General features: G+C 36.2%; 11 protein-coding genes and 1 long non-coding RNA gene across 21 annotated transcripts in view; 4 read left to right on the top strand and 8 right to left on the bottom strand.

Moving 5' to 3' along the window:
* Window positions 1-1,725, bottom strand: part of LOC135640625 (squamosa promoter-binding-like protein 14) — a 4,462-nt gene extending 2,737 nt beyond the window's left edge. Inside the window, exon 1 of the mRNA XM_065155287.1 lies at window positions 1,001-1,725. Within this exon, the coding sequence (XP_065011359.1) occupies window positions 1,001-1,386 (386 nt within the window). The 5' untranslated portion in view covers window positions 1,387-1,725. The remainder of the gene's footprint in view (window positions 1-1,000) is intronic.
* A 7,191-nt stretch (window positions 1,726-8,916) lies between these two features.
* On the top strand, window positions 8,917-14,438 carry LOC135640620 (COBRA-like protein 1). Its single transcript, XM_065155277.1, has 6 exons — window positions 8,917-9,149; window positions 10,304-10,383; window positions 10,631-11,087; window positions 13,041-13,200; window positions 13,280-13,557; window positions 13,854-14,438. Exons 1-6 carry the CDS (start codon window positions 9,038-9,040, stop codon window positions 14,138-14,140), a joined length of 1,374 nt encoding a protein of 457 aa, XP_065011349.1. The 5' UTR covers window positions 8,917-9,037; the 3' UTR covers window positions 14,141-14,438.
* A 7,795-nt stretch (window positions 14,439-22,233) lies between these two features.
* LOC103980532 (protein DROOPING LEAF-like) lies at window positions 22,234-25,762 on the top strand. Its single transcript, XM_009396968.3, has 7 exons — window positions 22,234-22,430; window positions 23,421-23,552; window positions 23,813-23,909; window positions 24,007-24,055; window positions 25,255-25,330; window positions 25,413-25,490; window positions 25,572-25,762. Exons 1-7 carry the CDS (start codon window positions 22,362-22,364, stop codon window positions 25,632-25,634), a joined length of 564 nt encoding a protein of 187 aa, XP_009395243.2. The 5' UTR covers window positions 22,234-22,361; the 3' UTR covers window positions 25,635-25,762.
* A 5,386-nt stretch (window positions 25,763-31,148) lies between these two features.
* Window positions 31,149-34,486, bottom strand: LOC135640618 (glutaredoxin-like). The gene is made up of 4 exons (XM_065155268.1): window positions 34,296-34,486; window positions 33,262-33,350; window positions 31,787-31,885; window positions 31,149-31,410 (listed from the first exon to the last, which is right to left on the bottom strand). The coding sequence occupies exons 1-4, from the start codon at window positions 34,349-34,351 to the stop codon at window positions 31,322-31,324; spliced, it is 333 nt and encodes a 110-aa protein (XP_065011340.1). The 5' UTR covers window positions 34,352-34,486; the 3' UTR covers window positions 31,149-31,321.
* An 869-nt stretch (window positions 34,487-35,355) lies between these two features.
* On the bottom strand, window positions 35,356-41,813 carry LOC135640596 (uncharacterized protein At1g01500-like). 4 transcript variants are annotated; one of them, XM_065155234.1, is made up of 3 exons: window positions 41,674-41,813; window positions 39,725-40,481; window positions 35,356-35,782 (listed from the first exon to the last, which is right to left on the bottom strand). In XM_065155234.1, the coding sequence occupies exons 2-3, from the start codon at window positions 40,418-40,420 to the stop codon at window positions 35,546-35,548; spliced, it is 933 nt and encodes a 310-aa protein (XP_065011306.1). In that variant the 5' UTR covers window positions 40,421-40,481; window positions 41,674-41,813; the 3' UTR covers window positions 35,356-35,545. The 4 variants fall into 4 exon arrangements, with proteins under 4 accessions (XP_065011306.1, XP_065011300.1, XP_065011286.1 ...); XM_065155228.1 differs by having other exon boundaries at window positions 41,664-41,803; XM_065155214.1 differs by lacking the exon at window positions 41,674-41,813 and adding an exon at window positions 41,373-41,580.
* A 58-nt stretch (window positions 41,814-41,871) lies between these two features.
* LOC135583637 (protein NONRESPONDING TO OXYLIPINS 2, mitochondrial-like) lies at window positions 41,872-47,057 on the bottom strand. Of its 3 annotated transcripts, none has more exons than XM_065155248.1 (3): window positions 46,897-47,056; window positions 46,677-46,798; window positions 41,872-42,007 (listed from the first exon to the last, which is right to left on the bottom strand). In XM_065155248.1, exons 1-3 carry the CDS (start codon window positions 47,010-47,012, stop codon window positions 41,979-41,981), a joined length of 267 nt encoding a protein of 88 aa, XP_065011320.1. In that variant the 5' UTR covers window positions 47,013-47,056; the 3' UTR covers window positions 41,872-41,978. The 3 variants fall into 3 exon arrangements, with proteins under 3 accessions (XP_065011320.1, XP_018680311.2, XP_065011327.1); XM_018824766.2 differs by lacking the exon at window positions 41,872-42,007 and adding an exon at window positions 42,768-43,072 and having other exon boundaries at window positions 46,897-47,057; XM_065155255.1 differs by lacking the exon at window positions 41,872-42,007 and adding an exon at window positions 42,768-43,126 and having other exon boundaries at window positions 46,897-47,053.
* A 1,267-nt stretch (window positions 47,058-48,324) lies between these two features.
* LOC135640584 (plant-specific TFIIB-related protein PTF2-like) lies at window positions 48,325-53,761 on the top strand. Of its 4 annotated transcripts, none has more exons than XM_065155201.1 (2): window positions 48,325-49,923; window positions 52,690-53,761. In XM_065155201.1, exons 1-2 carry the CDS (start codon window positions 48,426-48,428, stop codon window positions 52,695-52,697), a joined length of 1,506 nt encoding a protein of 501 aa, XP_065011273.1. In that variant the 5' UTR covers window positions 48,325-48,425; the 3' UTR covers window positions 52,698-53,761. The 4 variants fall into 4 exon arrangements, 2 of the variants coding, with proteins under 2 accessions (XP_065011273.1, XP_065011263.1); XM_065155191.1 differs by having other exon boundaries at window positions 52,687-53,761; XR_010497380.1 differs by having other exon boundaries at window positions 48,326-50,037.
* LOC135640591 (malate dehydrogenase, glyoxysomal-like) lies at window positions 51,616-57,507 on the bottom strand. Its single transcript, XM_065155208.1, has 9 exons — window positions 57,278-57,507; window positions 56,407-56,622; window positions 55,464-55,778; window positions 55,231-55,320; window positions 55,060-55,143; window positions 52,739-52,774; window positions 52,549-52,638; window positions 52,367-52,461; window positions 51,616-51,830 (listed from the first exon to the last, which is right to left on the bottom strand). The coding sequence occupies exons 1-9, from the start codon at window positions 57,347-57,349 to the stop codon at window positions 51,758-51,760; spliced, it is 1,071 nt and encodes a 356-aa protein (XP_065011280.1). The 5' UTR covers window positions 57,350-57,507; the 3' UTR covers window positions 51,616-51,757.
* Window positions 57,508-58,258: 751 nt separating this feature from the next.
* On the bottom strand, window positions 58,259-118,549 carry LOC103980358 (serine/threonine-protein kinase TOR). The gene is made up of 57 exons (XM_065155177.1): window positions 118,294-118,549; window positions 117,384-117,722; window positions 117,236-117,310; window positions 116,582-116,754; window positions 113,526-113,624; window positions 112,068-112,227; window positions 111,784-111,927; window positions 111,542-111,711; window positions 111,254-111,455; window positions 110,971-111,168; window positions 107,794-107,946; window positions 102,927-103,048; window positions 102,747-102,846; window positions 102,512-102,607; window positions 101,446-101,576; window positions 97,312-97,414; window positions 97,051-97,233; window positions 96,889-96,981; window positions 96,758-96,793; window positions 93,601-93,702; window positions 93,412-93,513; window positions 92,131-92,293; window positions 91,913-92,037; window positions 91,732-91,784; window positions 84,271-84,394; window positions 84,007-84,192; window positions 81,407-81,559; window positions 81,188-81,340; window positions 81,019-81,090; window positions 80,793-80,927; window positions 80,322-80,383; window positions 80,032-80,129; window positions 79,380-79,489; window positions 79,126-79,299; window positions 78,992-79,057; window positions 77,292-77,360; window positions 77,090-77,200; window positions 75,507-75,647; window positions 75,290-75,418; window positions 75,029-75,194; window positions 74,690-74,904; window positions 70,524-70,730; window positions 68,596-68,715; window positions 68,331-68,516; window positions 67,417-67,497; window positions 67,249-67,323; window positions 67,096-67,162; window positions 64,540-64,700; window positions 62,078-62,251; window positions 61,880-62,008; window positions 61,634-61,717; window positions 61,475-61,536; window positions 61,311-61,383; window positions 61,040-61,174; window positions 58,923-59,087; window positions 58,552-58,829; window positions 58,259-58,448 (listed from the first exon to the last, which is right to left on the bottom strand). Exons 1-57 carry the CDS (start codon window positions 118,402-118,404, stop codon window positions 58,430-58,432), a joined length of 7,413 nt encoding a protein of 2,470 aa, XP_065011249.1. The 5' UTR covers window positions 118,405-118,549; the 3' UTR covers window positions 58,259-58,429.
* Window positions 118,550-120,290: 1,741 nt separating this feature from the next.
* LOC135640573 (uncharacterized) lies at window positions 120,291-122,230 on the top strand. 2 transcript variants are annotated; one of them, XR_010497378.1, is made up of 3 exons: window positions 120,291-120,354; window positions 120,434-120,900; window positions 121,647-122,230. It is a non-coding gene; the product is annotated as an uncharacterized LOC135640573 (long non-coding RNA). The 2 variants fall into 2 exon arrangements; XR_010497377.1 differs by lacking the exon at window positions 120,291-120,354 and having other exon boundaries at window positions 120,364-120,900.
* A 7,103-nt stretch (window positions 122,231-129,333) lies between these two features.
* Window positions 129,334-129,889, bottom strand: LOC103980359 (homeobox-leucine zipper protein HOX19). Its single transcript, XM_009396743.3, has 3 exons — window positions 129,848-129,889; window positions 129,690-129,769; window positions 129,334-129,604 (listed from the first exon to the last, which is right to left on the bottom strand). The coding sequence occupies exons 1-3, from the start codon at window positions 129,887-129,889 to the stop codon at window positions 129,334-129,336; spliced, it is 393 nt and encodes a 130-aa protein (XP_009395018.2).
* Window positions 129,848-140,084, bottom strand: LOC103980533 (1-aminocyclopropane-1-carboxylate synthase 8-like). Its single transcript, XM_065155156.1, has 5 exons — window positions 139,932-140,084; window positions 139,709-139,840; window positions 139,456-139,616; window positions 138,522-139,374; window positions 129,848-130,071 (listed from the first exon to the last, which is right to left on the bottom strand). Exons 1-5 carry the CDS (start codon window positions 140,082-140,084, stop codon window positions 129,985-129,987), a joined length of 1,386 nt encoding a protein of 461 aa, XP_065011228.1. The 3' UTR covers window positions 129,848-129,984.
* Between the last annotated feature and the right edge of the window lie 4,095 nt (window positions 140,085-144,179).

Here is a 144,179-nt window from a genome sequence, read left to right as displayed (position 1 = left end):
GCAAAACGAGACAAACCTAGGAACATAAGCAGAACAAATAATGCAAGCCCAGGCCAAAGAATAAAATCTGAAGTTTCATGGAGCCCTACACATGTCGAATGAAACAGTAATAGGGAAACTTTTTCTACGTAGCTGCAAAGACACAATCAATATGAAGCCTAACAAGAAGCAAAGGTGCAGTCATGATTACAGTAGCTATTGATTTCCTCCTATGTTGCTACCAAAATTCCACTGAACTGATGGACAAACCTAGTGCTTCGTATCAATCTAAGTGGCAAGCATTGCTCTACTAGCCTACTACACGAGCTAGCTTAATGCATTAATTTCTTGACATCAAAGAACCCTAGCTGAAACATTCATCAGTTCCATTGGTAACAAACCATCAAGAATCGGGTTTCATAATGTTTAATTTTGATTAACTTCCAAAGCTACCAGTGGCTGAACTCACTCATAACCTCACGTCTGATTTTTTCTTGTCAATTTTTATATTATATCAATCGAATCAGAAACTTACCTACCCCCAAACAGAGCAAAAAGTATAAAGGAATATCAAACCGTGCTATAAAAATAAGGAAAAGTAGTAAATCACTGGTAAAACCTGAAAAGATTAGGAAGAAGAACCCAAAAATTCCAAGAAAACGCAGTTAAATTGCCATCCCCACAATGCATGCAACATCAACCTGCCTAAGACAATTCTTAGATTCCGAAAACCCAAAAAGCAATTGCCAAAAGGATCAGGAAAAAACAATTACTGTTTGAACAGCAAACCAGGCGTACCAAAATAAGCAGAAGGTGCCATCAGGTCAAAGTTAAACCTATAACAAATCACCTACATATCAACTAGTTAAAGAACTGAACATGTTTTCTACTAACAACACACGACAGTCTTTTACAGAAAAAGAAACCAAAGTCAATTTCTGCAAACCTAAACATCACATTTGAAATCAGATGCCAACAGGAGTTGTAAAGAACAATAAAAAGCCACTAAAATCAAATCAACCTGCTACATTGCTGACAGAACCGCTGCTCCAAGCCTGCAACCATCACTTTTGGTGCCTTTGAGTGCATCCCACAGACTTTGTGTCGACAGTAATAAGCTTTCGCCCCGGTGAGATCCACATGGCAGCCCTCCACCTGGCACCTCGGAGGCTGCTGCTTCCCTCCATGCACCACTCTCTTCCCCTTCTTCGCATGCTGAGGCGGTGCCGCCACCGCCGCCACCGGAGCAGGAGACGGGGCTACGGGGGCATTGGACGAGCTCCCACCATAACCACCACCACCACCGTCCTCAAAGTAAATCTTTTTCCCGAACGCGAGCCCGTGGAGGGAATCGCTGGAGCCAGAGGAGGACCCGGATACCCCGAGAGAGTTGGCACCCATCTCCATTGTTGCAACCTTTCCCTACTACAGTCCGTCCATGGACTCTGAAACCGAAGGTGGACCAAAGGAGGAGTTGGGGATTCCCTGGAGAGTTCTTTAAGAGTCCTGACGGGGTTCAGAGAAGGGCCTTTGGGTCTTTCTGCTGCATCATAAAGCTGCCACCATCCATACTGAGCTACTGTACCATGGTACCGTGATAAATCTGGCAAAAATATGCCAGAGCTCGAGATGACAAGTGAGAGACGGTGATGGTATCCAGCCACCATCCATCCTGAGCTCTTCGATCAATTCATCATCAAAGAGCAAAGCATCCAAGCTTTTGCTCTCTTGAGAGATGACCTTTTGAGTGCCTTGAGGTTTGAGTAGATGGGATGTGGGCATTGAAGAAAAGTAGAGATTTTTAAGTAGAGACGTGTGCCTTTTCGCGTTGAAAAGACCGCTTTCTTGTGCTCGTTGTGTGCATGCTGGTGAAATCGCAAGCATCGATTGAGCCTTCTTGGATTTGCAAGTGATGTGCGTATTATTTACTGGCTGCAAATCTAGCAAGCTATTGAATGGATTTGCTAGCGAGCTAAAGTCTCAAATTACCCTTCGCCAATGAATAAATTACAGTACAAGGACCGAGGTGACAAAGGCTTTAAACGATCCATATGCAAGTCCATTGATTACAGGAAACAACGCAAAAAAGCGTCTATTTTTAATTTTTATCCGATAGTTTTTAGTTGGTCTTCTATATCTAATCTTTAAATGAACTATGAATATTATTAAAATATTATTTTTTTCTCTCATTTTCTTTCTTATTTTTCTTTGATGACGTATGAAAGAATTTCGATATATCATCATTATGGTGACATCATTATATTATATGGACATATCTCATCATCATATAATTGACATATTATGATCGATACCTTATCATTATGTGATCGATACATTATTATCCGGTGATTGATATCTCATCATCATTTGGATGACGTGACAATTGGTTCTATCCAAGAGAGTTATACAGAAAGTTGATATAATCAATTATTACCTCTTATTTTTTGAATTCGACACTATATAATCATATATATGATAGGAGAAAGCGTGTAATCATTCCATGCATTTAACATTGACTTCGAATACAAAACATCAAAGGGATCTTGATATAAAAAAGATCGTTAAGTATGTTTTCCAAAGACTTAAATTTTTTAATACTTAAACTCATATACTTGATCGAATCTTAAGCATCAAACGGATCTTGATGAATGTACCCTTAATGCATTTTTAGAAAATCCATTCTTGAACCCACAAAGACTCGAAGTTTATGATAAACTTAGATTTGAACTAAAGATAGATCCGAATTCCTTTGCATCGGACAATCAAATTGTACTTTAATATAATGGTGCTAGGACGTCCCAACAAAAGAATGTTATAAACTTCCTAACCTTAATAGCTATTATTGGGCTTGAGCAACAATACAGAGGGCTTCAGTTACTTCGTACCACCGTTTGGTATGATAAAGTGATAGTTTGTATAACTCAGTAGCAACAACACGATGCAACCATTAGAAGAGATAATTTCTAACACCAACATAATCAAACTGTTCGAAAAGACAGTTTATCACACCAACCCGATCGAACGTCCCAAAGATTTAGTTTACTAGTTAAAAAACTCATAATTGTGATAAAAAAAAAAAAGTCATAGTAGCTTGTTTTGTCTCTTTGTTATGAGTTTACTTGTTAAAAAAAACCATAGTAGTGAAAAAAAATTAGGCGCATAAATAACTTTCGATCATTTTATCAAAAAAATAGATTTATAATATATATATATATATATATATTATAAAAATAAAATTATATTTATTTATTAGATATTTGGGCCATATGAAATTTTTATAAGATTACATACATATATAAATCTATTTTATTCATTTATTTAAATAAAAATATGTATTCACTTTTAAATAAATATTAAAATTTTTAAAAGGATAAATAAATATTTAATGAACTTTTGAAATGTAATTTCACAAAGCAACACTTATGTCAATGCATATTTAAATTATAAATTTTATTTATTATTTACTAAACTTCAACTGTACATTAAAAATATAAAGATATGGCCAACCGCAGCCTTAAGTCTCATACAAGAGATGAGCAAGGATTTGGATTGATCTATTAGTCCTAAACAACTAGTTCAAGTGCATAATTCCAAATTAATAATAATAGACTCGTGTAGTTCTTATAATTTGGTTCAAAATTTCTCATTATTTTTTCCTTATCGGCATATATGATGACACCAACTGTGAGTGAAGCGACAGCTGCTGCCCAGTCTCACTTGAACGGATCATACTGCTGTGTTTCCCTTATGGATAATGACCCTTGGCAGTGTTAATGGTACCAAAGTCAGAATAATTATATCGAGATTCCAAATTATTGTCTACTCGGATGGAGGTGTCAGCTTACTGCTACATGAGATACGTTGACTCCTCCAAAACACTCAGAGCTATGCATGTATAGGCTTAAACTGCTACGTACAGAGAGTTAACTACATACCAAAAGTCGAGCATGGACAGTGTGAGATGTTGTCCTCCTCTTGTTTCTTTCTTCTCTGCACTGCCTGAAGGTGATATTGTCCCATCTATGGGTCCGTAAGCTGCCACTGCTTTGTGCAAATGTGTAAGCCAAGTTGGACATGTCATTCAGTGTGACTATTAATGGTGGCAGCAGCAGCGACTTTGATGCATCCATGGATGGACGCATGGCTGTGCATTAGGTAACCTGTCCACTTCGAACCAAGCAGGTAAACAATTTGTACCACGGAACTGACCCCACAAAGTCTTAGGAACAATAAACATTGCACCATACCCCCTACCTAAAATGTCACATGTTCTCTTCTTATCGTCGATGATCTCGGATGTAATTGAATCTGAATCATCATTCCAACTTAGACAACTAGAATTTACGATAATAGATTGATGCTAAAAGGAGGACTTGAACCTCCAAAATATCTTAGAGATACTTAGTAGGACCATTAAGATCGAATCCCAAGTAGCCCAACGGTCTGAATGGACCGAATGGATAGTCGATCATGAGTCTGCATATGCAGGTCAGATCCAAAGACACATGGTCATCATGAGTCATACATGACCTAACATCCTATCTTTCGAACCCCCACACCTTACACCCTACTTGAAATACTGTACATTCCCCTCTTGTTGTCGATGATTTTAGATGTAATTGCTCCCTAATTACCTACAAAAGGGGTCGATGCTTGAGGAGACTTTTAGAGCACCCAAAGTGCTCTACCTCTTTCTCTCACCAAAACCAAATGTATTTATAGGAATGAATTTGATGTCTCTAAAAAACTAATTAAATATAAGTGTATTTATAGGACTTCTTACTCGAATCCCTCGATAAACGCTAGTTTGTTTGAGTTTAAGTAGTACCAAATTAAATACCTAATTTCTTTTTGGTATCATAATGAGTTTTTAAAAGATTTTAATATAAAATATATTTTAGTACATGAAAACATCTTCTTTATATTTGGAGGCATGACTACACGTATATTTTTTAATATATATTACAGCTTCAACTTTCAACTAATAGTTAACTTTTATCATAGTTGACAAAGATTAACTACTGGCATGCATATGTAAGCTTGTAGGTTTGAAAAGATATATATACTAAATTTGAATTTACAGAGATAAATACCAAGATCATCAGCTTACAAGGGATATTTATGTTTATATTATTTTACCTTTTTTATTTTTTATAATGGAAATGTTTTATTTGAGTTATAATATTTTTATCCGAGCATTTCAATAGTTTGATATGAATCAAGTGCTACCATTAGTTTCACATCTTCATCAAAAACTGTGAATCTCTTTTTCACTTATGGAAGATTATAATAACAATAATTAGTCTTTACTTATGATCATTTCTAATTAATAAGATATATTATAGATATGATTAATTCATGATTATCAACCAAAGAAAGTCTAATTAAGATAAGATTCTCTATGAAATGATAGGAACTCTTATATGTATTTATCTTAGATGGTGCCCCTATAAACTTAGGAGATGCTCTTGATAGGAGGAACAATATTATGATTTTTCTGATCCAAAAATGAAGCTCTTATAGAACAAATAAAGTTATATCCGGACTACAACAAACGGTAAACATCTTAAATTTGATATATTATTATTTGATTTTAGTCATGACATTAAAATTTTTTTGTGTAACATATAACATATTATAATTTTATACTTACATTACAATCACATTAAACCATACTTTTAAGAAACTGATAAAATTTTCTAATATCTTTTGGCAGCTGATTTGGGAGTTATATTGTAGTGCTTCAGTTTTAGTGCTGACTCCTTACAACGAGATTATGAGATAATCAGATTGTTTCAATAGCTTAATGTGAATCATAGCAACTATTAGTCAGATTGCATTGTCATCAGCAACCGTTAATATCCATTTTTCTGATGGTTAGCATTAGAATTTATCGTTAATTCCATATAATAAATTAATCCAACCTATCTTATTTCTCGAAAACCAGATGCTGCTCGAGATTGTTTGCACTGATTACTCCTCTAAGACTTCCTCCCTCGATAACGAACGAACTCCTTAATCAAAAGAGCTTACGAAAATTCTTAAGTTAATAAAAAACTCGAAAAGGAAAAAAATCTAGTTTTTAGAGTATAGAGATCTGAAGAGGATGTAAACTTGCGCATTCTTTCTGGATATTATATTGACTGTTCACGCTTACATCCTCACCTACTATCTTGATATGCTTAATTAGATTCAATTAAACATATCATTTATCTAAGAAATATTATAATATTAATTTACCTATAAAATTCCATGAAGCCACGCCCATTAATGATATGATTATATCAATGTCTGACATTGTCAGTTCTGGTCAACGTCTCAGTGGAGCAAACAAATCAGTTTCGACTTCATTTCAAGCAGAATCGGGTTTTATTTCTCTGGTCAATCTCACAGGTCGGCAAACAAAATTACCAGCACCAACTCATTCACACCAGGTTAATCTGACAGAGCTGCCAAACTCGATGTCTGCAATGTGTTCTGCACCCAGCGTTAATTACTGCTGTGTTGCTGATGAGACATGGATTTATTTTGTGTCCCAGGAACTTTGCCATCCAAATGGTGTGTGGAGCCATGACAGGGTGAGGAAGTCATTGGCATTGGAAGGGATGCTCGGCACAATGTATCTGCACCTCTAAAACAAGATGGCAAAAGGACTGATGACAGCCAAATCCTTTTAAAGAACGCGGTGTAGTATGGTTGGGATGCAAGCTAATGAGTCAGTGGAATAGTTCCATATCAGAGTTGTACCAAGTAATATGAGCTCTGTACCATCATTCGATATACTTAAGACAAAGTCGGTATCCATCAGTCCATTACATGATGGTAGAAGGTTTGTACTAGATAATTTATTATATATATATATTTTGTTAGTATGTCTTAATGTTATCGTTACTATAAGGGTAATTTACCAAAATAATTCTGGGTTTTACCATGGGTATCCTTATTTTAAAAATATCAAAAATATCTCGAAACTTAGGTTGATCCCTTTTATTGAATCGAATGGTTTGATTCAAATCTGATTGATCGTTCGGTGTAGTAGAGATATTGGTTCAGGTCTAATCCATTCGAGTCAGATTCTAAAGTGGATCGGGTTGGGTCGAGTTTGAGGTAAATGACAAGAGGGGCTACACGAAGGTTACACCGAACGAGTATAATCTTAGTATAGGCAATGACAACCTCTCCTCTTTCGATACCAAACGACGACAACAAACTCCTTTACTTCTCTCCGATAACAAATGGTGGCTACATCATCTCTTCTCCGGTGATGACGAACTTCTCTACTCCTCTCCGATAACGAACGACGATGGCATCCTCCCCTCGCTAGCATTGGCTTATTTATAACGGCTTTGTCAACAATATCGCTGAATAATGACAATCTCATCTCCTCCGGAACGATAATGTCTTTGACATCACATCACTGTGCACTAAGTTGGTCCTCTATATTTTTGTTAGGATTATTTGAGTCAACTATACTCCTATAGTTTGCAAATTTTTGCATCAGATTGTTAATTGCTTCATTTATTTTACTATTCTCATCCATCTTCTCTGAATCTTCAAGTTGCTAATAGTAACATACATACCGAGCAAATTCTTCAATTCAATGACCTTGATGCATAGATATAGCACGATGCAATAATTTGCTATTCAAATAAAAGATGCTCCATAAGATGAAATTTGAACAGTGTTAAAACAAGTATCTTGCATTATACGAAGCAACAAAGTAAGCTTAACTAGATTTTACAAAATGAATTATCTAATATAAATCTTAGCAAATTCCTACAAGGCATTGTTGTTTTATATGTTAGAGAAAACTCTTGTCAATCTTTTAATGCAAATTCCTACTTTGTTGCATTGGTTGAATGAGGGTAGCAGGGTAATTTGAGAAAAAAAGAAAAAGAAAGTAATGTTAATACGAATAAGTCTGATTAGTTCATATGAAACGAATCAGTTTAACCTAAATAAACCAAAGTAAATCATGATCAATGGATATCGACTATCTTTTTTTAATTTTATAGAGGGTATTTTGATCGTAGTGTGAAAAAATAATAATCATCGACTACCAATGGATATCGGCTATCTTTTTAAATTACCCTTCTTATAATTCTAAAATTAATAGAGATAAGGTAAAATATCATCCTTCTTTTAAATTCTGTAGTCATAATAATATCTTTTATGTAAAATATTAATGGAATGAATTTCCATGAAAAAATATTTATGTTTTTCTGCATATCATTCATTATACGGGTAGTTCTTGATGTACCTAATCAAGAACTTGCCTAATTATGCAGATAAAAAAGCATGTGTCGGCAAACCATTTCTCTATCCAGCAACCTGCAATGATTGAAGGAAAAGTAGCCGATAGCTTGCAACAACAGTTTTAAATAAGTGAATTCTCAAAATAATATTTTTTATACGTCTGTTTCCTTAGTCATTCTTGGAATATTTTATTCTGAAATGGATTTGCTGGTCGGTGGATTTCCCAAATCAATAGACCCAACTTGGTGGGTGTGGAAATGGGACTCCTCGTCGATGAAATGCATGAGGTTTATTTGTTGATGGGTACAGGAGACCAACCAATGATAGAGATGGATTGAATAGCTAATCTACAAAGTTAATTGAGACTGCATGGAGTAAATCTTGTTTATTACTCCATATTATACTTGCCATTCGAAGCAAATGCTATAAATTGGATTGTTTCATCAACTCGACCCTGTCGTTCGATAACACCCAACTAAAAATTATTATTCTTGTGAGCTTTAGAAATGTAAAAACATGTTAAAACTGGAAACTGAGAGATCCATCCATTGAAGGCACTATTTTTCCTTGGATCACATGACTTGGAGTGTTGGATTTTGTGTCTGTGTGTGTTTGTGCTGACACCTCACAGGACAGCTCTTTCCTAGCAACCTACTTAAACACTCATTATTACTACATCGTGAGGTTCTCTCTCTCTCTCTCACATACTAAAAGAAAGGGGTTGGTGTTTACTTTCTCTGCTCTCCTGTCTCATTGCTGCAGGAGTGCAGATCTGAGAGCCTCCCCACGACTAGCAGCGGTGATGGATCTGAGCTCCTCCAGATCGATCTTCGGCGGATCTGTAGGAAAGCTCGCACCTTTGGCCATTTCCCTCCTGTTCTTCCTGGTCTTGTCCGCTCTGATCCCATCCACAGGTCAATTCCTAGTTCATTTTCTCCTTACCAAGTGCTCGATTCTTCTCAACATTTGATCTTTTCGTCTCAAAATCCAAGTTTTCCACTCAAAATGCTTGAGGTTGATGCTCATTGTCACGGGTTTCGTCGGATATGGTGGTGAAATGGTAAAGGGGAAGCTTGTTGTCCTTAGATATTGCTTCATTCTTCTCAATATTGGGACATTTGGTCTCGAATTAGCTTTTTCTACTCGATCTGGCTGAGTTCGGTCCTTTTCGTGATGGGTTTCCCCGGAGCTTAAGCTCTTCTTTAGTAATTGCTACCGGATTTCTTTTTTGTTTTCTCCAAAAAAAAAGATATAGTTACCGATCTAGCTCTAGTGTGTTCAGTATTTAAGGATTATAATACCTGCAGAAATAGGACATCTCTGTCTCATTAGATAGCTGAGATGCAATTGTTTAGGGTGGAGCCTCGAATTTTGGTAATTGGTTTTCTATTTTTGCGGCACTACGTTTTCTTTTCATTAAGAACATGATTTGCAACTGTTTTTTCTTATTTTTAAGTCACTACTGGAGAAGAGTAGTTGCTGATCTAGCTCTCTTTAGTTCAGTACTTGAGGATTTTAGTACCTGCAGAAATAGATGTCTGCCTAATTAAATCTCTAGTTGTTGCAAGGTTGATTTTTCTTTGTTTTAGCCAAAATGAATGACCATGTTTTTTTGAATTGCTGAATACAAACACCAATGCTGATTGTATCCAATTTTCTTAGTGATGTTCACAAGATGTACATCTTGCAGGTGATCAAACTGGTTAAATTTTTTTATCTCACCAGTGACGAAAAACGTAAGAATAATGCCGTTAAATTAACATGTTATTACAGAGGGAAAAAAATTAGTGGTAAAATTTAGGGTGTTTGGTGCACATATTGTTGAAGAATTAGTTAATGTTATCTAGGAGGAATGGCCTGAATGGGTGATTGTAAAATAATTTTCAATACAAAAAGCCTTTTTCTTAGATATTCAAACTCTATTCCATTTCTTGATGTTCAAGAATGTTCATATCTATATCCACTATTTGTTTGGTTCAGTGTTATATTCAGTAGATCCAAAACATTTCTTATAATGTTTCTTTTGTAATTCATGTTTCAACCTTTTTTTTATTTTTTTGCTTAACAGAGGCTTATGATTCACTGGATCCAAATGGAAATATAACAATCAAATGGGATATTATGCAATGGACACCAGATGGTTATGTTGTAAGTACAAAAGATGGTCATTGGCCTATTTTCCTGAAATTATATGATGCTCACATGGCCAATTCTTTTGCATTCAGCTTGGCCATGCATAATTTCACATAGTTCATGATTGAAAAGGCAATTGAAATTAATGTTAAGTGCAAACCATATTTCTTTGTTGAGATCATCTTGGCAAAAAGTGTTCTCAATTTACGTAGCAACTGAATTGCGTCTACAATCAAAATATTGATATATGAATTATTATCAGGCTGTTGTTACGATGTTCAATTTCCAGCAATATCGTCACATCCAAGCACCTGGGTGGACTCTTGGGTGGACCTGGGCAAAGAAGGAAGTCATCTGGTCTATGGTAGGAGCCCAGACCACGGAGCAAGGTGATTGCTCAAGGTTTAAGGGGAACACTCCACACTGCTGTAAGAAGGATCCGACAGTTGTGGATCTACTTCCTGGAACTCCATACAACCAGCAAATAGCCAATTGTTGCAAAGGAGGAGTGATTAATTCATGGGTTCAGGATCCAGCTAATGCTGCAAGTTCATTCCAGGTCAGTGTTGGTGCAGCAGGAACCACCAACAAGACCGTGCGTGTGCCGAAAAACTTCACCTTGAAGGCTCCAGGACCTGGGTATACGTGTGGAATAGCAAAAATTGTAAAGCCCACTAAATTTGTTACACAAGATGGAAGGAGAACAACCCAAGCTCTGAGTAAGTTATCAAAGATAACCTGCAAAAATCTAGTATTTTGAAACTTTGAATAGGATAGGATTTCAGGTTTTAGATACAACTGTTATATCGCACATGAACATGTCATAATATCCCAACCATTTGGGTTGGTTAAATATGTCTTTTCCCATCATTGAGCTTTGTGTAATATGATATCCAGATAGATAGAATAGAAGCATTCAATTTTATTTTATTATTTTTATTAAAGTCTTCTTAAGTCTCCTCTACCTCGCACTATTTATTATCTCAATCCACAACATTATTTAACTACAACATCTATAGATCTTGAAATATGTTCATATAATTTTAGATGTTTTTTTATTCCGATCCTCTATTGAAGCAATACCTAATTGTTTCCAAATAAAAATATTTGTTTAATTCTTTCTTTTCTGTAATTCCATATGTTCATCTCAAGATTTCATCTCAGCTAAACTAATTTTTTATATGCATGCCATTTATTATTCGTTCAATATTCTGATCCATAAATCATAATCAACCTTACAAATATTTTATAAAATATATTTTTTAATCTTACAGTGACATGATGATAAGACAACCATCACAATGCTCGTATCTACTTTTTAACTATCTAGCTTTTACTCTATGAATAATGTGTCAGTTATTCTCTCATTTGTATTGAATAATAGATCCGAGGTGCTTCAAATTTTTACTTATAGAAACTTCTTATCCATCTATCTATAGCACACCCTTTTTCTTTTTCTAATACATTCAAAACTATATATGTTCAATCTTAGTCCTACTTAACTAAATCTTTTAGTTTCAAATCGGTCTTCATAACTTTCATCAATCGGCACAATATCATCAGCAAGTAATATATTTTGTGGGGATATTCCTATATATGAGTAGTAAATGGGTCCATTAGCAATATAAGAAGATAAGATTTTAGGACTAATCCTTGATGTAGTCCTATAGTATAGGAAATATGATACATACAATCCCTATAGCCCTAGCAATTGTAAATACTATATCATACATGTCTTTTATTACATTGATATAATTCTTAGATGCTCTTTTCTTTTTAAAATCCATCATAATAAATCTATAGGTACTATATAATTAACCTTTTTCTATGTCAATGTAAACCATATATAGACCTTTTTCCTTCTCTCTATATTTTATATTAATTATCTCAATAAATAAAAAACATTTGTGGTTGATCACTTGATCTTTTGGGCATAAAGTCAAAAAACATTCTCAAGATATTCATTTTGTTTCTTATTATTATTTTTAATTACACTTTCTCAAATTTTCAGTGTGACTCATTAGTTAAATCCTCTATCATTAGAGTAATTTTGAATGCCTGTCTGGTTCTTATAAATTGTCTTTAAAGTTCCTCCCTGGTTCATTGGACATACTTGATACTCAAAATTTTGTTAATAATCTAGTTAACCAAACTACCCTCCGATATCCTATAATATTCAAATCTGAACTAGGGCTGCCATCATGTCCTACACTTTTACCTAATTTTATCCTATTTAAATCTTTATTTTTCTTATTTGTTCTGATTTTACCAACAAATCCATGATGTCTAAGCTTCTTGCTATATTCTATCTCTTAAGGCTAAGTCATCAATAGAATGCTTATTAAATGATGTATAAATCTTCATTTATCCTTAATTTTAATATTGTTGACAAGCAACTTTTGATGTTTCCGTTTTACATTTAACATTTGCACTTTGGCAGTCTAATAAACATCCTTTTCTCCACCTGTCTTATGGTAAAAACTATCACATGCCTTATATTTTGTAGTAAACTCACAAACTTTTTGGTTTCTTTTTTAATTAATAAATATCTTTTAAGAATTTCCTCATTTTTATAGTAAATTCACAAACTTTTTAGTAAACTAAATATTTTGTTGCATGCTCTCTTTGTAGTGATTGCTTGCTTTAAAATATTTTTTGAAATTTAATTGCAGTGACGTGGAATGTTACATGTACATATTCCCAATTTCTTGCCCAGAAGACACCTACTTGCTGTGTATCACTTTCATCTTTCTATAATGACACAATTGTTAACTGTCCGACATGCACTTGTGGGTGCCAGAACAATGCAACTCAGCCGGGAAGCTGTGTGGAGTGAGTTAAAATGTGAAACTCTTTCTATTGCTGACAATTTTAGTTCATCTCTTACTGATGTCTTGGTTTACTATGGCAGAGGAGATTCACCTTATTTAGCTTCTGCGGTCAATGGTCCTGGCAAAAACAGCTTCACTCCGCTGGTCCAGTGTACATCACATATGTGCCCCGTAAGAGTGCATTGGCACGTTAAACTTAACTACAAGGAATACTGGCGCGTGAAGATTGCAATAACAAATTTCAACTACCGGATGAATTATACGCAGTGGAACCTTGTCATCCAGCATCCAAATCTTGACAATCTCACTCAACTCTTTAGCTTCAATTACAAGTCGCTGACACCATATGGGGGAATAAGTAAGTTTCTTCGATTCAATTTTACTTTTCTAAGGCCACTCTGTGGATTTTCCTCTTATTTGTATCATGGAACTGTTAGTGGATGAATATTATCCCTATAGTCATGATGACTCTAACTCTGTTATCTAATTTTGCAAGAACACCTTATGATTTAAGTTTGCCTCTATTGATCTACCTTATATATGTGCATATTTCTTTCTTATTGACTCAAAAAGAATTACAAACCTGGAGTACATGTTGCTTACTATTTTCTTCCTCTTCCGTGATCATAATCTTAAATGCATTTCATGTCACAGATGACACTGCAATGCTATGGGGTGTCAAGTACTACAATGACTTGCTCATGGAAGCTGGACCTTATGGAAATGTACAGTCGGAACTTCTATTCAAGAAGGATCCATCAACTTTTACTTTCGAAAAGGGATGGGCCTTTCCACGGCGCATCTACTTCAACGGCGACAACTGTGTCATGCCTCCGCCAGACTCATATCCGTGGTTACCAAATGCCGCCTCGCAGTTAATGAGCACCTCGACGATGACCCTTCTTACTGCTTTGTCTTGGTTGCTAATCTACTGTGTCTAGGAAGTTCTTCAGGTTTGCTTGGAATTTTTATTTATATGTAAACACATTTCAGCTTCTGGATTTTGGACAAAGCGAAGGATCAGTCTCTCTTACACCAAAGGAATCTTAAATGTTGTAAATTGGTATTTTGAACATTTCTTTACCAATGTTGTGCTTAAATTCTTGTAATGTTGTTGTCATTTATGTCACAACCTTATTTGTAAAAGGATAGACAGACACCCATGGTAATTTATATTTGTCAAAATCCTTAAAAAGATAGATTGATTGGTGTGGTAAAAATGGAACCTCATTTCTTGTATGGCTTGAATTGTATCTCATGATGCATGAAGGTCTCATCCTTACAGAATGGAGTATATATTAGAAGGATCTTATGCAAGTTATCTAAACAAGCAATTCATATGTTCTTATTTGCAAGTATCGTCTATGGTATCTACGATCTAAACATCTTTTTACAGTTTGACTACAGTTGACTTGGTGAATGTACACCTAAATATTCTAATATCGCGGCATCATCATCATCATCATTTTTATCTCATATTTAGAATGACAATAGGCTACCAAGTTGGATCGATTACCCATATAGATAAATTGTGCTTATTTTAAATTTGATTAAAAAAATTAGAATCCCAATTTAAATGAATTAAGCTAATTGAGAGTCGCAACACATGGAGCCCATTTGGACCATGAAAAACCATCCATATTTGGTAAACCAAATCTTGGATAGATTCACATCTATTTCCGTTGATTGGATATGCCATGTTAGATCTTAGGTATTAATTGCACGTGCCACGTCAGCATAACATACATATAAAGGGAATATTTTCTAATTAAGCCACTTCATGCTTTGTGACCGACGATGACTATAATAAGATGTATGCTTTTACTTCAAACCAACTATCAAATTCGAACATTCTAACTCCTTAATAGTTTTTTTTTTCTCTCATAATAAACAGAAAATTACTTGACCATCAAATGAAAACTACCTTATTGGACAACACAAGGAGGCAGTTTTTTGAACACTGGTTGAAGTTTGGTTCTCTCTCCCCTGAGCGATGTTTAGAAAACACTCGAGCAATTGGGCGACATCGAATCAATTTTGCCATATGGATTGACGATCAAAATTGTGGATAGTATTATTTTGTGGTCTTGAAATTCATGAAAGAATATTTTTATCTTCTTCTCTTTTGAGAATACTTTAAATCACTATTTACGCATCGATAATTATTTGATAATTATTTTTATAATCGGTTTGATAAACTCAAGTTAACTACTAGTAATCATGGTTATCAGTTTCAATTATTTGATCGTCAAGATCTTAATATTCTTCGAAGGAGGTATTAAAATCAATTTGATTTTTAATGTTATTATACCTATGACCAATTGGATATTAACTACAAATGTCTAATATATATATATATATATATATATATATATATATGATTTTTCCTCTATCTTTCTTTAGGAAAGCATTCTTCTTCCTCCATATACTGATGCCTTTGCTAATTTTATCATGCTCACTAAGCAGAGATATATTGTGATCTGAAGAAGAAGAAGAAGAAGAAGAAGAAGAAGAAGAAGAAGAAGAAAAAAGGTGTGGGAAGATGTTCACTAATTTGCTACAGATGAAGAGTATTTGTTGCATTCCTTTTGATCATAGAATTTGTGGTAATGCATAGTGGAGTGTAAGCAACTATTTCCAAACCAAATAAGAATCATAGATCATAAAATTTACCTTGCATGGAAGTTGAACTCAGATCTGGATGAAAGAAGAACAAGCCTAGGATAAAATCCAACATTGCAGATTCTCTCAGCTCCATCCTCAGATCTCTGTTGAGCAAAACCAGCTATCCCCAGAAGTGATTTGAGATTCAAGTGCCTGACCTTTCAGAGGAGGAAGAATGATGGTATGGAGATTTGTGGAGGAAGAGAAAGGTCTCCCATCATTTTCAATCATTCTCTTCCTTGTATGTTCCTTCCATTTTAATTTCTCTCCTTTAAAGCAATGTGTTTGGTGAAGGTGAGGTAAGCGTGCATACTTGGGGGATTTGAGGAGTATCCATCATAAAGGAAATAAACATAAGAATTAGGATGAATTGTTTTGTTCATTTACCCCTTCATTCTTTGGAAGCCCCATTAATCTTCAAAAGCTAAGAAAACAAACAAATAAAAGATAATTTCCCACCTCACTATGATGGGATAATTTACTCATTAATTTATTGAAAACTCATGTTTAACTCAGTCTTCTATTGAGTCTAAACTATTAATTCAAAATACTTATAATGATAATAAAACCCATCTATCCCTCATTTTCAATATAGTGTTTGACTTGTAAATTCGTCCATGAGTGATTTTTTTCTACTAAGCCTCTCAATATGTTCAACACCAGATTGACTCTAGTATTATTTATCGCAATCTAACTTGATGAGATAATTGATCTAATAACTAGTTGAGTCTAAAAAATTGACCCAAAATACCAAGCATCGGCTAATGATGTAGTAGATTTATCCTCCACTTGTGATTTATACATAGGACCAAACCAGGGTATTACATAATTGATCAGAAGTGATTTATCTGATAAATTGCTTTATAGAATTGTTCTTGGATGACCTTTTCTGATAACAATGAAAGACAGTGAAATAAATTTCCTCCACATGAAGACAATAAAATGTTCTGTTCATGTTTTGTAAGGTTAAGAGGAGTTGGCAGCAAGTACACAGTCACCATCTGAAGAATACTTCCCAACCTTTCTCCAAGAACAGCAATCATGAAAATTAAAGTAGGTTGATGGTAAGCATCAGCTACGTTTGTTCTAAAGTGAATAGAGCTTGAGACTGAGGCCTTGCCAGTACATCCAGAGTAAATCCAAAGGTTTTGTTGATGTTACAGTGTCGAGCAATTGACTTCAAACTTGAAACCTCAAGTAGATTGATATGATAGTAAAATTGGAACAATATGCCTTGATCATTGGCTTGATTTGCTATGTATCTATCTGCATTGATTCCTGCATTAAAAGAAAAAAAGGATAGCTGAGATAACTATGGAACACTAAAAGCTTAAATAGTAATACGATAAAAGAGACTATTTCTATAATCCTGCCCAGATAAGATCTGGATTCATTACATGGGGACAATGATTTCTCCTGCATGCCCTGATCAGGGGTGTGAACTTGAAATTATTTTCGTATGAGACCTATAGAAACAATTGAACCTGTTCCTGATCATTTGCTCTACTTGTTGGAAAATTTAAATTGATGTCTAATCATTAAAACAAAGATCTGATATCTTGATTATTAGGCTTTATTAACATGTAAATCTTCAATAACTTGGCCTTATATCTTAAGAACAACAACTTCTGATCTTGAAACAAAAACTCCACATAATCTAACGAATCACACAAAATCTGGTGTTCGTTCTTCTATTTGATTGCTTCTAAATTGGTTCTTTGACATGAAACATGCTCTTAGAGTTTTCAATATGATCTTTGGTAAATGCTATCTACTCTATTTACACTAATTCTTGATCTGCCATAACTTTCATACCAATAGTGATAGTAGAAGTAACATTAGAAAAATTGGAATACATGATGGTTTTTTATTTTGATCGTTGGTTTCAGTAGGATTTTTATTTTCTAGAATTTATGATCGTCCATGTTGGAAAAGAGTTGTTTTTATCATTACTTTCTTTTGGTATAAAAAGAAATTTAGCCCATCATATAACCCATCTAGTTGTTCATTCAAATATTATTCTCACTTTTGTTGGTGTTTACTTGTTATCTTATCCGAATGTTGGTGTTTACTTGCTTCACATCCGATACGATGATCAAATTAAGTTCGTCTATGTGCGTTACGTGCATGAACCAAATCAAGTCAATTTAATAGTAGCGAAGTAGAAGGTATTGAGCAGTGAACGGTACCGTGTTGGGTTCGCAGCAGGTTGAGTTTTGCCTACTGATATATTGTGTCAAACGCCAGCAGTGAATGATTTCTGATCTCTGGACTGAGACACAATGAAGAAAAAGTGATGATTTGCATCAGTCTCATCTCAGTTATAACCCCACCCCTCCTTCGAATACTAGCAGATGCTGCTACGAAGTATGGGAGTTCTTTCCCATGCATCCATTCTACTTAGTGGAAACAGTACATCAGACTCAATGTACTGCATGAGTTAGTCGTTCTTCCTACCACAAGTTGCATCTCTCTATCTCTGCATGCCTCTCAAACATGCATCACCGATGACACTCTAAAATGTCCATATCTCCTCTACTGGGATCAGACGCTTTATTATTATGAGAGGGAAGGCAGCGTAAGGACATAACCTTGGTTGGTCTCAAGAACACAGCCTTCTTCAACCCTAGCTAGCTTCTGCTTGAGATCTTTGTCGTCCACCATTGCCTTCGGATTGATTCATCCTATTCATAATTTTCTAGAGTGGCCCCATCCATATTCTATTTAATTATGTTACAGCTATGTAATTGATCTTATAGTCGTATAGATGTTCACATGTTCCATTAATAATGATCAATTAGGTTATATATATATGTATATATATCTTCAAATTTTCTTTTATGGAAGTTCATAAAAGATGATCCAAGAAAAATATAATTATAAAAATGAAGCTTATGAAACCCCTTATAATAAGTTATGCATTCAAATTTTCCTCTCTATCTTCATAATGACATTATAGGTGCTTGGTGTCAATTTTGCTTCATAATTTTTTGGCACAGTTATATTGAAATTGATTTTGTGACATTGTCAAGATAAAATTCCTTGCATATATATGACACAAGATTAGGAAAGATAAGATAAAATGTGAGAGCCTTTCATAACTCACAGAGAAGGCATAGAGGAGAAAGATATATATAATACAAGAGACACTACAAATTTCACCTAACTTTACTGCAACTTCAATCTTATAAGGACACTATCAACAGAATAACTTGATAAAAATACTGAACAGTCAATCCTATCTAATGTTCAATTTGATATTCCAACTCAAAAGGCCAATTATAGGATATAATCTTGTGAAGAGTGTAGCTCCACATCTACAAATCTATCTCATTGGGTCCATCGATCTATATTTTCTTCAAAGGAGAGGAGGCATTTACATAGAGGCTTTAGTTGCACTTAACTCAAGATCATAAAATACCTAATATATATGCAAATATTCTAACATTGATGTGGCTAACAAATTATCAATTTGGATATCCAACATAAGATTAGTTGTCAATATTTTCCTTGGGCCAACATAGTACCTCATCATGTTGGAATCCATATAGAGACAACAAAGACAAATCAATCTGAGAGATCATGATGTTGTGAGATATGTCACTATTTGGGCCCCTAAATTATTGCTCGTGGTCGAGTGAGAGAGAAGATCCATGTAAACTTTCTTATACCTAGTTGAATATTCATCAAATAAATTATGTTCTCCTCTTCATCTATAAGGAATTACGGTTATATTGTTCGAAGTATTTCACCTACATAATTTCTATATATATTTTTTTCCTTTGTTGGTGTTAAAATTTTCTTCTTTTTGATGTGTCTTCATCTCAAAGCTACACTTACATAAATTTTCAGATGTGTCTTCATGTAAACTTTCTTCTTTTCGATCTGTCTCAATGAAAATTTTCACCTTGAAATTTTCATTCAAGGTGAAGCACCAAATTAGACTCTTAACTAGAAATTTTCCTTTTGCTCAAACCATTTGGAGGATCTGCACCCATTGATTGGCTCGAGAGATTTGATACTTGAGAACGAGTTGTGACCATCAATGAATTATCAGCCAAACATTTTGTAGCATGCATTTCTTGCCATTGGAGTTTAAAGTTCGAGCAAACATTTTATTAACATGTTGGTTGAAGGAAGTTTGATGGGGCAACCAATGGCGATTGACTTGTCAATGTCTCTCATATTTAAATTAATGGATATGTCACCCAAAAATTATCATATTTGAGTATATGCAAAAGAATTAATTCTAGTCTTTCTTGTTCAATTTCAAAATTCTTTAGTTTCCTGAATAAGATAAATAGTTAATGTTTCTATATGTAGACTTTTTTTTCCCTTATCTTTATAAGTGATTGAAAAAGAAAGGAAGACATTATTGGGTGGTAATCAAATGGCCATCGAATTATTTTTGGTCTTCCTTTCTTTTTTCAAAGGGTTTTGGCAAATTATATTATATAGATTGTTTGTACATGTGAAAGATCAAAAACGAAAAAAACAAATAATATAGGAACTAAGAAGTTTATTCACATATTTAAGTCACCACTAGCTAGTTTTTCACTGACATTTTCTTTTTGTTAGTCAATTGGATCCAATGGAGGGAGACTAAACAAAAACAATGAATGCTTTATCTAATGGCACATTAGTTGTGAGCAAAACTGTGATTTATCCAGTTGATACATGTAATACATTCATTGTAATACATGTAACTCTTTGTGCAAGTGAAACAAGAAAAAGGAAAGAAGCTCATCGATGAATGCACTTCCCATCGTAGAAGATATATCAATCAATAAGAAGCCCTCCTAACCTAAGTGCTTAAGACTTGCTATTTAGGTGGACGAGTGTTGTGTCATCTCTTACCTACATAATTCAAGTACATCAAGATTTTGAGAGACCACATCGCCTCTGGTAGTTATCATATCAACATGAATCATGGAACAAGACATCCAAGTTCAACCTCAAGGATCCATCCTCCAAAACAAAAAAGAAAATAGATGAATAGTAATTTAGGCTAAACTCATGGATTGTTATTATTATTATTAGTATTATTGCTTAGAAAATGGAAACAGGTTTATCTTCTGGCACAGAATAGGAGTACTCGTGAGAGTGTGGACTGCTGACACCCCCCAACCAAACAAGAGAGAATAATTTGAAGCTGTGAAAAAGGTGAGCAACAAACATGCCATGAGTGCACATTTGCTTACCTACCTCAGTAGTCCGGTCAAGAAGGTGTGTCTGTGGGTGTATTATATTTGTGTGGGTTAGGACATGGGATCTCAAGCTGTCCAATCCACCAGAGACTTCCCCAAAATGGTAGAGAAAGTGAGGCCTGGTTTGGACCTACTGACGGTGGCTAAACCCACCAAAGGTGACAAGCTGCTCCTCTCCCTCTCCCTCTCCTCCTTGAGCTCTTCCGTCGCCGCAGAGCCTACAGGTGCTGAGAGCCAAAAGGCTATGATGGATGGAGACAAAGGCGTGGTTATACGAAGTGGGCAAGTGTGAGGGCGCGTCGGGGGTTGCCCTTCTTTTGCTCCTATGGGAAACCCAGGATTCGTCACATCACTTTGCGCACTCGGTGGCCCCTTGAGACAGCGACAACTGATCCCCTCCTCCTTTTCCCACCCTTTTCATCTCTCCTCCTCCTCCTCCTCCACCTCCTACTTCTCTCAACTCAATCTTCTCGCGCCGCATGAACATCTCATGGAAAGTAGTTTTAGTTCATCTTAACCTGTGATGGGGATTAGATATGGCTTGGATTACAAGATGGGGATGCAGCTACAAGTTTCCCAGATTTGATGGAATCATGGAAGGCCATATGCAGCAGAAAATATCTCAGAATTGAAACCCTGAGTTGTGCCTTTTATTATCTATAGGAAATGAAGCTTCCTTTGCTAGATCTTTGTCGACCTGTAATGGGGATTGATACGGACTGGTGAAAGATATCTGCAAATCTTTCTTGTTAGATATGTGTTGGATTATCCCAATGTCTTCATATGCTAACACACATTCGGATTACATGTGTTAATCCCCAATTGTAGTTATGTAGATGAGGCTTTCCACCTTGGAGTTACAAAACCTAGCAGATGCAGTAGCTGTCACTCAACAAGGAGATCAGTAGCCCCTCTTTTTGTGACATTGACCAAGATATAATAATCTGAGAAGGAGAGAAAGAATGAAGTCAAATATCTTATGTAATCTGTAGATCCAAGTTCAAGATATCACGAGAAACTGGAAGCAGACAATTAACTTTCTGCGCAATAGCTGGGGTTGGCGGTGTCGTACGTGCCATGAGTGGGGTTTTCCCCCGGGCATTATTGCCAGAATAGAAACCCTAAAGCCATGGTGCATGCCACACTTACCGTGCCCAACTCTTGGACACACAAAGAAAGAGAGTGAGAGAGAGAGAGAGAGGAGTCCACCACTTCCCCTCCCTGATCTCTTCTCCTCATCATCCTCCTCCTCCTTGGCTTGTCTCTTCTTCTTCTTCTTCCTGTAGTACTCATGGATTTGGTCTCTCCCACTGAGCACTTGTGCTACGTCCGCTGCACCTACTGCAACACAGTTCTTGCGGTAATTCCTCGGAGTAGAAGCCTAAGAAATAACAGAACATGATGCTTTGGATGTGCAGGAAAGATGGACATCAGAAAGAAGCATCTTCCTCACACCAACAAGAGTTTGCTTTCTGTGCCAGATTTCTACTTCACATCATGTTTTCTTTGATTCTACTGTCAACTAGCGTCCAAGGGCTAGGACTCCTCAAAGCAGACTTGATCTTATATTCTCTCTTAACCTTTTGTTCACTTTCAGTACTCATCTGTTAACCATGGGTGACATTTGAGAAGCTACTGTTCTTGTTGATATACTGCTCATGTTGCTCATGTTGCTGTATGATCTACAGAGAAATCCTGATGGTCTTCTATGTTCTTTCTGTCGTCTAGGAATATGAACACACATGAGACTTGCACACCTCTTCTATCTTGCTATTTGAGGTAAAACAAGTGGAAATTTTACAGAGAAAAAGTAGCAATTTAAGGAGGAGACCCAATATTGTACATGCATGAGGAAGCTCAAGATGAATGCTCAATTTTCTTAATCCTCTTGCTCATGAGAGTCTTCTCAGTAGTTTAGTGTCGGAGTTGCAAGAAAATATAAGGAAGCTTGTTAATTAGAAATTAAGAATTGTTCGACCTTTACAACTTTGCCATTCCTCTCTATTGTTATGTTGATTCTTCTGTCTCCTCATCATAGCATTATAAGATCATGCATACGATGATCAACTTTGATATGGGTTCCTTTGGCTTCCTTTTAACCAAATTTATCAGATCTTCAGCTTGAATGTGCTCCGCTCCTTAATTAATGAACTAAGATGATCTTATTTCTAATTCTAGAGTTTATGTCAATAATTCTTTTACTTTTCTATTGAGGATCTTCTTGCACACAAGCAGATCTCACTGTCAGAAAAGAAAATGGATACTATGGCAAATTAAGGCACCACAAGGTGCAAAGAAGTAAGTTACCACTTGCTCTTGAATGGTGACAGACTCTTTCCCTTGGCTGCAGGTTGGAGTTCCATGCAAGAGGCTGATGGACACAGTCACTGTGAAATGTGGTCACTGTAACCATCTCTCCTTCCTCAGCCCCAGACCCTTGGTGCAGTCCCCGAGCCCCACCGACTATGAGATGGGTCTTCAGGTACACTTCTCCTGGTCTATCAAATTTATATTACTTATTAGTAATGCCTTGTCTAGTTTTTGGATCTCTATTTCATGTTTGTTGTAAGCTTTACTTTTAATCAGGAACTACTTTTTCTTCGGCAGCAGTAGTGATAAGCTACATGATGTAGCTTATAGGCCTAATAGTCGCTTTGGATGTTGTTTCCTTTCTGCTTTAGAAGAAGAGAAATGGATGAGGGAAGTTCATTACATATGACAATGATCTTTATGTTGAATTAGGGTCCTTGCACTGAATGCCTGAGGGGCCAACCTTTGCCACCACCACCATCAAGTTCAAGTGAACAAATGATCCAAAAACCAACATACGTCGTCAAACGTAGGTTTTTGGTTACTATTCTTGCCCAAATTTGTGTTCTTTGCTGGACTTTCTTTCATTTTCTGAGGATAATTTTTTGTTGATTTGTTGATGGCAGCTCCCGAGAAGAAACACAGGATGCCTTCGGCCTATAATCGCTTCATGAAGTAAGAATGATATATGTTTATTTTTCGTAACATCTCGTTGAATTTGATCTGAGTTTACCATAACCAGCAAAAACCTTACTCTGGTAGACAACTAAGACATGAAATAGCAGATTGTAACAAACATTCTCGATCCATCTTCGAATTCTACATCAGCTTCCCTACAAATAATGCAGCAAAATCCTACTTTTAAGCTTTCAGGAAAAGCATAAAGACCTGTCTATAGGTATAACCCTTCAAACAAGTATAGCACAGCTTTTCCGTAGATATTTTTCTGAAGTTAAGCTATAGCACTGTAAAAGAACAATTCTGATACTTGCCTCATCTTTCTGTGAAATTTCAATTAAAGAGGAAGAAAACTATTCATCAAAGAGACATGAGTTGAGGACCTCCTCCTCTAATAACATATTAAAGCTTTAATCTCTTCCAATCCATCTAAGAAGTTATGCTGATAGATGATAGGTATAATTGTTTGCGTTTGAGCACTACATCTCTGATAGCCTTTCTCTTTCGAGGTACCTGCGAGATCCATGCAACTTTACTTGATTCACATGAGAACTCTGAGTTGTAGTTAAGCTGAATCAGAAAATTCTAATGCTTATTTATGCTGGATATAACATGTGAGATTTGTTGTCCTGGTTTTGTTTGTAGATCTTAAATAAGCATGTGCTATCCTATGATGCTGATGCAGTAATATTAACCTTTACATCTTTTAAATGAGCCATACTAATAATTTCTTTCGACAAATCTCAAATCAGAAAACACCTGAGAGCATAGATTATACGACAGTTTTGGAAGGAGAACATAAGGACAATAGAAATAAATATAGAGGAAATAAAGACATCAAGAGGTATTAAAAAAAGCCTTCTCGATCGAAAGGGAACAGTTTTAATATCATCGACTTTGCTAATATCTAAAATTTATATGAATATACTGAACAAGCAGAAAAATTTTCAGATTGAACACTCCCACTTGATATCTGATGCAGTTTGTGTGGTTAGATAGCTTATCATTCAACTGAAAATTAGGCTTCTCTAAAAGATGTTCTACTAACCAAGCCAATAAACACATTCTGGCTCTCCAATTAATCTCGATTTGATCGAGATCAAATTATGCAACTTCATCTTGAACGTGTGTACATTATTGCTGGAGACTGAATCCACAAAAATTACATGCATGACTCAAAATTCGTATCATTACAGGGAGGAAATACAACGAATCAAAGCAGCTAAACCGGATATTCCTCACCGAGAAGCTTTTAGCATGGCTGCTAAGAATGTGAGTTTTCACCGAACTGATCTATTTCTTTAGATATCAATGATATCGCTATCTTACATTTTCACTGTTACATGAACTGAAGTGGGCTAAATGTGATCCTCGTTGCTCAACTATCGCTTCGATCTCTGGTAACAGTAAACTGCCTTCCGTTCCTCAAGTGGTAACTCCTATCACAAACTAACCATTCATTCTCTAATCACCATAAGAGAATTGTTTATGTCCTCTTGTCTTAATGGAACAGGAAAGCAGTTGCCCCACCATAGAAAGCTCCAAGGTTTACAAGAAAATGGAACAAAAGGATTAGGTCCCAGTAAAAGTCTGCAGCTCTCTCTCTTTCTCTCTCTTCATTGTGATGTACTGATGTTGGTAGTTTTTGTTGGATGTTGCCCTCTCTCTATAACTAAGAAACATCTATAATGATGTAGTACTTCCTAGTTATGATTATTGACTCTTATGCATGCATTGCAGTTGGAGATGAACTGATAGAATTTGGCTAACATACTGACTGACCTACTATTTGGTGCCTGGCCAGTGAAAGAGGTTTGAAGTAAGAGGACTGCCCTCCAATTTTAATGAGATTATAACAGGTTTATTGAGGTGGACATGCTTTGACCTAAGGAGGATATATCAGGATGTGTGTCAAATGTAGTAGTGCACTTGCTGATGTGATCTATATATGCGGTTTACATGAGCTCAAAATTATGTGCTAACCAAGACAGAGATTTGACAGTGCTTGCTGTGACAAATTGATGAAACTGCACAAAGGATTTGCCGGACGGTATGTATTTATGGATTTTGTACAGAATTTGCATTTCAAATTAATCAAGATGAAGTTATATGCATAAACTGAAGTACACTGCTTCAGTTAGTTTCATCTAAAGAAGCTCTTTGAATTCTCATTTTGTTCTATAGAATGTTATCCTGAGATCACATTGTTCCTACAAGAGAAAGTTGTACGCCTATGTTCTCTCTCAAATATTTTCTAATGTCTAATTGAGTATAACTTCTGAATTTTCCTTTTGTAGCCAACCACCCACATATTTTTTATGGAGTAAGAAATGCATTAAAAAAAAAAAGAAAACATTTTACATGTAAATTCTTTTGGATTTCTTTTGAAATTTAGGTGTGGGTTAAAGTTTACCCATCTTGTTTTACGACATGTAAATAGGAAAAAAAAAACTAGAATGAAACTGTTCATAATTTACCTGCTTTTTTACTGTAGCCAATACAAATATCTTGGCTCATAAAATGTATTTAGATAAGTTGAGACTGTTAATATCATTTGCGAATGTTGTTAAAGATTTGAGCCCGCGGAATTTACGATTTACTATCAAAGTCTTTACTATACTAGCTAACATCCTCAGAGGATAAGGTTTCAAATCCTCATTCTTTGATAGTTTGTATATTTATTCTAATACTTTTTAGAAGATATAAGTAATCTAAATAGAGGGAGGGTTGATGAAATAAAAATATCTGTTTATGTGATTGTGTGTGAAGTAATGAGACATGAGGTTTAAGAGAAAGGTTCAAAGTAAAAGGCAGAAAGTATAGTCTATGATATGATACAGATAATGTGGAACCATCAACTTTGCTAATGCATGACAATGACAAAATATCCTTTTAATTTTTTGAATACATCAAAAAATTATAACTTTCCACTTGCTCATTAACCTCATACAAATTATAGGAATTTAACACTAGTTTGAGAGGATTGACATCATTCATTCATTTTTAGCTGATTGTTATTTAAAAATTCTTATTGATTGTAGCTTAGTACACATGAAATCAGATGGAATTCACAATCCAAAACCACTGAATGCCAAATATACTCAAATAAGGAAGTGGCTGACATTCAATATATTGTTGTGTTGGATGAACTTTCTAAGATTGGGAATCACACTGTAACGCAAGTTGAGAAAAATGTGCTAATGCATGCATACATAAGTAAAAAATCAAAAAATAAATATGTAAATCACGATATGTTGAAGTTGTAGCAAATGTTTTTGCATCACAATCTTCCACAACAAAAAAATAGAAAAATAAGGATTGTGCTTCCCTTTGATCTTAATGTTATTTGTATCGAATTCTTGAATTTGATAATTTAAGAACGTGACTATATTTTTTTCACATTATATATATATATATATATATATATATATATATATATATAATGGATATATTAACAAGTAGAGCTTAAAATAAGTTGGTGTTGGTCAGTTGAGTGTATAAATTTCTAAATAAATATATAGGGATATCAATTATATCTGTATGTATGGATATTTGTGGGGACCATCTCTAATGGGACGGAGATGAAAAAAACTAAACGAGGATAGGGGTGGATTGAGAGCATTTGCATAAATACAGGATGGGGATGGGTAGAGCACCCCCCATCTTATATTTAGACTCGACCCATTAATCCATGGGTTGAGATGTTAGGCCGAAACACTATACTAGTAAGACTTTTATTATTCAAATTAAGCTGGGTCAATCTTCATTGAATAGTTTATAATTAGATTAAGAATCATTTGGTTCAAATGAATCAAATGAAATATTTCCTTGTTCAACAGGAATAATTTCTCCCCTTAGTCTCACGTTTTGTATGCACCCAACCCTTAATGGCAAATGATGCTACAACAATTATTTGATTTATCTTCATTAGTCCTCCTCCTCTCTCTATTAACAAATAACGATTCCTCTAGTGATAAGTAGTTACAAATGGTGAACAATGAACGACAGTAATAATTCTTCATCATTATTCTCTTCTTCTTCTCTCCCTATTGCACACACCCTCCTCCCTCTTCTCAGTTTTCTCATTCATTGCAATACTCCCGTCTCTCATCGTAGCCCCTTGCCTCATCAGTGCAATTGTTCTCGCCCACCTCATGGGTCTACCTCATCGACTATTATAGCCATTATCACTTTCCTTGATCCTCCTCTGTCTCCCCCTACCTCTCTCATATGCTATGGTAATTTTGATTCTATTTATATTAAATTTTTTTTATTATATATAAATTTTAATATTATTAATTTGGTTTGATAGTAGTTTTATTTTTTTTTAAATAAATAAATTAGTTAGGAGAATATGAAAAACTCTTCGGATTCCCTGCTCATCTCACCCCCCACCCCTTGCTGACATCCCTACGAAGATATTAGAAAGACCTTCTAGTTTAAAGTAGAATCGATAAGTAATACACATGAATCAATATATATCATAATTTATAATAATAATAAAATTTAAAATGTCATATCTAACTGGACACTTATATTGATCTTTGAGTTATTTAAGGTAACATTGCAATTCTAACTCAACACAGGATATTTAATTTTTTTAAAAAAAATCTAATAAAGGTTTTCTTAGGAATTTCATTATCCCTCCTTGTATTACTAATTTTAATCAACTCAACTTATCCGATAATACTTTATTATTTTATTAATATGATCGTATCATTTTAGATGATTTTATTTCAATTTAGTATTCATGCACCAAGTCATTCATGTTCTAGATTTTTTTTTATCCCATTATATATGTTCTGAAGAATTTCTTAATTGAATAATTTTGCTTATCTTTAAATTATGTTATCTTATAGTGATTGCTTTTTAAGCTTCCTCATGTGTCAACTCTTTTTCTTTGAGTTTGAACTAAACTAAATAACACACTTGGATCAATAAGCAACTTTCATATACAACAATGACGAGAAGCTATAAAGTCACATCTATCTACTTGGGGGCAATTACATGGATAGTTTTCAACTAGTTACTTAAGAATGTAAGTCTAAATCAATGGAGAATATTTAAATATTTATTATTTCTAATTAAATTTTCTTAGGAATTTATCTACCTCTCCTCCCATCAAGAGTTTTAGTCAATTTAGCTTGTTTAATCATAATAATCGTTAATTTGTATAATTTTAGATGATTTTATTTCATTTTGGCTACACCAAGTCGTCCATGTTGTATAATATGTTCCAATGATTTTTTTATTAAACAATTTTGCTTATCTTTAAATTATGTTTTTTTGGTAATTGCTTTTTAAACCATGCATTAACTCTTTCTCGAAGCTTCACCTTTTATCTTTGAACTCTCTAAAATCTTGCTAGTTTTAAAGTTTTTAAGATATTATTATTGTTCTCATCTAAATTCTAAATATTCTTTTTCTTCATTCTACTCATGAAAAAGTTGTATTATTATTTTAAAATTTTCACCATTCAGTTCTAGTATAACTATTTAATTTTTTTCCCCTCTTATATTTCCCAAAACACATACTTAATACCAATAAATTATATAACTAATTAAGCTTTTCTCCAATTATAACTTTCTGTCTTTACATATACTTTAATCTATATTTCTAGTCAAAAAAAAAATTAAAGTATCAACTAACTTACTTGGTAAAAGCTTTCATAATATATATATATGGTAAGGCTTTGAGCTCAAATCTTATCTTCATTACTTATCCATTATATAAAAAAAAAATTATAGTTATGTTCACATAAGTAATCAATATATCTTTTTTTAAAAAAATGAGTTTAACAATTATAAGATTATAAAATATATTAAAATCTAAAATTATATTTTCCTCGCACGTACCCTTTATTCATTAAAAAAAAAATATAAGTAGTTTAGAATTCATGGGTTTGTTTATCTAGTCAGATGCATAAGCAATCATAAAATCCTTATCGACAATAATACCTCCATCATTTTCATGTCACCTTATATTTCCAATGTCCCAAAAATGTCCCTTCAAAAAGTTGTCTTTTTTTGTTTAATGGGTTTTTTTATCCGTAAAAATATTAAAAGGCTAGTTCAAAGGTATTATATAGTGTTTTTGAATTAAATATTGATGTCATAGTATTCTTAAAACAAAAACACTATATAGTGTTTTTGTCCAACTGTTGATAGTGTAACTATTTACAGTGCTTTATAAGTTTTTATCAAAAAAAAAAAACACTATAAGACTAGTTCAAAAATACTATATTGTGTTTTTTATAGTGTTTTTAAAACAAAAAAAAACTATACAGTATTTTTTAACTAGTCTTATAGTATTTTTATGAATAAAAATCCAAAAAGTACTATAAACACTTGGACTGATCCATAGAATGACTCATAAAATGGATGGGAAAACACATGATAACTTTTGGGATGTATTTTTAGGATTTTTAAAAATAAGAAATGATTATTTGGGAATTATGAAAAGTGGTATCATCCAAAAAAAATACACAAAAAAAAAGAATATTTTTCCCAACAATCGCCTTTCGGTTTTCTTTAAACCAATTATGCTAATCCTTCCCCTAATTATTATGCAAACTGACATGAAACATTTGACATTGTAACTTCCAACTTTTTAAGATTGTGGTTGCGCTGATATCATATTTATCAGAAAATATGGCATTCTACCTACGTTTAGCATGCTCTCTTCATATGACAATAATAATAATTTCGTGTACTGAAGAACCCAACCACCTCAAATATGCTCCGATAAGTGTGGCACCTTATGGTTCTCGGTGATAATGCCAAGTGCTCGGTGGCTCACTTCCTGCTAGGAAGCATTCACATCTATAGCATATTAATCCACCCAACCCGTCGGAGATGTCTATTGTTCAGTGCACATAAAACACAAGAAGGAAACAGAAGCAGGGTAGAAATATTTCCACCACCATTATGCGTTTGGAATTTGCAGCACGAAATCTGAACTGGTGCCACATTCATACGTCCAAACGAGGAACCTTCATGATCTAATTCGAAATCCACGATTCAATAATTTATCTACCCGTTTTCTCCATCACCAACATAATATAAACCAACCAACAGTTCAAGAACAGAGGTAGAAAGAAACAGACCCGAATTCACATCTTCGGTTTATAGATTTATAACAATAGCAGCCAAACTGATGTGAAGAAAACGTTTTGACATAGCAGTGACAAAGAAACAAAGTCCTGAACAGAAGTTCCCTCATCTTTTATTCTGGAAAGGCTGAGATCAGACATCTTACTAGTATTTAAACAACGCGATATGCTGCACGAGCAACGGCACCAGCATCAACTAGCAGAGGGACCAGCTCGCCTTTACCGTGACTCGCCATGGTATCTGTTGAAATCATTCATCAGTCAGAAAGCTGGAAGACATGTAATGGCTAGTTAATTAGTGACATAAACATGAAAATCCTTCTTTGCATCTATATGTACTCATCATGTTTATATTATCAGAAATGTATCAGATTTGTACGTCTGCCATTCTACTACACAACTTCCATGAAAACTTTTCGGGATAGATGAGATCTTAAATTGTTTATCCTAAAGCCAAAAACAAATGACGATGACTATCATCTTATAGCAATGATGTATCACAACATCTATCAAAAGCAAAATCAGAGGTTATCATTACAAGTTTGAGACTAAAGGGGAACAAAAGATATATGTCTACGCCAAATTTGTGTAGGAACATGAAAGGCCAAGGGACGTACTATCACAGCCACCAATATGTTTCCCACCAACAAAAACATTTGGAACAGTTCTCTGCCCAGTCCATTCTGCCAATGCTTCTTGTATTTGAGGCCCATCACCTACATGCAGAAGATTTAGTCAGAATCTTACTCAGAAATACGTAGTGTCGTTTGCAGAAAGCATGGAATTCCAAAGCTATTGCATAATATGCAATTCAAGAAAAGGAAGTGTTCACAATATCCTATTTCCATTACAAGTTCTACATCTCAATTTATAACCCACCAAATACTATGGTATGTACGGCAAACATCATTGAGACAAAGAATGGCACAAAATTGAGCACAATCACAAGTTGAAAGCTAAAGAAAAATTGCTCTAGGCCCAAAAGATCATAGCTATAAATTAAATATTTACTAGACCAACATACAAGCATACATGAATATTATTTTTGCTCTCTTTCATGAATTTCAATCACATACACAGTCACTAAGACAAATTTTTTGGCTAGATATAGCATCATTAATCTGTATTATGAAGAGTATTAATAAACTGGTTAACAAGTCCTCAAAACAATTCAGCAATAATAGGCATGTATAATCATAAATTATATTTACTATAGATGACACAAGTCAAAAATTTTGAGGAGATATGGTTGTTAAACTATACAGTTTGCCGTTATTATAGAGTATTATTACTGTGATCCACTTAATCTATCAACTTGATGTGATGAGCACTCTGTTGCCTCTAACATAAGGTCTCCAAGAGGCACAGAACACTATCCAGAGGGAAAACATGAACCATATCAACATTCCTTCGAGTGTACATACAGCCATCAAATGGGAAACAAAGGCCAAGATTAACACACTAGACCAAAATCCCATATCAACATTTCTTCAAGCGTACAACCATCAAGCTGGAAATGAAGACCAACGTTAACACGCTAGACCAAAATCCTGTATCGACATTTCTTCAAGCGTACATATTACATACAGCCATCGAACTGGAGACAAAGACCAACATTATCATGCTAGACCAAAATCCCACCCACAAACAAAAAGGCAATACTCACTCGCAACATCCAGATCAATTGCATCTTTAATAAGTATTTTGAAGAGTACTGATGAACTGGTCAGCGAGTCCTCAAACAAGATGCACAATTCATCACTAATGGACTTAAAAATCACCAATTTACACTTTCTAAGGATGGCAAAGTAAAAAAATCTGAGAAAATACTGCCATTTAGCTATGTAGTTTACTGCTTCTGTAGAGTACTAAGACTGTGATCCATTCAATCTATTTACTTGATGTAAATTTCATTCTATAACATCCAACATAAAATCATAAAGAAGAACAGAACACTCATATCCAGGAGGAGAACATGATGAACCATATCAACATTTCCTCGAGCTTTCATACAGCCATGAAAGGAAGACCAACATTAGAAATCTATGGTCAAATCCCAGCAAAGAAAATAGCGCAGGGAGGGAATACTCACTCTCAACATCCAACTCAATTGCTTTGTACTTGGCCCCCAATTGTGTTAGCAACTGCTTAACCCTTGTGCAGTATGGGCAGTATGACTTGCTGCAACCACCAAAAGCTAAACTCAGGTACAACACAGACAATCCATAAGGGGATAAAAAAAGAGAAGGCAAAAGCACATGGCAACACATATAAGTGAAAATAAGATCATCATCCAAAGTTAAGGTTAGCAATCGTCATATTAAACAGACAATAGTAGGACAACAAAGCTACTCTGATCGCTTAGTATCTGAACCATCATATCAACATTTTGACACTTGCGAACAATTTAAAAAAACACAGGAAAGAATCGATTTTGGTCTCCTTCCCCGATCGAAATGTCAACAAACAAAAAGAAATTGAGGGATTTATGGGAAAATACAAAAAGACTTTGCCCCGATCAAAAAGTCAAAAAAAAAAAAAAAAGAGGGATTTATCCGGAAAATACAAAAAGATTTTGGTCTCCTTCCCCGATCAAAAAGTCAACAAACAGAAAGAAATTAAGGGATGCCACGGGAAAATACAAAACGAAATTGAGGGGTTATAATCTCGGGAGAAAATAAAAAAGCTAACTTTGACTTGTCAAGATTATGAGCCATTTAAACGATGAATCATAATCAATTTGTACGCTGGCAAGATCTCAACCCTTTGACCGACCAGAAGAAGACAACAAACCAAAAAAAGAATTTTTTTTTTCAGGGGGTTACAAATTTACGAAAAATATTTATGGGTAAAAAAAATATAGGCGAGAATCAAACCCATATTAAAATTTTGCCCTTCCCCATCAAAAGAGAACCCAAAACACACAGAAAAATGAGGGGTTATAAACAATCAAATAGATATTTTTGACCCATTAAAAGAGGGAAAAGAACGAATAAACATCAGCAAAAAAAAATCAAAAACCATCTCTATAGTGTCAAGATCTTGGAAAAAGGTAAACATACAAATCAGAACATGACGAGAATCGAAGAGAGGGACAGGAGAGAGAGTTCGGAAGGATGATCCGACCTGAAGACGACGACGGGGTTGGATGAAACGATTTGCTTAGCCTCGACGAGAGCCATGATCGCCTCCACCGCGCCACTTCCAGCTGCTGCTGCTACTCACTCCTCCGCTCTCTATAGTCGTCGACGGCCCCGAGAGAATAAACAGGAAACGATCGCCGCTTTGACCAACCTCGTATTCAAAGACGTGTAGACGTCCGGACAGCGACGCTCGGTTTACACCCACCCACTCATAATATAGAAATCGTCAAACCAATATGTTAAAGTCAGTACATAATTCAAGGGAAAATAAATAATCCGAGGTGACGATTTAGGGAGCAAAAAAGTCAATTAATTGAAGAGAGATAATATTGCAGACTCCTTTTTTACAGTACCGAATCCTTTTAATAATCTAACCATTAAGTCTCTAGACATTCAGATTAGTTAGCAAAATATTACATAAAATAATAGATCTAAAACTTTAATTTACGTATAAGTACATTTAATATAATAAAAAATTATTTTAATTATTTAAAAAAAATAAGAATAATATATGTATATATATATATATATAGGCATACTTCTGATAGATATTTATTATATTTAATGCCCACTTATTATTTTGTAAAGCATATATATTGAATTTTTTAGGGTTACCATCATCCTTAGTCTCTCTCTCTCTCTCTCTCTCTCTCTCTCTTTCTTCCTCTATTTTTCACTTCATTATTCGAGGAAAAAATACATGTGCTTTTGGAGAAAAGATTTGATTCCAACAATGCTTGAGAAGCCTAATTTGACTTGTTCTTTTGGGGGGAGGAATTGCCACAAGTATTTGTTTCCACACAGAAGTTGGTCAAATCACTCTTTTGAAGAGTCAATTACCTTTAACGTATCTCATAGGTTTGGCAATGATTCTCCTCACTTGTGCTTCAGAAGAAGATCAAGTTTCAATCTACTGCCTTTCTCAATTCTCACAAACATTAGTGGTGAATGACTTGCACAAACGCTACAATGTAACCTTTCTTTAAAGCAGTGAAGAGGTGCTTGTTTTAGGGATACTACTAATAAATGTGATGCCATGAAAATCTCAAATGCTTGCAAACCTCATATTTTTAAGAGCAATCAAAACCTGTTGTGGAAAACATTTACAGCAGAAAAAAGTACCATGGAGCATAAACAAGTTAGCTGTTTTATCGACAAGGGACAGAAAGCAAAGAAACATGGCCGCTGCAATGCTGATGGCTACTGATCCTACAACACTATTTTGGCCTAGCATCAGCCGAGTCGCCTCTTGAAGTTTCGGGTGGCGGCTTGGTAGGTGCGAACTAACAAGCCAACACCTATTCCGATACCAAGGCAGACACCGAGGCCGATCCCCACACCAACTCTCACTCCAGCATTGAACCACAAAAGTTCGCCATCTTCTCCTTCCAAATATTCAGCTTTTGTGTACATTTCGTCATAATCCATGTCCAGATCGGTTTCTTGTTTGTAGCCTCGGTATTCTGATAACTGCACAGTGACAACAACAGTAGTCAGAACAGGTTCTGCATGAGGCTATAAAAAGATTATAGCAGGTAATATAGCTAAAAATTAGGGCAAATAGATGGGAAGGAGCATTTCAGCCACCAATAAAAAGAGGTATAAGGATGTGTACGAACCAAATTCTTTTGGCGAATGTAATCTAAATGAGCTTTTCCAAATTCATTAAAAGAAGAGAAACTAAGAAAATATCTGGCAAGCATTACTGATGGCTTAGACAAAAACTAAGACTAAGCAAGATTGATATGTTAAAGAACAAGCCTTTTTAGCAAGAACCAGATTCTGCCATGAGTTTGAACCTACTTCTTGAATTTCACACTTTCTAATCAATCTTGTCACAGTGATGACACTTTGCACGTAACGAGAAGTAAGGTCGATTTTGCACTATACTAGGCACCAAAAGTCATATCCAAAAGTCATCGAGGATAATTGCATCACTTAAAGAGTCCCAAAGCTGACAGCCTCATGCATATGGAATGGTCTCAAGTAAAATGCTGTTATGACCTCTATGTAAATTTCTACACCTCCAATTCTTTAATCTTTCATCTAACCTCAAATTATTATGTCTATATTGTGTGTGTTTACCTGTGCCCAATATGTCGGTGTGTTTAAACAACAGATTATCTCCATTGTTATTTGTGGGTTGTTGATTTTGATGCTACAGATCAGACAACAGTGTAACAAGTACTGAATATATACTCCTCAACAGCAAAAAATGGAAATAGAAGAGAACACCTGTGGCAATATAACAGGTTAATAATAACAGGAAGACGAAGTCTAGCTTTCCTAGACATAGAGCTCTGCGAGACTAGGAAATAATAAAAGGTTGTCTTTGTTAAGTAGCCAGTGAGTCATAGCATCTATAAGAATATGAGAGAGATGTCTCCCTTTTTGAAGGTATCGTTGAGGGAATTGCTAAGTTATAAGAGAGAACTTTGGAAGATCTAGATAATCTTTCATAGAATCTAATGAGATATACAAATTCTTTGAATAAGTTTTCTCTAGCAAGATTTCTATAGTGAGAACCATACGATGCCTAAATAGCAACCGTCTTATGCCAAGAACATTATAACTGATGAGAGAAGATTAGTATTTTTCCCAAACTCTTGCCCCCTTTACCCTCTTCTTTCTTTTTATCTCTTAATAATTGTGTACAATGCCTTTTAAAGGTAATATTTCTATATTTTGTTACCATTAACAATTCTATAATGATTTCTATATAGCATACCGAACTGTTTGTCGAGAGATTAATCCTATATACCAAAATCCTAAACATCATCTTAAAGTTTTAATTCTATCATAGGTACAAGCAAAAGGCAATAGATATATGCAGGTAATCTTAAAACCTCTATATTTTGCAGCTACATTACAATCATGCCAATTACAGCATTGTGTGTATTTCTTTCTAGCATTCTTTTAATTTCTTGGTTCCCAAACCATACTTTAGAACTTAGCATTGGGTCCAAATTCATCTAGAATGACAATTACTCCCTTAGATTGGTCGTTTTATTAATTTGGTATTTAATGATTCAATCTTAAACCTGCAAGAAATTGTTCAACCTCAAATTTTGACAGGCTTTCATTTTTTTGGTACACTTTAGCTTTGCTCTAAGTACTTTAGCCCACAAGAGACAGAATTTTGGAAACATCATGCTCAACAAAAGTAATATTAACTAAAAATATCCCTTGAGACAGAACTCAGATTTTCTAGTCCAGAGGTAACAATTAATCACTGACAATACAAATATCCTAACTTGAATAAGTGCTATGATGGCATATCTAGTAATCAAAGTGATTGACTAGCCTAACAAAAGTGAAATAAGAGTTGACCCATGGCCCAAAATGCTTATGATGAGTAATCCCTAATTATACAAAACATTTTTATGAATATATCACAATATAATACTACAAATATCTGCAAACATGGGCCCTAGCAAAGTCAAAATTTGCCACAATAGAGCTTGTTCTTGTTTTGACTCCCTATACCTGCAAAATTTTGCAAAAATTCCGCTTCTAAAATATTTGCAGCAATTTAATTAAAAGTATAAGCTTACAAGATTTTAAACTAATCGTTTAGAGTTGCATGTCAGCTCTAATACTGCAAAATAAATCTACATGTTTTATGATAACACTTGACCATCTACCAACTTGGATCTCAGGGATCAATGCTAGTATATTGTTACTTGACAGCAAAGAGCTAAGATCTCATCATAGGAGGTGCCAAAAACACCCATAGAAAAATTATAATTGATAGAAAAACCAAATTTCAACTTAACAACAAAATTTTAAAAAGTTCATGTTTACTTCACATTCGATCATATAAGAGAAAGAAATCAAAAACACTTTCTAACCTATGTCAATCATATTAATCAATTATAGGACATAGAGACTAATATCAACCAAAAGAATACCTTTTCCAATAATAATCTAATATTAAACATCACCTTAAATGTTTCTCCAAAGGATATTGTTTTGTGTCTCAACATGCCCTCCCAATAATTTTCTATCTGATGTGACCCTTTCAAAATCCTATTATATGGCCCATAGTAATATGCTCATATATCATGCTTGTGCAAGAGCTTATAAGAGGAGAAAGATTTTGCAAAGGGGTCTCATGTGGGCTGCTGTCATAAAATATGACAAGCGATATGTGTTTAGAGAAGAGATGCACACATGGTTTACAAGAACGATGAATGATAAAGATCTATATGCATAAAGAGAAGAAACACATATATTTTACAAACTTCAAAGTAAGGTTTGCTGTACCGTACCATACCGGCGTTTCGACCCGGGCTCGGTATGGTACGGTACCGGTGTACCAGGCGGTACATCAGGGCATACCGAGCGGTATGCCCTGATGTACCGAATATTTTTTATTTTTATACTATAGCAATGCTACAGTATAGTACTGTGTCACTGTAGCAGTGCTATAGTATGGAAAAATATTAAATTGTTCGGTACACCAGGGTGTACCGCTCGGTACACCGGTACTGTACCGTACCGAGCCCGGGTTGAAACGTTGGTACGGTACGGTACGGTGAACCTTGCTTTAAAGTATTCTTAAGTGTTTTATATCCAATCTTTTGGCTGGTGAGATGATAAGGAAAATCAGATGGATGCAGCCATTATGTTCTTACTCCTTGCATGTCAAAACGATTTCATTTAAATTATTTTGAAGAGCATGCAAATTTGATGAACTATAAATGCAAAATTTGACCTGCCATTGGACCAGAGATTACTGAGCATCTTAGCTATTCTGTCAAATTTCTCTCACATGCATGAGTTTGATGACCAATATCCTAAATCTAGAATTTAACCTTTTAGAATTTTCCATCAACTGTTATAAGGTTCTGTATTTTGAAGTGTTAAATATATAATGATTAAATATGTGCAACCAAAAAATATGGGGAAATATAAATAGTAAAATAAGTAATTCAGAAATTTTATAGTTAAGCCAGATCACTGGTGATTCAGGTTATATTTGAACATAAGAAATTGTCTAATATATGTTAAATAAAACAAAAGCATTTCAACATAAGAGGTCAGGAACTGGGATCCTCTATGTTCCCATGATTTTTCATAACCTTCATGAAGGATTGGTATGAAGAAAAAATTCAACAGTCAAAACATGCAGGTAAGAAAGTCAAGTGAATTCCTTGTGAGAACAGTAAACATCTGCAATTTATAACTTAACAAAGACAATTATGTGCCAGTGAATCCAGAATGGAGATCAAAGTGGTACTAAATGTGCCTTGGGCTATATAAATCCTTCATGTCTTCTGAATAATAATCAGAAACAACTGACAACTCTAAAATGAGAGCAAATTATCCACTCACAGTAACGTTAAGAAAATATGATGTACTCTATCATTTGTAAAGACGTAGAGAAATGCAAACAATAAAGACAGGTACCTCAAAACCATCCTCAGATGCCATTTCTTTCTTCAGTTCCATTGTATCATCCTCTGGAATGGAATCCAGCATAACCTTCATCTGATGCTTCTTAAGAAAACCAAGCTGAAGAGTCTTGGTCAAGACAATGGGAGCACCAGAGAAAAGACCAGCAACGTATACCTCGATCATAGGCAAATTAATCTCCACACTCATAATCTGTTTGTTCTTTAGAAAGCTCATGCCAGTCAAAATTACAGATTGACAATTCATGCTCCACTTTTTGTTGTGTTTCTTTGTGTCCCCACTAAAACCATTAGAATTACACAGTTCCAGGATACCAGCAAGCACTAGACAATCTCTATCATAGACCTCAAATCTGATACTTCCAGTCATCCTAATGCTATCTGTGCTAACAAATGTAGCTTCTTCCGCTCTCTTATCAACCCTATCCCTTCGAAGTGAAGAAGAAACATAATCAGAGTAAATGCTACTTCTTCTACCATTCACTTCGAGGATGGTGTCGGGAGTAAGCGGAATGTGATGAACTGTAAGATGCTCAGGAGTTGATTCATCAATCTGGCAATTGCTCACCCTTACATAAAATACCCTCAGATCAAACCAAGGTGGTGACTTTGGAACATAGAGGGGGTGCAGGATAATCTTCCGACCAGGACTGGATGGCTGATCCATAGTGGCAGGATCACAACTCTCCATCCTTGGATTGCATCCTCCAAGAAATGCCTTCTCAAATTAGTCTCGTAATTGGGCCATGGATCTATTAGAAACAGAGTTTAACATATCAGCCCAAGCAAAACTAAAGCTAATCATCTGCATCCGGCAATTCAGGAAAACTGATTAACAATTCACAGAAACAAAAATGAATCATAGGACAAAAAAAAAAAAAAGTATTCTCTCGAGCTAATCCATAATTCACTACTTGCACTAGCAGTTAAGTTACAGAAAAACCAGAAACATCTGAAAGATATATCATTCTTTGCTGAAATCAGTTGCAAAGGCTAGTCTATCCTAATCAAACAAAATACATGATTCTACTGGCCTGGCTTCGAAAGAATGTTACAGTAAGCACAATTAGACAAGCTCAAACCTGAGACCATCGTGAGAAGAGACAATCTCAGAAGCACTGACAAGACATATAGTAACAACAGGATTTTTCCTTGAAACGTTTCTATGAAATATGTAAGAAACCCACCTGGGAAAACAGTAGTTATCAATGAAAACACACTATGAATGACATGACCAGAAACGGTGGAGGGAGCTATCTTTTCTTCTTCTTCTGGTCCAAGATCAAAACATTTTTGAGGCCAAGTAAACACAAAGTTGTCTTTTAGGAATAAAGAAAAGAAGCAACACACTAATAAGCACCAAAAGGCAAAATACACCGAGTTACTGTTGCGGGGGAACACAAATCTCCACTAAACACACAAAACTTTAAAGAGATTTGATCATTCTCTCATACTCGGTTCGAACAAACCCAGATTTGAGGAGACTCAGATGGAAAGAAACATCCAAACGACTATGTTCTGATACATATTTTGTTCAGTTTAGAAGATCACGCCCATACGGTACTCCAAGTTAAATGGCAAAAAAGGAGAACCTTCTTGAATCAAAGAAAGGACCTAAGGAAACAGATACAAAACCAACGCACCAAAAGAAGCCGCTCCATAGCTAATTCTTCCACCTTCGTTCTCCTTTTCCCATCAAAATCTGATTTTTAATGACCGAGAAAATATAGAACACGTCCACACCGCAGAAATAGAAGGCTTACACGAGACAAACAAAAAAAATAAAAGCAATAAAACTGAAGTCTTTCTTCCCACGATCAACACGTCGCACAAAAGACCAAAGCCCCACCACGATGGCTCCTCTCTCCCTCAGCCGTATAGGCCACACGAATAACAATAGAATATTCCACAGAAAGCAGGGAACATTTCGTTACCACAGCTCACCGGGAGGGCGGGCGATCCGAATCGGGGTGTCTATGCCTTCGCCGATACCTCTCAATCAATTCCGACGCCCCGGAATCATGGACTAAAAGGCTAGAGACATCGATGGCGTATTAGGATTGCGCAGCTTGTGATCTTGAATCGAGGACAGCCCACATCGGAAATTTGAGCACCTCTCGTCTCTCCCCGTCTCTCTCTTATCCTTCGGAGGATTCGAAAGCGATGAGGCAGCTGAGATGGACGTGACCTCTGGAACCCGGTGGTGATGCATCTCCGCGTGCCATCACAACTTTCTAAGTTGGGTATCTTTAAGAGTCGTGCTTAGTTGTTGGGTTGGCTGCATGAAGGCCCCAAAAAAAGGCAATTGGAAATTATCAGTCTTCACTAATTCCATTAATTTTTTACATGATGCAATATTTAAGTCGAATATAATTTACATAATTGGAAGTGACTTTTTTAAAAGGAGTATTTTTCAGTTTTTACTAATGCCACTACTTATTTAAATAATGTAATAGTAAGGTCGAATGATAGTTGTAAGTGCCTCTTTACTGCGTGTCACTAATTAATTTATTATTTTCCTAATTTCGAATGAAAAATCACGAGAATTATGCGATTCACGAACACTCAAAAAGGTGATTTTGATCAAAATTTTGATTTAATTCCCTTTGTTTTATTTAGATATCGTTCTATTAAAAGAGCTTACTCCTCTATATTCCATATATACCGTATTACATTACATACTCTGTCATTGTTCACATTATAGTTTCTTTCCTTTTGCAAACTTAAGTGACAAAGACTGGATTTGATCACAGAACTTGCTGTTACCATATTATTAGTGATCTTCTATGCTTGAAAAGTCTATAAACAACATTATCAAATACTAATATGACTTAAATCTAAATATCATGGATTAAGATTTTTCTTAGTTAAGCTAGTCAACATTTTTAATATTTTAATTCAGAGTAAAGGCTCACCCTAGCCCATCACATCACACTTAAGAAAAACAAGCATCCTCACCAGTTTTGTTGACCCTCCAACCTTATCCAACAAGCATACAATATAATTGGTGCACAATGAGAAGAGGATACACAACATGGTCAAGATGAAAGTGACATTGTTCTAATCTCTTTAACCTAAAAACAGTTCTTTGTTGTACATTGCATGGCTTCGTGAGATCAACTCTTCCATGTTTCATAAAGACTTTTCTGTACGATAGTATCTTAATCCTACTTAATCTGAACATACAAGATATTTATTGTAATGATCTAATAGAAATCTCAAGAAAGCAATATAACGTAACTAACTCCAGGCGGAAAAGATTTGGTAAAACACGTCGGACATTATAGCTACATGGCGAGTTCCATAAATTAGCCAGAGAAAACACCACCAAGGGCAGCACACCCTGGTAAAAGAATAGTTCCAGCCTTCAGTTTGTGTCACCGAGGGACCCCAAATTCTATTAAGACAAAGCAAGAATGAATCGGATGATTAATAAGCGGCAGAAAGATTCACAACTTGAGAATTGTTTTTATATCGAACTCAAGTGGATAAACCAATCAATACAGTGGCAGAACCACTGCCTGAGGAGAAGTATCAAGCAAACAATAAATTAAATGAAAACCTTGCAAAAATGGGGTTACCACAAACAAAGTCAAATTATATGTATTACAAGTCAGTTTAGACTTGCATGCCGAAAAGGAATTAGGACCAAGAAACTCTTAGCCCTTCAGCACCTTATCCAGAACTGCAGTTTCGAGCTTAATTTGGCAGATTTAGCTGTTTTAATAGTAGGATACTCAGAAGGAATTTTCTAAACATTGGGAGACAACATAACCTCCCACAAACAACTTCAGCCTCATATGTTGATTATCTCCATGGCTTAATTGCTTTAATTTTTGAAGTACAAACAAGCTTAATCTAATATTGCATCCTATTGGAAGTGGTCACGTTCTACATCATAAGGAAGTCATGTTACCAACAAGATTGCCATCATTGGCGTCTGAGATATATGATCACCATCTTAAAATTAAAAAACTTGTAAGCTAAATCCACTAGAAACTCTAATCGAAGGGCTAAACTAACCAGATGGTGCCCCATACCTCCAGTTGCACATTAGCACAGTGTTCTCCATGCATGCACTACTGTGATGGTTGAAATAATATATCCTGTTGTGACCTCAGCTGTTAAGGATAATAGATCATGATGCGAAATGTCAATAAGACGAGGTGGTTTGTAAGGAGAGCAACAACTTAAAAATTTTAATATCCCAACTTGAGAGTGAAGTTTCTAGATGAAACGAAGACACTATATAGGAAGTGGGATGAAGCAAACTCGTAATGAAAACAGAGTCAGGAACCCAATGAGAAATTGTCAACAAATCTAGGGCTTAAAAAAGACAAGGACAAAGTGAAGAAAGTGTGCAAGAATGCACAGAGGAATCAAAAGGTAAATTGATCAAAGAAGGGTGCCTATAGTGACCGGCCTCCAGCTGACTCCTTCATTATCCTACAAACTCTAATAAGTTCCATATGATGGTTAAATAATGTAAATTTGAGTATTTCCATAATTTTCCTAAGTTTGCTGGTGGATATCTAGATGCACAACTGATCAGTAACAAGTCATAAATGTGAAAATTAAAAGATGTCAACAAGTAGCCTAGAACTGTTTGATCATGCAGCATATATATGTTTAATCTGGGCTCCTAATCCATTCAGAGTGCAATAGTTCTGTAACAAATTGGAAAGGCACATACACCACAAAAACACTTAATATATGCTGATTACCTAGTGGGATACAAGTAACATTTCAAGGAAAAAAAGATGTGAGAGAACTCTATATTGCTATACAGGTGCAGCATATACAGATGATTGTCATTGCAGTCTTTTAAACCATGATTGCATGAAGAATGAGGACATAGTATCTCCTAGCATCTGACAACAAGTTTAAAACATACCAGATCAGTCTGACACTTACGTTGACATCTTTTCCAGATCAGAATGATACCAGTATACCAAACAGTTTACTGACGTATACCATCCAATATCACTGAAGACAATAATAAATATATATACCGACTGATAGCAACCTATATGGTCTGATACTAACACTTGGTCAGACTGGTAAATACCCCAACTCGTATATATCAATCCGACCAGTATTAGAAACCTCGTCTAATGGTCTAAATGGTAGAAGATGACCACCAAGTACAAATTCTGACCAGAAGAAGTCCTATTCGCTTTTACATATGGTAACTGACCAGCGTACAACAAAATCAAACCCCACCATGATAACCAACAAAATCAAATTTTGCTTTGTATAACAACATGAGATGACATTATCTGTATGCACCATCGCCAAGAAGTAATATTGCACAAAATTCCACCATCAGCATTCAAATTTATGATTATTCATCTTTCATTTGATCAATATAGGACTTATAATTTTCTTCCAATAATATAATTTTGTGTTCAAACACCACCACCATTCAAATAAAATGACAATTTATTAACATTTTTTCCTAAGCCCAATGGTTTTAGCCATCTACATCACAATCTTGCCAAGTCTAGAAAATTACCTGCATGATCATTAACTTTAAAAGATTTACCAGGATGATTTTTATAAGCAAATCTTGGTCCCTAGGCATACGTGCATAGTGAATTAGCCCAACGAGTTCTATATGTTTGGCCTTCCATAATTGGATTAAGATATCCTCAAGCAAAGCCCTCGATAACTGAATAAATCGTTCTGATTAAATAAACTAGATTTATTATAAATTGAAAATGATCTCAATCACCAGTTATAAACTGAAAGGAGTACAATTTACCAACCAATACTTTCCAGATTACAACTTTAACATGCATTAGTGGAAGTATTTTATTACTACAAGATTGGAGGTGGATGGTAGAATATATGCAAGTATGATTCTTATTTCCTTTGCTACTCTAATACAATGCAAATACAAATAAAAACCAACTGTCAGCATGTCTAAACATAATTATCCATTTATATAAAATTAGAACTGTAAATGTAGAATTAATCTGCTTCAATGTCTTATACTTCGAATTCAGAAAAAATAAAAAATAAAACCAAAGGTAGAAACCAATTCTAAAAGGACTAATTAAGAATGTTAATATTTCACCCAAAGTCCATTGGCAAAAAATGTGCAAAAAAGTGGATAGACTAAACATCAGTTTCAACATTCCTTTTAATACTTGAATTGAAGAATCATCAGAACAACTAAAATTTATAAATCCTTCCTTTTTCCACTACCAAATAGATGATATATGGTCCTCATGGTGGCCATCTAAATTGAAGAATCATCAGAACAACTCTCTCCCATGCACGGACTTTTTCATGAGAACTCAGATCTTATCAATCAATATTATCGCAAGAAACCAAAAGCAAAAAACAGTAGCAAGAGAGCCAAAACTTATAAAACAACCTGGTTTCAGTTGATTGATACAGTCCAAATTTCTAAGCTAAAAACTTATACCCAACTTCAAAATCATAGAGAAGCTTTATAGGATTATATTAGGACACGCCATACGTTTCAGCCCTCTATTTCCAACATCTTTTACAGCACTGACTTGCAGTCTCAATTCATCAACATACCAAATTATGATATCACTTTTCATTTACTTGAAGAAAGAGAACGCCATTGTCCGACTTTTGAATATGATTCAACTTCTGCATTTGCACTTTTTACATCCATTGTCACATGTGCTCACATAAACCAATCATCACAATGGCCAAAAAACATATTCCAATCTTGCAATAAAAATTAACCAAAAATATAGTTTGAAATACCAGCTAGATCTACAGAGAACTTGTATTAACTCAATGCTCCACTTCGATAACAGCTACTAGTAATGAGAACTAAACATAACCTAAATTTTCCATTAACAGCGCTTTAAGGATTTTTTGTTTCCGGATGGAAGTAATAGGGGAAAAGCACCGTGTTTGTCAGACAAGATTAGATTCTGGAACTCCGGGTGGAAACCAATTACCTTGAGAGAGGCAGCTCCAACAAGATGAATCAACAGCTATATAAGATTTGAGACGAGCAGAGGCGACGGCGCTGTGGAGCGGCATCAACGAGTCGATGGGTACCGACGCCAACGCGGCCAACCTGCACAACGCAATAGAGAAAATCTAAGAGCCCCAAATCCAGAGTGCACCGGAGGGGAAGGACATTAAATGCCAGGTGCACGGAAGGCGTTGCTTCACCCGCAAACGAGAGGGGAGGCTCTCCGCGACAGGGAGTGCTTCGGAAGAAGGGCTTTGGAGCGGACCACCGCCGATCTCGCCACGGCCACTACGACGGACCTGCAAAGCGACGCCATCTCCGTGCTGTGGAAAGCGAACAAGTGGGGAACAGGAGGACGGGCCCTCCTTAAACCCTAAAACGAGCGGTTCGGTGACTGGGGAGACCAGAGGGGCGTATTGCAATTTAGTCCTCACTTTATTATATTTTTATATATAGTGCTGTCGCGGTGACCAAAGGGGTATGTTGCAATTTCGGCCTCAAACTTATTCTATGTTTACACAGACAGTTGGTTTGGAGGTCAAAGGGATGTGTTGCATTTTAGTCCTTATCTTTATTTTGAATTAACGTATTGGTCGTACCGAGTCGGTGGAACGGACTCTTTAATTCTTACCGAATTGGTACCTTATGGACTTTACGGACTCAAAAGCCTCCATCTTCCAAAGTGTACCTTCCTTTGAAAAGAATCAAAACACTCTTATAATAATAATAATAATAATTCCTTGGAGATCTGATTTTGATTAAAGTATAGTTTTAGTTGAATGTTAGACTGGACTAATCATAGTGTTCTGGAATGAAATCACAATATTTTTGTTTACTGGATCGAAAACACTAAGTATTTTAAAGTACAATAATGTCTCATCATTATTTTTATTGTCATTCTACCACAATAGATAAATATATATATATATATATATATATATATATATATATATATATATATATATATTGTGATAGGGTAATCTCTTGCCTTTTCATTATCAATGTTTTATAAGAAATAAACACAAATATCTGAAGAGTTTGTGAAATGCATAAACCTAAATTTAATGCTAACTAGAAAAAAATTGCAATATTTTATTTTCAAATATGTCTTAATTTAGTAATAACAATTCTACAAGTCCATTAAAAAAACATTGGAATGGATAGAATGCATCTTTTTTATTATCATTCTTTCGTAATAAAAAAAAATAAAAAAAATAAGATTATACAAAAATATATAGGCCTAAGTGAAAAATATAAATTTATCATCTTTTATTTTGAAATATACCAAAGTAATCTTAATTTTCATCCAAAATTACATAAAATTTAAAATAAATCATTCTATAGAATTCCAAAATGATACTCAAAGGTAGGTGAGAATTTGAACTTGTTAAAATAAGGCTATGGATTTTTGAATATATTGTTTTTGGTTTAATAATAAAAAACACTATAATCGGATTTAGTAATGAATTCAATTTGAATCCACAAAGTATCAGTAAATATATTTTTATTATTTTTGAAACATTAAACTCTCTTTGGCTATTTTAAAAATGCAATCCGGTAAAAATCCAAAATTGAAGCTTTTCTTCGAAAATAGTTCGCGACAGCTCTTTTCGAATTGGGAACGAAGCCCTAAATAACCCTAATTTGATGAAGTAGAAGAACTGTGACGATTAATCGGCGAGGCAGCCCTTCTATATATTCTCTCTCTCTCTCGTCAGGCGTAGCGTCCATGGCGATCTGTTCGGGCTGCGGAGGCAGCAGAGTGATCGTGGACCCGGACTCGGGCGACCGCGTATGCGGCTCCTGCGGCCGCGTCCTCTCCACCGAGAACTACAGCCATGAGGCCTTCACCTCGGAGGGCCAGCCCACCAGCTTCCTCCACTCCACCGGCGGCGACTTTGGCTACCGCGAGCGCAAGCTGCACCACGCCCGAGCCCTCATCACCGATCTCACCGCCCGCCTCGGCCTCTCGGCCGCCCGCGCCGCCGAGGCCGGGGCCCTGGCGTCCGATGTCACCGACGGCGCCCTCGGCGACGGTCAGTGGTTCCCCGTACTCGTTGCCGCCTGCTCGTACCTCGTTGCTCGCCGCCATCGCCTCCCCCTTTCCCTGTCGGAGGCCGCCGCCGCCGTAGGGCATGATGCCTGCGATCTCGGCCGCATGGCCGTCCGCGTCGCCCGCCACCTCGGCCTCCCGCCGCTCCCTGAGTTTGACGCCGCTGGCGTTCTCGATCGCGTGGTCCGCACCTGCCCTTGCTTCTCGGCGGTGGATCCCGAGAAGTCGAAGGAGTTGATTGGCCAGGGTCGGTTTCTCCTCCACTGCGCCACCAAATGGTTCCTCACCACCGGGCGCCAGCCGCTGCCGATGGTAGCCGCCGTCCTCGCCTTCGTTGCCGAAGTGAATGGGGTCGGAGTCTCGGTGGAGGAGATCGCGAAGGAGATCTACGCTGGGGTAACTACGAGCAAGCTCCGGCTCAAGGAGCTCATGGAGACGCTCGTTAGGGTTGCAAGATCCTTGCTTCCATGGGGTAAGGACGTCACAGTCAAGAACCTAGTGCAAAACGCCCCTTTGCTGATTCGCTTGATGGAAAGGAAGTCAAAATCCGCCCTTTCTGAGGGTCTAGGGTTCGGCTTTGGTGGTCTTTCCGGACCTTATCAAGATGGCGAGGCGGAAGATTCCAAGTATTTCGAGATCGATGGTGAAGAAGATGGCAACGCCAACTGCAACATTCTGGAGGACGTCAATCTCTCAGGGGAGTGCATTTCAAGTGCTTACAAGAATGTCTTGCAAAGAATCTCCCATCTAAAGGAAATTGGAGAGTTTGATAAGGTCCAAGTGAAGAAGGCAAGGAAAGACCAGTTGGATTTTGTTGCATTGCAGGATTCATGGGAAGGAAGATGGGATTCAGAAAAAAAATTAACACTTGAGCAAATGTTGGAGCGAGATGTAGGTTATGATGCTCTGCCACCATCTTTTGTTACTGGTGTGCAGGCCAGGAGATTCAGGAAAGCCAAGATCGAAGCAGCTAAGCGTCGGATTCATAAGATTATGAAGCCATCATCCTCTGTAGATGCAGTTGGCAAGGTGGAGGATTGTCTCCCGGGGGAGGAGGTGGTGGGTAGGAAAAGGAGGTCAAGGAAGAAGCTCCAAGTGGATAGTCTTGATTGGGAGGACTGCATAATTGAACTTTTGCTTCTTCATCAAGTGAATGAGGACGACATAGAGCAAGGTCAGTATAACAGATTGCTCGACCTGCATGTCTTCTGTTCATAGAGCACTGAAAGATGAGGACCAAATGGTTTTTGCCGGTAGGATTGAATATTGAGGTTCCCCTGCCAATTTAGTAAGTATTGGATGTTTTTGGTATGATTCTTTCTTCAAATGAAATTTAGATTTGAAAATTTTATTTTGATGATTCAGATTAAGTTTTTCTTTCCTCTAGAAGTTGTTGAGAGGTTGTACTGGGGAATTTTATTCTGATAGTGAATTTAAGAAGATACATTCAAAAGCAAATCTTTTGGATTTGCATTCATGAACTTAGACTTGCATCTCTAAATGACTTGTAAATTGACTTCTTAAGTACATAAGGTTTTGTTAATAGAAGAATAAAAAAAAAGAGTTGCACATCTTGACTTCATTATTTGTGGAAATTTAGATGGAACTCTGTTGCTTTTTATTCTTATCTCCAAACTCGAATTAAGCAAAACACATGAATAATCATTTCACTAGACTGAACTAAAATTTAAAGTTTATTTATACAAAGATGAAGTTGAGAGAGTTGGAATTGTATTTTCGAGATGTTTTGTCGTTAAAACTCTATATAATTTAAATGGAGAAATCAGGAAAAATATACAAGTTAAAGAGTCACTTCACAGACAGTAAAAAGATAAAGACAAATCTAATTTTGTCTCTGCCATAGATGCTAGCATTTGAGCAGATAATTTATGGAGGTTGCATTGGGGCACATCTCAAATCTTATAACTAGAATCTGGTGCAAACTATCCTGGTTTTTTCTTTTTTTTTTCCATTCCTTTCTTCCTGCTAGATTTATTCTTCATGTGGTTAATGGAAAGTTTAAGATGGTATGGCCTATGTATTATTATGGGAAAAAGAAGGGAGACCAAACTAATAAGCCAAAGGCTCAAGCTGTTTGGCTGTCTATTCTATTTGACTATTTCGAGTTTCCTTAATATGGGCTAAAGTTGGGGACTTGTGACCACATTATATGCAGATCATTCATAATTTACTCTTAGTTGTGAGCTCTTTGGTTGTTTCTATAACTCATTTCGTATTGCTTGGAATTTTAAGTGCATAAACTTTCTACCAAGAGTGTAGATTTTAAAGACTACTAGCAATCTTTTTGCTTAAGGTATTGACCAAGTACAAAATGATCAAATCCACTTTTTATCAGTTTCATGTATTGATCAGATAAGGCTGATGTAAATCTTTGCTGTAGAACGATAAAATTGTTCTATTCTGGTACTTTCTATCAGTTACATGTGTTGATCAGATAAGGCTGATATAGATCTTTGCTGTAGAACGATAAAATTGTTCGATTCTGGTTTGCAATTCAACCTGTTAATTGTCACAAGTGTTTGCGTCGATTCAATTCGATAGACTAAATAATACATTATTCTGTGAAGCCTAAATTACTGGTTCAAAATGATTAAAACTCTATTGATTATTTTGAGTATCACATGTATTGATTATTTGATTATCACCTGTTATTGTCTTGATTTGATTTGATTAAATAAATGTTATATTCACTTTGGTGAGTCTTCTTGGCTCAAAGTATTCAAGCTCAGGTTAATAATACAAAATCTATGTGGCTTGTATAAATTTTTTCATATCTTTTACTGGGACTAAAAAGGGATTTAGTCAAGAACCTGTCAAAATTTAAATCTTCTTTTGATCAAGCATGGATCATAAAGGAAATAATATTACAAGCCTGAGATAGAAAATTTTTGTTGCATATACAAGTATATAACTTATATACATGTAGCAGCATGAGTGCAGTCACCCAACAATGGTGCATGAGCAGCTACACTGTCACTGTACATCTATCACTTCCTAATGAAAGAAACTCCCTTCTCAATGCTCCCTGCCAACTCCTCCTTTGCCTTGTCCAAGCCAGCCCTACATGCATTGCAGATGAACACATCAAAATAATTCTTCTTTACAGTGGTGTTTTATTTTGATTCATCCACAATAAATACAGATGCAAAATAATAATAATAATAATAATAATAATAATAATAATAATCTGTAAGATAAATTTAAATTCTAGAAAACGAATGTAGATCTGAACCAAATTGCACCAATTGGTAGGCTTGGTGATTTTGGTATCCTTATCACTCTATGGGTTTCATGTATCACCAAATAATAACCAGAAGAGCCATCATAATCTATACATTTGTTTTGTCAATCCCCAAAGATCTGTACTCCATTTAGTCTCTCCTATTTTTGACATCACTTATATTTACTAGGTGTGGATTCTTTAAAAAGGGATACTTGCATAATGTCCAGAATGACAGATAAAGCTATAAATCAGGAGCACTAAAGTGTTGTTTAATCTGCAACGAGCTTCTTGTCATGTTTTTTAAACTCTCAAATTATCAGTGAGTTAGTAACTGTTAGCAGCTAGTAATTACCATCACAACAAGACCACAAACCTTTCGTATTCACTCAGTGGCCCTAGAGGGAAGATTTCTTCAGCTCCACCTCGACCTAATCGCACTTTTGATGCAAAAAAAGGGAGTTCTGTCACCTGCAACAATTTATTTTTTTTTTTCACTTATCAAGAAAATGCTTGGAACAATACAAATGAAAAGTAGATATTAGATGATTGTAGTACCTGTGATGCCACAAATGCACATTCCACAATGCCAGCATCACCTCTCAGTCCCCTCAGACATGCATCTGCAAATTTAGCTGCGGCAAATGCCTGCAAATTTTTTTTTTTTTATTGATGTTACTGTGTTGTTATGCCCAGCAGCAAGTTGAACATGCAAGGCGAATGGAACATGCAAACCAAGAAGACGGACCATGGAGAGTGTTGCAGAGCCAGCTCCAGCTTTGGCCTGCGACAGAGGATTAAGCAATAATCATTCAGGTTACACCATTCTGATAATGCAAAGGTACATTCTTGGCTTGAACATCAAATAATATCTCATTCAAAGTATAGAATTTGTAGATTATTTCAAAATACAAAGCTATAACATCATCTACAATTAGGGGTGTTCAAATCGAAATAGAAAATCAAATCAATTTTAATTTAAAAATATCAATCCAATTGTCCTTAACCAATTCAAATCGATCAATCAAATCAGTTCAAATGCTTAATTTTATAAATTACATAGGTTTAATTTTACAAATGTTATCTGTTGTCTAATTGAACCAAGATTCTAGTTTTATACATATTTAAATTATTTAAAATTATATATTGATTAACTGAATCAGATTAATCTGTTTTGAATTAGTTTGGTTCGGTAGATCTGAATTGATTTTAGTTCAAATTATCTTATTTTAACTGAATCAAGCAAAAAAAAAAGAAAAAGAATAGGATAAGTACAGACCTTGCAGTATATTGGAATAATAATTTGCCTCTACCCATAAAACACATAACCAAGCAATTTAATGGTACTTATTCGATGCATATAAGAGAATAAGATATTTTAAACCACATAACCCATTGAGAACTGGAATTCATGACAGACTGCATCTGAACAAAGCAGCTTTAAATTTTTATGTCAAACAAATATTTGCTGATCTGCTACATAAGCCCCACCTTTGTCTTTACTGCCTACTTTATAAAATAACTTAGAAATTTAATTACACAGGTTCTTTTACAGCTTTTTCTATTGCATTTTTATCAGAAAAATAATATTCTTCATTTGGTTGCTTTGTCATATATGCCAATCTCCAACGAGCAAATAACATTAAAGGATTTGTGCCAAAACTAAATTAAACAAAACATTAGCTGCTGCTGCTTTGCTTGCTCTTGAGCAAGATCATATAAGCATCTAACTAATAATGAATAACATGGAAAGAATAAAGGGGAAAAAAGCAAAAAAGTTAGTGTGATTGTTAGGATTTTTTTTTTTTTTTGGATTTTTCTCGGATGGTAGCCTCCTTTTCATAATTCTCAAACAGCCATCTCCTATTTTCAAAATCTCAAGAACACTCCCCAAAAGCTGTCATGTATTTTTTCGTCTAAATCTAAAAAGTTTTTCCGTTAACCGTTCACGGTGTTTTTGTTTTAAAAACACTATATAGTGCTTTTGTTTCAAAAATACTGTGACATTAATACTTAGTTGAAAAATACTATACAGTGTTTTTGAACTAATCTTACAGTGTTTTTGTAAATAAAAACACTATACAATGCTTTTAAATATACAGTGTTTTCAAAATACTGTTTTATGGATTAAAAACTAATCCACAAAACACTATAAACAGTTACTTATGAACGGGCATCGATTTACTATCAAGATGTAGAGTAAATTAGAAAAATGTAATATGGAGAACTGGGTCACAATTTATCTGTCCATCCATGATAGAACTCTTGAAAAGCGGAGTTTGCCATAGGATGAATTTTCTAAATGGATATGTTAGAATTATCAATGAAGAAAGATGCAACTTAACTAACACTATTTCTTTAGGAGACTTCATAGGCAAGTCTTACAGACATTACATTTGCAGAACCTACGAACAAAAAGAACCCAAATCTTAATGGAAGCAATTGCACAAAGTAGGGAAAAAGCATCCCAAATGCATGACACTAGCAACAGATGTCATTACTTCAAATACATCAACAAGATATGAGAAAAGAAAAAGGAGGAAACATGCATGATCTTAGAGAGATTAATGGCCAGATGATGATGAGAGGCTGAGAAATATTGCTTATATTGTTCAAAGAATGGAGACATGGATGTGAGTCCATATCAAATCGCAGGGTTAAGAGCCAAAATAGAGGAAAAAGAAGGAAAATTACAAAGGAAGCAGAAAGTGTCCCAAGAGAGATGAGATTAGCAGCCATTGCAAACTAATCATCAAACTACAAACCTACGAGACAAGGAAAAAAAATTGTCGGAAATCCATAAAAATTCTATTACATCGGCTGTCTTACACCAAAGTCTTGCCCAAAACGCTTCGACTAGTTATCGGCAATTTTTTCCCTCATGCTTGCATGTTAACATCAACTAAGGATCAGATAAAATATACATATGTCACTTAGATTGCAAAGTGATAATGCAGCTCAATCCAAAAATAGATATTTTTATAAACAACTAACCAACAGAGTCACCAGCGAAGAGATAATTAAGTTCCGAAAACCCATCCAAAAGAATACTCGAGTAAATTCTTTTACCTCGACAACTTCAGTTCCACCATTTTGAATGCGGTTAGTAAGGTAATCAATTTCTTCCGAGGTGAAGGAGCATGGAGGTTTAACCTACATAACATCAAATTTTGAGTACAATGTGTTTGAAAAGATCAAATGCAACAAAGAAATAAGATTTAACTGGAGAGGATTCCTGACCTGTGACAAGAGAGGTAATATGGTAACCCCTGAGTGACCACCAACCACAGGTACATTAACCTCCCTTGGATCAATGCCCAGTACTTCAGCCTGTAAATGCATCATAGAAGAAGAATAAAAGCTCTATAATTTATCCAAGGATAAGAACCAAGAACATGCAGAATTATATAGGCACTTATTGTTGATGACCGACATGTAATCAAGGGAGAAGAACAAATTACACAGGGTCATACCACAAATGTATTAGCTCTCACTACATCAAGAGTTGTCACTCCCAAAAGGCGCTTGGGATCATAGATCCCAGCTTTCTTGAAAACCTCTGCTGCAATAGGAACAGTGGAGTTCACTGGGTTGCTGATCAAGTTCACAATTGCATGAGGACAGCATTTAGCAACCCCTTCACATAGGGTCCGAACTATTCCAGCGTTGATTTTGAATAGATCATCCCTTGTCATTCCTGGCTTTCTTGGCACACCAGCTGGAATTATGACAAGATCCATTCCAACAAGTGCATTTTCCAATTGAGGTGCACCCAAAAAGCCGCGAACCTGCATAAGCACACTCGGGGCTCGAGAATTATAACTGCTCTTACGAGGATATCAATCTGATCTGTCCAAGTGAGATATTAAGCCGCAAAATTTTGGGTTTATACACATCTGAAACCAGAAATTTTCGTTTTCCAGTAAATAGAGCAATCATAAAATATACAAATTATTTGCTTCCTTTGGCACTAAAATCGTTAATAACCATAATTCTCCTAGAAACAGAGTTTCTGTAAGAGATCAGGCAAAAAGATTAATGCAGTCGAACATTAACTAGAAATTGAGATAGTTTTCCGGTGGGAATTCGGCCCGATAAACAAAAATCTCCAGGACGGACCTTCTCATGCTATCATCATGTAAGGTAAAAAGATTAATGTAGTTGAACATTAACTAGAAATTGAGATTGTTTTCCAGTGAGAATTCGGCTCGATAAACAAAAATCTCCAAGACCTTCTCGTGCTATCATGCCAACCTAAAACGATTAATGTAGTCGAACATTAACTAGAAATCGAGATAGTTATTATAGTTTTCCAATGCGAATCCTATCTCAATAAAAAAAGGAAATCCAAGACCTTCTCATGCTATCATCATGTACCGAGAGATACTTGCAAAGGAAGAGGAGGAGAAAGTTTACCACAGCACCAGTATCCATGTGACTAACATCAGCTGTAACACCAGGTGAATTGACAACATCATAGAGGTGCAGAACAGACACCAGGGGATTCATCTTCATCAGCAATGCCAGGGGCTGTCCTATTCCTCCTGCAGCACCCAGTATTGCTACTTTGAATCCGGGTGCTCCTCCTTTCGCCCGGCAATCCGCCCGTCTCAGTGACGTACTTCCCTGCATCTTTTAGCGTGGAAAACACACAACATTAAGGTAAAGTTTATATCACCTTCGATTAAACTCCAACTTCACATATACATTTTTCCCACCCCCCACCCCCCAATATTTACTCTTTCCATTCAGGTATGGCATATCATCCATAATCGAACGAGTACACTGTGCCTCAACTGCTAAAATGTCCTCCTCGGTGACACTTTTACCTATGCAAATTGCTACTGTGTTCTCTCACTAAGTTGTAGACAGAAGCAATCAAGAGATCAAAACCCTTCGCTATTAGAAAAAGAACAAGAGACGAAGAAGAAGGGAAGGTACACTATTGAACCACCAAATCAACAAATCGTAGAACTCGCAATCCAACATCCAAATGAAATAGTAGAAGAAATTGAGGAGAATCAAAATTCAATTTTTACGACAATTAAGCAGGCACTGCTTGCTATTTCCACCAAGACGCTGACTTTTTATCGTATTCGCGCATCAAGATAGGAAGATATAACCTACAAACCCAAGCAAAGACGAAAGGGAATAGAAAAGACAAATCTTTCGGACAATTCCTCCGAATAGCGCATGATAATACCATCAAGATCTCATCTTTTCAGCACAAATCCGCAGGAAGGTGAAAAAACCAAGAGTAACAACACTGGAGAAAGGAGGGAAGAACCGGAGGGCTGGGCGGATGGAGGTGGGCAGAGATCGATGCGATGCGTCGACTGGCCTCGCCGTTCCGCTGCATCCTTTTTCCTACTGTGGGATCACCAAAGAGAGGAGGCCGTGCGCGGGGCCGCAGGTGGTGAGAGGGCTTCGAGTTTTATCCCTCGAGCGAGTTGGATAAGGACGGAAGGGTGCGTTTGTGGAGTCCAAGCGCCATAAATCCTCATCCTGATGCTGTGGATGATGTCGTCGTGCGCACATCCGAACAGCTTTCCACTGTTCCTCCTCTTATTATTTATCCCTCGTTGCATGCAGATCAGGTGTTCGATCGAAGTTGCACCAAGAAATGGACGTTTGAGGCTCAAAAAGACTCGATCTCATCGCAGCCATCGATCCATAGATTCTGCACATCCCAGCCATCCACGTTGAAGATCCGGAGGAAGAATTTACTAGAACTCTAAATCGAGATTCCAAAGCTTTTATATTTAAAATTATCCCGAAGAGTTTAAGATCTTTAATTCATATAAAAAAAATTTAGATTCAAAGATTATTTTTAAATATTTTATTATTTATTTAAAAAAATATAAATTTTATTAACCTAATCACGAGTATCGTTGAATCTGATAACAATATAAGATTCTTAAAAAATAACGAATCATGAAAAGTGAAAAATCTCACAATTTAATTCACTAAATAATTTTATAAAAATAAATAATAAAATAATATTAATGAAGCCTATGATAATACAGATAGATATCGCTACTGATAAACTTATAGAATAATCACAATCAATATTTAGAGCAAATTATTATTCCCTCTTATTCTGTTTTATTTTCTACATATCTTTTAATATTTATCAGGTTGTTGAAATCTTATTTTCAGAAATATTGTACGGAGAAAACCAGAGCTATAAATTTCAAACTTTGCCAAGCAAGAGAGACAAAAAGTAGAACATACGTCATCATCTTTGCTCGAGCAATAAGAGGTTCGATGCTGATAACCCTATTCTTCATTGATAATAAATAAAAATACTGGAACTATGTTATTATTCTCCTTTATGCACAAATATCAAAGGATAAGACAATAATACCCCAGAAGGGCAAACAAAGGAGCCAGATATGTACAAGCTATGTGCAATATCTACATATCTCGGGAAACAGCTTCACCAAAATGGACACCACCTACAAGAAACAAATAATCAGAATGAGAAACGATTGGTTAAACTAATTCTTAAATGAAAATTCAGTAGAATTATGTGGTCAGTTCTAAAAAAGAAATCCATACCCCACATAGTTCTGACACAGATTCTCATGCGATGTTGCTTGTTTAATAAGCTTGTCAACCTGATACTTCACAGACAGCCCGTGGTCGACTTCACGGGCATCTCCAGAGATCAAGTTACTAGTTTCTGGTGCATGTTGAATGGAGCTGCCAGCCCCAGAAACTGATGACCCAGAAGTGAAGTCCCGACCGGTGAGCTTATTGCTCATTCGAGCCATTACAACCACCGCACGCTCGTTTAGGACCTCATTAGCATCACCAAGTTGATTGACAGCCTGCAGGTAATATTATAGATACGACATGATAAGTACTCAACCTAAAGAAAAGCAAGGCATTCCAGATCATCATTATGGGACCCTATAAACAACCTGCAGCAGTTCCCTCTCACGAGCACCGCGAGGTTGAGGAAGCTCTTTGTTAAGTGCAGATTCTTCACTATTCACAACTGGATGGACGTAGGTTGTTGCATAATTTGACATTTGAGGAACTTCATTAAAGTTGAACAGCCTCCAGTTTATTAGAGGGTCATGGACAAAAGCCTGAACCAAGCAAAGATCCACTATTGAAAAAGAGAAAAAAAAACAACTCCAGTACTCAATGCCCTTTTAAATCATAAAGTAAAATTAGCACTAAACCTTCAACATGATCCGAAGAACAGGATACTTATATTCGTTCTGTGAGTTCTACAGGTAAAGAGCTTACATAAAAACAAGCACATAGTATAAGACTTAGTTGAAACTTAGTTCACATAGTAGGGTTATTCTGAAGATCTGAAATATACTTCATGCAGACTTCAAACACTATGCATATGTACAAGACTGAGCCTATTCAATAGATCTATTTGCTTTCTTGCCACAAAACACGTCAGCATAAACCCAAGATACAAACAATTCAAGGCACAAATGGAAGTGCAACAGGCCATGGCAAGCCGAGATTTTAGGATGAGATGGTCATAGTCCTATCATACTCTGAATCAACTCTAGAAATAAATCTTGCTAAGCATAAGCATTCAAGAAAATTGCAGCTAAAATTAAAAAGGAACAATGATCTTGCTCGATGTTGCTTCAGAAAAATTATGCTAGATCCATGTACTAGTTTGAAGAGGGTTTTTATTTGCAGCCTGAGAAAAAGGAACCACAGAGCAACTGCTGCGCAGATTAAACTCTACAAAAAGTTAAACTTGCTTATCTAAACTTGAAAAACACATGACATCAACCAAAGAAAACAATCTAAATATAGTCTACTCAATTGACTATGTAAGTTGTAGGCAAAAGACATTACGAAGTTTTTTACACAAAAGACAATGAACCATCCATGTCTCCAATTTAAATCCAGTAATATCAATAAATGTTGATAAGTGCATCATTAACATGATAAGGCCGTGTGACACTAATTCCATATACATTATTAATTGGCTTGCGCCAGAAGTCTGGCAGCAAAGGGGAAAGCATATGACAAAAAGAGACCTCTATGTAGTGCCCCATCAATACTTTTCCAATCCAGATGATGCTAGCAGTGGATCCACAATATTAGAGATGGATTTATAAACATGAAGGTTATAAGTGCCTCTAATGATAGCAACAATTAGTTTGTCACCTATGATGGCTTCCTTTAGTTCTTATATATAGGAGTAATCCAAAAAGGAATAAAAAGGAACCGCTTGTTTAAAGCTGCAAAACCTGAAAGCATCAGATAAATAAAGTCTATTACGTTAATCAAAATTCTACCATCTAATTTGCTATCATATTTACAAGCATCCCAAAGCAAAAGACTTGGCTAATTTGCATCAGAGCTTTGAATTATTTTCAGTGATAACAATGATTTCCACAACGAGTTCTTATATACGGGAGTAACCCAAAAAGGAACCGCTTGTTCAAAGCTGCAAAACCTGAAAGCATCAGATTAATAAAGTCTATTACGTTAATCAAAAGTCTACATCTAATTTGCTATTATATTTACAAGCATCTCAAAGCAAAAGGCTTGGCTAATTTTCATCAGGGCTTTGAATTATTTTCAGTGATAACAACGATTTCCATGAAATCAGGATCCTCCAAAAAGCTTCAGCACTTCCTCTATTCAAAGTTCTTAAGTTTACACCACACCTTGTAACTACGAGTGCTTTGCCTTGCAGATCACGATCCTACTTAACCCTCGTAATGAAATGAGAAAATATATTTATTGGCTTGGATAAAAGTACACAAACACATGGATTTGACACAATAGGACCTGCTGGTTCCAACATTCAAGAAAAAGTTAACTAGAGGCTTTTGATTTGTTGTTTGCCAATACTGTTGACATACTCCTAAGACGCTATAGAAAAAGAAGACCATATCCTATATTGCCAACCAGTTTTAGTCCAGAGATGAATTTCTAGTGCTAGAGCTGTGAAGAACAAAATCCAAATGAAGATTATCAAGATGATTTTACTACAAAATTCAAATAATTGTAAATTTCTACATTTTCAGAACAGCCTCTTAGGACTGGCTTTTACCTCCATCATGGCCATGACACTATCTTTATTTGTTCGAAGAACTTGCATCACATTTTCACAAGTCGATCTGAAGTTGCCTTCGATCCCACTAACTCCCATAGCCTTCACGAGCATCCGAGTCAAGCGAAATGGAACCTTTGTCATATGATTTTTATTTCATAAGTTACTAAAACATGAATCCATGGAGCAGCTTATGCATGAAAATAACAACCCATAATGTTAAAATGAAACAATAAAAAGCTATCTCTTTCGTGAAAAACAAGTTACTTACTTTCTCGGGAAACTTCTCACGATTCATTGAAGCCTCAAAGCAGTCGCCAAAATCAATATGTAATATTTTTCCACTGAAAAAATAAATCAACAATTTACACCTCAAAAGAAGGGGGCTGATGATTTTTTTTTTTGTTTTAATAGTGGATTCCATATGCTATTTACCTGTAACGATGAAGCATAAGATTACTCGGATGGCGATCCCCTAACCCAAGAAGGTAGCCAACCTGGAAATTATTAGGTACCTCAAAAGAAATCCTGAATATAAATGACAAACTACAGTAACACACCTAGAAATTGTTAAGATCTAGCAAAAATGCATACCATACTCATCACAGCCAAACTTCTTGTATAGTTTGTTCTGCGATCTAACCAAACTTCAGACGTTCGGCTCTTCAGCCACAAAACCTACAAGAATATCACCAGTTCAGATATAAAATTTTCTTGCAAAACATAGTCAAATTGATACGAAGAAGCAGGGTTTTCAAGATTCTTTGGTATAGTTACAGAAATCATAAATCTGCATTGCAAAGGATATTGCTGTTACCACAACAAAAAGAAAAAGGGTACCTTTGCCAAGTCATTTCCCTCCGTGTTCTGCAAAGCATGCTCAAATACTTCCACCTTAGCAATAAGAGGCAAGTGGTCATAGTCTGGTGCAAAAGCCAGCATAAGTCTATGCTCTTGATTTAAAGGTATCTGAAACACACAAAAAGGATGAAGGTCAATGATCATACACGAAACTTACCAAGTATCTAATAAGTTTACCTTTCTTGCATCTCGGTATTCCCTAATCAGATGATGAAGGGTATCACAATTTGGAACCCATCCTATTAAGCCACTGTTGGGAGACAACGGTATAACTGCATATCGTTGAATGGAAAGATCTTTTTCTGCAGTTTTTCTTGAGTTCTCTAGAAGAGTATTCACCAAACCAAAAAGCTGGAAAGAACAAAGAGAACCTTATAAAACGCCAATGCAATGATGAGACATATATATCATATTGATAGTATAGCACTTGTAAGTATAAAAATAAGTCTGATAATTCAGGTTTGGTACCAGCATTATTTGTCAATATACTGCCAAAATCATAAAAGTATTGGACTGCAGATGGAAACGCAGATTTGAAGCAGAATAACATCCTTATTTGTTGACAATGAATATATGTTCATTTTTAAATGAACCTAAATCAGACTCATTTTCATAAACGGGACTTATGAATGCTTACTATGTATGCCTTTCCATGTCATCATTGCAGTTACAATAGACATATGAGGCAATGGTCAAGCTAAAATTTCATACAAGCAATTGCAAAATGTGAGAACTCATAGAGCTGAAAAGTATAACTGAGATTCATTTATGCATTGAAAAAATGTAGCTTAGAACTACTGATTGTTCATGAAATATAAATTTTATAAAAGAGGCTCTATATGGAGAATTAATTAAACCATACTATATAGGAAATGAGAAAATATTTGGAAGGCTCAAACAGATACTGTAAAACTCGAAATAAGGGATAAACTAGGTCCAGTGATGTCCATTTAATTGTTTGTATTTTTAATGAAGAGTATATATATTTTCAACCTACTTCACTTCTGAGTGTTAACATTGAAAACTTTTCGGATACAGATGCACATGGGTTGAGCTCTATCCTCAAAATGGTATATAAAACCATGGTTTGCAATTTCAGCCATAGTAAAAGGTGCTGGCCAGTATTCACTGGTACAGGCATGAACCAGGACATGGTCCACCCTTTCTTGGGCAGTTCAAGATTTTCTTAATTTTTTTTATTTAGGGTTAACCCTAACCACCACCACCACCCTGTAGTGATTACTGGCTACTAGTATTCACTGGTACAGGCATGAACAGGACATGTCCACCCTTTTTCAGGCAGTTCAAGATTGTTTTTATTTTTATTTAGGGTTAACCCTAACTACCACCACCACCACCCCCTCCGTGCCTCAGCTGCTTCACCACCGCCGGCTCGCTGTTCCCACCTCCCACCAGCCTCTTGGTAATGCAAACCACCAGCCCACACCCAGTAATTCTCTCCCTTGACCCATATGGGTCTAGCCAGCAACCAACACCCAAAATTAAAAATCAGACCTAAAAACTTGCATCATCATACATAACTAGTGGCATGGGTGAGCATGCAAAGAAATTGACAAGCATAAATACTCTGTCAACCTAAAGCTGCTTTGGCACATCTCTATTCGGTCATGTCAGTGTGTGTGTCATCCTTGCTCCTTTCTCACTTCCCCATTCCTCATCTTTCTTCATCCCTATCCACATCTACTCAAGCCACATCTACTTTGTCTCCCTCACTTTAAGTAGTTGGGCTGATTAGGCTCGAGACAAGAGAATAGACGGCCATCCTTTTGGTGATGCCAGCATGATAAACTGGTTACAAATATAGAAAGTTCACTTGGTTTATTAAACTAACCAATTTCCAAGTAGGACAATGTCTCAAAGGGGATGATGGTGAAAGGGCACATATTCAGTGAACATTGAATTAGAAAAAAATGAACTATTGCCGAAAGATCATAATTTGTCCTAACTAAAAAGAAATTTTACAATAAATATATTTAAAATGTTTTAAAGACCAATTGTACCTAACAAACAAAGATCAGGCAAGTATAAAAATGGACAAGTATACAAATATGAAGCCTGATGAAGGTCCCCAAGAATTATCAAGGCTTGTCAAAAGAAAAATTTCCCAAAGAAACGGAAAGAATATAAAGTCAAGTAGGTAGCTCAGTTTCACAAACACTGCACAGTGTTGTGGGCACGAGAGAATTTCAGAAGCTAAGATCTGAGGCTCTGGGTTCAGATAATATATAGATTTTAAAATTGATTTCTCAAATTCCCTAAATCCAACTGCATTTTCGACTTGTCATAAAGCCAGGGTATGAAACCTGGCAATTAATTTGACTTCAATTCTATTGCTCTAAAAAGATATAGCATGAAAAGACTGGTAACAAAACACTTGAATGTTCGCTTGAACTATGAGTCACTTGGGTCGTTAGACCACAGACCAGCATCCTTCTAGAGATCACTAGAAATAAATGGCTAATCTAACAAGTACTTTTACCAATGAAATGCCTCAGAGACCAACATGCAAAGAAGTGCCGGTAATGACAGGGATGCCTACCCATGTAAGCTCAGTGTACAATCACAATAAGCTCGTTATCATGATAGACAGGAATTTTGTGAATTGAGATATGATTTACCTGCATCACCCGTTCATCCTGCCGCAAGTCCTCATGTCCTTTCAGCAGAAAGGCATAGTCCTCGCCGTCACTACCATGAATGGTCAACTTTCTTGGTCTTTGTTTTGATGTAATAACAATAAGTTGTGGTGCAAAAGTTGCAATTGTCACCAGTGGTGCATCTGAAACAATCGAAAGATAGGTTAATATCAGAGTTCAAATACAAGAAAAAGAAATTACAACAAAATGCAATGGATCCAACTGATACACATAATGATATAATATTAGCCGAAATGACTGCAGCCTGTTACAATAGTGAATAACCAGAAGATGAAATGAAGGCATATATCCACTGAATTAAGCTGGTGACAAGCATGAACATTGAACTATGCAAAGATACATGCACTTCTTAAAGAATAGCAAATACCATGATGGCATCTTCACCGTGGGTAGTATAAATATATGAGGTCCTAACATGATCCAAATGACTGGTTTCAGGATCTGATTTGGTCAATGCCAACAACAGAATTCCAAAGAATTGGTAGTCTTTGATCCTTAGCACCATATTGGCTGGAAAGCAGGTACAACCCATGTACACTGTCAACTCTTGGGTGGATCTGGATTAGAGATAGTACAAGGCCTAATCTAAATCAGTATGGATCAGCCGAGCGTACTAAATTCTAATAGAAAAATCTCTTATCTTTCATCTTTTTGCCATAAAATTTCCTTCACTTCCTGTTTTTTAATTATATTTATTTTTCACAAGCATTAATAGATAATGTATTATTAAGATGAGAATGTTGAAATGGATATGAAAAATTACTAGGAAACATAGGAAAATAAATATTCTTATTCGTGAACAACTAGGTAAGGCTTCGATAGAGGATAAGATGAGATAAAATTGTTTAAGATAGCCTGAACATATGTTTAGGAGACCAATGGATGCGATCGTTAGAAGAGGTGAAGTGAAATGTTAATAGTAAAAAACCTTAAAAGAAAGTATAAATAAATATTTAAATGTATTTTAAACTTAACTAAACATATGATTTTTTTACAGATCCCAATAGTTTTGCACCATGTAGTCGACCCTAAATAGTTGGGTTGTTGCTAACCATTAATAGACCAAACCAATTGAGCAATTTAAATCTGGTCCTCTCTCTCTCTCTCTCTAGACATAGTTATCCTCGTCCTCGGCCTTAAAGAATCATCCTATTCCTAAAGCTATTATTCTAATTAACAGTCTACTACCTCCTTCATCCTTTCAGGCTTTCACTCCAATTCTCCTGTCATCATGCTCATGCATACATAAGTATGGTATCAAAGTCGAGCTCACATCAGTTTGCTACCAGAGAGCATACATCGCCATGCCAAACAAGCTACACCATTGGATTGGTGTTAACTTGTTTAGGCTGGAGAACAACAGCGATGGAAATTCTAAAGATAATAACAATGATGATATGTAAGGTCAAGGTAAGAAAAAGGTGCACAAATGGGATGGATTGAAAATGCCCATAGAAAAACTAAATCTAGTTTGCAAGCGTCATATACAACATAAGAAATCACAGCCACAATGTCTAATGCATCTTTGGCAGACTAGCTAAAGTATGATACCATGACCTAAAGTAGAAAGAACACTATATCACTGCAAAAAGGCAACAAATTGTCATCTCAATAAACAAAAATTCTCTTAAACAGCAGATAATATTACAATATTATCTGTTGACATAGATCAAGAAACAAGACTACAAAAGGTTATGATACCATTGGAGAAATATAAAAATCACAAATTGTTAATTCCTGCCACATTCAAGATTACTAATTAATTTTAAAAACAGGTCCTGGAGGATGACAATGTTCCAAAAATTGGAAGTTAAACATGATCCCCAAACTGAATAAAATCCAAGCTGAAGCAAGTACTACATAACATAAACTGGCATCATGAAAAGGTTAATGCTATTAAATTAATTAACTGTAAATACATCAATCCAGTGCTTTTCTTTCACCATGCAAGAATGGGAACTAGTTAAATATTAAAGAATCTTCAAAAGGATACACATGTCAATAAAAAATATTTTCCATAAATACTAGAAATAGCAAATGCAGAAGGTGAAACCTTGTACACTAAATTAACATGGAAAAAGAAACAAAAAGAAAAAAAAGAAAACTGTCATTGTTGTGCAGAAAAAACAGTTGCACAATAGGCATATTGGATAACAGCACTACATATTCAACAAAAAGACACCAAGGAGATTTCAGAAGCTAGTAATGCCCATTCAATGATGATCTAATTATTTATAATTCTTATCTATAAATAATTACTAATTTATTTGATTGTTCAAGCTTTTACATTTTCTCTGTCAGTTAATTTAGTGTCTCTGTAACAGCCTCAACTTGCCCCAACCACGTAACCCCATAATCTAGCCATTAAAGGTGGGACATGAGAATATTAAATAGATAACAAGAACAGCCAGGTGAACATGGACAAAGAAACCATAAATAAACTCAAGAATTGTCCATATTGATATTTTCCAGACAATTAGAATATTAGACATGCTTAAGTAACAAAGTAATCATTACCTGCACGATAAGTACCAGGCACTGCAAGCTCCAAATCATGACACTTGAGTAATTCAGGTGAAACAGACTGATTATAGGGAAGTAAACAAGTCAGAAGCATCAGAAGAAAGAGTTACAAATAAATTCACTAGAAATTAATTAAGCAACTCTTGCCTGTAAATCTAGAGTAGTGAGACTAGGAAGCTGTTTATCAATTCTTCTAAAAACATGATAATACAAATCCCATGCCTGAAAATGCAAAAAATCAATATGATCACATATAAGAAGGTTCACATAGACAAAGAACAACTAACAATGTCAGTCATGGGTAATGAAAGGCACCTGAGTAAGCTCAGCGTCCTTTCCAGTATTTTTATATTTTAGGCAACAATCACGAGCTTCCTGTAATTCACGACCATATGCCTAAAGAAGATCCATTTGAACAAGTAAGCAGCATGCAAGTATAATCAAAAGAAAGACCTATTATATCTCAGAAATTCCATATTTCTAGCTCCTAACTTTAGTGAAGTAAAAAGATGGCACTACGTATTCCTATCACATGTTTTTCTTGCAAGTTTGAGACAAAAATCTATCTAGTGATGTGTTTAACAAAATGGAAGAAGCTCCTTGAGAGTAATATGCCAAGGTAAAATGATAAGTATTCTTCATCCTCCCTCTTGAAAAATGTATATCCATTGACAATTGATAAGACAGTGAACACTAACAGTGAATATGTGATTCAATGGTTATAAAATGTAGGGAAAGTTCATAGGTGGACAATACATACAGGAAGCAACAGTAAATCCATTTATTCTTACCAAAAGGCTGGCAGCTGTCAGCTCAACACATTGCAAAACCGAACACTTACTATCTTTTTGCAATGGATCTTTATACTAATAATATAAGAATTCTTACATATAGTCTGTATGTCAGAATTTGGTAGGCAAATGGAAAAAAATATCACATACATTACTTTTCCATTGTACTTGAAGAAAAGAAAATTTGATCTTTTGTCACTTTCAGAATCTTGTTTTTTAAAATATAAGGTGCTTCTGAATCCGTGAACCATATTGACTTGGTGCAGCATTTGTTTAGAAACTGAATATTTCAGATTAACTAAAGATTCCATATCAAGGACCTTATAACCATATTACATAGGAATGCTAGCAGAGGAAAGCAAGGTAAATGTCATGTCATAAATTTTATTCTCTTAGGTAGATTGAAAAGTTTCGAAATAGCAAATTTAATTAAAATACCTGAATGAAAGCAGTTTCTATTATGGTCTCTGCCCCTTCTTCAAGCTTTGCATGAAGTGGTTCTAACACAGCAAGCATCCCCTCAATATTGTGCTCACCAAAGTACAAACGACTAGCTTCTTCCAAGGCCTCATGCCACATCTCATGCCACAATATAGCAACCCTAATCAACTCCTTTGAGACAAGCTGAGCCTGAAATTATTTTATAGTCACATTAGAAGGATTCTCAAGGGAACTACCTAGAAAGTTCACTGACATATATGACATTTGCCTGATCGACAAGCACACCATTATGCTGGCGAATTTTATCAACAACATCCAGAGCTGCCCGTCTGCGCAAAGTGCTGATGGACTTGCATGCTACTAGAAGAGGGTACATAAGAGCCTAGAGTTCCAAAGAAATGCACAACAAGAAGCAATTAGAAACCTCTTGGAAAATGTTAATTATCATCATAACTCCTAAAGCTAGAAGATTTTGAGTGCATGTAGAAAGCAATTTCTGCGAAGATATTGAAGCACAATGCTCCTCGATCCTACTCTCTCATTTATGGCTCTTGAAATCTCTTTCTTGGTATGAAAATTCAATAACTTGAAACAGACAACTTGAAGAATAACTTTGATCTCAACCAGAAAAATAATTAGTCATAAGGCATAACAAGATGCAAACCTTGATTTGTTCTACAAAATGCATTCTTGTTATACTCAGAGGATTGGGATTTACAAGCAGCGAATGGCAGTCCACACAGCATATGTCCTCAAATGTGACAGCATGGACATTTTTTACACTGGAATATCTAACTCTTTAAGTTATATAGGTTTTCTCATATCTATGATTCTCCCAACTTTACTAATTATTCTTTAATCAAGTATTTTAGTCTGAAGCAGTAGTCAGTTAAGAACCTGGGAACATACACAAAAAAATGTGAATTATGCATGAAAATGACATTCACTATGTTCTTCAAGTCTTTTCTTCTTAATACCTTCCATGATTTTTAATTTTTACCTTTTCAGATTATCAATTGAATACCTATCAATTATTCAAATTCAACTGGTTGATTAAAATTCAAACTCAGTTGAACATAAACAAATTAAGGTCAGTGATTATCTTGCTTACACAACTTTAAGAAGACATTTTGTAATTTCTCTGTCATCATTTGTAATCACATACAGAGGAATCTTTTGTCTTGCTCATGAAGCAGTCAAATAAAACAAGGCATTATATAGATCACATATGGTTCAATGAAGAATGTATAAGGGAATGTGTTCCTAACATACCATATGGTAATGGATCCTAGTGCATTTATGAGGCTTACATGATCCATGTTTGGTGTTTCTTGATTACCCTTTTGTGATGTCAAACCCTCTATGGCTATGAAACGCATATATTCCTGAACACATTACCCTTCCCATTTTTCTAATGAATCATAGTCAATTATTAATAACACATCATCATTATCATCATATGTATATTTTTGGCAAAGTGGTGAAGGTCGATCTTGATCCCAGAACCTTATCTGTCAAAGTCTTTACCTGCTAGGTTAACTAGCTACGATACATGTCTATCATGATAATTCTACTGCAGCTTTCCTACAAGTTAGTATATCCTAGAAGTCCAGACTGACATTAATTCACTCGAAGAGCCCTCGCTCAACAAATAGTTCATCAAACCACCTTCAAATCACAAAGGAAGATAAACAACTCAAAGGAGAAGGTTTTCTAGAAGTTTGGAATGCATGAGAAGCATGGATGAGCTTGGACAGCCATGTTAACAACTCTATGTTTCCTAGTCTGATTGGGACTCAAGAAAGAACTGTTCATAGTCTATAATCTTAGGTGAAGTGAAAATAGTGTTCTATTAGGTTGCGAGAATCTATAAATAGGTGAATTATGTAGCCCTTACTGCATAAAATGTAAGTATTATTTTCAATAAAAATCTCCTCTTCTACCTATATACTTCTCTTCACTCCTCTCTTTTATTTTTCTTTACTTTTCTGAATCTCTTTTCCTTCCATTTTTTTCAAATTTCACTATTCTCTATCTTGGAGGTTATCTTCTTCCAACGTAAGCAGGTCCTCAATAAGAAATGAATATACTATCAGTTTTTCATTGTACCATAACTTGCTGGGTATGTCTATTAAATACATAACTTTGTAGTCAGTCATTAAAGATACCAGCATATCGCCCAACAAATACCTGTGGATGCCCTTTCCCAATTCGCACCAATAATGATTGTATCAGTTCCCTCACAATTCTATTATTTGAATGTATTCTGGCGATTATTTGTGGTAGTACTGCCAACCACATTTCAATCTTAACATGTAAAAACCCCTTCTGGAGCGCCATTTGAACCTCAGAAGTAGCTCCATGGTTGAACCACAATGTGAGAAGGCGGAGGATATCCTGAAAATATAAAAGTAACCAAAATAAGATGTCATAGATAAAATGTATCATGCCATAGAAGAAACCCCAGAGATTTCAGCTAACAAAGATTAACTTTGGAAGATAATAAAATTGTTTAATAAAGCCAATATGTATTGCGAACACAAAGATGTCCAGTATTCTAAAGTGTCATTCTTTTCTAAAATGGAGATCGAGGTAACCATAACAACTAACTAGATAAATGTCTAATGTCTTTTCTGTTGATTAGGCATGTTGTTCTACATACTGGTTACCAATGATGGAAGCAAAAGCTGCCTGGAAAAGGGTTATGTATAAAACGTGCTGAATTTGCCATGCAAATAAAATGCATCACCCTATCAGTTCCTTTCTTTCTTGCCTTTTTGCATGTGTATGCATGGAAGAAACAATGGAAAGCCTCATCCATCATGATCTCATAAAGAGAACGAAATAAGGGTACAAAATCCCCAATGGGAGAAGACAACTTAGTTGAAAGTTATAAAGTCCTCTTAGAATTGTCTATTTCTGGTCAGAAGCCCCTCGGCAAGCTCATGACTCCACAACCTCACATGATTAAAAAATAAAAATCCAATCTCGTTTTTCTTCACAGAGCTTATACACAATGTAAAAGCAACAAGAAATGCACTACCATACATGATCCTTAGTCATTCATGGGAGTACTATTTTTCATATTCCATCGATTTCTACAATAGAATGCTTGGAGAGGTTACTCCAAGCAGAATCATTCGTTAATAGAAAGGTCACAAAACCATGGCACTTGTGGAATTTATGCCATGATATTTTGTATGTAACTAACCCTTTTAAAGTCTCAAATTGGAAAAATGTACAAGAAAGTAGAAACATGAACACTAGAGCTGATCAGCTAGCTAATTTTGGTTGAGTTTATTACTCCTTTTGGAGGTAATTTACCTCCTGTGAGTCTATATGGACTGCTTATGGATTAATATAGTTTCTCTTCTTCGAAAAAAAAGATAAGAAAACAAAAAGATCCCAAAAGTTCAATTAACTATATTAGAATATCCTTATCGAACTTATCACACAACAGAGGGCACCAATCCAATGGGGGATTAACACACGAAGTAGGATATACTGACCGGTACAAGACTGATATGCATCATACTGATCGGTAACAGACCTGTACCAGGTGGTAACCTTACTTGGAGTTGAGGGCCTGAGGCTACCCAACTAGCTAGCTGTTGTGGCCATTGGAGGGCTCTTGGGAGCCTATAAAAAGGCCCCGATACCCTCCCAAATCTGCCCTCTAATCTCACTTCTCAGCCACACTCTCTCTCACTCTCATTTTATCTCGTCTCTCTCAAAATTACTTATTTCTGTATGAACTACCTTCCAAACGAATTGAAGATCACTAGGCGAGGTTAATCCATTTGAATCTAGTTTAGATCTTCACAGATCTAGGCTTTATCATCATGGATCTAGCTTAGATCAAACAAAATGTAGGCTTCATCCATTCGTACATAGCATTAATCTTTGCAGATCTAGTTGTAATTTTCAAAATATAATAAATTTATGGACGTATCAGTTCTAGAAGTACCAATACAGGTGTGAGCAGGTATGTGTCTTAATTTTACATCACATTTATTGTTTTGTAGTCCAAATTTAGTTTAAAGTTGTCTAACTTAATTGTATATAATCAGAGAAATGGAGGGGGAAAAGCCCTAAAATAGGGTTTCTTTGTTGTTTTCCAGCCTTTTTAAAGGGATGTATCGAAATCTGGAACAAATTGGTGTACTGACATTCAATACAATTCTATGTGCCACTATGTACCACTGTGCAGTGACTGCAGTGTTGATAAATCAGACATCAAACCTTGTGAGAAACATAGGTGGGTTTTTTATGCTAAAACGAAAAAGGATATTGGATATGCAACAGCTGGAAAATGCAATAATTGCATCCACCAAAATGCAAGGGTAGTTATGAACTTATGACAGAGGATTCTACTAGGACAAGCACCAGTTGGAATATGCAATGATTGCATCCACCATAATGTAAAGGCAGCTCTGATAGAGGATAATGTCAGGAAATATTTTATATGATGCATGTTGCTGCATTGACATTAGATTGCAGGGTTGCAGATTATGTCGAGAACAATGTCGATAATGATTTAAAAATTTGAACAAAAAAAATTCTCCTAGAATAAGCAATTCATGTGACAAACATAAAAGGCATAACCTTTTTGAATAGATTGTTTAAAATGAACATATACTCTAGGATTCAAAATTAAAGAAAAAAATCAATTTTGCTTCTTCTTTTACAATAAATGCTTCAGGATATAATTCCCAGTTATGCTAAAGATTCCATTTGACTATTTATGATCAATGTTTAATTTATTATATATGTTTGTAGAAATTTAAATTACTACATACACAGAAACCAGAAGACCTGGTGCAAACATGAGGCACAGTAAATTAAATAAGTTACATTTTCTTTGAAGTTTAAATATGGTATTAGCAGTGATTGCAAAAGGCGCTCGGGCGCTCGCTTAGGCGCTCGGGCGAGGCAAGGCGAGGCCCGAGCGCCTCGCTAATGTCCCAGGCGGCGCGCTTCAAACAGGCGCCACCTGGGCGCTCGCGCGAGCCCAGGCGCCGCGAGCGCCAGGCGCTGGGCGCTTCGGGCGAGCGCCTGGGTAAACCAAGGCGACCGAACCAGAATTTTAGGTCTGGTTCGGTTGTTAGTTGGTTCGATCGAACCAACTAAACCGATATAACCCCAACCCCAACCCCAACCCTAACCCAACACTAACCTGCTGCCGCTGCCGCTCTCGATCCCGATCCCGATCGCAATCTCGTCGCTCGCTGCCACTGCTCCCGCTGCCGCTGCTCGCCGCTGTCGCTGCTCGCGCTTCCCGCGAGCCCTCCCGCGAGCCCTCTCGCTGCTCGCGTCTCCTGCGAGCCCTCCCTCAAGCCATCCCGCTGCTCACGCCTCCCGCGAGCCCTCCCGCTGCTCGCGCCTTCCGCTCCCTTTCCCTTTCTCGCTGCCGCCGCTCGCCGCTGCTTCCTCGTTTCTCCGTCAGCAGGTTTATACTGTTAATGTGATTATATTTATTAATTATATTATATATTTTTATATAAAATTTTAAATAATTATATTTATTAATTATATTTTATATTTTTTATATTTTAGCGCCTCGCTTCGCTCGGGCGAGCGCCTGGAGGCACCTAGCGCTTTTTAAATCACTGGGTATTAGCACTTATTGGATTAAAAAGCATAACGGTACTTATATCAGATGGCAAATAGCACGAACTATAAGCCAAGGCCACTACCATAAATTCACAACCTATACTATTAAAGTCAATTAATCTACTTAAACAAAGAACATCATCACCTGTATAATTGTAGAAGTTGCATCTAAAACATAAAAGAAGAATATCAAAAGTCATGATAATAAACATTGCAAACACAATGGAAAAGTTTAAAACACATATGAGTATCCAAAATCCATAATGTCACCAAAAGATACATGACTGAAGCCCATCCGTCAGAGATAGTTATTGGCCTATTTTTCATTTGTCTAGGGTGAAAAGAAATGTATAAAGAGAGTTATCTTTTTGAATCATTGTCTCAAGTCTTAAATCAAGGAGTCAAGTGATATGACAGGGTGTCATAACCTATGGGCTTATAGTAGCCGCTGGGTAATATGCTCATAGTGGACTTGGTGGAGGCCCTAGACACATGAATGCCAAAAACCTATAATGGATAAAGTAACTAGTTTCAACCATCCTAGACATCTAAAAATTGCCACAACAGACATTCCCAAGGATTATAAGAGCCTGTATATCCTTGGTAGTTTGTGATTAAAGAAAACAGTTTAAAAAAGAATCCAACTAGAGCTCCAAAATCACAAAACAGTGAATTAAAAAAATTGGTCATTTCATGACTCACAAAGAAAAATAATTAATATTCTATGAAGCAGAAATGTTTACCTGTAAACTGTCATCAACTCCCTTAGCAGTTGATGCACAAGCTATGGAGTAAAAATATCCAGTGACTGCAGCAACAACATACTTTGCAGCAACATCAGGCCGACCTCTTAATGTATAATGAGACATCACAGCAGTATTGAATAAAGCCCATGTGTGCCATGCTTTTGCCGAATCGTTTGCACAATGAGTGGCATTTTTCAATGATACAAGGATTTCTGCAATTTCAAAAAGAAAAAAGTCAAATTCACGGAGCAAGAGAAACAAAAACAATCTGGAAATTCAACTATAGAAGCCACAAAAGAAAAAATAGGAAATACAATATTATCAAGTGCTGATCACCTTGTATTGAGTCATCATCTAATCCAGGTGAAAGTGCCCTCTTCCATGTCCCAAGTCTCAGATACGCACGAGCAAGAAGGGGTACACCAGAATTTGGCATGTTCCCTGAACTAACTGGTGCCCCTGAGTGACCATTTGTAGCGAGAGCAAGCTGTCCAGTTAATTCCTAAGCAAAGCAAACACAGAGAAGGTGTAACTAGATTAATAGCTCAAGCTCATGTGAACAAAGAACAATATTGTGACTTAAAAATATGATTCTACCTGTAAATGGGAAAATGCTTCCTTCCGTTTAAAATCATCACCAAGAGACCACTGATATTTTAGGTAGGCTAATATAACTTGGGGATGCCCATGGTATAACCAATTTTCAGGAGATGACTCAGGATCATACTGCATTAACCAGAGGTGATGAGCTATTATACTTCTTAGAACCTACTACAACCAGTAAGAGTGCTTTTCAAGAAATTGAAACACTAACCTGTAAGAGTTTGATTAAAGTAGATCTGGCCTGACTAATGCGACCACTTTTCCGGCAAAGCGAGGCAAATTTAAGCCAAGTTTCTATATCTTCACTAGGGGGAAGGACAAGTTCCCTTACTGCTAAAAGTGCTTGCCAGACCTAATTTTTTAAGGTGGAATCAATTACAAAGAACAAATATCCAATACACAACAGTAAAATGATTCATGGAAAGGAACAAAATATGCAATACACAGCAGTGAAATGATTGTGGAAGAAACACCATTTTGAGATTATAAGCTATGCAAGGACACTTCAAAATGATTGACATGTCTGTATGTTGGATAGTTTCCAACATGTATTACTTGTTCAGGATATATAGACTGTTGTACCATTAATATTTATTTGTTTTAGATGTACTATATCTATGTAGAACTACTAAATCAAGAGCATAAGGCTTCAAAACGTGGCAAATATTGGCTATATGAGGTAATAGTTTATTATATTATATATATCTGTGTTCAAACTTCAAAGTACTTCTGGATACTTGATACTTGTATGAGTGGCATTTCTGCTTCTTATAAGTTTCATGAAAGACGACAAAAGAATGTTCACATTATATAAAGAATAGAGTTATAGTAACATATGAAAATCAATTGATATATCCATGTCATCTTGCATCTTTTAAAAGACCTGCAATATAATGCAAGATCATTTTCATTTATTTCTCATATGAATAAAATTTATTAGCATAAGGGGCATTTTGCATGTCAATGATTACATTAATGATTTTATTAGCATAAGCTATCATATAACAACATCAATTATTAGCATAAGGGGTATTTTATTAGTTACCAGGATTACTAAAAAAAGAAAAAAGGAAAGTCAACAAAAAAAAGATGACAAATATTCAGCTTTAATGAAAATCTAAGTAAAAATAAGAAGCAAATCTTGGATTCAATTGAAGATAAATGAAAATTATATATGAAATGAATGATATGTCCTTATCTATGGGTCTAACTTTCTTTATTGGCTTCTTCCTTATTTTCTAATTTTTCTTTTTTCCTAATGTAATTTGGGTATATAAGAGGAAAGGCATCATAACTGGGCCATCAATTGATTAGATGCAAACAATTCTTTTTCCCATATTTTGCGCGAGTGGTATGAGGCCACAATCTTTCTTTTTTCTGATGGTAAAATCCATCGTCCATGTAGGAGAAATGTAGAATGTGAGACTCTCATCCCTTTGAAACAATACTTGAGCCAAAAAAGTCTAGTATTTATCTTTTTTCTTCTATTCTCTTCTATCTTTCATCATTGTCTTTCACAATTATCTATTACTTCCTCACACTTTCCCTATCAAAATTCTCAACTAAAAAAGAAATTATTTCTCTGCAAAGAAAATAAAAACATAACATGCAAATAAAATAAAATACCACCATAACAAAATAAAAACTCATGAAAACAAAAGCAAAAAAAAACATTGTTGGTAATTGATTAGTAATTGAGCTTCTGGCTTACTGTTTACAAGCAATGTATAGAGAAACAACTAAAACAATAAACTCAGACACAAAGCATATTGCAGAAAAAGACAATATAGCCACCTCAACATTCCGCTTTGTTCCTTGGATGCGTTCATTCCACATATTACGAATCAGTTCCCTTCTACCATCAGCAACAGCATTCCCAACTGGAAGGGTACAGTAGTCAATAACCTGTTAGGAGAACAAAAGCAGTGTTCCACTCACTTCACTCATTAATTAGTAATTTATCCAAGAATATTGAAGCGGACAGATCAGAGATCACCTCTTCCAGTTCTGACAGCTGTTGGACACGGACCATGTTGCTATAAGCACGTTCGTAACTCTCAAGAACCTGAATTGCAGAGAATAAAGTTACATGGACCTTCGAGTGTAGAATACTAAGCATACATACGATAGCAATGGTGTAATTCTGAGGAAGATGGAGGATGAAATTTCAATTATAGAAGTAATCATAAGCACTTTTAGCCAATCATGAGCAAAGCTTCAAGTCTCAAAATACATTAAAAAATCCAACCACCTCACTTATGTATTTTAGTACCACTAAAAATTGACATTATATCATCAAATACATATCTAGGATTCCTTTACAGTGAGCAAGCATGACTCACTGCTTACTATTATTAGCTACAATAGTAATAATACAACCCTTTTATCAAAAAAAAAATTGAAGTGTTAATTTCAATCATATTTATAGCTAAAAAGAAAATAAAACTTCAGATATAACAGCTTATGATATACCATCTCCAGATAACCAGTATTATTACAGCATAACTGCATATCGGCACCAGTTAGTGGCCTGATTAAAGACCATCTATAATATATAGTGATCAGTCTGGATCCGACGACACTAAAGAATTCACCCGATAAAATGCAGAAAAATCTTACATCCACAGATCATAAAGCATATTAGGTTAGATCAAGTTTATACACGACTATTTGCATTCTTAAAGTTAGATTTAAAAGCATTTTCCTACTTTTGGAGTATTTCATCCATATTTTAGGCATATTTAAGGAAGTTATGAAGGATCTGTATTTATTTGTCAGATTAAGCTAGCTAGATTTTGCATAGATCCAAAAGGGTGTTCAATGCAAGTAGTCATTCCCCAGGGGCCCAGGTCCAAGCTAAGATTTTTGCAGACAACATTTAATAAAATCTTCTTAAACAGATATTTCTTCCCCTTTTTAGTGTCTATATATGCCTTAAGTAATATCTATTACAAAATAAGAGTTGAATTCCAAATAATCTATTTATATAGAAATTTTTTTATTAAATCCGATATGATTTTTATCAAATAGATATTATTCTTTTTTTGGGTTTTGTTAATTCTCAAGTAATCTATTTATAAACAATGATTAATTCTCAATCTTGTAGTATAAAATATTAAAAAATACTTAATATAAACATCGAGTTTTCCTTTAGGCTGTGTAGCCTTAGCTACCCTGTTTCCTCCAATAATTGTTCCATTCTGCTTCTAAACATCTTCCTTGTCATGGTCTTTGCCCCGTTTGTCATATCTTGGGCTTTCGTCAATCCATTAATTGGACTCTGAGCTTCTCAAGATGAGAAAGGCAAGAGCATTTCATGGATGGTTAACCTTTTGAATGACACCAAGAGTAGATCAACAGAAGAACAACTATTTTATTTTTTCCATATAAAAACCTCAAATATAGATAGACATGTTAATAGTTTAGTACAGCATGTAACAAATGAAATAAGCCCTGTGAATCATATCACCGATGGAATTTTCCAATCCAGGAAAGACTGAGGCAGTGAAATCTGCTAGATTCTAAAATTAAAGACTTAAAGAGTGTTTACTTGCTTTTATAAACTCAACAAGATTGTGAACTATCTCGACTGTTGTCAGCAAACGTATTAGATATAACAGAAAATAAAGCAAAGTTACTAGATTATTCAGAATCAAGGTCACAAGAGATTTAAAAGCCTGAAGTAAACATGCTCACCAGTGCTGCCAGCTCTGTTGCTAAACACTTCCTTGCTTTCTCAACAAACATGCGAGCTTCATCATACTAAAAACAAGAGAACTTTTAGATGTCATGAGTTAATAAAGACCACATGGAAAGTGGATAAACCATACCTTTTCACGACGAACCAAAAGAACTGCTTTAAAGAAAGCACCATTGCTGCTTCCATCACCACTAGCAGTGGTATTACCTAACATTCGAAGTCTGCTTTCATCCCCATCATCCAACTTTGACACATATTCAGACATGTGATCCCATTCTCCCATATTCCAGGCGGCACTAGCAGCCTAAAACAACGTAGATTAGATATAGAGAATAAATAATAAACCAGGAAATACAGCTACAGAAGCTTTTCTATCAGGGCAACCATTGGAGCCATTTCTAGCCTTGCTGCTGGTTCAGCAGCTGTCCATTGCTCTCGGCATAGGGCACTGAGCTCTTCCCAACGAGCTAACGCTGCAAGACACCGCATTCGTCCTTGCACAAAGAGTTATTTAGTCAGCAGCATAGAAACTCTCTTTTCATAGCACAACAGTTGCATAAAGCTAAAATATCTGGAAACTCACAAAACTGTAACTACCAATTATCTATTTGAAAACATCTTATTAATACAACTGAATCAAGAATGACCAACAGTTGGCCTAGCACAAAGAGTTGTGAAGTCAGCAGAATATCCTCACAACTCTTTATTTCATGGCACAGGCAATTGCATGAAGCCAAATATCCAAAAACTTATGAAGCCTTGTGTGTTTCTACAAATTATCTATTTGAAACATGTCTCATTAATGCAACTTCATCAAGAATGAGAGAAGGAACTGCCATTCAGGTTCACTAAAAAAAGATCTTTCTACCATTTCACCAAATTGAACTTTTTTATGATCATGCTTCTTATTCCCCATCAACGAAGCAGTGAATATAGTATAAACTCAAATGGCAACACAGTATTATTGATAATATTAACTGTGCAGCTTATTAACTATAATATTTAAAGCTTATAACTTTTATTGTAAAATACTTACCTAAGGTAGCATCTAAGTTCTGAATTGGACTAGATGCCTGAGATGATTTTAAAGTGTATGCTTTGAGAGCATCATCCCACCGCTGTAACTTCTCATACCTTCAACAAAACCAATTCAGACATTATGTCAATAAAGGAACAGTGTACAGCAGAGAGACAAAAAAATAATAATCCTTCAACTAAGAAGATAAGTTCTATAACTTCAATATAATTGAAATTTTTCAAGAAGATAAGGTAAACTAAGAATTTACAAGAGGCTCAATTAAAACACCAATTTTTGGCAGACCATACCAGGATTCCTTGAGTTGTACATCGAGATATTGCTGTGAGTAAGTCAATATACCAACTGCAGCCTGGTGAAATAGATTTAGGTAAATAACATTAGTTGACACTAATCAGAAGGCCACATAGGAGAATATTGGCTGGACCAACACATACCAACTGATACTTAGTGGTCTACTAAAATACCACTGTACCAATGTCAAAACGTATAGCTTGACACTAGTACTGAAGCATACAGCTCAATCCCAGTACATGTGCAGTTCATTTTTATTGTTTATCAATTTATTGAATAATCTTGAGCAGTACAGTTCAGGATATTTCCCAATATACAGTTAATGTACTGGTCCAATAGGATAATGAAATCACTAATGGAACAAAATCAGTAAATCAGTATCAGAACAGTATATAAACCTTGTAGCAGATGACAATTATGCTTATACAAAATATGAAGGATACAGAACATGAACACAAAAGACAGACCTCATGCTGGTGTAACTGATTATTGATGTGAATAAGAGATTCCACGACTGTTACAGGATTTGCACCCATTTTTTTCGAACATGCAGCTTCAAACTCCATTTCTTTATAATGAAGGGCCTTTGCAAATGCTCGACACTGAAGGCAGAATGTATTTGATTAAAAATGAAGGATATGTAACAATGAGCAGAAACAAATGTATACTTATAATCTCAATGAGGGTAGCAACCTTTTCAGCAAGGGCACCAAGCAGCCTGGTATCAATTGGAAGAGGTTTCTCATCATGCTCCATGAACTCTGCCTGATTAGATTGCCAGTCAAAGTGTAAGTATGAATGGAAGGATATTAGATAAAATAGTAAACAATATCCCAAACACAAAAATAAAACATCAACAAACCAAGTTTAGTAGGGTAGCCAGAATTTCAGGAGGAATATTTTGAGATGAGAAGGCTGTCTTGAGATTCCTGACTAATTGTTCCTGAGAAGATTCATTCATTTGAGCCCAACAACTTGCAAAACCAGCAGCGAAGAGTTCCCGTCCAACAGAAGGCTGCATATTTTCACAGTAAGAACAATAATTATGAACTGAAACTACCCATCTGAATCATTTATTTACCTGCAATTGTGCTAGTCTTGCACAAGTGCGCAGTGCTGGCATTGGAGATTCTCTTAGAAGTTCAATGCTAAAATGCCTCATCCACTCAGCCCAATCTTCTGTAGTGCTCCTCTGCGAAGCCTCTCCAGCAGTTCTTAATCGAACATCATTAACCTAAAAAAACCATAAACAAAGAGTATCAAAAAGAAAAACTCACAGAAGTCTCAAAAGGAACATTATTGTTTAATTAGTCGTCTGCAACATAAAAGTTGACAAGAAAGCCTAGAATTATTTGTCATTCTTCTTGGCATGACTACAAGATAAGTCTACGAGAGTGAAACTGCAGCAGTAAAACATCAGTTTGTTATATAAAACAAAAATGCACATTCCAATATCTTTATATATAAAAAAAAGAGAAGGATGAACCCAATGTCAAAAAAAATGGCAAACATAGATAAGCAAATAGTCATCAATAGGAAAGGTATCAAGTTTTATTAGAGTTTGATGCCAGTGTTGGACTACTAACAATTGCATAAAAGACAAAAAAAGGGTCAACTCAAACATACCAGAAAAAATTTACCAATCCAACCTGGTTCTGAAATGGGAATAGAGCTTCACCAGGACAAGTTCAAAACCAGGGATTTTTAAGTTTTTTTAATCTGAATAGCTGAAAACAGCTATCCACCTATCCCTCTCTTTCCTTCTCTCGGCTGCAAGGGTATCTCTTCTCCTCTCTCAACATCTTTTGCTGCTGCTGCTAATGAGAATAGTTTACTCTCTTGCCCGGCTCCGCTTCCATTGCTGCCTCATCCACGTCCATCCTCACTGCCGCCACCTCCTCAAGTTGTCACCACCGCCACCGTTTCCATCACCTACATAACCATAGACATCTCCTCCATTCCTCCCCTCCTCTCTCTTTCCCCTTGGTTTTGTATTGATAGGTAGGGAGGTGTATCATGTGTTGGCACGCCCCATGTACTGGGACCTGTGCCAATCTAACCATCAATCTATATGGGTCTCGGACCATAATTTATAAAACCTTGGCATAAAATCAAGGATTCAAATCTTGGTTGCACCAGTTGATACAGACCAGTATCTGGTGGTCTGACAGCCAACCAATACATGGACCAAATTATTTCACTCATCCAATTGAAAACCAAGTTTATCGCTTAACAAGCTTACAGTTTCAGACCAACCAAGTGGTAAACCGACAGGTAACAAACTATACCAGGCAGTAAGCCTACCACCCAGAACTAGTACTAGAGTCCCTTTTATATATTTTTCGTTCGTATATCCTGCCTCCTATAATCAGCACCAAAACAAACACTCTCTTCTTCCTTTCTTGGCGACCTCCTCCTCCACCCAACCGATGAGCTACAAGGACAGGGCAAACTGATCACATCATGCCACCACCATCATCAAGTGTATATCTCTTCAACCCCTCTCTTTGCCTTTAACAATTCAGCCATACCAGTGGGTACAACCTGTACCAACACATGGTACAGTGATGTATATCTAATATGCACTAATCTGGTTAAGAACCAATATCGGTGTTAGAAGAAGATTTAATCCATGCATATAATACTAGAGTGAACGAGAATTTATTTAGAATTTGTGCAAGAATCTGCAACCCAAACATGTACTTGTCTACCATTTTATGCACATAACATAATATATGTTAAATTCATGCAATCCCAGGGGCTATCTAAATTTTCAACATATACCACAAACCATGGTTCGTCTTACCAGTCCATACCAATATACCGACTAGATGTTGGTACGGTATGTACCGAGCTGTACCAAACCATACCGACATAAGGTACATAGAGGTGTACCGATGTACCGCTCGTATCAATCCCTTGTTGGACCGATACATACTGCCTATACCAAGCGGTATACTACGGCAAACCTTGCTACAAACAACATAACAACTTCTTCATAAAATTAAGATATATTTTATTTAAGACATAAAACTTAAGCAACTCAATAATTTACAAATAAGATGAAAGAATGAGTTACCAACAAAGACCCATAAATTTTAAAAAGAGAAGAAAAGCTTGCAATATGTAAAGTGAAAACATCTCTTCACCAGGTACTACAGGCTACTTTCCTTTGTTTTCCAAAAGACGAATAAAGACATGTAATAACTGAAATACATTTTTTAGGTAATTATCCAACAGCTGTATGGGAAATTTGACTTGGACGATGCTACATGATTGAAGGCATGTAACTGAAATCCTTTTAGGTCAAAGATGAGCTACGAAGTCATGCCCCAAGAAAGCATAAAAACAAGTTATAAGGCAAAACTTGCTATCAATTAACCAGCCTTCAAGTAATTTGCCTAAATTTGTGTTGTTAAGAATGAAGCTTTCCTGGCTATCCTAAGTCAGAAGATTGACAGGTGGTTGAAATTCTGAAAAGCACTCGCTTAAATGTCCATGGAATCTTGGCTCCATAACCAGCTTACCCCAAATTCAGAAGAGTTTAGTGACTGACCATTGAGAGTAAGCTAGTTGCCTATATAAGCTACAACATATACATGTTCAAATTTCAACTAGAAAAAAACCTGAAATGATGATTCCAAACATAATTTTAACTCAGCTTGAAAAGGTGAAGAGTACTTGATGGTTTCTTGGTTGCCTATGCAGTTCATTCCCTTCTTCATAAGGATCACTCTCAATATCGTTGAGGGGATCACTGATGACCTCAGCTGGCACATTTTGAGACAATTTTTGTACAGATAAACTATCTAAAATAGGAGGCTCACGTCTCTTTAAACGCCTTTTGATCTCATCGAAGTCCCTATGCTGTAAAAACAAGAGACAATGATTAAAATAGTCTAACTCAAAATCTTTATTAAAATAATGCAAGGAACAAACAGAGACCCTCAAATGATGCTTTGAAAGCAGTTTGTCTATCATTCGAATATATTTAGTGAAGTCCTCTCCAAGAGCATATGCAAGGCAACAGAGAGCATCGGCAGCATCCCTTCGTAACTCATCATTGTTCCTGATAAAACATTCATTATAAGGAAACAAATAGATGTTCCTCTATGCAGTAACAAGTGAGCAAACATTAAATTGTGCACATGCATATAAACAAAATAAGCTACATAGTTAGATATAAGGTTCATAGTTGGTAAAGGACAGATGAATATGACTCAGTTTTCAACCAAACCTCAATGAAGACTTTCATTTTGAAATAAGTGACAAAAAAAGAACCAAAATGGTATGCCATAAATTCATAATAACATAGTGAAATTGTCTATCTAGAACAAAAACTTAGACTAGAATCACCACCAAAAAGGAAAAAAGATCTTAATAATAACTTATTTTAAAACGAGAAAGACAAGAACAAGCTAGTTTCAATGAAGATGTTACTAGTTACAGGTGCCCTGCAAGCCAATCACATGGGTGATGACACGTGTAATACGTTACATAATCTCTTTTAATTATTATTATTATTATGACATTTTCTCACTTTATATTGGATGATGAATATATTGTGATTTTCTTGGATCTGTGCAATGGGAATTGAATCATGATAAGATCATGACAACGAAATCAATTCGCTTTTAAACACAGACCCTAAATATTCTCGGTCATAGGTTACTCGAGAGGGACATCGAGATAACCGAATAGACCGATGTGCTATATACCCGTTCATATGATGGAGGCAGCTGATCTCATAGCTACTTGTGTGGGGACACTACGGATATAGTGCAAGTACTCATTAAAGAATGAGTTCATTGAATGATCCGCTTACAGAATGTTAAATGGTTAATGATACCTCATCGTCATATAGCGATTTTATAGTCCTAGTTGTGTATTTGATCCTTAGACTAGAGACACCAATGATGCCTTATTTGAGTACTTCATTCTTTGATACCGAACTTATAGGTCTAGAAGTTTCGGATCTAGTACAGAGTACAAATGGTCATTGGGAATGACAGAACCTTACGAAAGCAATTGGGTTTCAATAGAGGATCATCCACTCTCGGTATCATGAGAATAATATCCCGTGTGTTCTCACTCAAGCAAATCATTAGCCAGGGTCAATCGGATCATGATGAATCCAATAAGCGTGAGATTCGGATTGAGAGAGTTCCTCATGAAAATCTGATTAGAGTGAGACTCGGATGGATTCTGCATGGGTCTGACAACACCATGCCCAATATACGATCTCTGTGATATTAAATGGATGAGCGATTATAGATACATGATAACTGAGGGCAGATAGGTCCAATAGATTAGATCCTCCTGTACCGTTTGGGGATTATGGCGTAGTAACTCAATACGTCTATAGACGATGAGTTGAGTGAATTATTATAGGGATAATAATTTACTACGTCAGAAGAAGTTCTAACATATGCAACTCACAGCCAGCTCGATATTGGACTTAGAGGGTCACACACATATAGTGAACAACATAACGAATAGAGAATTGGATATGGAATATTCGATAAGCCTCTATTTTAATGGATCCATGGGAGAAACCTAATAGAGCTTAGAGTGGTTATTGGATGGAGATCCAATATCCATTAAGCTAGTGATTATTGGATGAAGATCCAATACCCACAAAGAAGGATCCATTAGGGTTAGTTAAAATAGGCTCTCTATAAATAGGTATTGAGACTAAAAGGGTCATATACTGGACCCCTATTGCCACCACCCTCCTCATCTCCTCCCTCCTTCCACCAACCAACTGCCCCCTCTCTAGTGCGAGAGGACAGCAAGAGGGACCAATCCCTCCTTGTGTGCTGCTATGTGGTGGTGCGTTACCACGAGGAAAGAACATGCTGCGCGAGGAGGTGCGTCGTTGTTGCGTCCATCGTGTGGATCACTGCTAGAGAGGAGTTTGCGAGAGCTCCTTTATCCATGGACTAGGATCTACGATCTTAGGGGATATACGAGTTCCCTAGGTGAGAACGTCTCATATCCTTTATGCAGTTTTCGATTTCACGAGTTTTACACTCTCGGTCTTCGAACGATGATTCGATAAGATTGTTTTGAGAAACTAATTTTTATTTTTCTTTCCGCTATGCATGTGATTTCCAACAGATGTTACTCATCCTTGAACTACACGAAAAAATTAGTTTATAAGAAGACGAGGTAATCCAATTCCAAGCTCACTGAGATCTTCTCAAGTCCATTCTACATGTCCCTAACATATAATACCTTTGTATGTGTTCGTTCACCAATCTAATTTTTGCCATAAATGGTATAGAACATGGTTTAAAAAACCTCCCAGATCAGTGCATAGAAGAGAGTAAAATACCTATCCAATGAAGAATTAAGACGTGGACCAATCAATTTCAAGAAATTTGAGTCCAAATTAGGGTTACCGCCTTGTAAACCTATAAATTAAGTGGTAAGCCCATCACAGTTTGTTTTTTTTCAATCTTACGGTTGTTGGATTTTTAACGATCTAATCTCTTTCTCTTTCTTATCTATCTCTCTCACTCAAATATTCTCACTTTCACCTAAATTTAGAAGAAGTCCTTACTTCAGATCCTGTTGCCCGCCGTCTCCATCCAGCTAGTACTTCTCTTCTTCATCCACCTCATTTTTTCCCTTCGCTCCGGCTCACCGTCTCTAGCTATCCTCCTTTTCCTCATCTCCTCTTCTTCTCATCAACTTTTTTTGTGTCAACACTGACATGCTGCATCTCCATATGGGACCAGTACCAAAAATTTTAAACAATGTAGAAGATTAAATCATATTTTATTCATTACTGACTAAAAATGTAGCAAAATCAAGGCTAATCAATGTTTAAAGATTGGCCCATAAACAATTCGACGAGAACCAATCTATCTAACCCAATCTAATCAGCTACCAACCAATACTGACAGAGTGCAGTGCATACCACTCGAAGATCGATATTAATATCAGATTCTAATCCTTGCTCAAGAACCTGGAGAAGAGTATCAGACTAATGATTTGTGTCTCGATTAGAATGCTCCCTACCAAGTTGGTTTATTGGCCCAACATGAAATAAAACAAGAACCTTTTGCCTATATCTACTTCCACAGTATGCATATCTTTCTAGACACTACCTCACTGAATGGTTGGTTACACCAGGTACCTATATACATCGAGCAATCTCGGTATGCTACCACTTGGTTTCACAGGTTTGCTGCTCGGTATTTGATGCCCAACCAATTTTTCCCCTCTTTATCACCTAATTATATCATTCTTTTTCTTCTCCATTGGCAAGCATCTTTCAACCATTCTACACTATTCTTAATATTTCTTATCCAAATTACTCCCATTTTGCATCAATTTCTCAAATAATTGGATTGGAAAGCCTTTCTAACTTGCTACTACATGGATTTTTTGAAAATAAACTTAGTTTTTCTCCCAATCAAGGTAAGTCTGCATCCTAACACCATAGTCAGTACCTTTTCTGACTCAATTGCAGATTTTAGCTATTAAAACAAAATTTCTAATTTCGAACTTCTATTACTGTCCAATTAAAATCTACAAGAATTTTGTGTAAAATTTTCAACATAAGCTAGATCCAGATAGATTAAACCTAAATAAGTGCAAATATATAATAATTTTTTAATGATATTGGCACTTATTTGTATGAAGCAACAAAGTATCAATCCAACATGCTAGGATGCTGATCATTTGAAGCAACACCATCATTGGCAATAAATCCACAGAGAATACTTTGGTTGCCAGAAGCAGTATTTGGCAGATTGATTGCTCGACAAGAACAAATGTACAAAGGTCTCTCAAGAAATCAGAGAAACTTTTGAGACAATTGAATGGCTCAAATGTCTTAAGATTCTAGTGATAAGCACAGAAGGAGGATGTAGACAGGTGAGAATCTAAGCTGCTCGTTTATGATAAGTTCAAGGGTCAGGGGACAATTTTGTGGACCTCAAGCTTGACATTGATATTGATACATCATTGGACCACTTTGCATTCACAAGGAGTACATGAGACAGATACAACAATTTGGTCCATCGAATTTTGAACATGGAAGTGAAAATGTGATACCTATGGTGTCATCCATTTCAGTTTAGCAGGTTTATGTTATGAGGATGCTCAATGATGGTGATGTTCATGAGCTAGGTATGTTACTAGTATGTGATAGACCAAAGCAGTATTCATGAGCTAAGGAGTGATCTCATAAGGCGACCAGCCCTTCTCAACCCTAAGGTACTACGGTTTACTGAGCTCTTGCGCTAAGTCAGAGCTTGACATTGTTGTTCTTGATCAGATGACATTCCTCCATTGGAACATCAAACAGATGATATTGTTGTTCTTGATCAGATAACATTCCTCCTTTGGGATGTCAAACAGGCTAGGACTGATGACTTCTATACCAAAGAGGACAGATTGCTTGAGCTGAGAGCATAGAGAGTTCTTGAGCAGTATCAACATACCCACCTCAGTGCCAAACAGACCAGCACTGATGACTCATACGCTAAAGAAAAAAAACATGAAATAATTCCAATTGCATCCCTCCACATGCAACTCTAGAAACATTACCAATTAATGGTGTCCATCATTCAAAAGCATGGCCCTGGTGTAAACCTAAAAATATCTTAATGTAAATTCAACAAACGGACTGAGACTTTCAAGGAGCAACAAGTTCCATATGATGTGAGCCTCATGCGAGTATTGGTCCCACACCACCAGGATAAAGGTCATAAAATTCATAGTGTGTTGTAACATAAAGATCATCTTCCACAAGCCTGTTAATATGTTATACAGGATTCAGGATGCACAGTGCCATACTAAGGTATGGTGGAAATATGGTGGATGAGATTTGCAAATATTACATAGTCTAGGTGATGACTAAAAAATGACACTATATAAACAGAAATTGCTACATTACTAAAATACATGTGTTTGTCTTTTTTAACACCATGTGTGACCCATGGACTTAATGATCAAAGACATTGGCGACATCCCACTGGTAAGGAGAACCATGGCAAAGATTTAAGAGATTCACAAGGGAAAGGTGCTTACGACCTAGTGTCCCTCAATTTCCCACTAAGAAAATCTCCTTGAACTGCATCCAAAAAAGAAAGACCAGATTCAAGGCTATGTCAACATCGAGTGACTAGGGAAAGTCCCATTTTGCCAACTCAACTGGTGGGAAGACAAAGAAACACATTTTGTCAACAATGACCAGCATTTCAAGCAGGAGGATGAGACTTCCTTCCCATCTAAAATACCAGATCTTCATAAAATCCACAATAATGACATTGTGGGGGATAGTTATATGTCTACCAATAATGGTGGCGAGGGCCAAAAGTCTTGCATACTCAATATGTAAAAACAAAAAGGTGGAATGCAGATGGATGAACAATATTTTACCATGCCATTCTACTAGATGATTATGATGACTAATCATCACCAAATTAGTTTATTGCTAACACTCATAGATGAGAGAGTTTGATCTGATACCGAGTCTGACAAATTCCTCATGGTTGTAACATTTCTACCAATAAAAATTTCATGTATCACAAAAAATTGTTAATAATTTATCTCGTTTTTTTTAATCCAAGGCATCATATGACACAATAATAATATAGTAATGAAGTTCTGTTCTTCAACTGTTATTATGATCATGCAACTCCACCCTAGTACCATATCATCAGTCGCAGGAATGATACATGCCCCATTAATACCAGCATAACAACCACCACCATAATTACACTCGTTGATGCCTCTTGCTAATTTGAAACAACAGTAGCACCCTGTATATCAGAGTCAAATGATATAGGAACAATATTATGCATAAGTTCTTCAAAGTACAATACTGATCTCCAACCAACTTACACAGCAGACCAAGACCCACCTCCGGCATATGAAATTTCTGTGTTCACAAGTTTTTAAATCATATATTTTAATTATATAATGTAGTAACTCCATACATTTTCATAAGCTTTTTCCACGTGTTGTTGACATATGGTTTATGAAACTTATTTTGACACATTATTGAGGTAAAAAACTAGAAAAGTCGCAATAGAGGTTTATTGGGCCTAGAACCGGGACTAAATGATTCAACCAGTATTTGCAGTTGGGGCGGCTTGGTATGGTATGACCAGTATTTACCAGTTCAACTGGCTGTCGAGGCTTGGATGAGGGCAATTTTGGCTGGTTCAAGTCAGGTACAGGTGTCTCTAGCGAAATTAAGGGCATACCCATAGTGGTTCGATTTGGGTCAAATCACCCAATCCGACTCTTGTGGACTGGTAGGGGGTGTTTACAGGCACCCTACTTGCTCTCCTCTTTCACTTTCACTCGTTCTCTTTCTCTAACTCATTCTGAACCTGATTCTCTTGATTTCTTGGGTAAAAGGCTTAATTCTTCTCTAATTGCCTTGAAAAACAATTAGTGAAGGTCAATTGACATTCAAAGAGGGGTCAAATCTCAAGATCCGATCATGATTGTCTTCAAATCGACGTAATCTGAAACCTAATCTTTAATTTAATTTCATGTAATTAGAGCTAACTAGAATCTTTTCCTTCCACCTAGACCCAATTAACAGGTAATTAAGGACAATTAGGGCATTATTTTAATGAAATTCTCAATGGAATAAGATTTTATTCTTCCATTTCGATGTAACTAAAGTTTAATTACAGCAAATTAGGGTTTTTTTCTCCAATACAGATCGACTTAAGGGCAAATTAGGTGCAATTTAGGATTAACTGCAGCATGTTTATTCTTGGTTTATTATGAAATTTTACGTGGATTAAGGGTTCATTATTCCATTTACATGTAATTAAATGTTAATCAGACTTAATTTAGGGCTAATTACAAAAAGGAAGAAATTAGGCTAAAATATGGTTTTTCAGATTTTCAAGAATAATTTATTGTTTTTCCAGAAATATGATATGTACCGGTTTATCAACACCTGCTACACCGGCTTGGATGGGCACTTTAACGATGGCATTGGTATCTAAGACGGCGGACCTTACATTCAACCTACAACTGGTGACAACATGGACTTTCTTCAACACGAGGGAGTTGGAATTGTAACCAAAATCATTGTCCTCTCCCAATGACATGGGCACAAAATTTCGGTATGATGGCAAGAGCCACCGTATTGCTCAAAGATGCTCGATAAGTCATTATTGTAGTTAAAAATGAATTTTGTGATTTATTCATTTTAAATAGATAGTTCCTTCTATTGTTTTAAAAGCTTTAACTTGAACACACTATAGGAAAAGACCAACATATGTTCAACACCTCTAAGTAATGAAAATTTTCATATTTGATAATAACATCAAAAGTACATAAGATATTGTGAATCCAACAAAAGTTCATTGCGTCAAGTACACTGTTAAAATCCAACAAAAACTAGTGTGAATCATATCTTACCCATCCAGAACTAAAATCAAGTGATGCACCAGAGATGAAACATGACCGCTGACCTGAATCAAGGAAATGTAAAAAGGATGAGTACCTTGATATCACTTAAAAACCATAACAGAAGTGCTTTTCCAAATCCTTCTAGACATTTTAGAACATATCAAGTTTGCCCATTGTAAGACCAACTAACCTGCACCCGAGGAATGAGCTTGGTCACAGTGTTTATGGCACGACGTCTTACATCAACAGAAGCCTCAACTTTAAACAAGCGAATAAGGGAAGGAAGAAGTAAGTGCATGCGTTCATCCAAAGTTCCTGAAAATATCAACAGAAACATATGAACTAGGCCTGAGTACTACTAGAGTAGAAAATAGAAACAAACAAGAAAAGTCGGTTCATTGCACAAACCACCAAATACTTCAACAGTATGCAAAATATCAGTGACATAGCTGAAGTCATTGCAGCGTTCAGCATCGTTCAGGACTTGTATACAACACGGAAGAATTATCGACAGATATGTTCTGAATTCATCATTTAATGCCAAGCAAAGCTGCTCCACAAGATGTAAAACCTGGAGGAGGAAAAGGTAACTCAAGAATTTGCTATATTTATATAAAATTGTAGAAAACAAAAAACTTCTTAGTGATCATTATATTTATAATGTACATGTTGTGGTACAAACACAAACGAAATGTTCTCGAGATCAAATACTCGATGAATTGATACAGTTTTGCCATTGGTCCACCTCATTGAATCTATGGAGGCTTTGCTGAGGCAAGGTGCAAAAGTCATTCCCCAGTGCCCTTCATGCCTAGACATGCCTTTGAATGAAATAAACACAAGAACTTTACATATGGCCTCTACAGTTTGTTGGATAGAGAGAGAGATGTAAGGACAGTCCGCTTTTAAATGGAAGTATAAAAATGGTGTAGTAAATTGGTCGAATTGCCCATTGTTTGCTTTGGGCCAAACATAAGTATGACCAAAATCTCACGTAGGACCAGGCAAACATCTGCTTGGTACTCTAAGCCATGAATCCTGTCAAAAGTATTGCAGTTGTCACTATTCAAATGAAAACTATGAACACTCACAAACAGAAGTGTAATAGCAGTATTGATGTGGAAACTAGATCTTACAGAAAACCAGCAATAACATTTTTAAATAACTGATGGCCCCAAGAGTAACCACTAGTGAAGTGCCCTGATGTGTGTTCAACAAAAATGGTACGAAAATGTGGAGTTCAATGAAAATGGTAAATGTGGAGCAACCTTAGCAGTTATGTGTTAATAGTATTCTGCTGGGTAAGACAAACGTTGGTTATTCCAGACAAATTTAAAAATTGGTACCACTACTTATTACACCAAAATGTGGTGCATTTTAGTACACCAATAAGAAAAATACTTTCTCTCTTTATATGTTGGTATGAAGAATACACCAGCATACCAATACAGTATCTGACAAATATACGACCATTAAAGTATGGTATATATATGTATACACCGCAATACTTGACAGCATGATTCCAAGTAGAACAAAAAGAACTTTTAACAGTCAAACAACAGCATTCTATAGCAAACCACTATTCAAGGTCGCAGATACAGTTGAACATTTAAAAAGTATGCAAATGATGCTTAAAATCAAAGAAAATAAAATTAATCAAAAAATAGGTTGCAAAGATGTTATTCTTACTGGTGAACCTTGCACAGGTCGGTTGGATCCAGGTAAAGCAAAGGAAGAAGCCCATAGTTCGGAAATGAGGGAGAACAACTCTGGTAAGTACTTGCGTATGTGCTGCATTGATTTTGGCAACCGCATCAGCTCTGGAAAATCAGAAATAACATGTGTAGGATAAAAATCATAACCAGATTATTTCCACACCTGGCGTACAATAGATACCAATGTTCCAAGCTTCCAAGTAATAAATTCTTTCAATCCACAATCTTCACATGTGCGAATGGCATGGAAAAGATCAGGAAGAACCTACAGATACAAGATTAACTAATCAAGAAACTAGTAAAGAAACTTAAAGCACAGTAAAAATAATTTGGTGGAACATTAGTGTGGGAAAATCTCACGTTAACTTTTTGGTACTAGAAATTTTAATTGATATCCAGGAATTTTCAGAGCAACAAGCTTTTATTGACCAAACAATAAATTTCCAAGTTCACAGTAAAACTAACAAAAGTAGTTTGAATAACACCAAATATGGAAAAAAAACATCACACTGATTTTTATGACTTCTCATGGATCCTTCAGAGAAGCATAAAAAACCACAAAAAAAAACCTAGGATCAGGGTTTAGGGTCAATATTGCCTTAGTATCATAATACCAGAAAAATGTTGCAATCATTGGAGAAAACAATGAGGTCAGCAAGAGTCAAACAATTTGCAAATTTTCAATATTGTCTTACATCTGCTACTGGATCTAATCTCTATTTCAAGAAGCCCATATAATCCAGTTTCAAGAAAAGCTATGTTGGATTAGGTAGACATTAGAACTGAATATGGATACATTTCCAACTAACCAATACACCAAGGAGACAATTTGAACAACACATAGGAGAAGAATGACTAAATACTATGACGGTTTTGTTGTTATGTTGTGAGAATTTAAATGCCAAAATGTATGCCCATAAGAAGCTGCAGACTCATAGTTAGAATCAGATGATGGTCCTTTCCTTGCTAACCATAGAGGTATAACAAAGAAGATAAGAAGATCTACCTATATAGTCAAGGTTTTAAAGATAGGCTGCAGTGAATATGGTCCAGCTTTTACAAGTCCAACAATTGACCACTATGTGAACCGGCAAATTTCACCCATTCTGACCCCACCAAGAGTAAGTTGACCAGTATCCAGCCGTAATTGGCATAGTACCACTACCAGTCCGATCTGTAAGGGCATCAATTGATATCAATACCAGACCGAGATTTTAGTCCATGAATATTGTTAAATCTTTGGATACTGGTATGGTATAATAGAAGAACCTAATAAGCATCAGATCGCAGACACAAACATATGCTCAACACAATTTACAGGCATAAGAATTCTACAAGAGGCAAGAGACCGTGTGACACAAATGCAAAGTCTATAGCAATGTCTGCACATATGGTGCCTCGACCACCAACCACGAGGTCTAAGACTCCGAGGTTCGTAGAGATAGTGGCAACATCAACAAGAGTGCCTCAACCGATGATGATGCTGATGGTGGCCAATCGATTATTCCGTCTACTCATTCTTAAGATGGGGCATGGATGGGGGAGCAACATTTTACGATATAGAATAAGTGTTCCTACTATTGTTTATGTTATTTTTTGTTTAATTAGCAGTTGAGCCATTTTATAGTTTTACCAAGGTCTTCCATTTCGAATAATACTGGCCATATCGGACGGTACGTATCGGTCCGCCAGCAGACCGGTACACATATATATATAAAAAGGCGATGTCGGCCCGCATGGGGAGAAGAGAGGTGATGTTGCAGATTTTTTTTTTTTAACTCTCTCTCACACACACACACACAATGTCGGCCCGCATGGGGAGAAGTGAGGTGATGTTGCAGATTTTCAAGAAACAAAGGACAAGCCTCAACATCTCGCAAAAGAGAACAACTTACAACCAATTCAGCAAACACTCAGTGTGCAAAGAGAGAAAAGAGAGGAAGGAAAAATAAAGACTTTAGAAGGCAAAAGAGCAATCACAAGGACGCAAACAGTCGCTCAACCGGGTGTCGGGGATGTAAGACAAGTCCACGTAGGCTTTATGAAGTGTATCCAAATAACGCCCAACACTACCCTAAAGCCCCATCCAACCCTGTGCCACCTAGGTGGTTCTAGGGTGCTAAGATGGCTGACGTTTCATATCGCACCGTAGCTAGTTTTAAACAAGTCATGGCATGTGCAAACAAGTCATGGTAGTTTTAAATAGTGATCGCTAGTATAGCGAGCGATCACTGTGCAGTTTCGCAAACTGCTTCTGCTTATAGTAACTAAGCAAAAACCAAAAAAGCAAGGTAAAACACACTACCAAAAACAACTGTACAAGCAAACATAAATGACAAATAGTCCGTTGACGAAGGTGTTGCAGGCACGTGATAACCATCCATGACAAAACAGGAACTTTTTTTTTCAATTACTTCAAGAGAAGGTAAATCTAGTCAAGATTGCATCGCATCAGATTATTTCTCTCTACTTCCTTTTACTATATATGCTTTCATTTTCTGCGGTGCCATTAACATGCGGAAGGCATTGCCAAGCCTTGGAAAGGCATGAGACGCACTTTCCATTATAGTGACCAATCACCAAGTGAGGATGCTGCCAAAACATAGTTCCTCGCCCAAAAGAATAGTTTATGTCACAATATAAACATGAAGGAAACATGGATGGTCTAGCATGAGTATATAAAGAATCCCATAATGTTTTACATGTTATAAAGGCCGCCCCCCCTCGAATTCATTTTCCTTACCTCCAAACTGAGGTACTTTGGTCTTCCAAGCCTGCCTTTTTGACACTTCATTATGAAATAATTTCAATATATCCTGTCTAATGTTGCTAAGTGTACCATTTTTTTTTCTGAGTCCAAAACTGTGTCAGACTTGTATTACCAAATAGAAGATTCAAAGTTTTACATTCTTCATAATTTTACTACAGTATCAATCCCAAGTTCTGATCAAAATCCTGTGACAATGCTTGATGAATCTTAGTAGCCAAGAAGGATCTACCAATGTACAATTATTACTTATTGGTTAATGTTGAACAGACATCAACTCAAGGATCTAGATTGACGTGCTAATGAAAGAAAATCCGTCTACAATAAATTATTCGTCCTTGAATAGGACAGAAAAGGGCCCAACCCCATTTCCTAAAGTAACAAGATTCCATATATTGAGACTCCTCAAATCAGAACACAATTGTTTAATTCGCTACAATTAAGATGAAAGGTAATGCATATCATGCAATAAAAGAAACTAAACTTGAAGTGACAGTTTACAAAAAGGAATGACTCACACATAAAGGGTATAAAGGCAAATCGATTATCTTACCTTTGGTAAGTACGGAACACAGCCAAGGCCCATCGACTAGTTTCAGAAGTTAAAGAAACAAGATAAGATTATGATGTACATTGAAACAAAAACTGAAGAAAATAGAAAGATATGGAGTTCAGAAATCATACCTTGAAAATGAACAGAATAGAACCCACCACCTTTTGGTGATAACTTGAGAGAGAGGGATCTCGAAGGATTCTCATAAGAGAGCTAATAGCAATCTACATAGGAGAATCAACTTTAACTAGTAAAAGGGAATAGACAAGACAAACGCACAATATAAACTTTACCTGCGAATAATAATCCTCTGGTGTGACAAAAGTTGGCCAAATTTCTGTAGGTAACTCTTCCATAGAGACGATATGTTGACCAGCCTCGCTTGCTGCACGATTAACTTCACCATGGGATCCAGGTAAACGGTGCTGATTACACTTATGTATATGAGGATCTAAAGCACCCATAATTCCTAAAACCTGAGAAGAAAAAGAAGCATAATTGTCAACTTAGAAACAGAAACTACATTAACATTAACATGAATACGGAGCACACACCTTCAGTACTTCTCGTCTAGTTGACCATGCCAATTCGCCATTTAATAATTTCAAGAGTAAACCAAGCAACTGGGGATACTCATTGTATGGAGAAATAACATATCTAGAATGCAGGACAATGGTTATTTATTTCAGAAATATCCAAAATAAGACTAGCAAATCCAAGCCAAGCATACAAAGGAAAAAGGCTCAAAAAATTGATATGCAGTAGATGACCAAACAGTAATTTTTATCATTATACTGCAAAGAACTTGCTAAAACACAACTCCATCCACATTAATATTAAAAAAAGGAGCAGTTCCATCAACTAACAACTGATGATAGACCTAGATTCGACCTGGAAGGACAAGTTCAAAAGAAGAAAAGCAAAAAAAAGACAAAAGATGAACATAGTGGGAAAAAAGGGCACCAACATGGTTCAACTACTAGAGCTTGGGAAACAATATATAAATATGGATTTCTGACAAGACCAACCTACCCACTAATAGAAGATAGAATCATCTTATCTACAAGTGAATCAGATGAGACTACAAACTTTTACTTTCCTTTACGTTCGAGACTTTTTGGATGTGGTAAATAATGTTTTTAAATCTAAATTCAACAGATCACATTTGTAATATTTTTTATGTGTTACACTGTCATGTTATTCATATGTAAACAAAATGATCATACTAATATACATATTGCACTACTGAGGAGATCAAACTAGACTAATGGATATACAATGCGTCAACTGACCCTCCATAAGAATTTCATTTACCTTCATACAGCATAGCATTAATCAAGAAAATTATTCCATAGAGAGATACTGCAATAATAAGAATGAGCACTGCACGAAGTTCATTATAGATAGAGGAAAGACTACAAGATGATGAGCCAAGAAAAATATCCTAAAAGAAGCAAGATAGTACTAAATGTAAAAAACAAAGATAGATGGGGAAGAGAACAGAGAATACAACATGTATAATCAAAATACAAAATCAATAACTCCATAAAACCTTACAAAAGAAGGCTATGAAATAATCCAAGTGCGAATTATCATTGACTTGAAACTTTTGCTATGTTATGTAAACCAAACTTGGAACTTCTCAAGAAGTTAGAAGATCATAATAACAGTAGTATAAACGTCTAGTCATTACCAAACTGTAAAAGAAATAAGAAACATAAGTTGGACCAAAGAGAATAAACTTCTGGGGGGGCACAGGCGGGCAAAGGGTAAGTGGCGAAGGTAGGATTCGAACCCACAAGTGAACGATTAATAAACTTGTTTTACCTCTATCAACAATACACTGAACAATTTAACTAAAAATTTGTACAACAGCACCTAACTGAAGTCGAAGTGTATCTCTTTCAGACAAAAATATAGAACTTTACTTGCAAAAGAATGACCATAATAAGTGGATATGGTAAACAAAATTAACACTGGAAAACAAGAATTTAGTATAAACTACAGCTGCTAACAGAGTAAAAAATCATCAGGATTTAGTGAAATAAACATGATCATATTCAACTTTTATAATTGACCATAAAAGCTAAGAAATCTAAATCAGAAGGAATAGAATAAGCAAGAATATTATGCTAACATAGATTAATAAAAATTGATGATGTAAATATCTCAGACATTCATAGTCAAAATTTGAAAAGTCAAGTTATTATCTTTTGCAAGCAAACTAGTCCTTAACTATCATAACTAAGCATTCCTAGGTAAATGTCATAACCTGCTCTTTTACAAGTACTTATATGAATAATGGCCTCTATTACATAATGAATTTGTAATAGGATCCTCCCCCCCAATTTGGAGAAGGCGTCCTCTGCATTGAGCAAGCCCTTAAGGCATCCTAAGTTTTCACTTGGCTAGATATGCAATGTATGATTCATGTCAAAATGGAACCAATTCCTCAAATATTCTGATTCCCCTCTATAATCACACATATTCTTAACTGTTCAAAATGATTTTTCAGATGATGCAAAATTAGATTCATGTCAAACACCTGAATGGATCCATTTCCTCTGATATTTTGATTCCCCTCTGTAACCTCATGTATCCTCAACTGTTCAACAATGGTCTCTCAAATTCTCTTAAGAAGACCTCATTACGGACCAATTCAATGACCACCCTCAGAGACCCAGTTAGTTCACTTATTCCACCCAAAGAGTATGATTCCTTATTGTGGAGTTGGAGCTCATCCACCTCCTGCTCCATCAAGTCTTTGGTGGATGACTGCCCATACTCAAAATACATATGGAACAGCATTTGGTTTCCAATCCTAAGTGCAATAAGTGGTCAGCTATCAGAAACAGGGTATATTCAAGACACTATTTCTTCTCTCAAAAGGTTGGATCCAAGATGGATCCTGCCCATCACAGTGCACTTCATCTAGGGTATTGATCTATACTCTTCTATTCCTACACTGCCTTGGAGATATGGAAGTTCTTAAGTTCAACTCTCAACCCCATTAGGACCTTTCCTGTCTCAATCTCATCTTTATGAAACATGTGGAATGCTTCTTTTCCTCACCAAATAGAGAACATTTCAGGGCATGATTGCACCTTTTTTTATTTCTTGAATAAACATTTTGAAAGAAACAGCCTCCTTTTCTTTCTTGGTCTTGCCTGAGAATCCAATAGCATATTCATTTATACACTTGCCAGAATGAAACATTTTGGGAAATGCCTCCAATCTCCTCCATGCCAGATTTTGATACACCATGTCCTTTCTCTTACAATATCTTATGTAGTAGAAGCAACTCATTTAGCAATCTTACTTGCTTTTCATGTAACTTCTTTTTTATTTTCTTGCTCCCTAGTTTCTCTACTTCTGTAAATTTTTTTAAATGAAATAAGTCTACAGCATTGATGCAATTACAGTAAATGGTTACCTAAAAAAATCTGCCACTAAAGTGAGCATGGACCATCTGGACATAAGAACCTATAAAAGATACTACCAGCTCAACATGATGAATTCTGAAACAGATATATGATCAGTCAATACAGCCTTATGTACCGATATAACATGAATTTTCCAAGTTCCACCAGTATCAACCCAACCATACTTGTCATTTACACAAGATGAGGAAAACCATATGCTAACAACTATTTGTTTTCTAAAAGGTCTTCTGACAAGGATTTTATAACCCTCAGTATTCTGTACAATGCAAAGATGAGTTCACATCCTTTTCTTTTTTTATTTTTTCATTCATCATTTTTATCGCATCAAGAGTTTGCAGATTATTCCTTATGTACATTTTCCCTTATCAGCTCTTGCTGAATTCTATATCTAAACATCAACTTAATAACAGAATTTGGCCCATTTCCCAGCCAATCCTTCCTTTAATTTCATTTTGCTCTTCAAACACCTCTTTATTCTTCACTCATTATTCTTCATCCTCTTCGCTTTTCCATACACCTCTTTCATTCTTCTTACCTCTTCTTCAGCTCTCTAGTTTCATTATCTCCTATTTGATTTCCTTAATTCCTTCTATTTCCTAATAGTCTCTTTTTTTTTCCCATTTGTACAATGAGCTAGTAATATCCATTAGTCAACTACTGCATCAGCTATAAAACCCATTGGGATATTATAGTGAATTTGTAATCAATACAATAGATACCTGGCAACTGAAATACTCAGGGCCCTGGAACGCTGCCCCATATATCACTTTGTTCGTAGTGAATAGATGGTAGGATTAGTTGACATCAGGCCAGAAAGCTCTAAAAATATGACATTTTTGCATTTCTAATCATTTTGTTGCTTTGAACTATTAATCAATAAAGTTTCAACTTTCAAGTAGGGTTGTCATAAAATTGATTGATAATATTTCTACCTCTATGTCAGTTGGATTGAATAATATATCATACTGGATACTCATCTTGGTGATGTGCAAAAAGGCAGTCCACAAATCTATGTACAAAAGTAAAATGGATAGGAATGCAGAATTCAAAACCTATAAACAGGCACAAAAAGGAAATTACACAACCAAAGAAAAAAACAAAAAATATGCTTCCGAAATTCATTTGGTCAGAGGGTATATAAAAAAATAACAAAACATGAGGAAGAACATAAAAGAATCAAAGCAACATGACCGAAGATAATGATCAAAACCCTTAAACTGAAAAACAGCACTGCAAGCAACATACCCTGTGCTTTGTACAACTTGACCCAGAGTTGCAACAGCTACTTCCCGTTTATTGGCAGAAGCTCCATCCAAGAGGGCTTCAACAATAAGAGGCATTAACTCAGGAAGATATTGCCTCATTGTGAAGCCGCCCTATTACAGAATCAGCAAAATACAAGATAAGTGGATATTTAGAATTATAATGCACATAGGACCAAATTTGCACCATGCAGAAGACTATGGTACACTAAGCAAAAGAAGATTTCAAGAGCAAGATAAATATAAAATAGGGAAGATAGACAGAAGATACAAATGATGTACACAAATTGGTTAAGCACATCATTAATAATAAACAGGGGGCTCTGTTCAAAAGAAACTGACAATTGAAAAAATAAATTATGAAAAAACAGAGATAGGGTTCAGAATCAAGCGCATACAGTAAAACATGTTACAAGGCAACATAAGTTTTTAACCTTTGGACAGACTTAATAATCTTTGCTGTATCACAGAGCAAAAGTCTGTCAAATTTTATTTGCTTCACAATGTTAAACATTTCAATAAGTTAATAGGATTTCTTAACAACCTTAAATTAATAAATGAATCTTTTTTTATTGTTCAACATCTTTTTTCCAGAGAGTTGTTGCCCTTTATCTTCACAGAAAAGTTATCGAGGATAAAAGTATAATAAAAGAATAATACCAATACACTAGAAGTGTGATACTGACAAGTAGCAGACCATATGGACTGTCGGACCAGTGATAGTACTCTGACCTTTTATCATCAGGAAACATTCTCCGTAGCTAAGCAGTGTGATGTAGTATCATCTTCCATCACTGATAAGCAATTACAATGGTAAAATCCTATATGTTTGTCTACTTAATAAATAGAAACAAAGATCCTGACTAGTTAAAGAAAAAGGCAAGCAGTACCTACTACTTATACTTGATGTCATATCTTTTACAGTTACGAATATAGATCACAAATGTTATAACCATACAAGCAATCTAGAAGATTGAAACTGCTTCACAAGATGGAAAACGACCAGGAGACAAGGCATAACATGATCCAAAAAGGAAAGTATGACTAACCACTTTGGCAAGCTCTCCAACAGTTGCAAGCACACCAATAACAACACCACTACTAGCATTACTTCCTGTGCCTTCACTAAGCCTTGCTACCAGTGTCTGAAAAATAAAGCAGAAAATTAAAACTGACTAGTTAAGCAACGACCTCATTCTTTCATTAAGGAGGCTGTTCTTGAGATTATATTTAGAGCAATGTGCACAACTCCTCATCAACCCAAGGAAAAAGACTAACACCAACCTTATGAATTGGAGCAATATATGGAAGTATCAACCGTTCACAGCTTCGAATCAAACAACCCAATAGTCTGGCACTATCTTCTTTGTTCTTGCTATCCATGCTACAAGAAATAGAAACTAACATAGAATGGATATTGGCCAAATCTACCTGGTAGTAGCAATTTCCAACAATTTGTCCTACCTTTGATCAAGATATGTCAATAATTGTATGAGACGGCGGCGAAGTGCTGGTAGAACATAGGCAGGATTCTTTTCAGATAATCTACCAGCCAATGAAATTGCCAACTCACGGACATCAAAGTCCTAAAAGTTCAAAAGCAACAAACAAATCAGCCACTAAGCATAAAGAACTTGACTGCAATAGGAACAAACACAGACAACTTCAAAAGAAGTGAGGTCATTACATGGAAGATTATATATAAATTAAAAGCTTACTGTTCTTTCAAAAGTAACAATATCAAAGTACTGAACTCTATGAAAGGATCTTTGACACTAAAACAGTCTAAAAAATTGAAAAGGGAAATAAGAAACAGAAAACTTTATTCATGATGATATTCTGATGAGTAATCAGGAATTAGCAGACAAAATGAAATGTGCATTTTAGTTTAATGATGAAAAAGTCACGTCGCGGCAAGGTTCATAAAACCAGTCGCACCAGTATATACCGATCAGTATTTACAGATCCAATCTGGTTCCATCACACTGACCAGGCAAATTAACCTGGTCTGATTGAGAAAGGAGATATTTTACTTTTTTATTATCTTTTAGTCTAGAGAGCAGAAAAGAGATGTTGACAGGTATCAGCAGCTGACAGTAGGTCATTGATTATCAACAAATGGTAAAAAAAATAGAAATACAAAATTATGGGAATTTCACCGAGAGACGTTTACATTGAGAGAATGATTTTGCCACTGCAAGCTCCACCTCCCTTACTCCACAACAACCTTTGTGTTGCCACTCATTCTCACCCGCTTCCTCATTCTCCTTCCCCTCTTCTCTCCCTCTCTGGTCCATGTTGACAGGTATACCCCATGTCATTATTCAACCAGCTACGTGTCTCAGATCAAAACTTGAAACTTTGTTTCTAGAGCAACATAACTATTATATATCCACCAATCAATCTTGCATCGGCTCCAAGAATTCTATTGCTAAAAATTGCATTGTTAAAGATGGGAGGCTATTAAAAGACAATGCAAACTGTAACAAATATTTGATTGCAAATTCTGCCCTGTTGGTTTATTCCATGAAACATAATTTCATATGCAATGCATTGAAACTTTCAATGGAATATCACTTCCAAACAAGTTGAAGAGTACATTTTGATCAACAGTAATTGGCTTATAATATACACATATATGATTGCTAAAAGCCTAAAAGCATATCCTAATTGGTTAAAACCATCAAGAATATCCAGTTCGATATATTTTGGACCTACTGAAAAATGGTTTTTCAAAAAATTAATGAATTTTATTTTAATTCTTTGGCTGCATTTGTTTCCAATTGTTTGAAATGAGTACAAACCACAAATTGTCGTCAAACGTAGATACCTATGTTATTAATTTTATGTTTTGTCTATACAATCTTATCTTTAGTCATAAGATGATTCCTTATTGTTAATCTTCTACGCTTTTCTCATCTCCCCACAACAACAAGGAGAAGATTATGAATTTTATACAAATTTTGACACTACATGTTGAGGTAGATCAAAACTTCGAAGGCCAATTATACAAACAGTGAGTATAAAGTATCAACCATACCCAAGATGTATATATAATATTTTGGTCTAGTTTGCTTTAATATATATAATGAAATGATCTGATTTTGTTTGAATGTCCAAACTGCATGTTGCTAGTTTGGACTGTAATTTCCATAATCTAGATCAAACTGGACCATGGACAACCATAAAATCATTTTTCCCTCATTGCATAATAAATGCTCACTAAAATGTAAAAGCAAGATAGGTGAGTGTCTTCAAAATAGATCATAACTCATAAGCAATAAGAAAGGATATGAAGGCCCTTCAGGATCTCACAAAGCTAATATAGCACAATCAGATAATGATTCTTGCCGCTAACCCAGATAGTTCATTAAAAACAGTTTATAGTGCTTGCCATTGAACAAGGACAAGTATGATGCCTTCGTCCAGTTTGGCTATGCTAGTTCTAAAACCAAGAAAAATACATCTAAACTTCTTCACAATTCAGCCTCCTTGTACATGCTAAAGTAATTGCATTTCATTCTTACCCAGCTATCAGCATTATCCTGCCAATACAAAATTTCTGAACTCCAAACCAAATCAATATGTTTCAGTTAATTTGATTAATTTCTTTGAATTCAGACCTTCATTCCTTTGGTTTAAAAAAATAAGAATTAAGGTTTTTGGTTTGCAGTTCAATCTAGAAACCGATAAAGTCTGAATCCAATTAAGAGACCAATTTTCATTAAAATAATAATTATTTCTAGCACTTCACCTAACTTAGTTTACAATTTCTCCTATGAAACAATTTAAAGTTAAAATCAATTTTATTTCTAATTTTATTTTATTTGCCCATTATATTTTATATAAACCATTGTAAATTTTAACTGTAAAATCCGTTTGGTTCTGTTTCTAACATTCCTTATTAATTGAGTTGACATTTTAGGTAGTCAACTGTGTTTTTGGAGCAATGAAGCACCACTATAGAAGAAGATTGAAGTGGAATTACCAATACCACTATAAAGTAACACCAAGGTGCTTGGCCATCAGGTTCATCAACGGGACAGATTAGTAGCCCAAGCCCAACAATCCGGCCTACAAATAGGCAGGCTTGAAAGAAAATTACTTGGTCGGGCTGCGATTGGACAAAAAACTGCAAGCAAAATGAACACTCAGGGCATGCCCAAGTAGGTGCTTCAGAAGCCCAGATCAGTTCAACCTACCCGTGTAGATGCTTCAAAAGATCAGACTAGCTTGACCTAATATAATATACATCCATTATGTATATTATATGTAATATATATAAATAACTTGGCACAATAGATCTTGGAGTTGAATCCTACTTGGCACAATATTTTCCTTCTCAATTAGTCATTTTAGAGCTGAGTAGGCTTGAGCTTTGAATGACATACATCTGGGTTGGGCAAAAGATTGGGCCTGAAAGACCAGGCTGCGTTAGGTCTAAACAAGATCAACAAGTTTAGACCAAGAAACGTTTTCCTGTCTTCCTCTAACTCTCTTTGGGCTACTAAAAGTAGTTGCTTCACATCTATAGGCCTCCTTAGCACATAAACATACCATCCTAAACATTTTTTCTCTATTTTTATTCTCTATCAAGGCTACACTTAACTTTTCACGAATGAGAACATTCCTTTTTATATATTTCCTATTAATTCTAGACAACCATCCCCTCTCCACTTCAACTCCCCAATTTTTACTCCAAGAAATACTACTCTATAAATAATATTTTCATCAATCTCTCCTTCGTATTGAATAACTGATCCAAGATATAAAAAACTTTTACTTATTAGGACTTCTTGTCTATCCAACTTATCTATATCGTCTACCCTAGGAATACTAAGTTACATCTCATATATTCAGTTTTAATCCTACTTAATTTAAACATTTAGTTTCCAAAATATATCTCCATTACCTGAGTACAAAATTAAGTTAATTTAAAGTCTCATAAACTAAAACAATATCATCAACAAATAAAAAATACACGCATGACTAGTAAATTAGCATATTACCAATGTGAATAATGTAAGGACTCAAATGTAAATCTTGATGTAGGCATATGACTAAAGTTTTTTTATACTAATAGGAAACTCAGTAAACAAACTCTCTTCAGCTAAATACTAGTATATATACTAAGAAACATATCTTCTATAACATCAATATAATTAAGGGATTATCTCTCTTCAGCTACTATGATAGACTATGATACCTATCTACTCCATAAATATCAAATCTAGGCTACCCGCAGATCTACTTCCCTGGCTGAATGAGCCCGAATCAGAACCAAATTGATCATATCGATGCAATTTTATTTTCAAAGTTTAAACTGCACCCATAAAAGACACAAAATTCAAGAAAAAAATATGAATACCGGATCCCAGCTACTACAATCACTAACCAAGGGTGCAAACATTCCTGTTACCATCAGGCACCAGGATGCAATAACAAATATGGCCTAATCTGGCAAAGACCATAGAGATAACATATCTCCACTCCAAAACAAAAGGTTATAAGAAAGTAATTACTGCTGTTTTCGATATTAATACCAAACACAATAGGAATATGCATTTGATCCCTCAAATCTTCGTATTTACATAATCCCTAAATTTTAAAAGCAAACTACAGCATGTATGGTCTTTAATCAAACCAGTACCTATTGGTATAGTGTGTAGCGACCAGTATTTAAATTTCATGATCAAAACAATAATAGGGATGAAAATATATATATGCATTTAAGCAAGCACTAAGAGAAGAAAATGCTAATTTCATAATTTTATACTCTCTGCCTCACCTATGTATCTATTACTTTTCACTCTCCACCCATCCATCTTACAAAAATTAAAAAAACATCCATTCACACTTCCAAAATCAAGAAGCGACATTCTAACAAGCCCATCAAAACACATTCTAGGCACCCTATGGTATAATGACATGATTAAAGAATACAAATAGATTAATAAATTAAAAGCAAACAAACTTACATCCAAATGTAATCACCCAAAAGTAACAGTTATAGTGTTGGAATTAGAAAGGGGATGTGAGTGTACGAAAGGTTAGGAGGACTAAAAGAGGATATAGGATTTCTTCTGAACTTTCAGGAGGATGATCCAAAGAAAGAAGGGGTAAAATCAACCAAAAAACAAGAACTTAATCACTAAAGACTCAACCACAATGAAAGCAATATTCATGAAATAAAACTTATGTTTTAAATAAACTTAAGAGCTAAAATAAACCAAGGTTTCAGAATTAAGGAATTAATGCAAGTACAAAAATGAAGAGATAAATATAAAAAAGCCAAAGAAATAGGAACACAAGCTCCTAGATAAAAAGGTACCTCATCATTCAGAGCAATAAAAATTGAACTCAAGCTATCTGCCTGGGCCAAGAATACATCAAAAGAACCATCCTCGTGAAGTGACAAAAAGACTGACTTCCGCACACTGACATCAGCATCAGAGACTGCTGCAGTAAGAAGTTCTTCCATTATCTGCAGGCACATAATAGAACCTTAAAATGGGAGCAATACAACCTTTCAACCAATGGGAAGAAAATAAGTTCCATAAACAGAAAAATCTCAACTCTAATAGATGCGGTGATGCTCACAATAGTTAAATATAAAAAAGCAAACTCTGGCTAAAGGTTGTCAAACAATCGAACCTCCAAAAACAAGTGAATAAGCAACAGCAAAGAAACAGTTATCCAAGTCAAATAAAGCATAACTGAGGGGTGCGTAAGGGCAAAAGTTACAAGATAATGAGATATAAGCATCAACATGGATATATGCTAAAATATGCAACCAAGTGAAATTATGTTCTGGAGCATTAAATCACGGAGAGGTTTCAAAACTCTCTCCGGCACTAAAAAATAGCTTTGCAGATGATAAATATTGAAGCCATCTAAAACAGTTTCAATTTTTGAACTGTGATTTACTCTTTGCTATAGTCTATAAGTTCTGATTTACGCATAGCAACCAATAATTTAAATAGGCACTCGGGCGAGGCAAGGCAAGGCTCGAGCGCCTTGTGTGTGCACTAGGCGACGCGCTTCAATGAGGCACCGCCTAGGCACTCACCCGAACGCAGGTGCTGGGCGCTTCGGGCGAGCACCCGATTCAATTAGGCGAAATGAACCGAACCAATTTAAGACTGGTTCGGTTCGTAGTTTCTTACCTCAAAAGCCACACTTCACGCCCGCGCGACCCTGAGGAACCCTAGCGCTGCTTCTACCTCCGCCACCGATGCTTTCTGCCACTGCCTTCGCCGCAGACGCAGCGGACCGAGCCTTCCTATGTTGTCGACGGATGAGTCCGACAGCCACCGTAGCTTCCTTCCGCTGTCGCTTCCTTCCATTGTCGAGAGAGAGGACCGCAGGTTCCTCCACCACCAACGAACGCCCTCTGGAGCTTCTGTCGCTACCGTTGCTGTTGTCCACAGCTTCTGTCGTTGTCGCTGCTACTATCCGCAGCTTCCGCCGTTGCCGCTACTGTTGTTCGCAGCTTTCGCCGCTGTCACTGCTACTGTCTGTAGCTTCCCTCGCTGTCGTTACTGTCATTCGCAGCGCCGCCGCAACTTTCTTAAACTAATCCTCTGCCACTACTGCTATCTCCCTATGTTACTATTAACATTTTTTTCTCCCCCCTCTAACTTTCAGTAATATACTGTTAACAATATATTTTTAATTTAATATCATATTTTTAATCATACTATATGTTTTTATATTTTAATATTTCAAAGATTTTTTTTCTCCCCTCTAAGTTAAGTAATATATTGTTAACATTATATTTTTAATTTAATATCATATTTTTATTAAAATAATTATATTTTTAATTATATTATATATTTTTTATGTTTTAATATTTCATAGCGTCTCACTTCACTCGGGCAAGCACCTAGCACCTCGGGCATTTTGAGATATTGACGTCTTTTGGCACCTATCGCTTTTTAAATCACTAATAGCAACAATTAAAAGCATATTTACGACTTTATAGTGTCATCATAAACAAGCTTTGTACATGCCAGACATGCTATGGTATTAGTCCATGATGTTGACATAGCATGACTTCTTCGTTGGGGCAACAATCAATACAATGACACACCATCGAACATGCATAGGAATTGTACCAATCAGACATCCCGTGTCATACCATCTTGACCGTTGCATCCCAAGCTGAAACATCACCAAACATCTCACTCTGATGAATTCAAAATCGTTCATCATAAATAACAAGGTACGCTTGGCCACTGCTAAGAAACTTTGGATTTCATCTCTCAACCTAGTTTCAAACCATTGACTAATCGAGTGCCAGCTCCCAAAGACATGATTTCAAGAAAAAAAGAAGGTAGCCACAACAGCAGAAATAGATAAGGTGTATGGAAAGTATTTACTTAGCGGTATGAGAAAACACATCGATTTCAAGAACCTAAATCGAGAAAAACATGTCATACCATGTTGCTATGAGAAAACACATTGATTTCAAGAACCTAAATCCAGAAAAACATTTCATATCATGTTGATATTTTGACAAACTTAGCAGTCAATCCATGCAACATTCTTTGTCGCATACGTGCAAAAACAAGTCAGACTTTCTGAATAATGGCAAGAGCAAAAGGTCACAGTCTTCCAAAATGCAACAGTTTGTCCGACAAATTGAAGAATCACACAATTGCATCAAAAATCCAGGAACTTCTATTTACAGCTGAAATACTTACAACTTGATGTAGTGCCCCAAGACCCCCATAGCAAGAGAAAATCGTAACCCAAAACTCCACACATATGCACAACAGCCAGTTTAATCCCCAGCCTACCGCCCTAAGTACCACCAACAGAGGGTTCCCGGGGACCAAAAGGGCTGACAAGATGTTGTTACAAAGGCCCCATTCTCCACCAAGGGTGATATACATGTTGATGAGCTTCTCTCTGCCTCATTATTTTCCTCTAGTGCTGCCCCATTAGGAAACAAAATTATTCTCCTCAGGGAGCAAAATTGAATGGAGAAAAAGAGGAGGCCTTGATTACCTATGCTTGTCTTCCTTCTTCTTCAGAAGAGAACATTTAAGTCAAAGTCTCACCATAATCAAAATCGATGTAATCATACGCAACAAAGGATGCTTGCATCCATCTGATTGAGTTTCTTTTTTTTTTGTCGTGGGGGGGAGGGGGTGGGGTTGGTGGGGATATCACATCGTCCATCAAATAGAAAACTATTAAAAGTTTCCAAGATATTGCCATTTGTCGAAAAGATAAAAAGAAATAGATATGATTATTAGTCATCAAACTACTTCCTAGTGCATTAGGTGATAGATGTTTACATTTACAATCATGAAATTTGCAGATTAAACAAATTATGACTCTATTTTTAAGCATCATTTGGTAAAATTTCATGCAATGAGGCCCATCTTAAAAAGAGAAGCAGAACAAGAAAATAAGCATATGACATATAAAAATAGAAGTGAATAAAAAATGCTATCATTTGTATGCGTCCATCAGCATTTATAAAAAAAGGACATCAAACCTCCTCCACAAGGCGACGCCTCTTGGCTCCACCAATTCGGCTGAACCTACTAGAACTAAAATGTGCAGCAGATTTTGCAGATAAAGAATTGGCAACTAATCTGCAACAGCATATTGCAGCATCTTTTCGCGTATTGCCATCGTCATCCTCCAAATAAACAATGACAGATTCTCTAGCAAACTCAAGAAGCTCATGACCCTGTATTACATATTTTTATTATTTAAGTTTCAACAACTTATTAAAGAAAGGCAAGTATACAGACATAAAAATCCTAGAATCCCACCTTAAAATCGAAATGAGCTAAAGTTCGCAAAGCAAGCTGCACAACTGAACCACTAGCATCAGAAAGTTGCTGAGTATTGTTTATCGTGTTAGTACGAATGCCAGCAACACCTGGCTTTGCCGATGCATATGAGGTTTTTGATAGTGCAACTGAGATGCAATCCAGCAAGAGTTCTTGGATGGTAGGTAGTAAAGAGGGAATACTAATAAGAAATATATTAGTATCAGATAAGTCACAAGTAATCAAACAGAGAGGAGAAAAAGCAGAATATAAAATTTTCAAACAAACCTGACAGTGATTTGCTCAAGAGCTACTACAAGGCTAGTAGACAGACCAGCAGAAAACATTGAATCCAACAGACCTCGAACATGAGGTTCCATAGCAGGACCCATTGCTTTAGCAAAGCTTCCCACGCAAGCCAAAGCCTCCAATGATGGTCTTCCCCTCCGAGGTGCAATCTGCAAATCAGACAAGAAACAAGCTGAAACACCTGTGAACAATAGAAGTAAGCAATGTCACAAAGTACGTACAGCATCACGCAAGTGCAAGGTAATTGTTGGCAAGTAGGGAATGAGTTCACCATCCAAAGCACCAGCCATTTCTCCAAGAGCAATAAACCCACTAGCACGTTCAGCTGGTATGCGCAAAACAGCTAGGATATGATCCATGCATATCTGTGGACGATAAACTCATCATAGCAAAATGACCAGTTAGACTTAAGCCAAAACAAACCAAGCCCAAAGTTATTCAGAAAATAATGAATTCCGTAAATTTCTAGAACCAAAAGTATTACACAAAAAGAAGCAATTTTAACCTTTAAATAGTTTGTCACAAATCGGTCACGCAAAAAGTGTGCAATACGAGGAAGCAATGATGTTATGCTGAGACGAACAAGCCTATCTCGGTGCTCTAGGTATTTGAGAACGATATCTGCTACCTCTCGGTATCTGGACATCATGAACTCACCCGTGTTCCTGAAGAAAAAAAAATTTGTTATTAAACATCAGACTCTTCAGATCATATAGCAAACTGAAAATAAAAGAAGAGAAAAAAATGTTCCTGAAAATTTGATGGTAAAAAGAACAGATGAAACCCCTGGACAAGGTCATAAGATAATACCCAAATACCCACAAAAAAACAAAGCAAAAAAACATGTCTGTGAACAATAGATAATCCACAAAGCATATTGTGTTCTTTTGCATGATTTTTTCCACAATGTAACTACTCCCGGTATCATACTAGTGGTCCACTTTTCCAATCTGTTGTTGCTTGACATCCAAATATGGCTGTGCCAAGCCATATTAATCACAAGGCAGGATAAATGAGTATATTCCTTCAAAATTCATCCAAAATTCATAAGATAAGGTCATAAGATAAATGAAACCCCTGGACAAGGTCATAAGATAAGAAATATTGATAAAATAATACCCAAACACCAACAAAGAAACAAAGAGAAAACTTGTCAATATACAATAGATAATCCACAAAGCAGATTATGTTCTTTTCCATGATTTTCCCACATGTAATTGTGGCTGTGGTCCCACAGAAAAAACTACTCCCTGTGCCATAATCGTGATCCACTCTTCCAATCTCTTGTTGCTTAACATCCAAATATGGCTGTGGCAAGCCAGACCAATCACAAGGCAGGTTAAATGAGTAAATTCCTTCGTTGTTCACACAAAATGACCATAGAAAGGCATAATTAGGAAACAATCAATGACTCATTCTCAACAAAATGGATTTCTCTTCACATTGACGCCCGCCTATTAAGAGGGCAAGTGAAAATGACCTTGGAGAAAATGTTATTTAAAAAGGGAAAAAAATAAAAAGCCATGAGTTCTGCTTATTCATACACTCCAAATTTAGCAGATTCAGAATGTGACCCAAAGCAATAAGTTAATGTTGGCAGGATTTTATATGATAAGCCGAGATGCCATGAGTTTTGCTTATTCGTACACTCCATAATTAGCAGTTTTAAAATGTGAGCCAAAACAAACAAGTCATGAAAAAAAATATTACAGACATAAAGTGAAGCTTCATTTATGTGAGGATACCAACAACTATCATTATAAGACACAATGTTCTTCAAGACATGGTTGTCCAGGGTACAGGATAATTCATTGATCATTTCAGCAGCCTCAAATATCATGCTTATAAGACACAAAATTATCAAAACAATTGTCAAGTCTAGAAATGCTTTATATCTTACAAGCACAGAGAAAACAAGAGAAAACCCAACTTAAACAAACATAATAAATAAGGTGCAAGGTACCTTAAAAGTTCACCTACTGCAAGTAACGAGCCATGTATACTGTGAACAGAAGCATTTTTACCAAGTCCAACTTGTGCAGCTTCACACATTCGGTAGTACCTAATGGAAGTGACACAATAAACAAACGTAAGATTAAAATTCAATCAATAACTAAATGGGCAGGAAGAACAACGACGACAGCAAGAAACAGGGAATGTAAATGTTTATCATTGTAACTTGTAAATGCAGTTCCCTTTCTTGACCTTAATGCATTTCCAGGTTAAGAAGAACCTTGAAGGAAGAAATTGGGTACCCAGATTGTAAGAGTTTACACGACATGATCAATCAGATAGGTTTTGCCCACCAGCCAGGACACTAAGGACCAGTTAAAAATGAAGTCACATTGTGACATGTCAACTTCATTTTTAAGAATATGGAACCAGTCCAAGTGTCAATTGATAATTCATGATTCCAATAGGTCATACTTAACATGAGAGGGAAAATGCTCCCAGCCATTGATGTAATTCAGCAAATCCAAAAAAACAACTATACCAGCAATGAACAACTTATTTCCATCAAGCCTGAGCTACATTAGTCAAATGCACTCGTGTGGAATCTGACTAAGTAAGACTAAATATATGGAGAAATTTAAGCAACATAAAGACAAGTTAAATGCACAAGTGAAATAGATGCAAATGAGGTCTCAGAAAACAGAAGCTATCAATATCAAACAATTTTTCAACAGAGATAAAAGAGTGAAAAAGATATTGCTCTTACAATCAAAGCATGATGGTAAAATTGGAGAGGGGCATATGAATTGTTTCGAATCAAAATTATATAGGGCAATTATAATGTCATCTTAATTTATAAGTTCAGAATACTAGGATTCCATAGGTTACCATATCAAAAAAATTTAGTGACTTACATATAAGGATGTCCATATAAACAGTGATACTGTTGTAAAAGACAAATTAAAGAATGCTTACTTTCATAAAGAACCACTAAAGAATTTAAAAAGAAAAAACACACACACAATCCAATAAGGTCAGATAAGCTAGTCCGAATTAGCAGAATAAGTAAATAACTAGAGACACTAAGGAAGATTTTTCCAGAATAAATAAGAAATAATTTGCAGACCTCTAGTCAATACCAATACTGCTTTCCTAGAGGTCTGTAGCAATGGAATTGTGACAACACTAAATAGTTGGAAAAATAACTGTCATTGTATTTAAGTGAAGTCCATAGCATGAGAGGCTTTACAACCTCCTCCATGCATCAATAAATTTGGCAAGAGAATGGCATAGTATTGTCGTAGTGGTTCATGCCTGCTGATTTCAATTATTTTAAAGATAACAATTATAATACAAACAGTACTCCTAAGTAAATACAAAACAGCATGACAACCTCTTTGAATGAAATTCACGGAAATTTCTGAAGTCCACTTGTCATGGTTTCGGGAACGAAATTTACACTTCCATTTTGAGTTATAATAAAGGACTGGATGCAACAGCTTCTAGATGATGCCCTAATGAGTCATATTCAAGAAAAGCCATTAGCAACATAGAATTTATTTTCTTAATTCACCATCTTTTGAGTTCAATAGAGTCTTGGCTGCTAAACATCAATCACATGATCCTCATGCAACCAATTGCCGAGATTTCCATTACAGCCTAGAGCTCAATCTCAAGGCCTTTAACTTGATTTTGTTGGACTGGGAAGCATTTAATCCATGAAATCAAGGATACACTGAAGGTTATCCATTATTTAGTCGGGAAACATGATGTGACAATGTAATTCTTATGGTCATTTGCAATTGTTCCTAAGGGTAATAAATCGACGGTAACTAGTCCAAATCTCAGGGCGATTTATTTTCTCAAACAATTTCTTGCATAACTTAGAAGTTTACAAATGAGAAACTGTCTGTACCAATTATATTGCCCTCAACAGAATTTGATATCAGGAAAACATCCATATAGCCACATCCAATAGTTGGGACCTTAAGGATTCTCATTGTTTTTGTATTAGATGTTCTAGTCTTCATGCTTATTTTCCCTTATGGCATCATAAGTCAGCACTTTCTACCAATCATGCTTCAACCTACACAATACAAGTCCTTTAACATCCTTAATATGATGGAACTTCTTCGAGTCCATTTCCATAAGCCACATCTGGATTAAGTATAAACTGCTTCCTCAGAACTTGTACTTTTAAACCTTTTCTATATCCAATAGGAATGACACTTATCACCCCTATAACCTAAGCTTATTTAATAACCAACATAAAACAGTTAACTTCTTTTTGCACCTTAAGCAGCTTCTACCACATTTCAGGTTCACTTGTCACACTGTTGTATTAAAGCTTTAGAAACTTTTTCAACAATAAGAACAATAAATGTTTGGAAAAGCTCTTCGGACAAGAAAAATACAGATGACCTGTGTAAAATATCTGATGAATGGTATTGGTGCTACTTTGATTGCACTTGTTGCTACTTAGGGTGCTCTCATTGCTGCTTTAATTCAGTAACCACACAATCGCAACATATTGTGAACATGCTCATTATCGAGTTGATAGCATTTGTCAAGTCAGAGAAAAACTGCATATTTAACTGCACAAAGCATCAGGAATAACCACTATGACCCTAAGTAGAATTGCTTCCACAGTCATACTAGTTGAGTATTGTGACAATTTTGGCAACTTAATCTTTTGAATATATGGTTAATACAAGTTTGTTGTAACTTGTAAGTATTGCAAATCAATCTAATTTGTTTACACGAAAAGCAAGTGTATCCAATGATCGCAATTCTATCTACTATCATTTGGACAGTAATCAATTGTGATGAATCATCATATAGCAGTGAAGAAAAATAAAGAAATCATGATACAAATATAAGACAACAAACACCAAATGTAAAGCACTTCACTCTGTGTCATTCATCACAGCATAGCAGGTCATTTTCATTTCATAACATATGAAAATGATGAACGTGAAAATCCATTTACTCTAAGTAGCACCAACATGAATAAAATGATATTATTTTAAATGGAAAAATGTACAATGGAAACATGGATTAACATACCATTGCACTCGCCAGCGTGTCTCACGCTTCTCAATAACACGAAGGCATGCCCGCAAAGCTTCTACAGCTCGTTCCCGAACAGCCAAAGTGGGGTCCCTTAATGCTACCCATATAGCATCCACAAATTCCGGCACATGAACATTGAAAACAGTGGATGCATTTTCAGCCATTTCCTATTTAAAAGCAGGAAAAGAACACATTCATCAAACAGGAATGTCTCCCCAAACCAAAGAGAATCTAGCAGGGTCTTGAGGTAACACCTTCCGTTAAAAACAAATGAAGGACTTCATTAAAATAAAATGGTAAATATGTTTGGAAACAACTTTAATACAATTTTTTTACTATAAACAGAAATCTATCAAAAATGGCTAGTATTGTCAAGAAGAGCACTCCATTTACCCGCATATGGAAAGTATATAATAAATAGAACCAAAACTGTACAACTTTAACAATAATGTGTTACTAGCATTGGACTATAGCATAATGATATGTTGGCAATTGTTACAAAAAGAATTTCAAGGGTAAACAAGTTTAGGATACATGAACATGCTTATAATCCTTCACCAAATTTAAAACTTTCTATATGTAAGACTACAAATAAAAAAATATATGAAATTAGCAATTGAATGATGCTATAAGTAAAATTGCAATTACTTTAAGAATCAGAACAGCAGCAAAACGACGATATTCTATCCTTTCTCCATGAAGCCAGTCCAAAGCATTTTTTATCTGAAAAGAAAGAAAAGATTGTCAGCAAAGCCATCTAATATAGGTTTTCAATAAACTAGACGGAGAACCAAACCTGTCGCTCTACTTCATCTGCCGTCATTGCCCCTCCGGCCCTCACTAGGTGGCCTAGTACCTCACTGGCGAGTACCAGGACTTCTGGATCACGCTTAACTTCAAATAAAGTCCGCATATAACCAGAGAGCTTTGAAACCTTGGACGCGCTTTCTCCTAACGCCACGTCAATCAACTCATTTATGGCCCGCAGAGCCCCTAAATTGTCAGCAACTTCATTGCTCTCTAAAAGATTAGCAATCTTATCATAAAACTGATCCATGCAACGAGAAAAAGCTTCTCCACCAAGATCACGAGCTGCTTCCTCAACATGTTTCTTCAGGGAAACTGCAGCGCCATCCTACATCCAACAAGAAGAATGGCTCAAAGAACATATACAAAAAGTTCAAAAAATAACTGAGATCAGAATAAGTAATTGATATCAGTTAGCGGTAACTGATAAAAAGAAAAGTGATCATAAATGGCAGAAACTTCTGTGTATTCAAGTTTACTGTGGAAGGCAACATCAAGAGGAGGCTTCAAATCTTATTTGTTCAAATCCTAGAGATAGCACATTGTTACACGGTCAGTGGTCAACTATGTACAACATCTTTCACTGGGAAGATCTTCACAGTCAACGAGATGAATCTTTGGCACGGAATAGAAATTACATAGAAGAAAGAAGCCCAAAGGTTCAGCTACCTAACCTCTAACCTAAAGCAAATTAAAGAAGAAAAAACGAGATCCCCTTCGACAGCTCGCAGGCAACCAATCGAAAGGAAGTCCAGCAGTAGCAGAAAACAACTCCTACATCATATCATAAGCACAAAACAATTTCGAATCCTGATGGAAAGAATCGACCAGGCAATGGAGATTCAAGGGGAAGGGAGACGCAAGGAGGAAGCTAGGGATTCGGAGCGGAGGGTTGGGACCTTTGGGGTGCCCCTCGTGCAGAGGTCGGCCAGGATGCGGTTGAGGGCGTCGGCTGTGCCCCCCACGGAGGCCGCGCCGCCGTAGCGAATCGACGCGGCGCCGGAGGCCATCGGCCTTAGAGCGCTCCGGCGGGCATGGCGTCCTCGAAGACAGCGGGGGTAGAGGGAGAGAGAAATGGGGGTATGGTCTGGGCAAGGGTTTTGCTCGCGGCGGAGCGTTTGGGAGTCGGCGTTACCAACTGCGGAGGATCCAATGTGAATAATGGAAATAAATTCGATGACATGGGCCGGCTCAACCCGGTAACCTTTTTTAAGCCGGTCCAGACATGGTCTCAACCCAAGCCGACAGACCTCGATCGAGCCGCCCTAATGGCATTTAGCCCTACAAAAGAAACAACCACAATATAGTTTTCTTTTACAAGCAAAATAATAATAATAAAAACTTCTATTAAGAAAAAAGAAAGAATACAATATGTGCTCCGCAAGAAAAAAAAAAAAACTAAAAGGAGGAGAACAATGAAAAGTAATCGATCAACGTTTAGAATAATGAAAAGCAATCGATTATGATGATATGATGAGAGTGCAATAATACGGTAGCCTGGGATGTTTTTGTTATCATCAATTAATTACATAAATAAATACTAGGTAATATTAGGTTATCATTAAGTATTTTTTATAAGATGCATTCGTACTACCGACCTGAACTTTGCCAAGGAGCATGGATCTATCACACTCTTAAACGAGAGTTTAAGATGACAAGAGTTTGTGAGTGTGAGGTAAATTTGTCGATTAGGATTTTCGACTCTTAATGATAGATCACTAGCAGATCATTAGTTTAGGCGTTCAGATAAGATTTGGAACATTCAAGTAAATCTATCATTACTGTATCAATCTTTTAGGTGTCAATAAAAAACTATCGATACGAGCCATATAAATTATTGCTAAAATTTTCATATTCCATTGGCTAAGCAGTATTTACTAGCTCATCAAAGTAATTAAAAATAATACTAAGCTTGATTTTAACCATAAATCAGTATGGAACAAAAGGATATCAAGTAAAAAAGTACTTAAGATCCAATTAACAATAAATAATCTATGCCACAAATTTTTAGGGTAAGAGTATTCGGAATACCACACCTTCCAATCAGCTCATTAGAGCTGTCAATGTACATCTCTGATACTTTGTATACAAATATTAAGTGCTTCGAGCAATAGCTTTACACCGAGAGATTATAGTGTTATTAATATCCAAAAAAAACAAAATCTTAGTGTTCCATCATTCTTGTATTCTGGTAAAAGTTGTATTATCTATTTTTCACCACCATTATGTAATCTATCATTTGATATATTTTCTTATGAGAATTCAATTTTACAGCAATGAACTGAACTAAAAGAAATCCTTTTTACAATATGTATATCTTTGATATCAAACTCATCGTTACTTAGTTATATAACCTCATCCAATTAAATTGAGAATATTTTGAAAATATTTACAGTTATTAAAGAATAATTGGTAAGTCTACAGGTATCCTTTTGGAATCCATAATAAAAAATAATATTAACAAAAAGAAAAGTAAGCAAAACATTATGCAACTAAGAGGTTTTCTGTCTTGAATTTTGGGAAAATAATTACATTATGTTGTTGGTAGATTTGTACCTCAAGTGCAATTATAATAAAATTAATAATGTTTGTTCTCCAAACTTTGGTGTTAAAGGTGTTCATCATTAGGTGTTTTTGTTTCTCATCCCTCGGTGCTTGATCTCATTCGGTGTTTTTTTTTTCTATGTTGTCCAAATATTGACTAATGTATTCTTCCAAACATGTCAATTTTTTGGCATTAATATGTCGATTAACCATAGCGACATTTTTTTGGCAGCTTTAATACCTTTTCATCCACGTCTTCTACTGTATCAATGTTTTCTAAATTATATATATATATATATATATATATATATATATATATATATATATATATTTGTGTGTGTGTGTGTGTTTGTTTTCATGGGCCAATTGGGAGAGATTGCGGGTTTTCAGGGGTCCTTCCTCTCGCATAAAACACGGTTGCCATCCCTCGCTCCCTCCCTCCCTCCCTCGTTGTTTTTAATTGTGACGTCGTGTCGCTTTTCCAATCATTACCAGGGAAGAAGTCCAAACCCTTCGGCTACTCGTCGCTCACAACAAAACACGATTGCCGTTCCTCCGTTTCTGATCGAATTCATTTTGAGTGTCGGGCTGGAAGCATGCGGCAGCTGCAATAGGAGGAAGGGGCTGACACCAGTTCTTGATGTAGCAGTTGGGCAAGCAAAGGGGCAAAAATGAGGTGAAAGATGCCAACAACTACAAACCAACAAAGTTTAGGGTTTTGCACGACGATGAAGAAAAAGAGGGCTTCTCTGCTACCGGAATCATCAAACTTGTCCCCGCGACCGGATCACATTAAGTCGCTTCAGGGCCGAAGGAACGAAGAGCTTCAAGGATCAATTCGGTCCAAGGAGAGGCTGGGTCTTCTTTTTGGTGCTCTTTCGGCTTTTGGCACACTCGATCTACCTACATGGAGCATAAACTGTTCTGCTGATGTCCCTTACGCTTCTGGAATTAAACCCTTGGTAATTATATTTGTATTTTTGAATAACTTTGTGCGTATAATTCTTTTGGGATAGCTGCAAATTTCTGCTACTTCGACCATGTTTGGTCTCTGCTCTTAGCTCTATTTGGTTCTCCAAATTGCTTCATGTACACATTTTTTTCTTTTTTTTAGGGTTCTCATCTCCATTTAAGTGGTCAGATTGCGTCATGTACATAATTTATTTTAAATTCCCCTAGTAATTGGCAGTCGTTTTTGTTCAGAATTTATTCTTTTAAATATTATTTGTTCCAATCACATTCTTCTATATGGTTGCATTTTCGACCTTTCTGCAGTAAAATTTGAATTCAGATATTTCTGGTTTTCTTGGATGGAAAAAAGCTTACATTTTGGTAGCTACTGTGAAGTGCTAGATGAGAACATGATACAGAACTTTTCTTCATGTACAATACATGGCATATGAGTTTATACTAAATTATATACAGATATCTTCTTATGGAGCCAAAAGACATGAGTGTGAAAAGTTAGATTTCTTCTTTTTATTTATGGCAAGTAAAGATTATATGATGGAACCTACTTATTGTGCTGTCACCAAGTCTTCTTCTCTTTCTGTAGAAGCATCCATAACACAAAAAAACATGTATGTATATTAAAATATACTTGAATCACATAAATTTATTTTAATTTTGTTATATTATGTCATCCACCCCATCTGTTTCCAGTCCTTACTTTTGTAATGATGTGATATATTGCTTCTTCTAATGATAGGAAGAGGACAGATACTTAACTTGTACAATTCCCCTGGGGATCGGAAAATACTTCCAGTTAGAGGGAAGTAGCAATTGAATGGAGCCAAATCTGGAATACAATGCCCCAGGAATTAACCGGAAGTGATATCGGGAAGGCATGCATCTGAGGTCACCACTCATCGAGACTTGGGAATGTCCATGGAGCAGACGTACAAGCACCGAATGGTCCTGAGTAATATATAGTCATTGCCAAGTTTGGAGCAGGACATCACTGAGTTGGTCAGTCTTGGCACATTCTATCTCATCAAATGCTGGTGTTAATGGAGAATTTCATGGACCAGCTGAAGTATGGCTAATTCTAGAATTTTGGTTCAACAAGTACATCAACATAAGAACAAAAATCTATGGTGATGGCTGAATGTTTATCTTTCCCTTCTTTTTTCTGCCTGATTTTGAGCACTAAATCCAGAATTTTAAGAAAATTTTTGACACCTGCTGCGTTACTACTTCCAGGGGTTTTGAATAACAATGTGTTGCGAAGTGTCATAGGAGAAGATTCTCTGAATCCATATGATTATAGAAAATATTTCTTGTCTTTGTACACATCGTGTCATTTGAATTTGATGGTGACCTGTTCGCAGAGTGGTTCCATAGTCAGGGTGGGGTAGTTTGCCTCTTTGATGGTGCTGCTTTAGGTGTGCCTTCTCATGGGGAACACACTGAAAGATGGAAGGCTCCTATAATGTAGTTCTAAGGAGGGGCAAGAGTTTCCTCCGGAGTTGGCTCTGAAGCTCGTTTGGATATTCTATTGGCCTGTGATATTTTTAACGAAGAGTTAGAGCTGTCTTTCTAGTATCAATATGATGGTGTCAGATTTTGGTTGTTCATCCAAAATGGGAGGATGGTTCCAACCTGGTTCCTTTTTCTCATGCATTAGTATTGTAGGCTTCGGGAACACCTTAAGTCTGGCCAGGAAGGAAGCTCTCCAGAGATCGTTGGAGCACCATGGAGAGCATGTTGGACGTGGATTTGTAAAACAGAGGTTTGCCAAGTGGAACCTCCTCCGATGCTCAAATCATACTATGTCTAAAGAAAATGAAAGCTCATAAGCTAGAGAGATTATTAGGGTTCAGAAAGGTTCCAAAATTTTTTCCTTTTTTATGAGGAGATGCTTTTATAGTGTTAGTGACACGGGAGTGTCTAATTTGCTACAATCTGTTCATATGGATCATGCTGATAATATGATATTTTTTTCAACCAATAATATTGCCACATAATTAGCATATTTCCCTGTACAAAGGAATACATTAATGGAGTTGGTTGGCAGTTGTAAAGCTGTATCATGGTGCTTTTCTTGATGACTAAGGAATACATTAATGCAGTTGGTTGGCAGCTGTAAAACACTTAATTTCGAAATTCCCTATGCATGAAGGGTTGTTTCATGCACTAATATTTATTTTGGGGTTTAGGGCTTAGAAATGACTTTTAGAAAACTGAGGATATTGGCAGAAGCTCTCTTGGAGTGCTCTTTGAACTATGTATCTCTTGGATGTGTCCTTGAGTGGTGAGTCTTTTTGCTTTCAGTTCTATATCATTGTTTATTGTCACTAGGGTGGTGATATTTCTGTATCCCTTTTGATTTTAAACTTGGTGGTGAGCTATTTTTCGTTTTACCGAAGTTTCTTCAAGAGTTCGTTACTTGCCTTCTGTGACATTTTCTATCTGAACAACTTATATTGGTGTTCGTCCGAAATCCATTCTGCGTTTTTTTTTCCCTCCCCAGTATCAATTAGGAAAATAGCAACATCGTTGGCAAAGGTTCATCAAATCCATACATTTACAAAGAAGTTCTGATGTAGATTGTGCCATTTTGATTTAGTGATGACGTGTTAGTGGAGTGGTTCCATGGCTGGAGTGGGACAGTAATGCCACTATTGGTGGTCTCTCTCACTCAGGTGACGGAATCTACAAGCTGTGAACTGGGTTTGGTTAGCTCAGCCTTGCCAACGTGCTCCCAGTCTGAACTGTGCTGCTGTTTGTCGATTTGAGTTGTGCCAACCTGAATGGTGCTGACTTGAGTTGTGCCAGTCTGCATCAGGTACTGTGTACTAGGTTGATGTTGTGATAGCTAATGGTTGAAGAGGATGGTGTTCATCACATGTTATCGTATTAGCGTGGATTATTTTCCCACATCATGCATACATTTTTAGGATTTGAGAATGAAAGTCTTGTTGGTGCAGCTCTGAAGAATACACAGACTAGCAACAACTTTCGTTTTAGGACTTGTATCTGTAGATCAAATATTGAGATTAAGGAATTTGTTAGTTTCATGTTTCAAGAAACCCATCAGCTGGATTCTCCTGCAGGTCTGTTTGTTAATGATTATAACATAGAAGATGGTTGCAATCCTGAGTCCGCCCTTGAAATGTAAACTCAGCATATTCTTGATTTACCGGAATTAGGTCATATCAAAAGTCATTCAATTGGAGAATTTATTTGTGATGCACAGAACAAGTTTGTTTTTTGTTGTTGAGCTTTGTACAAGGTAATATCTTTATTTTAACTAAAAGCATTTAAATTTCTTATTATAGTTTCCCTTAAAGATTCATAGGTCCTTCTCTTCTTCTCTTCATGCTACTCGTTCTAGTGGATGCATCTCGTCTGAGGATTGCATAAATTTTTATGCTTTGACAATGGTTTATAGGTCCGAGTGGTGGATGACTGGAAAATAATATGTAAAAGTTTGTATAGCTGAGATCAAAATTTAGGCGTATATGAGAACTGTTTATTTGCAGGGATCATTCTCATTTGATTGATGCTATGGGTAACATGAATGAAGCTGGCAAAGGTATCTTGCTCTGTACAAAGAATGGTTATCTCATGCTGATGATGACATTGATGCCCAAGGTGAATACAGATTTAAAGGACATTATGGCACATACATCATGGAAAAGTACTGCTTTCAAGATTATATCAAGATCATTCATTGTTGACAAGGGTAAATTTCTTCTTGTTTTAATCATACGTTTATAATTTGTAAATTTTCACACTTGTTGATACTGATAGAAATAATAGAAGATAAGAACAAATATTGAATGAAGCTTTATTGAATAGTTGAAATGGTTCAATACATTAACATGTTCCCTCTCCTATTTATACAAATTAGGAGGAAGGATTTCCCTAATAGAATAGAGGATTTTCCTCAACAGAATAGAGAAATTTCCTCATATAGTTAGGAAAATCTTATCTTCTATCATGCCCCCGCAAGATGGTACTCCTGACAAGGATACTAATCTTGGATCGATGCAAAGAATTGTTTACAAGCGAGAGGCTTCATGAGTAAGATAAGTGTAGATCGCTACTACTACTGCTGTGATTGTTGTTACTGTGATGGCACAGGCGTTCCCTTCATTCTCCTTAAGTCTGCCGAATGTTGGCAGATCAGCGAAGACTACCGTGGTGAGGAAGATGAGGATTGACCACGGAGCCTCTTAGGAATGCAACGGCGTTGGTCGCTGGCCGAAGGGTGAAGCTTCACTTTTCTCAGCGACGTTGGTCGTTGGCCGAAGGCAAGAGCAAAGCTTCGCTTTTCTCAACGACGTTGGTCGTGGTTGCGATTACGACGGCTGCAACGGTAGAGAAGAAATCTACAGCAATGTTGCAGTGATGCTACTACAGCAAAGGAGGAAACTGCAACAGAGGAGGAAGCTATAGCAGAAGAGGAAGGAAAATAGCTACAACGAGGAAGAAAGGTAGGGCCGTGCTGATGAGCGCAGCACTAGAGATGCCGTAGCGGAAGGGAACAAACATTGGCGTAGAGTGACAATGGAGAAGATTGGCAGTGAGAAGAGAGCTTGCTCTAAGCCTTACTCTAGGCAAGTGGCTCTGATACCATGATAGAAATAATAGAAGATAAGAACAAATATTGAATGAAACTCTAGGCAAGTGGCTCTGATACCATGATAGAAATAATAGAATATAAGAACAAATATTGAATGAAGCTTTATTGAATAGTTGAAATGCTTCAATACGTTAACATGTTCCCTAGAATAAAGGATTTTCCTCAACAGAATAGAGAAATTTCCTCATATAGTTAGGAAAATCTTATCTTCTATCATATACCTTATTTCAATGATTCTTAAAAGCAAATACTCTGCATAAAATATTGACTCTGTTAATGGATTTTGTTTGTGCTTGCTGATCAAATAATGTCTATTGGTTTGGATGAAAACTGATGCTTTTCTTTTAGTTAATAAAAATTTAATTTGTTTCACCAAAAATGTTTTTTTAAAAAATAATTGATTCAGTTTTACTACCCAAACACACAGTTTTTGTGTTGTGCATTGTCAAAAACTTACTGGTACTTCTTTTGAACTAATAAATTTCTTAAACTGTTTTTTCTGCTTGTTCAGTTCATTTGTGTCCTTTTAAGGGGATGATAATGTTTTACTCTTCGTTCAATCAGCATCTTTTTTTTTTTTATAGGTTTTTCAGACGTGTAATATTACAAATTTACTGACGTTTTACGAGTAGGTGTTGTAAAGACCTGTGCATCATTTGTAGGTGGAAGATAAGTATTTGAATATTAGTTTGTTATATTTTAGGACAATTTACCTATAAATTGCAACAACAACAAAAAAAACATGAAGATAGGTCTGAACCTTATGGCCAATCTCTGAGTGAAGATGATGTGTGTTCATCAATTAGTGAGATGCATGTAGGCCTAACCATGGTTCTGGTTTCAAAATCAATAGTTTGGATTCATTGATTCGGATTGATTAGAAAAATAAAAAAAAGGATGTTGATTCCGATTGATTAAAAAATTAAAACGGATTATCAAATTTTGAATTTATGTCCTTTGACTCTAAATTTAATGTGTTAATAATCATTGCACCATATAATTCATATTTGTCTTCTTCTTCTTTTTCGTTAGCTTGAAATTGAATCAAAATATCAGTTTCAATTTCAATCGTCTTTGGAACTAGCTGAATCGTTGACTTAATTGGAGATCGGTTCTTAATCGATTTGGGTCGGGGTCAAATCGAATCACATTAAGGACAGGTTCAAATCATAATTACTTACAACACAATAATAAAGATAACAAGCATGTTTCTTTTGAATCGTTAGTCTTAGCTTGGTTTTGCTTATAGTCCTAAACATGTCTTTTGTGTCTTTTATATGAAAAAACATGTCTTTCACTTTAACATAAAAACCTAACAATAAGCGTGAGAAAGCTATAAAGTGCATACCAAAAAAAACAAAATCCGAGCTATAAAGGGCATATGAAAACAATCCAACATATTTCAAGAAGCTATAACGGTTGTTTAATCAACGTTAGAGATGACATACTTAATGTGTAACCCTTAAGCACCAAGTCTGGTCATACCCAAATGATGTTTTGTCTTCTGAAAACAACACATGGTTTTCTTGACTATATATTATAGTGTTTTCAAAAACCCAAATAATTAATTATTTTTACTCAATAACCTATAACTTTAACATTATCCTGAACTTATTTTGTTTTATTATTATTATTATTATTATTATTATTATTATATATATATATATATATATATATATATATATAGATAGATATTCTTTATGTCATACATATTTTCTCTTGTGTGGCAATTTAGAGCTTGGCACATCAATCATTGCCTGATCCATCAGAACTTAGCTATGATGATTGCTAGACTTTGGACCACTTCAAGATCATGCTGTCCCAATCAAAATAATTAAGATCATGATTACAGCCTTTCCTAGTGAATCTGACATAAAGTCTCTCCCTTCACCCTTGTAGGATCCAAGTAATCTCCTTTGTCATCATGCACTCAGAGCACAGTGTATGTGATCTGGAGATTTCTGAAGCCCACTGAAATATATGGTAAGTGGCCACCGATCATATGGCGAAGCCAAAATTCCATGTATATCCCTCCCAAATTACTTGTATGTCTTCATAGGTAAACTCGGTCGATTGACCATTAAAGTTACAATATTGAAACTCTAATTGATAGTAATATATGGTACAGAAATTTTCTTGGGACAGTAATGACGTTAATAATATAAATCCGAACTAACAACTGCTAATCATGATTGATAAAGGTTAGCCCGAGTGTTTTGCATGACCATTAATGGTAGGTGTATATGTGAAAGATTAATATTGGGGACAGAAATTTGTTATTTCGAACTTTAGACATGTAACAACCCCGAAGAGGAAAAGTGTCATTGCATTCCTTCTTTCTTGCATAGCTTTGAAGATCTATTTTATAACTAGCTTCAGATCAGTATGTGATCAAAATCTGCCTTCACCACTTAACAAAATATGATGATTTAGATTAAAATTATTATATATATATATATATTAAATATTTTTATTTTGAATAATATCATCCTGATCGATATGTACTGGCCCACTAACAGATCGATACGCAGACCATCCGTTATCGGATGGTATCAACCTGATTGTGGGTCTTCTTCTTGTGTAATGCGACGAGGAGAAGAAAAAGAGGATATTGTTGAGACAACATAATTCTTTTTTTTATTATATATATATATATTAGGTTTGTCAAGAAATAAGGATGAAAAATATGTAGTAGAATTTTACATTTAATATTTATTGATCTAACTGTGTCGTTCCACCATCACAAATATCAGTCATTATACAAAGAAACCTAGATATTATGGTCCAACATTATGAACATACAAGAGCAAAGGTTGTGATCCAGGTGGGCCCACATCGAAGAATAAGAATCTTCATAAAATTCAAAAACGTATTTATCAAAGATAAAGCTTTGTGGAAATCCTCAGATGGAGGTGTGATCCACCAGGTGGGGCCACATCAAAGAATTAGCATATAGTAGTGGGAACTAGCCGAACATGTGCATAGGGAGGAGCCAATTGGTTCGTGGGGCCCTCCCGAAGAGACAGGAGGCTGATTCGAGGGGGAGGAGAACAACTTCGTATGGACCTCAACTTGTGGGACCCACTGTGCAGGGAGAAGGGCCATGTCGCCACATGGACGTGTGACCCATCGGTGGGCTCCAGATTCCCACCACTCATGCATGGTGCGAAGATAAAGAAAAGCTTCTTTATTTGACCCACAAACCTCTCCCTCTCCCTTCCTTCTTGGAAGGATGACACGAGCCAACCCTAATCGCAAATCAAGATGTATATATATATATATATATATATATATATATATACTTCACATACCTCAACACCAGTATACATCATGTTTCTTTTGTGCTGCGCTCCATACATCGCATGTGCTACACAAACCTCTCCACCAAGAGTTCTTCCAATCAACAGTTCATTCCCAAACCAGACACGAAAGAGGGAAAGCATGGAGGGATAAAGAGAGATGATAGTCTCAGTATGTCCAACGCAAGCATTCGTGTTTCAGTCTAAGCTTTCACTTTAACTCATCACTAATGTATGAGCTTCTTTTCTTCTAAAGATTTCTCTCTCTCTCTAAAGAACCATAATTAGATCCGGTTGCTATTTCTATAACATGATTTCTCAGATTTCAATATGATAAATCTATTAAAAATGATCATGAGAATTGGAATCACTAACAGATCACACACACACTCACAGAGTCGTATAGATTAAACAAGCATTTAGATGACATAATTCAACCCAGAGCAGCTGAAAGGTAACTCACAATCCCCAGGAAAAAAAGAGAGGTTGTGGGTTTCTGAAGTACGTTAACATGGAGCTGGATGTGTGATGGGATTAAGGAAGAGACCAGGCTTCGGTGCTGCATCACTGCCAGTTTCGGAGCCATTAATCCTCTGGCAGGACGGGCACAGCGCGAGGGTGGCCGCCGGGATCTGCATGTACAGCGGCGACGGCGCTGAGAATCTGAGAGACTTCATCTCCTGCAACTCCTTCCGTAGCCTCTGGTTCTCCGCGGTCAGCTTCTCGTAGCACCTCCTGAGGATCTCGCAATCTACCTCTGTCTGCTTGAGCTTCGTCCTATAACCAAAACATGGATAGAGGAGATGGATACAATGAGAGAGCAATAGATCTGTGCAAGGAGCTACGATCGCTGCGTTCACACCTTGCTCTCCTGTTCTGGAACCATACTTCCACTTGCCGCGGCCGGAGATTTAGCTGCTTGGCCAAGGCTTGTTTTTGTTTCTGATCAGGACAAAGATAAGAGATGGAAGCTCACAGAGGAAAGCACGAACAGTCCATGTAATTACGTCGAACACTTACAGGATTAAGGGAGGTGTGCTCCTTGAACCTGTTCTCCAACATGGCGGACTGCTCCTTCGTGAGCCTAAGTTTCTTCCTGACACATCCGTTGTCCTCCTCGTCCTCCTCCGCTTCGTCGCTTCCGACATCCTTCTCCCTCAAAACGATCGTCGCATGCGGAGAGGAGAAGGACGAAACCGCGCTACGAGAAGACGACGCCGGCGCCGGCCGAGACTCCTCTTTTGCTTTGGCAGTTTCAGCGTAGGCATCGGTGGAGAGGCTTAAGGCGAGGGACGGCTGGTCGGAGCCCAAGTTCGTGAGAGGCGAGCACCGCTCTCGTGGCCGGAGATGTTCGGCCGATGTTGTGGTCGCCGAACCGACGCCCAGCCCGAGGGAGAGGGCAGTCTCACGGATGTCTTGTGAGTTGTTTATGTCCATGTCTAGCTCCGCTCAGATCTCTGCCTCTTCCGCTACTGGTTCTTGTTTATATTGCTTGAGAGAGAGAGAGAGAGAGAGAGAGATGGTGACGATGGGTGTCAGCAAAAGGAAAGAAAAGAAAGAGGAAAAATGGAATGGAAATAGAACCGAGTATGGATTATTAGGAAAAACGTTTGGCATGGGAGTCTATCTGAAAAAAGAATAATTGTGGACAAATGTGACAATTCAACTCCTAGCTATAGAAATTTTAGACACGTCACACTTGTCCGGGTGTGACCTTATTTTTATTTCATATTATTAATAAAAATATTCATATGTAAAAGAAGGATGGGAAAAAGGATTGGAAAAAAAGTTTCATATCATTAAAAATTAAAAGAATCGAAGGACATATATTATAAGTTTGATATATGACACAACAATTTAAAATGATGAGTGCCAAAATTGTTGTAGGTCAAATGATAGTTTACTTATCCATGCGTGAGTATAAAAAAGAGATACTATCAAAATATTCATTAGACTTGACTTATTTGATTTATCCTTACAATTAAAGGAAAAAAAATGATCAAACCCATATATATATATATATATATATATATATGAATTATGTTTGGTGGGATGAATTCTGTACTCTTTATCATTGAAGTGATATCACAAAGTCGTCGACCAATGATGCCATGATTAAAACCCCCAAGTATTAGTTGTTGTGTAGCCCTCCGTAAAGGCCACACATGAGCTGTTGCCTCGCTGCAAGGAGTAATTGCAAGCTGCAACCTCACACTGTGGTAGAGATATGGGGCTCATGTAGCTGTGCTCCCTCCCTTTGTCTGGTCTTTCTTTGGCTTGTGGCGGTGGAGAGCAGGGAAGGACCGATAGAATTAACATCCCAAGCTTAATTTCCTCTAAATATATATAGCAAAGGAGTTATGCACCCACCCCGACCTCCCTATCTTTCTTGCATGCATAAGAGAGAGAAGAAAATATTCCTAAAGTCAAGAACGATCGAAAACAAAAATATTTTACTAGCCGTAAATGGGTAGAAACTTTTTGTATTTCTTGAATCATTTTGATCTCTTAAATCCATGAGCATTAAAAGGGTCTTGCTAATTACGCTCCGTCATTTTCTTGTAGTGCTAACTGTAGCTGAAACATCTGTCATGGAACTATGATCAATTGTTGATTCACAATGGATTCCTCAGCCAAGTAGTGATCGAACTGATAAGCTTCCTATCAATCTCCCCTACCACTAAAACATTGGGAAGATGCATATTTGAGTCAATTAATTACCAGATAGATAGATGTATATTCTTAAGTCAGTCACCGAAACATACCAAGATAGATAATGCAACTTCGATGCCACCGGACAAATCGATGGCCAAACGCATGATTAGAGCCACAAACAATGAGGAAGTGCTCAGAAACTAAACCTAATCACATCGGATTATGACAAAAACCAGTGGAAGCTTTTCGGACGTCATCCCGTCCCTCAAACCAAGTAGCTGGCGCCGAAAGCGCGACGTGTCGTGACATGTCAGCACGGTCCCGCCAATGATTTTTTGCTATCGTATGAAGTGGTAGGCGCAATCATGGAGCTCGTATGAGGTGATCCCAAGAAAAAGGATGGGAGGATAAGAGGAGTTTGGATTGGAGAGCACAACAAGCACATGAAGTTTCTGTGTCTGTTCTCGCCCACTTTTTCTCTTGCAGACGTGTAGTCTGCAAACTACGATGAGTGCCCCCACTTTGTTTCTTGTCTTTCTACTGGAAAGTGAATGCCCAAAGAGTGTCGATAAGTGCTTCGGTTGCGTCACGAATACTATTCTTTGAATCAGGAAGAGACATTAAAAGATATATGAGTGAAAAATCGACTTAGTGGTCTTAAATTTTAATTTCAATATAATTTAAATTAATTTTTTAGCATTAGAGTATTAGGTTGATGATTTATGATTAGTCTTAACCCAAAACATAGCAACCAAAGATAATAATCTTGACATAGTTTCATTTTGATTTGAATCCTTAAAATTTCAAGGTGAGTGGTATATCTGATGTGCCATAAAAAAATATTATCGTATAATTTTTTTTTTAGAAAAATAGGCTTAACTTCATTTTGACTTGAATTGATGGCAGAGTACATATATAAGAGCTAATCCATAATATAATTGATATCTTATTACCATATATGGTGGTGGTCATGGACTAGTTCTATTTTGACTTTGACTTGAATTCTCAAAATTTTCAGCTATAAGAATACGATAATATAAAAACAAAAAAAGAAAAAAAATTATTTTGAATTGACTTTCTCACATTTTTAAAAGGTATTCGAGTCTTGTGGACAAGAATAGAATGATGTGAGTTGAGTCTGCAGAATAAGATACCAGCAACTTTCGAATTATATTGACAGCATTGATTACCGCTTAGATGTTTGCCAATTGCTACAAGTGATTGGAATACATTGGTTAGTTGTGCCTACAAGTTATATCCGGTGAACTAATGCTTTTTGTTGTTGTTGTTGTTGTTGTTGTTAATGTTAAAGTAAGATATGATTATTCCATACGTTAAGATTCCAAGTTAACCTTTGTTTGAGTCTGAGTCTGAATTTATCATACAAGTTAACCTTTGTTGGGAGATAAGTGGGCTTAGCTAAAAACTTAATCGTAGTGACATACTTGACAAAGACATGTCTGATGCTTAAGTGAGTAATTTGAAAGAAGAGCGATTTAGCCTAATTCCTAAGACAACATGGTTTAGCCTTGGAACGAAGCAATCTAGGCTACACCATAATATCTAAGGTTAATGAGACGTTTTAGTAAAACATAATATTTCGTCGTCATGTTATCCATTTGTCATATTCTTTTATAAGTTAAAAGAAGATTAAGGTATAATCCCACAATCAATACATCTTCAACCATATTTATTTGAATAACACATCAATCAACAATACATCTTTTAGTATCACAAAATATCATGATCATTTCTTATCTCCATCGACAAAAACTCAACATTTTTTAATGGACCATTTTGTGTAACATGTTTTTCACTATAAACTCAATATCCCTAGGGCTAATTATAAATTATCTGCTATAGTTAGTTGTCTTTAGCATATCAATTTATATACTTTAAAAAGTTACATTAATATCTCTATAGCTACAAAATAAAATAATTAAAGGATTTAAATAAAAGGTGGAAAGATAAGTGAGAAAAAATTAAAAAAATAGAAATAATCATATACTTTTAAAAAATAAGATTGATAAACTTATCTATCTCATATATGATCCAATTAGAAACTAATGATAGTAATCTCAACGAAAACATCTTGACTATGCTTATGATCAAATTAAGTGTTATTACATAGCATGTTGACCGATGATTTAGCTCGGGTTGATACTGCATAGAAAGTGCATGTCCTTCCTGAAGAGTCGACGAGGAGAACTGTTATAGAAAACTAGCATGAGACGTGAGCATAAAGAGCCGTTGTGGAGAGATGAGGAGTTGGCATGAGGATCCAACATAGAAAGCTAATGTGGAGAGCTTCCCGATGTATGGAGGGAGCGAATTGATTTGGGAAGACGGACCACCTTGTTTGTGGGGAAGTCATCTCGCAACTCCTTAGCCGAGCCGTGAATCTTGCACGATTGGTTGGCATTGAGGGAGGTCCGAACGTGACCTTTTCGATGTTTAAGTTAGAAGGTTAGGGAAGGAGTGAGTTAGTTGTATTAAAGAGAGTGTAGTATTTTTCTACTTACCTATGTTTGGCTTGAGATTTAGTTTTTATACTTGGGAACCTGGCGACAAGATGAGAATTGGTGAGGGCCCCCCCTACCCTATTCGTTACGTGCCATTTATGGAGGCGACTTACCAACTTACCGATGTGTCATCCCGAGGTCAACATCAGCATAGAACCATTGGGATGTCATTCCCTGCTCGACTTCTTACCACTTTGAGTCAAGAAAAGAGTGGTTCCTTCTTTAGTCATCCGAAAAAGGAGGGTGTGGGAAAGGTGAACGTCGTCGGCTATTAATGCGAGGGCATGACCTTTTCTTCGATCGGAAAGTTAGGACAGGTAGGGTTCATGGGTTTGGTAGAGCTTCCCATACTTTTACTTAAGTCGCCTGCTCAGCTCGGGTGGTAGGATGAGTCGGAGGTGATGGAATTTCCCTATCTCTAAGAAAACAACAGCCAAGCTCACTATCTAAATGTGTGTTGTATGTTTAGCTCAAAAGGAACATCAAGTAAAAAAAGTGACAAAAGCATATTACCGTAAAGAGGGCAACATTTGGTTTAAAAGCCCACCAGCGATGAATTCTTGGGTGGAAAGTAGGATTGATATCGGAAGAGAATATTGTAAATGATTTGAATGTGAAAGGTATTGTAAACAAGATAGTGGTGATATGATGGCCAATGATTGATCTTACCATTCTAACCAAATCATTTGTGTCTGACTTTAAAGGATGTGATATGATGCTAATCGCTTACGTTCAAGTCGTGCCGAGAGACTCTAAAATATATTATTCTTCTCCTTCATCGTTACCATCAAATTTAGTTGGCCTTAGACTATAGTTATCACTGCATCATCAAATTTGATTGACCTTAGAAATTATGTAGTGGTAAACATGATTTTTTTGAGAAGCTCATATCCAATTTGCCTAACTGTGTGGATCTTTAGCACATAGTTAGAACTAAGACGCAGCCATTGATTACGTCACGAGGGGAAGACACAGGTCTTCCCCTTTCAGTCTTTTGGAAGGTTGAATCCATATCATAACAATGTCATGTCAATCGGGCTAATTATAGATTATTTTTTTATAATTAATTATCTTTAGTATTTCAATCCTTACATATTCAAAAAATATATTAGGATCTTTATACTTATAAAAATGAGATATTTAATTTTATTTCTTTTTATTCTATCGATTTTGTTGATAAAAATATCATAGAGTTTATCACCAATGAGTTTACCTCACTTTGGTTTACCACTAAGCATATGCAATATTTTCGTTAGTAGAATCAACGGTACGAAGTGAAACGTGATTAAATGCTTAATTTTCATAAATATAAGACTCTCAATATGATTTTTAAAAATATAAAAAATAATAATGATATCTAATTATAAAATATAATATATAATTAGCAAGAATGTGCTACTGTACTATATTGTAAGTTTTGGTTGACATTGATATTATGAGAGCCGACGGAAGTTGTATGCTTAGGATGGGCCTTACGAGGAGAAAAGCATGAGAGTTTGCAAGTCCAAAGACATATAACGAGGCTGCCGAACTTGATCTACCAAAACCAACTCCCAAGAGGAACAAGAAAATTAGATTTAAAGTACATAAATAGCTGCAATATCAAGTGATGCAGCTTGTCATCAGAGTCAGAGCAACAACACATGAGAAAGGCATGGAGAGAGCAAGCCAATACATCATTTGGAAATCAAGTAGTTGGGCTTTGAACTAATGGATTGTGTGTGCCAACATCAAAAGGCCTAAGTCTGTTGTAGTTCCTCTGCACCAAAATTTTGAAGAAATAATAATTATTTCTCCTGCAGAACCCCTCTAGAAATCAAATAGCTTGAAGCAAACTGATACAAACTTGAGGGTTTCATCCACAGCAAAAGAACCCATAACTTATTTCTTTATTGACTCGGTTATTAAAAATTTAAATCAATAGAACATGTCTTATATGCTCCATCGACTTAAGCTTTTAGAATTACTGTGATTGTAATTCGCATGGCAAATTCATCTATAGGTGCTGTCACAAAATTTTACTAATAACATAAAAAAATCATAATTATTATTGAGAAATTTCCCATAAAGGTGGTGGGTATTGAAAAATCATAGAGATAGGGATGATAGAAGAGAAGAATAGAGACACACTCCATGATTCAGAACTTTTGTTGATTATCATAAATTATAATTTATCATTATCTCGTTACTTTTCTCGTTTCTCTCCTTGAATCCACTCGTAGAGGGTTAAACCAAAAGTTTTTCTTTCGAGTCAATATTTAAAATTATATTTCGATGGATATATATTATCTTGATTGGACTAATCTATTAGATTATATGATTCTATCTAATTAAGTAAGATATATTATAGATATGATTGGATTTTGATTATGATCATCCACAAATAGGATGAAAGTTTAATTATGGTAGGATTCGATGATCTTGATAGAAGAGATTATAAATATTCTTTCATGTCCCTTTAGTAACATAAAATAAGATTATAAATATTCTCTAATCTCTCTTTTGTTCCTAATTCATTACTCATAGAAAAAGAAGAGAATACAAGTCTAGTTCTCTTTATAGATCGATATTACTATAGCTTTTGAATCTGACGATGATGTATTCGCAGATCAAATAAAAGTTTTCTGAATGACATTGAAAGATACACATCATAAATTTGATTTATTGTTATTTGATTTCATATTTTGATATTAAAAATTTTGATATCATATTAACATAACAATAGTTTTTATGCTTATAATTGATATTAGAGATATGTTTGTGAATTCAAATATTTTACCTATGTTTGTTAACACTTTTCACTCGTGAAAATATATTGTTTAATAATTATTTATAATACCTAAATGATTTATTTGTATTATCGATTTACTTTTTAATCTAGTCTGTTTTGTTTTATCATATGCCTGCAGACGTATTAAAGTTTTTCCCACAACGATGATTTTTGTACTTACATAATCGTATTTCTCGTCGCAGAGATAGACTAATAAAATCAGCGGGCGATGCACCCTCCCATGGCTCACACTCTACTCTTCTTACCGTGCAACTGCCAGCAAGCATGGCCTGCACGTTGAACCCCTCAGGCCTCCTGCAAGATAAATTGTTCCGATTAACCATCAAACTTCCATTGCCTGCCATGCTACATCCTCTGTTGCAATCCATCTCCCACCATCAATGCTAAATGCTGCACACCATATGCAGCGCTGTGGTCCATATGGTCGGCATGACGGACGGTCGTTGTTGTTGTTGTCGCCGCCAGCGGCGGAACCGAGAGTCCCGGGAGGACTAGTTCGCCGGCCCGCCCCGCCTTTGTCTGGCGCTCCATGACAGTGCTGAGAGTGCTTCACATGGAGACGGTCCCACACGGCAATGTCACTGTGGCAGCAGCAGTGAAGTCTTCTGGACTCGAGTCATCAGAATGCAGCAGGAAAGAGCAGCTCCAGTGGCATTTGAATGACTGGGGCATCCTGGATTCCCAGCACTGACGCATTTCTACAAACAGATTGGTTGCGTTGTCTTCGGAAATCGCCAGTTAGGGAGCAGTCAAGAAATCAGCGTCGTCGTTGGACAAGCTGGTCCACTGACCTGTATGCTTGGATTGTTCCAAGACAGGTTTGCGCCATGACCTGTGTGCACACAGGACAACATCCACATGTCTGCTTCCTTACGTTTCCTGTTGTGGATGATGTCAGAACCCTTTTCTGAGGCCAAGCCGAACAAAGTTTCCGAGCTCCATGAATGCGTCATCTGCATGTCAAATGTAACTCACAACAGTTGAAACGAAGAAATCATTTCTGCATTGTAGGGAAGCTTAGATAGGATCATCAAACTCCGATATACTTGTGAGCAGTAAAGAAGCATTGAATTATCTGTCACGAATCTTAGATGGAGGAAGATGAAGACATACAAAGCAGATAAAAGAAGAGTAAACCCAGCTGCCAAAAGTGGATATGACAAATCCCTTAGCTACACAAGTGGAAGAAGCATGCACCAAAACTGGAAATGGCCCCCCCACCTTCTCAGGTCATGAATTCTTCTTATGGGAGTGTATATGTTACAAATCTTTTCTTTGATAATGTGGGATTGTATAATAACATTGCCATGGAAATGATTTAATTGACTGTTTTGCAAAAGCCCTTCATTTATATTAACGTCAACAGTGTCATTGAATAGTTTCAGGTCTCATAGTAGAAGCATGTCATGATATTTAATGCAGGCATACTAATTCAAAGTTGAATACAAAGGAAAAGATCTGATTCAACCACGTAAAGTCATTAAAAACAAACTTCTACACATGATTCCTTGGAGCACTTTAAAATCGTGCTCAAGGAAGAAGAAAGAGACAGAGGGCAACGCACAACCTCTTGATGAAACGAAACAGACATAGAAACATGGTAGGTACCATCACACGGTCTTTTACGTCACTGGCATCATCTCTCCAACATGCGATCTGAGGATGGCAGAGTAAGGATCCATTTGGGCATGCATGATTGCATCCTGCATCCTGAGTTGCAGATCACCTTGTGGCCATGACAGGAAACCACGAAATCGTCGAGCCGTTGGATCGCCAGCTCGAGCGTCTCCGCCGACATGTTGGCGAAGCAGACGCGGAACCACCCCGGCTCGTCGCAGTGGCATGAGGAACCCGGGGAAATGTTTAGCCCCACCTGGTACACCATCGTCTTCCACAGCTCCATCTCTCCTTCAAAGGTGTTGGACTTCAGCAGGTGTCTCATGTCCACCCAGCAGAACAAACCCGCATTGCTATTCAGGCAACTGATGCCGGTTCTCTCGAGTCCACGAACGAGCAGGTCATGCCGCTCTTTGATCCTCCTCTGGTTCTCCACGATGTAGCTTCTTCTGAACTCCTTGTCTGAGAGCAGTGCGGAGAGGAGGTACTGAGTCTGGGAAGAGACGAGCCCAAAGCTCGACATCTTAGTGGCCGCAGCCACCACCGTCTCATTATTAGAGTAGATTGCACCGACTCGGAACCCAGGGAGGCCGAGATCCTTGGAGAGACTGTAGACGAGGTGAACGCGATGTGCCACATTTTTCCGGCCCTGGATGGCCTCCATGACGCTGATGAACCCTGGAGAGTCGAAGTTGGTGCCCGAGTAGACCTCGTCGCTGATGAGATGGATGTCTTTGGCGACGACGAAGTCGATCAGGGTGTCGAGCTCGACCCGTGTCATCGTCGTGCCCAATGGATTGGAAGGGTTGGTCATCAGAACTCCTTTTACTCTCAAGCGAAGCTTTCGTGCCCGTCGATGGGCTTTCTCGAGTGCCGCCTTAGTGATCCGGAAGCCATTGGAGCTTGAACAACGTACAGGAACGATTTCTGCACCAGTTCGCCATTTGAGATCCCTGTCGAAGCTGTTATGCACGTAGTTGTGTGAGACTAATGTACAGTGTAGGTATGAGAATGGAAATTGTGGCAGGTCCCTAGTTCCATACCCCGGGTAGTACGGCGTAGGGAGAAGGAATGCTTCGCCGGGTTCGGCGAGGCAAAATATGAGAGTCTCGTTAGCAGAAGTGGCGCCTGCCGTGAGGACGAGCTTGTGGGGATCGAATTTCACTGTGTTTCGTCTCGACTCTCCCATGAAATCTGCCAGTGCCTGCAAATGTTTACGTAGAAGAAGATCGATCAACACAGGGAAGCTCGCTCATTCCCGCACATTTGAGAATAGAGACGGTATCCGATGCTTACCTTCTTGAACTCAGGCAGGCCATGATAATCCTGGAAAAGGCCCAGCTCGCGGAACACGAGGACGCCGTCTCGCCTGAGCCCCGTCGCGTCGGGGTGGCTTTCGAGCCACGACTCGATCAGGTCGAAGGAGAGCTGCATGAAACGTGACATGAAGATCAAGACTCGGTGGCTATCAGAGAGCATGCCGAGCATGCGGAAATGGGATTCATGACCATTATCAGACCTGGTTCTCTGCGAGACCCATCTGAATGATGCCGGTGGGGTTCGTCTTGGGATCGTAAGGGTTCTTCTCGTACTCCTGCCATCCCAGGAAGTAGGAGGAGTCCTGTCCATGGGTGTTGCACGCGGCCTTCCTGGAGAGCAGCTGCTGCGGCATTATGGTCCGCCGAGGAGAGTGGGAATGGGAGACTGCTTGGCGAAGAGAATTTGCTGTGGAGGGATTGTTCGGGATGGAAGACTTATATGCAATTATATAGAGAACGCCGCGGTGAACATGCAGGAGAGAGAGAGAGAGAGAGAGAGAGAGAGAGAGAGAGCGCCTCAAGGAGACAAGGAGAACACAAGAGTGATGCTGAACCCACGAATTCGCGACGTACCTCGCAACCGACCTGCCTCGTCGTTGGCTGCAGCACTGCGTCCTCAGTGGGCCCCTTCGACTCTACCACTGATAAATAAATAGTCTAAAATAATAAATAACTCGGTATATTGCGATTTATCCGCTTTTTTTGAGATCACAATAGGACCGACGATAGCCCATAACAATTTAAGTTGATGGAGCGTTGACCATTAAATAGGTCAAACATTTGTCGCGTTCATAAGAAAGAGAGATTGCCGGATCGTAATCAACGATCCACTTCATGCAACATCTTGATGGAATCGGTTGGGTCCAACCGTAATTAAAGATCAGCCATTTAATTGGATCCGCCATATTAGGTTGCAAATGGATCATCCTTAATATTTGATGGGCATTTGATCTTTGACCCATATTGCATCCACGTTGACCACTTTAATAAGATTGGACTAAGAGATATTATTGGTAGCAGACTCATGCTAATATAACCAGAAAATTTACAGCTATTTGTATCTATAATGCTCTCAAGTAAAAGTTTGTTATTTTGGTATTCATGATCTCAAGAAAACTATTAATCTTCATATATATATATATATATATATATATATATATATATATATATATATATAATTTTATAGGGACTCTATCGTTTAAACCTAATATTATTTTTTCTAAAATAAAAAGAATAATTTAATCCTCTCCAAACACAACTAAAGTTATCATGTGTCCCTATATAAATGGAGAATATTTAATGGTCTTGATATGAGGTATAACTATAGTTATTAGAACTGAACCGCTCATCAATTCAGGTAGTCGAATTGATGGGGCTAAACTCATCATATCATAGGGTTTAACATTTTAATAAATAAAAAATATAATTATATAGTACGTTAAAAAAAAATTAAATATATAAATAATATTTTAAATCTTTTATTATATAGTGAAAGAGAATGAAGCAAACACGTTGAATGCATTAGAAAACAACATATATAAGAAGATTTTATTCTCTTTCCATCCATACACATAAGAAATATAAATTATATCCAAATATTCTTAACATAAATTCTAATATCTTTAGTTATAAATAAAAAGTCGAAAACAAATATCAGATTTATCAAATTAAAAAACCGAATCGGTGTGAGGTTTTGATTCTCGATTTTTCAGATTCGACCAATTCGATAGGAACAAAAAGGTTCCTATCAGCATTGATGTATGATTTGTAAGTTGGTCGTATCATGTAGAAGAGCGGTCTCTTTCGTCAAATGCCTCCCTCGCATGGCACCCAAATTTGCACCGACAAATCGTCCTTACTTGTCACATCGTCTTTGTCGTCAATCTACAGTATCAATATGTGTGCTTTCTTCAGGTGCATGTTTATGGTGAAATTTGCAAATTATATATATGTATAACTAAGGGGAAAGTAGCTTCTTTCTAAATTACAAAATTTCTCTCTACATTCTTAAGACAAAATTAAATGTTTGAGACACTGCTTTTTTTTTTTTTTTCCATCGACAACCAATTTCTATTAGAGATATTTTGATCACTTTCAGAAAAAAAAAAATCTGATGAACAATCACAGAAAAAATTTGATCATTGATATTTGCATTTTTTTTTGTTATGTTTTATATTCTTTTAATTTCTTATTTTAATTTTCAATGAGAAGGGTTTGGACAAGGTGATCTCTCATTTCATTATACTCTCAATATGTAAATAAAAGAATGAATAACCGATGTAAGAAAAGGTTAGAAGAAATGTTTTTTTATGGCATTATTAAATACAAATTAAATATTGGTAAATAAAAAAAAGGTTGTTCTAAGAAAATTAATAATACTTGTAAAAATCACAGAAAAATAAAACATCAAGGAAGCACAAATTATTATTTCCCTCGTTTACATCTTAAGAAGTCATGATTAACTTCTTTCATCCTTTATCTTGCTTAGGACTTTAAATCTCTCATCACCTTTTTATGGTTTTGTTTGAGCAACACTTTTATATTGAACTCAAAGACATTGGTTTCTCTGTCACAATCAAAAGTATAGAGTGATGTTTTCAGATTATATAAGAGAACTCTTATGACTTTAACATTGACATGAAACGCTTTATAATTATTATCTACCTATTTATTTTTTTTTAATATTTAAACTTCTAGCATTTAGATTTTATTTTTTTTTAATTTGATGATAAAATATTAAGCTTTTATAATTTATAGTTTATTTATTTTACATTGTATCACTTTTAAAAATATTTATTTTGTTTAACGTTTCATTTTAGTCTTGACATAAACTATTTATAATGTTTGGTTATGATAATTTCGGATATGCTTGGAATGTATAAGAAAGAGTAGAGAAACAAACAGTAAGAATGCTCTAAAGGTAAATATTGATATTGTATTATCTTTTCAGTAAGAAGCTTTTGTTCTAAATCTTGCAACTATGTTTTTTTCTTTTTCTTTTTACCATTGTTTAAATTTAATACTATATATGATAGAACTCATTCTAATGCTATTTGGATGTAGTTTGACATCCTACATCTAATATATTCTGTGTCATATGAGTTACAAATTTGTATATTTAAGTATGATCCACATGCTTATGAATAAAAAGCTAAGGACAAGCGATCGAAATGTTACCCCTTCGATCCATCCATCTTCTTCTTATGCTCAAGCTAATGCAAATGTTCATGGATAATAGCTACGGAAACACAGTTAAAAAAAGTTATCCATTTATCTTCTACTTATGCTCGTGCTTATCTACACATTCTCATGAATAAAAGCTGCAAAAGAAAAAAAAAAAAAGGATCAAAATATCATATATCCATCGATCTTTTTACTTCAACAAAAACTAGAATTTAATATCTTAGATATAATAACTTTCTATTTAAGTTATGGATTATAATCCTTTGATAAATTATTATGATGCATCACTAATAGATCAATATTTTAGATATAATGATAATACTCGTCGTTACCCATTTCTCTACGTTACTATTCGTTCTCAATCATGGAGCATCATTAGGGATCTGCGCCGTCATCCATCGCGGTTATCCACCTAATGCGCCAAAACCAGCAAGGCTCGACACAAAAAGGTTCACAGCATCAGTGCATGGGATGTAGCATGAAGCCATGAAACAAGCAGCAGCAGCAGTAGTAGTGATCGCAGACATGAAGCTGGACCAGTTGTGGGTTGCAGGGGGCGGTGTGGGAGCACATGCTCCTGCATGCAGCAATGGAGCTTCCCATGGCTCGGGGACCAGTTCTGTAATGCACCCCATGGATGGTGACAACAAACATGTCATTGCACCCTTCCATGGCTCTCTTCTTCAATGGGGGTAGGCCAGAAACAGAGAGGATAACTAAAACCTATCGTATTTGTTGGGAATATATATATCAAACCATACATTGCTTCTCTTACCCATTGCAAAGTGCAAAAGAAATAAGTTTTTTTATATCATCCTATAAGTACGATCGTGAAAAAACAACGTAAGAAGTAGAGAGGATTTCTTGGAAATAAAAATTCTTTTCTTTTTTCTTTCTCAATTGCTTTTACTTCAATTTTCTACGTGCATGTGTGAGGTTTTGTCTTACGATGGTGATTACATCCGTCCCGACAAATTGGTTTAAACTTTACCTTTCAATTTACACATTTAATCGTAGCATATATTTCCTAAACACAATGTCTTCTCCAACTAAAATTCCGAATAGGACAAAAACAAGAAACAAGGAAAAAGAAAAGAAAAAAAAAAGTCTTTCTTTAGTTCTGACATCAAATCTAACTTGACGTAGAAGATGGAAACCAAATCCAACTTCTCCATCCTACCCATTCTTCCGTGACTGCGTTCCTGACTTGGAACACATCGTAGCGTCAACGACAACAACACATACCAAACTCGACAGAGATCCGC

The sequence above is a fragment of the Musa acuminata genome, chromosome BXJ1-4 (assembly GCF_036884655.1).
Source record: "Musa acuminata AAA Group cultivar baxijiao chromosome BXJ1-4, Cavendish_Baxijiao_AAA, whole genome shotgun sequence".
NCBI classification, from domain to species: Eukaryota; Viridiplantae; Streptophyta; class Magnoliopsida; order Zingiberales; family Musaceae; genus Musa; species Musa acuminata.
This window is presented reverse-complemented; position numbering and strand designations above follow the sequence as displayed.

Excerpts from the sequence above, each read along its gene's own strand:
- LOC135640620 (XM_065155277.1), top strand. The coding sequence starts at position 9,038 with ATGGATCTGAGCTCCTCCAGATCGATCTTCGGCGGATCTGTAGGAAAG. Across the intron at positions 9,150-10,303 it reads CGCTCTGATCCCATCCACAG|AGGCTTATGATTCACTGGAT; the intron begins GTCAATTCCTAG and ends TTTGCTTAACAG. Across the intron at positions 13,201-13,279 it reads CAGCCGGGAAGCTGTGTGGA|AGGAGATTCACCTTATTTAG; the intron begins GTGAGTTAAAAT and ends TTACTATGGCAG.
- LOC103980532 (XM_009396968.3), top strand. The coding sequence starts at position 22,362 with ATGGATTTGGTCTCTCCCACTGAGCACTTGTGCTACGTCCGCTGCACC. Across the intron at positions 23,910-24,006 it reads ACCAACATACGTCGTCAAAC|CTCCCGAGAAGAAACACAGG; the intron begins GTAGGTTTTTGG and ends TGTTGATGGCAG. Across the intron at positions 24,056-25,254 it reads GCCTATAATCGCTTCATGAA|GGAGGAAATACAACGAATCA; the intron begins GTAAGAATGATA and ends GTATCATTACAG.
- LOC135640618 (XM_065155268.1), bottom strand. The coding sequence starts at position 34,351 with ATGGCTCTCGTCGAGGCTAAGCAAATCGTTTCATCCAACCCCGTCGTC. Across the intron at positions 33,351-34,295 it reads AACCCCGTCGTCGTCTTCAG|CAAGTCATACTGCCCATACT; the intron begins GTCGGATCATCC and ends TGGTGGTTGCAG. Across the intron at positions 31,411-31,786 it reads ACATATTGGTGGCTGTGATA|ATACCATGGCGAGTCACGGT; the intron begins GTACGTCCCTTG and ends TGATTTCAACAG.
- LOC135640596 (XM_065155234.1), bottom strand. The coding sequence starts at position 40,420 with ATGGAGAGTTGTGATCCTGCCACTATGGATCAGCCATCCAGTCCTGGT. Across the intron at positions 35,783-39,724 it reads CATCTGAGGATGGTTTTGAG|TTATCAGAATACCGAGGCTA; the intron begins GTACCTGTCTTT and ends GTCACTGTGCAG.
- LOC135583637 (XM_018824766.2), bottom strand. The coding sequence starts at position 47,012 with ATGGCGTCGCTTTGCAGGTCCGTCGTAGTGGCCGTGGCGAGATCGGCG. Across the intron at positions 46,799-46,896 it reads GCCTCCCCTCTCGTTTGCGG|GTTGGCCGCGTTGGCGTCGG; the intron begins GTGAAGCAACGC and ends TGCGTTGTGCAG. Across the intron at positions 43,073-46,676 it reads TTGGAGCTGCCTCTCTCAAG|GGTGTGCTGCCCTTGGTGGT; the intron begins GTAATTGGTTTC and ends TTCTTTTACCAG.
- LOC135640584 (XM_065155191.1), top strand. The coding sequence starts at position 48,426 with ATGGCGATCTGTTCGGGCTGCGGAGGCAGCAGAGTGATCGTGGACCCG.
- LOC135640591 (XM_065155208.1), bottom strand. The coding sequence starts at position 57,349 with ATGCAGCGGAACGGCGAGGCCAGTCGACGCATCGCATCGATCTCTGCC. Across the intron at positions 56,623-57,277 it reads TCCATCCGCCCAGCCCTCCG|ATGCAGGGAAGTACGTCACT; the intron begins GTTCTTCCCTCC and ends CCACGCTAAAAG. Across the intron at positions 52,462-52,548 it reads GTGCATTTGTGGCATCACAG|GTGACAGAACTCCCTTTTTT; the intron begins GTACTACAATCA and ends AAATTGTTGCAG.
- LOC103980358 (XM_065155177.1), bottom strand. The coding sequence starts at position 118,404 with ATGGCCTCCGGCGCCGCGTCGATTCGCTACGGCGGCGCGGCCTCCGTG. Across the intron at positions 111,928-112,067 it reads TTGTGACAAACTATTTAAAG|ATATGCATGGATCATATCCT; the intron begins GTTAAAATTGCT and ends TATCGTCCACAG. Across the intron at positions 61,718-61,879 it reads AGGGAAATGACTTGGCAAAG|GTTTTGTGGCTGAAGAGCCG; the intron begins GTACCCTTTTTC and ends ATATTCTTGTAG.
- LOC103980359 (XM_009396743.3), bottom strand. The coding sequence starts at position 129,889 with ATGTTGGAGAACAGGTTCAAGGAGCACACCTCCCTTAATCCT. Across the intron at positions 129,770-129,847 it reads AGCACACCTCCCTTAATCCT|AAACAAAAACAAGCCTTGGC; the intron begins GTAAGTGTTCGA and ends TGTCCTGATCAG. Across the intron at positions 129,605-129,689 it reads TTCCAGAACAGGAGAGCAAG|GACGAAGCTCAAGCAGACAG; the intron begins GTGTGAACGCAG and ends TTTTGGTTATAG.
- LOC103980533 (XM_065155156.1), bottom strand. The coding sequence starts at position 140,084 with ATGCCGCAGCAGCTGCTCTCCAGGAAGGCCGCGTGCAACACCCATGGA. Across the intron at positions 139,375-139,455 it reads CCTACGCCGTACTACCCGGG|CTTCGACAGGGATCTCAAAT; the intron begins GTATGGAACTAG and ends CGTGCATAACAG. Across the intron at positions 130,072-138,521 it reads TTTCCTGTCATGGCCACAAG|CAAAAGAGGAGTCTCGGCCG; the intron begins GTGATCTGCAAC and ends AAACTGCCAAAG.